The sequence below is a fragment of the Emys orbicularis genome, chromosome 11, assembly GCF_028017835.1.
Source record: "Emys orbicularis isolate rEmyOrb1 chromosome 11, rEmyOrb1.hap1, whole genome shotgun sequence".
Classification (NCBI taxonomy): domain Eukaryota; kingdom Metazoa; phylum Chordata; order Testudines; family Emydidae; genus Emys; species Emys orbicularis.
This window is the reverse complement of record NC_088693.1, coordinates 59,343,081-59,465,193: the sequence shown is the minus strand read 5'-3', so window position 1 is coordinate 59,465,193 and position 122,113 is coordinate 59,343,081. Positions and strand designations below refer to the sequence as shown.

The following is a 122,113-nucleotide window of genomic DNA, read 5'->3' as shown; positions in this document are numbered from 1 at the left end:
CTCACCCCCCCAAAAAAAGTTAACCTTTTCCCTCTAGATCAGGGGTGGGCAAACTTTTTGGGCAGAGGGCCACATCTGGGTGGGGAAATTGTATGCAGGGCAGGGGGTGGGGGGCTGGAGGTAGTGCGGAGTGTGGGAGGGGGTGCGGTGTGCTGGAAGGGACTCAGGGCAAGGGATTGGGGCAGAGGAGGGGTGCAGGCTGTATGAGGGGGCTTAGGGAAGAGGGTTGGGGTGCAGGAGGGGGCTCGGCAGGGGTGCAGGAGGGGTGTGGACTGCAGGAGGGGGCTCAGGGCAGGGTTGGGGTGCAGGAAGCGTGCACGGTGTACGAGGGGGCTCAGGGCAGGGAGTTGGGGTGCAAGGTGCAGGCAGGGGGCTTAGAGCAGGGAGTTGGGGGGCGGGGTGCAGGCAGGGTTCGGGCTCCGGCCCGACACTGCTTACCTAAAGCGGCTCTGGGGTGGTGCCAGGGCCAGGGCAGGCTCCCTGCACGCCTGCCCTGTCCCTGGCCCCGCGCCACTCCAGGAAGCACTGCGGCCCCTGTGGGGGAGGTGGGCTCTGTGTGCGCTGCCCTTGTCGCGCCTCCAGGTACCTCCCCCGAAGCTCCCATTGGCCGCAGTTCCCTGTTCCCGGCCAAAGGGAGCTGTGGGGGGTGGTGTCTGGAGGCAAGGGCAACGCACGGAGCCCTTCCCCCCTCTCCCCCCCCCCCCCCCCGGGGACTGCAGGGACGTGGTGCCGGCCGCTTCTGAGAGCGGTGCGGGGCCCATGGCACCATGGGGGGCAATCCCATGGGCTGGATCCAAAACCCTGAGGGGCCAGATCCGGCCCGCGGGCCAAAGTTTGCCCACCCCTGCTCTAGATCACTGCATCACATATGGTCCAGGTCAGTAGTGCCCCAAAGTAATTACCATCTGATGGTTGAATGGTGTCCTATCTAAAATGAGTTGTGGGCTCATTGCAATTCCTAACCAGGTATCCACATCTCAAGAGGTACCACCATTGTGGGTACCTGCCTTGGCCATCTCAACAGTGCATCACACAATTATGAATGGGTCATACTCAATGTCACACTCAAATGGGTCTTACAGCTCAGGTAGCAGATGGATTGGGAGGATGGTGTAGAAAAATGCATTGCTCTGCCTTTGCTTCACGTGATGTGCAAATAAACAGGACTTGAGTTTGCAGGTTTTTACATCAAGCACTTCTCATGAAAACTCAATTTACATTGCCATTTTGCTAAAATATGTTTTATGCTTTCACAGATAGGTTTTGAGGGTTTTTTATGGAGCTCACTGTACAGTTATAAATGCATTTCCTTTCATGCTTGTGGTTTGTGTCCCCTTTCCGATCTGGTAGTACACTTCTTTTGTACTCCTAGCTGCACTAAACAATTCTTTTAAAATTATTAAAATTTTGATTTAAAAGTGTCAGAGAATATGGAATTTTTTAAGTGTTATGTTTAACGAAATGATTCCTAGAAGAAAAATGCCCTTCAAAAGAACAAATCACCAATATAACACATGGTGGAGCAAAATACTGTTTCCTTGAGGTATTCCCTATATGCTTTCCAAAATACCAAAGATTGCTATATCTTAGGTACTCACACGCCTCTGTAACAGCAGTATCTGAGCACCTCTCCATCTTTCTAATAAATACATGCTCACAACATCTCAGTGTGGTAGGAAATTACCACTATTCCTGCTTTACAGAGGAGGAACTGAGGCAGAGAGAGACTGTAGCACAGCTGGGAATTGTACCCAGATCTCTTGACTTCCAGGCTAGCATACCAACTGCTGGACCTTTTTCCTCCCAATCTACGTTTTATATGCTGATTTACCTTAACTTCTCAGGTGAGGAGGGACAGCATAGAACCCTCTTTTGAGACTACTAGAGAGTTTTAGCTAGGTGGAGAGCTTGCTGCACATGGCCTTCTCTCACCCCAGTGAAGGTGAAATGGTGAGGTCTTTTCTATACTAGACTTTTTTTTGCTCTTCTTTCAGCTGCATACATATGATGCTGTTGGGCAGCCATGTTTTATCTGGACTTGCTGTGAGCAGTTAAATAACCTATAGTTAACACTCCTCTACCATTGTGACCATCAGTGGAGCTGCACTGTTGGGAAGATTTAGGGGAGTGTACGCTATAGTCTTTCTCACCCCCCTCCCCAAGACTAATCTTGGAAACTCAACCCAGGCTTCATGTAGGAAGATACTAAACACTGTTCTGGTGTTTCTTCAATCTATGATTCTTAGTATCTAGCAAAGTTACAAATCAAAGGTCCCAGGCTCATCTGTGCTAAACAATCTGTTACACCTTGGATTTAGCTGTGACACTGAGTACGTTTCACAGAGCTCTCTGTAAGCTCAAACGTTCGTCCCTCTCACCAACAGAAGTTGATCCAAAAAAGATAATCACCCATCTTGTCTCTCCCACGTAATCACATGCAGATACCTGTTTTGTGGTTTTGACATGTTTTTCCACGGTCCCTTGCTCCCTGGAAGGAGTTAAGGGGCGTGTGGAAGGTGCATTTCTGGCTGAAAATGGAGTTCTGTAGGAACAGAATTCATAAGTTCTTATGCAAGCTGCATCCAGGTCTCTTTTACCCAGAGAGGTGGACTGGGCTTTGCTTGCATGCTGCTGGTAAGGGGAGGAATCAAAGTGAAAAGAAATCACCTAAATTCTGCCCTTCCACTCAAAATATCTCTTGATATTGTATACCAGGGGTCGGCAACCTTTCAGAAGTGGTGTGCCGAGTCTTCATTTAGTCACTCTCATTTAAGGTTTCACGTGCCAGTTATACATTTTAATGTTTATAGAAGGTCTCTTTCTATAAGTCTATAATATATAACTAAACTGTTGTTGTATGTAAAGTAAATAAGGTTTTTAAAATGTCTAAGAAGCTTCATTAAAAATTAAATTAAAATGCAGAGCCCCCCGAACCGGTGGCTAGGACCCGGGCAGTGTGAGTGCCACTGAAAATCAACTCGCGTGCCGCCTTCGGCACCCGTGCCATAGGTTGCCTACCCCTGTTGTATACCATGCACAAAATGTAATACATTGTTTTTAAAAGCCTATAACATACACTGCATCTATGTAAAATAAGGATATTATTCATTAAGAGGTCTTCTAACATTCAGATATGATGAAAAAGCTTGCAGGTGGATACTGTTTCATTATAAGAATGCAGAAAGGGAAAGTTATTTTTGTATATGGAATATTTTTAAAAATCTGTGCTGTGTATGTCCAGCGAGTGCAAACTCTGAATTGCTGGTGCACAGCCAGACATGCTTATTAAGGATCAGCCACAGGCAATATATACAGAGGGCTAAAGGAGCTACATACATTAAGACACCACTCAGTACCTTTTTTTTTTTTTATTTATTTATTTTTATTACAGGAAAGCTCAAGTACTGTAAATCAATTTATTTTGCTTCTAGCACTAGTAGTTAATGCACATTTAATTCAAATAAAGTCCAGCTCCAATTCAGCAAGAGCATAAAAATATTTCTGATGACAGTTTCAAATCTATTGAAAATGTGCAGTATGGTTTGCACATATAAATTTAACTTTGTTACATGCTATAAAAGAAAACAATGCAGAAGAAAACACTATTAACCTGATTTTGGGAAACAAGAATTGTTCTCTTGGTGGTAGCAGTCTTTATTTGACATCTTTGTTGGCTTCTTGGGATTGCATGATGCTAATATGCATAAAATCTAGGTGTTTCTGGATCTGATGAGCATAGGTAAGTCAGTTGGCCGGAGGATCCTTCTGCAAGTCAGAGAGGCCCTCATACCCTCCACAAGATTGTGGAAAGCTACTGCCCTGCTTCTACAGAATGGTCCTGAGAATCTGGGAGGGGGGCACAGAGTAGGAGAAATCTGCTCTTATAAGGTCCACAAGAGACTTTATGGCTAACTCAGGCTGTTAATTAGGTTGTCTATTGGTTAACTATAGCATCTTGAATGCTTGATTTCCCACCTATTGGATGAGCATATAAAGTGTACTTATCTACTGGGGAAGTGGATTTAGAAGAGAAAATGTCTCCCCAAGAAGGAATAGGGAAGTCTTAGGCCATGTTTTGTACTTCCCATTGGGTCAGACGAGTTCAAGGGAACTCTTAATTGGATTCAATGAATTGGAAGAGTCCACTGCAATAATCCCGATCCGTTCGCTATCCTCGCATTTATTTGTTTTCATTTGCTGTCTCCAGGCCTAGCATTTGGAGCAGCTGAAAATAAGAATAAACCCATGGCCGTGAAATTTGCTGTGTATGTTCCAGTCCACTGGCTTCCACTAGCAACTCCTGCTGGAATCGCAGGTGCTGCTCCAGAGCTTCTCTTTGCCTGCAAACAAACAGTGCTAATTAAAATATTTAGAGATAAATGAAAGGAAGGCAGCTAGTATTCCTCGATTCATTAGGAGTGGGCTAGGTCAATATTTTTTTGGTAATATACACCAGCAATGAATTTAAATTGCTGAGTTTAACTTTTTACTTCAGCCATACTATAATTTCAGCTGTATTGGGAAACCTGGGCATTATGCAGCATTTTGTAGTATAGATGGGATATTAGCTGTGTCCCTGAACTATTCAAAAACCTGGGATCCATGTAAAGCTTTAGCACACAGTTTGGGGACGTAATGAAAACATGGTTGAGTTTTGTCTACACCACAAAGCATCATTTTGTAATTTGGAGTTCTAGAGTATACAGGACCAAACGTTAGAATTTGAGGCTCGTTACTGGAATTCCAGTAGTGTGAACCAGTGAAGATATTTTCACTGAAATAGTTCCAGCCCTAGTAGTGTTTTTGTTTAGGTTGGCTCCAAGTGACTGATGTTAACTACTGATGTGTTACTATTCAGCAGGAATAATTTCCTTTTGTGAATAAGACTGTTTACCTGGCTAGAAGTTGTGCTTGTGTCTTTGCTTCCTCCAAAGCTAATCTAGCTGCCTCTTCCGCTTTCTTCCTCCTTTCCTCGGCCTCACGCCTTGCCTGTTCCTCCGCCTCCAGTTTCCTTCTCTCATACTCCAGGCGTTCTTCTTCTGCCATCTCTGCTAGCCGTTGTCGTTCCACCTCTAGCCACATTTCCCTTTCTTTCTGTCTGCGTTTTTCTGCCTCTAGGGGGTGGATGACCAGATAATTAGTAGCTGCCAAGATTTCCTATTTAGGAAATGGTTGTTTAACTGTATTGAAAACCCAAAATGATATTGCTGTTGCAGTATTGTCAACCCCAAGTGTTTAAAAACCCCAGGCCCCTAAAATTGAGGGTTTTTTTTTTTTTTAAATTTAACTTCTCATTCAGCACATTTTCAAGTATTTGTTTTCAGCTATTAGTGCTACACTATTACTTACATTTTTAAGGCAAACTGAGATTCTCATGAAGTTATATGGCTCCAGGGAGCGTGGGCTGGCAGGAGGCATCGGTGGCGGTGGCAAGGCTGAAGTAGCCCCAGCCCGTAGCTTCCCAGGTGGCGAGGGGACTTGAGTCCCGAGCCCCACCCTGCGCCGGGCTGCAAGCCGGAGCCCTGCATTGCACCTTGAGGGGGGATGAAGCCCTGTGCCCTAAGAGCATCTGAAGCCCTGAGCAGGACTGAAACCCAGAACCCCCAGCCCTGACCCTATATATAGAACCCCCCCCCAAATATTTAAATAAATGGTATTCTAATATTGTTTAACAGTGTGATTAAAACAGCAATTAATCACAACTTTTTAAATCTCATGATTAATTTATTTTAATTGCTTGACAGCTCTATTTTTTTCATTCTCTGCTCTTGCCTGAGGACCAGGGCATCAAACCCAACTTTTGTATTTCTACAGGGCCTTTCTTCCAAGCATCTCACAGTGCTTTACAAACTTTAATTGACATATTAATTATCACAAGACACCTGTGAGTAATGAAGTATTAATTTCCCCCATCTGTAAAATAGGGGTAATGAGGCACATTGAGGTTAAGTGACTTGCATAAGGTTATGGGGGCAAATCACTGGCAAAGCTGTGAATAGAACCTAGAAACTAACCACTCCCCCTCACAGTAGCGCTAATATCAAGCAAATGGACTGGAGTGCATCATGGTTGATTTTGTTTAATTAAACAAGATACGATGTTTCCAGAAAATTTACTATAAGCTGAATTTCACTGTAACCGGAGAGGGCCAATATGGCAAAGCTCCCCTTTTCAGCTGTGGCTGGGGGGTCTGTCTTCCATCCACCCCCCTGCCAGAGGGGGCACTAGCAGCTACACAAGTGCCTCTCAAAAGCCATGTCTTCACTTCCAGCAGCTGCAGCCAAAGCAGAAGGTAAGGATTCCTTTGCCTCTCACCCACTCACACAGTAGTGGCAGCAGAGATGGGGGATGGTAAGTGTGTCCTTGGAATGAAATATTCCTAGAGGAATTAGAACAATGGACCCCACCACTGGTGGCATGAAATTCACTCCAATTGCGCTGATGCAATTTGGGATTTTCACTCCACTATAAGCAGGTTCTCCTGTATTATGATCAAAGGGGACTGCTTGAGAAACCTCTCTGCTGCCTCATTAGATACTAGGCCACCTGTGGTGAATTTCTCTGGATCTCTTATTACTAGAGCCACGGAGGAATTTAATAAAGAAGCTCCTATCTAGGTACTTACATAGATGGCCCCTATCATTGTAGTATCTGGGTGCCTTACAGACATTAATTAATTCACTCTTTCAACACTCCATGAAGAAGGGGAGTATTATCATCACCATTGTACAGATGATGAGTAACTAAGAGACTTGCCAAAGGTGTTTCAGGAATTCCAGGGCAGAGCCAGGAGCTCCTGAGTCTGAGTCCAGTGCCTTCACCAGAAAACCACCCTTCTGGGTGAATTATCTGCAGATACAGTAAGTTTTAGTCCTTCTTTAGAGCACCTGCACGTTCTTGTTCCTCCTGCTGTCTCTTCTTCTGCAGCTCCAGAAGTTTTCTACGATATTCCTCCTGCTGCTGTCGGATACGTTCCTGTGCTGCTTTCTCGTGTTGTAGCTTCCTCGCTGCCTCTTCTTCCTGGCGCTGGTGCTGTTCTTCTAGCTCCTGTTTTCGTAAACTGAAACATAAATTACTAATTGATAGTGCTCAGCAGGCCCTCTGTACTCTCTTTACAGATCGTAAGAAAAGCAGATTCCTGGCCCAAAGATCTACAGATTAATACAATGTAGAAGAAGGGATGGTTAAAACAGGACAAAGTGGCTGATTAGTGATGTGTCATTTTGGTTCCACAAATTTGTTTAGATTTTTTAAAAATACATAGTTTCTACTGTCTCATTTAATCTTCCTTTGAGGAGTGGACGAGGGTTTTTAAGCCTCCTAGAAGAAGTTTGTTTTAAAGAGGGATATGAGGGAGACAAGACCAAGGAGTGAGGGGTTCCAAGTGCCTGGGCCACATGGAATGAAAGAAGGCATGGAGACAAGAGTGGGAGGAGGACACCAAGGGAGGGCTAGCATGGAAAAAGTAAAGGGAGCAAGAGGTGGGGAGCAAATGGAAATGAACAAAGAGGAGACAACCAAGTTGTGCAGGGTCTTGGAGGTGGGGACAAGGGCTTTAAATGTGATGTGGAAGGCAGTGCAGGGATTTGAAGAAGGTTTCAACATGGTCAGAGTGGTGGGCAAGGTAGGCAGTTGTTGCAACAGGATTTGGGTGAACGTGAGAAGACTGAGAAGAAAGTCCAGGAGGCAGTAGAAGAAGAAGAAAAAAATGCAACAGTCAAGGTGACAGGTGATCAGGACTTGAGCAAGGGCTTTTGAAGTAGGAGTGGACATGGAGACAAATGGTTAGGGGCCAAAGAAAACTATGAGAAACCAATAGCAATTCCCCTTAGGGAAGAGAGCAGTGGTCTAGTTAGTCTGGTACTGTATCATGTTTCTGACACTGGTCAGTTCTACATTCTTGAGGAAGGGGTAGAACCCATACTAATACACCTAGCTGTGCAGAAATGTATTATTGGGACTGAGGGAAGGTAGCAGAAGGGGCTTTCTTCTTGAACTCAACTGATAATCAGCTTATGTTCTGATGTATAAAGATTGATAGCTCTGTAGTTTTCACATTGCTTCCTATAACAGTAGATGTTACTTTAATTCAAGCATCTAATCAATGTAAACTTATTTGCCTCCAAAATATCCTACTGCAGTGAGTTCCACAGGTTAATCATAGTGAATTTAAAAGGTTCCCTTTTTTCTGCTTTAATGTAATTGTGTTCTCTTGTTCTTGTATTACAATTTTTGGGAACAGGTGAACTGGGGGAACAAATTGCAAGGCCTTGCGTACAGTTATTTCTCACCGTGCCTCCTCCCCCATTGCTTATGGAGACCCTATTTTTTCCTCTAACATCCTTGTCGGGCCCCATGCTGCAGTTGAGGGTCAGAGAAAGTTGGCTTTGGAGCACAGTAGCAATGCAGAGTAGGACCCATTTACATGTCTGACAACCAACCATGTTTAAATATGGTTTAAAAGTGACTGTGACCAAACTAGATAGTAAAATTCAGTGTGGGACCAAGCACTGTTAGAATTAGAATAGCGCAGGCCCAAGTTGAGACCTTGGCTGGACCATGTCTTTTAAACCAGATTTTAACACAGCTGTACCTCTTCCACACTGGCCAGCTCGACCAGGTTAGAACACTGTACAACCACAAACAAGTTGAAACTGTGCAAAGCAATCTAAGGCATTCAGATTTGATAGCATTTTTACCCTATTAGCACTCATTTTGCACTGGTGAGAATGACTATGTGGCGGGGCAAGGCAGTGGCGAATCAGACATGCTGTTTCTTTGGCTAACAACTGAGATTTCCAGTTCAGGCTCACCTATGTTATCAGAACTTACTCCTGTCTGTCAGTAGGCCCTTTCAATGTGGGAGAGAGAGCCAGCTGCAGGCCATGCTGTAGCTGACTGCTGTAGGTTGCCTGTCTTTCCCTTCTAACTGGTATTGTGCCTCTTGAATTTCCCCTTCATTCCTAAGGTCTAGGACACACAATTTGTATGATATTTACTAAACATATGAAACAGCTGTAAAACACCCAGCTAAAGTATCTTCCCTCTCCGATAACTGCAATAACCCAGAGTCTTCCCAATCCTCCCCCACCTATAGCTTCTGAAGTGCAGTCAGGGGAAGGAATTATTTCCCTTCTATCAACTGTTTAAAAGAAGGGAGTAACTTCAGGCTTCCTCTGGCCCTTCCAAAATGCCACCATATCAGTCTCTCTACCACCAACTATATTATTTAAGTATGTGTCTACATAGGGATAAAAGACCTGGGGCCTGGCTGTGGCTGGCCTGGGTCAGCTGACTCAGGCTGGTGGGGCGTGGACTGTGGGGCTGAAAAATCGCTGTGTAGACCTTTCGGCTGGAGCCTGAGCTCTGGGACCCTCCTCCCTCTCAAGGTACCAGCCTGGGCCTGACTGTCTACTCAGCAATTTTTCAGCCCCAGACCCTGAGCCCTTCAACCTGAGCTAGTTGACCCGAGCCAGCTGCAGGTTTTTTATCCCTGTGTAGATGGTGGCCTTGTCCTCACGGGAAAACCTATGGAGAAGTGCTGGGAGGTGTTCCACTAGCAATAAGTGATACAGCAAGCAGGCAGAACTGAATGAAATGGGGCTGCGGGTGCGGGCTCTGGAGTGGAGATGAGGGGGTTGGGGTGCAGGAGGGGGCTCAGGCTGGGAGGTGGGGCTGAGGAATGTGGGAGGGGGCTGTGAGTTGAGGCAGGGAGTTGGGGTGTGGGAGGGTGTACAGGCTCTGGGCTGGGGATGAGGGATTTTAGGGTGCAGAAGGGGGCTGTGGGGAGTGGGGTCGAGGCATTCGGAGTGCGGGAGGGGGCTGCGGGTTGAGGTGAGGGTGGGGTTGCGGGAGGGGGTATGGGTTCTGGATGAGTGGTTTGGGGTGCAGGTGTGGGCTTCAGGCTGGGGGGTGGGGCCCAAGGGATTCTGAGTGCGGGACGGGGCTGTAGGTTGAGGCAGAGGGTTGGGGTGCAGGAGGGGGTACGGGCTCTGGGTATGGGCTCTGGGCTGGGGATGAGGGGTTTGGGGTGCAGGAGGGGGCTTGAGGGTTGGGGGGACTCAGGGCTGGGGCAGGGGGTTGGAGCGCGGGCTTACTTTGGGTGGCTCCCGGTCAGCAGTGCAACGGGGCTAAGGCAGGCTCCCTGCCTGTGCTGGCTCCACATTGTGCCCCAGAGTCAGCTAGCAGGTCCGGCTCCTAGGCAGGGAGGGCCAGGAGGCTCCGCGCACCGCTCTCAGTGCGATTAATTGCAATTAATTTCTTTAATCACATGATTAATCGTGAATAATTTTTTTAATTGCTTGACAGCCCTACTTTATATATAAAAGAAGGTTCCAGAATATCATATCTGTGCTGCCTTGTTCTACTGTTTGGAAATGCAGTCAGGGAGTATTGGTATAAGAGGACGCCCAACCCTGAGATGTCTTACTGAGTTCCTGGTGTGAGCAGTGGGATATTTGGAGAGGTGTATTTCCTGATGTATGGGTAGATGGAGTTTGGGGGTTTAAGTGCTTGATGTGTTCCTTAAATGGCAAAGAACAATCATGCTTTTAATGTTGCCATTCAACCCAAATATTTCCTTTCCCATCCGGAACCTTATCCCCACTAACCGCATCTCCTCTGCCCTTCTCTTCTGCTCCTGTTCCAGTTCTTCTTTCATTTTTTCCATACGCTCCTGCTGCTCTTGCTGTTTCCATTTCTGTTCCTCCTGTTCCCTTCTTTTCCTCTCTACCTCTAGACGTCTTCTCTCTGCCTTCTCTGCTCGCATTCTGTCCCGTGCTAATTTCTCCTCCTGCTGATTTCCAGGGAGATCCTGAATGGATATAAGGAAAAGACACCTACTAAATAAAGTTTGCACTCTGCTAATTGCTGATTGGTTCATTTGTTCTATTGTTAACGATGGGATTCACAGTCCCTGAAATGGATGCACTTTATAAGAGATTTACATATCCTAGGGTACATTTGCCTTACCTGGGACACTCATTGTTAATGTGATTGACTTTATCTGCGCCGTTTACTCGGTACAGTAAATATACCTCTCGTTCCATGGATGACTCCTAGCAGGTGCCTTGCATGATGACATCTGATAACTATCACAAGGCTCCCCCATAATTTACATTCCCCTGATTTTTCACTATTGTAAACCCAATTCTACGAAGCCCGGCTCAAGTTCAGATTTCTGATACCACCTCCTCTCTATTTCTTTCGAAACGCTTTGACTGTCCAAAAATCTGTTGGGGAGGAGGAGGGAAAAGGGCTGGGTTTACTCCAAAACACTGAAGCCAGTTGTCTTGCATTGTCGGGAAATTGATATGAATGATGTGTCTCATATTTGCAAGGCAAAATAATGGTTATAATGAAAACAAGTCTAAAAATACTACAACAAAAATGGAAGGATATGAAAGGTCTCAGCACTGAAGTCTGAGGATACAGAGTTTCTAAACTGGGACCCAGGCTCTGAATAAATTGAACACTCATCAATAATATAGGATTGTAAGATTTGCAATGCCAGATTGGACCACTGGCTTATCAAGTCCACTATCCAATTTCTGGCAGTAGCTTTAGCTGATACTTTAGGAATCATAAGGCACTGGTGCAGCACTGTACATGGGTTAGGGAAAGGGAATCTTTTCTGACCCTATGATGATCAAGATGATATCTTCAACATGGATGTAAACCGAGGTGGGCAAACTTTTTGGCCCGAGGGCCACATCGGGGAATAGAAATTGTATGGTGAGCCATGAATGCTCACAAAATTGGGGTTGGCTCTGGGGTGGGGCTAGGGATGAGGAGTTTGGGGATGGGATTGAGGGGTTTGGAGAGCAGGAGGGGGATCAGGGTTGGGGCATGGGGAGAGGCTCAGGGGGTGCAGGCTCTGAGCAGCACTTACCTCAAGCTGCTCCCGGAAGCAGTGGTATGTCCCTTCTCTGGCTCCTATGCGGAGGCGCGGCCAGGCGGCTCTGCACGCTGCCCCATCTGCGGGCACTGCCCCTGCAGCTCCCATTAGAGCACGTAGGAGCCAGAGCGGGGCCATGCCGTGGCTTCTGGGAGCTGTGTGGTGTGCCCCCCCGACCCTGTGCCCCGGCTGGAGCACTGGAGCAGCCCCCAACCCAGCACCCCCACCAGAGCGGGGCTGAGCCACGTGGTGTGGCCCCTGACCCAGCACCTTGGCCTGAGTGGGGCCGAGCTGTGTTGTGCGGCCCCATCCCAGAGTCCCGGCCGGAGTGCCAGACCGGGGCTGAGCAGCATGGTGTGGCTTGCAGGCCAGCTTAAAATGGCTTGCCGGCCGGATCTGGCCCACAGGCCATAGTTTGCCCACCCCTGGTGTACACAGCTGGGGGCTCAGTGAGGCTTTGCCTCCCCATAAATATTAGGGATTGCTTTAATAAATAAAGGAAACACTGAATTTGGAACAGAAGCTTCTTCATCTCTCTCTGTTAAAAGTGGACAGATTTAGTTATGGTACAAACTACTCATCGAAGTGATAGATAACAGCTATTATTTTTTAACTCTAGCCTCTCCAAATAAAAAGTGTTGTCTGCACCCCTGTTGAAGCACAAGATTCAGTTATTCTTCACAATCACATGATCTACTATCCCTTTAAGGACAGGCCTGGGCCTGCCCATCCCCTCTCTGAGTTCTGGCTCTTGAAAGAGTGGCATTCTGAAAACTCTAGTGTCTCCCTAGGATTATAGGACTGTAGGCTACTACAAAGCATGCTAGGAAGTGGGAAGGAGAGCCAAGGAACATAAGCAACACTCAGACGTGTGAGTTAGTGAGGTTGATCGATAGATATCGGACGTGAAACCTAGTGCAGGGTTTTCCACTAAGAGAGCCTGGGGGGCTGTGGGAAAGGCCCATCAAGAAACAGAAAATAGAAGAAGAAGCTGGGAGGGGTGAAACAAGAGAAGGAGAAAGCCTGGGACAATACAGTCTGGGCTAGGCTCAAGGCTCAGTGTTGACCTGTTTAGAGGTCCCATGCCAGGGCTTCCAGAGAGGGTAGAACTCTCATCAAGGGGGCAGATCACAGCTGACACTGGGGAAAGGCCAAATGAGCCTGCTTGACCCAGAAGGAGAGGATTAATTGATTTCATATCCTTCCATTTTCTCTCCTACCAAACTGGGGATGACTGTTTTTGAAGAGCAGCCGAGGCAGTGCTCTCCTCCCCATAGCAGGAAGGTAAAGTATCTGTTATATTTACTGCAGCAAACATAATTACACATTATTGGTCATAATATTAATCAGCCTTTTTAATTCCTTAGTTACAGTATTTAATACTCTGGTGGCAGTGAGGCCCACAAAGCTGACTATGCTGCTATATTTCCGTTTGTTTGTTCTAAGTTCACCAGCCATAAATCTCCTCAAGCGATTGCTTGTTCCTGTAATAGACAGGGATTGCCGTGAGTGAATAACCTGCTGGCCTGCAATAACCAAAAGGTAGCAATGAGCTGTCTCTTTAAGGGGTTTGGGCTCAGGAGCACGGTGCTAGAGAGCTGGCCTCTCCAAGTAGAGGAATGAGCAAAGTCACATGATGGGGCAGCCTGTGGCTAAGAGCAGGCCTGCAGGAAAATGAGCAGCTGGCCGTTCAGTCAAATGGGGAGCCAAACAGGGAAAACAGCCTTGGGAGTCAGCACTCTATCAGGAGCGGGTGGGCAGGGGGGTTGGCTGTCAGAAATAAGCCTTTGGAAGGAGAGTCAGAGTAGTTGAGGTGATGGACAGGCAGAAAGCCCAGTTGTTTTGGGTTCCCAGACCAGGGAGCCCGTAGAAGAGGATGGGTGTGATTGTGGGTTCCCTCAGCTACTACAGAGGACTAAGAAACAGTCTGCACTGCCGCCTAGTGAGGTGACACTGTGATCAAGGGGAAGCTGGAGGGACTCAGCAGAGCCCCAGAGGGCTGGAGCTGAGCCCAGAGTTGGAACAGAAGAGCAATTGTGGAAGAGAAGACAGGTGTTCTGTAAGGCAGGGCTGGGTCCACCTTGAGACTGGGGCAGAAGATTTTTGTTTGTGTCTGGACTGGACACACAGGAAGGGGTAGGCTTGTTGTGATCTGGCCAGAGGGCTAAGTCACCTCAGTAGCCGCACCGCGTTGAGGGCGAGAGAACCATGGAAGATGAAGCGGGCCCTGAGCCAGACCAGGTAGGTCCCTATTGCAATCCTAGAATGTAAGATGCAGTTCAGTGAATCATTCTTCCCTATCTCTGACCATAAAGGAAAACCCCAGTTCTTACCTCTGAGACCTCATTGCTTATGCCTGCGTCCAATTCCGTACCACTAACTGTGGTGATTAGTGGGCGAGCCTGAGTAAGTTTTTCGTGAACGGGAACTGGACTAGACCCAGAAGGACTGTCATAATGTTCAAAACAAAACTGAGGGCTCTCAGGAGGGAGCAAATGGTCCTTAATAGGAGAGCTGGAGGGAGAAGGGCTCCTGTGGTCATGTAACTCATCTCCAGCAGCCGCATTGCTCTGATCTGCTTCTTCTGCTTCCTGCCCTCCTTCCTTATGCTTTGGTTCTTGGATGGTCTCTGGTCTTTTGACTCCAGTAGTCTTTTTCCTGAGAGAGGATGTTCTTTTCTCATCAGCCTTTTTCTCTTTTGGTTTTCCTGTAAGAACACAATTAATTCCAAATCTTGATTTGTGTCAGCCAAGGGCATGCACAAGGGGGGGGCAAGCAGGTGCATGGGCCCCTCCAATAATCAGCAGGGGCCCAGAACTGCTCCAGCCCTGAGGCCATGGCAGGGGCCCAGAACATGCCCCTCCAAAAGCGGTCAAATTTTTATTCCCACGCACATCCCCTGGTATCAGCTGATATAGCCAACCCACTGTAACCTGATCTCTAATCAAGATGCGGAATGTTTTCCAGATGTCATCAGTATTGCAGTTAGTTGTCTATGTGCCCATCTACAATGCAAGTACTTAAATCCATAGGCAAATCTATTCCATATTTTTATTATAGGGAGCTGGTGTTAGTTTATTGGCAGGCAGTGTAAATATTCGGTATGATACATAACTTTTTTCTAAACACTCATTTTAGACATGAACATTTTCCTCTTGCACAGAATTTAGTGATTTTGAAAAGAAGAATTTGGTGCTCGTGTTTTTCTGGTTCTGTCATGTTTCCTGCTCAGCTTAGGTCAATTTAAACAGCCAAAACATTATACCTTTTCTGACTACTGTGATGAAATTAAAAATAAGGAAGTTAGCTCTGTCAATGTTTAGAGATGAATATCAGAACAATTATCCAGAAATTCTTCATTAGAGTTGAGACAGCCAACTGTAATTTACTATCTAATGATTATTCTTATATCAAACAGCAATCATAATTACTGCATTAGTTGTATTTTTCTCTTCTTATGGTGTTGCTTGAGGCCTTCTCTCTCTAGACAAAAATGATTATGAAATGCTGATGTTGACATTTTTAGGTGTGTTCTCTCTTGTTGTGAACAAATGGTAAAAGACAGTGTGATCTAATGGATGGGGTATCGGACTGGGATCCAGTAGACCTGGCTTCTATTCCTAGCTCTGCCACTGACCTGTTATATAACCTTGGACAAGTCACTTCCTCTTTCTGTCCCGCCCCCACTCCTTTGTCTATTTGCAGTGTAAGACCTTTAAGGCAGGAGGCTAATCTGTGTACAGTGAATAGCAAAATGGGAACCTCAGACCCTAGGTGCTACTGCAATACAAATAAGTAATAATGTGGAAATAACATGAAAAAGGAAGAGCAGTTACTATGTATGTGCACCTCTCAGTATGCATGTTTCTTTTCTGCTACACTGCAAACACCCTTGGAGGAAAAACCTAGCTACAAACACTGTCTATTTGCATAACTACATACAATTATTTGCTTCTGGCAAAACAGAAGATATTTCCTTCTAGGTATGCATGGTTACAACACAGCTATTTGCTGCTGCAGTGACTGCTAGCCTTAGCTGATTCAATGCTAAATAGCAAGAATTAATCTTAATAAAAACTGATCACACATCTAAAAATAAGAACTGAATGCCAGAATCTCCCATGGACCTTTTGAGCTACAGGGCAGAGAGCAAAACAAAAAGACCATAAAAAATATTATCTTTTCAGTTCTGCATGGCAGATCTTGGTTCTAATCTGCTCCTGGTGATATTTCTTCCAGATCTCGTGTGTGTGTGTGGGGGGGGGGGGGGGAAGTAGGATACTGGAGCTGAAACTTTTTCTTTTTGTGTGTGTTCTTACCTACAACAAATTCTTCTCTGCTGTGTCGTTTGTCTTTGTTACTGCTTTTTTTCTGTGCTTTGGATACTGGGTCCATCTTGGTCAATTCATTTCTCTGCCTTCTCATGGTTTTGTTCTCTGCAACTTCTGTGTCCTGGAACTAGAATTGACAGTAATAGTGTTTATCTGAAACATACTGATAAGTTATATTGATTTAGTTAAGAACAAGAATATACTTTTTTTGTACCAAGCAGCCCAGCCTCAAACACTGTTCAGAATGAAATGATAAAGAAGAGTATTTTTTTTCATAGGCACAATGGAACTTCACCACACCTGCAGCAATAACATGTATTGTTTTCAGAGCATCCCATGTTAAAGGCTTTCCTATGGTACCACTTCTGAAAATCACACTTTGGAATCAGTCTAGAAATTGCCTTGGCACTTTGGAATTACCCATATTCTCAGGACCACTGACAAGTGACTTTCTGGCATATAGAGGGAAATAGCTTTCCTCTATAAGAGGTTTTGTACCTGGGCTACAAGAAAAGCTTATGTTTATTACTCAGGGGTCAAAGCTGTAAAACAAAATGGAGGGCAGCTTTATTCTTGATAGGTCACTCACTGTGCCCACAATCACTCATAATGTACCATCCATCATTTCCCTTCCCTCTGTTCCCACTGCTCCACCTCACCCTGAATCAATCCACAGGTTTCTGGACCAAAAACAGACCACAAGGAAGGATGGGATTGTCCTTGGAAACATTGGTTCACAGCATTCCTCTTCTATTCTCTGTTGCTGGTGTGTCCACCAGGGCTGCTGGCCCCAAAGAGGCAGCGCAGCTGGGGGAATAGTGGTGGAGTACCATTCTATCATGCCCACTTGGTGTCAGTCCTGTACAGTATTTATTATTTGGCCTTTGGTAGCACTAGACTTATTCTGTGCTTTCCTAATTCTATCCTTTTGGTATAGAACTGAGTCTGACTTGGTAACATGAACCAAAGGCTACTTCCTTATTTCACTGTGTTCTGTGTCTGAGGTAGGCTGAAAGTGATGAAGTCAGTATCTGTTTCGTTCTAATGTAAATAATCAGTATGAATAATGTTAACTCTCTTCTCAAACCCCTTCCAGGAGGAGGACACAATAGGCATTTTGCTACTGGAGATGTGTCCTGTGATACTTACAGCATTGATGCTGGCAGTAGTTTGCTTGCAGAGCTCCTTTGGCAGGGTGGTCTTTTCTCCCTCTGTCACATGCTGCTTTTCAGAATCACTCATGGCTACTCCAACATTCTCTTGTAACATTGCCCTGTGACTGGAAGGTCCCAGGAGATAGTTACCAGATTCAGAGTCTTGACCCCTTTAAAATTAAAGCAATACAAATAACTAGACCAAGATTTTGGTGAAGTCTTAGAGCTCCAGAGATAGTCTCTCCTTATGAAGGAGTAGGGAAAGCTGATGTGTTTTCTTTTTTCCCTTGCAAGTCCTGAAACATTTTGGAGTAATCTGTCAGTATCATACAGTGAACAACTTATGTAATTGTAATGGCCCCAGCAGGTAGCTGCTTTTTCTGCTTGGAGGTCTCTTGTCTCCTCATTACTGAGGAAAGCAAGTACTGTAACATTCTCTCTTGTGCTGTAAAAAAGATCCAAAGACTGATTGGCGGGTGCCTTGGCCATTTAATAACAAAATCATATATATTAAAATACTTTTCACTCCTGTAAAACTTGTCATCTTAAGATCTAGAAAATGTTACAAAATTCAATGTCCTGGCTCTCAGAAGTGCTGAGTACTCACAGCTTCCACTGAAGTTAATGGGAACTACAAGTGCTCAGGTGTTGAAATCTCGCACCACCTCTGATAAGCAGGTATTGTACATATTTTTGAGTATGAAACCTTGTTGTATTCAGTGCATCTATCTGCCATGCAGGTAAGTAATGCTGTATACAAATTAATAAAAATAACTGATTATAATAAACTGAGACAGAGTAAGAATTTTGCTGAAAGTCTCACAGTGAGTCAGTATCAGAGCTGGGAATAGAATCCAAAAGGCGTGACCTCAATCCATGCTCTAAATTAAACACCTTCATTTAATGCAAGTTACTGCTCTTCTAGCAGTCAAAGCAATACCAGAGCTAAGGGACATAATACCACATTATACTCAAAGAAATAAATAATGATAATTCCTAGCAGAGGGTGTAGCAATTCTAGCTCAAGCTGGAACTTCCATATAACAAATCAGTTTAATAAAAGTGAGAGGCTGTGATTTATCTGATGATAAACTATAGTACTAACAGGAAAAAAAATTATTGATAAGGACAAATTCTGTCCTGATGTACACTCTCATTGAGGTCTGTTCCTTCAACTAGACACTGTGACTTCTCATACCTCTGTTAGTCTAAGATCTTATCTTTACCTTTTCCTTTTGGAGCAGATTCTCTAGTAGGTTCCAGGTACTTTGCACCACTTCACTGATGCAAAGCAACCACAGATTTGGCTTAAATGGCTGGCTGCTGTGTGTCACCAGCTGCTTTGCATCACTGGAGCAGTGCAAAGCGGACAGAACATACTGAAGAATTTAGCTCAGTGTTATCCAAACCTCTTAGTTAGTTTTCAGTAATGGATTTTCTGCATAATGCACCACTATTTGTTTTCCTTCTTACTTTGGGGTTTGTCTAGACAAGAGTCTGTGGTTCTGTTTTAACTCAAGTTAATTGATTGCCTCTGGGCAAAAGTGACTGGTCTGGAGAGGGGAAAGATGAGAGGTGCAGAGACCAGAGAGGAAGAGGAGGCTACAGTAGTCCATTTCCCTGCCTATAATTTAATTTACAGTAGGAAACCATATTTTTGTCCAGAAAGATCTGTTATTCTCTGACTGCGCTGCTTAAGAGAGTTAGAGTGCCTCAAAGGCATTTTTCCAAAGTGTGCTCATTATCAACGGATCAGTTTGCTCCTTGCTTTCTGGGACACACAGAGTGCTTGATTTGAAGCTCTAGCACTGTGTGTGTGGGGGGGGGGGGAAGAGGAGGGGCATTTATTTTAAATTCATGAAAGCAAGGGAGTTTGCATCACTGTGATGTAACCTTGGATGTCCATTAGTTTTACAGGTGTGTCACAGGGGCGAGGGGTAAGATAAGTAGGAGAGACAGGTGATTCCATCTGAAGTATTTCCAAATCTCCTATCACTTTTGTATCAAAGTGCCTAAACACTACTACTATTTGGTGGTCTTGGGTTTCCTCTTGTGCCCAATACTATACCATCTAAGCACTTCTGAGTTAAATAAGATCTTCACAGGGAGGTCCTCAGCAGACTTCGCAGAGTTGCCTCCTCTTTTCCCAACCCTGGTTATAGGAGAGTCTTGCATCATGCCCTAAAGATGATTAGACTCTGGAGCATGATGCATGACCCGTCCCCATAGTTCTACAATCATATCCCCTCATCCGAGGAGAACTGTATTTCTGACTCTGTATAACAAGAGTGTGTGGGTGCCCTCTATCCTTTTGGAATGTAGTTCTCACTACCTAATATGCTTAAGTAAGTCACAATCACTCAGAGAGAAATCCTACTCGGATGTTTCAATGCTCACTAGAAAGTAATTCAACCAAGATTCAAAGCCCCTGGCTCCAGATCAATTTCAGCTTCCTGCATTTCTACTTTCCAATAGAAATGAAATGTAATTGAAAACCAAGGTAGGATGCAAAAAAGGAAACTTTTTAATTAAAAGAAAAAAGCACCTATTACTCACATTTCTTCAGTAGGGCTCACTGTATGGCCCCCATAGGATCCCAGGTGTGAAATACTATGGGATCCAGGTGCTCCATCCATTTGCTTACCTGGATCTGTAAAAGTAAAAACATTATTGTTATTCTCCAAGTCAGGGTTATAACTGGTGAAACTACTCAGTATCATTGCTATACCTGTATCTGTGCTTTTGTTTTAAAGCCAGGCTTAACATAGTTTAAAGTGAGCAGCATTAGTGGCATGTGACCATTCCCTGTGGACAAGTGTCCGAAAACAAGATGTGAGAGAAATAATTTTTGCCAGATTTAGAACCCATTTAAATAACCTGGAATCTAGATTTAGACTAGAGCTTGAACAGAACTCAGTTTTGGAGGCTGAGGTCCCGTTTCATTCAAGGGTGCTGCCTGTTTTCTCAGATGTTATTCCCTGTCCATTCTAGAAACAGGCCAAGAATGTAGTTCAGATGAAAACCATTATTGTGTAAATTACACATTCCATTTAATTAGAAAGTGAGGGTTACATTCTGCTCTCGTTCACAGACAGTAGTATAACTCGAAAGTAACGCCACTGACTTTGGTTTGGAACTGAGGGTTTTTGTCTTGGCCAGAAGCAAAATTCATATCAAAATTTTGAATTCCCCCAACGTTGGGGTGTGTGTGCGTTTGGGTAGGAGGAGGGTGGTTTGGATACGAGGGTTTTGGATCAGACCCATCTCTAGATTTTATTAAATATTTTTGAGTTTTGAAATTCTAAAAGGTTTCATGAAATCTAGAGGCCAGTAATCTGGGATCAGCCCCAATCTTTAAGGTGGGTATTGTTTTCAAAAATAGATATGAATTTTGCAGGCGACCTTTGTTGCTCTCTAACAGGCTGAACCCAAAGCACTGGATCCACATTGTGAATTCTGAGGCCAGTTCTAATGAAATCCAGAATGTTTATAAAAAATAAACATGAAGGGACTTCACAGCACTGGGATCTTCTCCCGCTGCCAAAAACTACCACTTCTTTTGGCAGGTTTGATGGTATCTCAGCAGAAAGCCCAAGGACTGAATGGGACATAGAGATGAAAGTAACCTTTGTGCCTAGAGGTGGGCCCTCCACTTCGGGGTTGATGCCCATAAACAGGATAGTGTTGGGAAGCATTCACTGCAGGGGGGGCTCTGAATCTGCAGAGGAGGGTGTAAGATTTACTCTTAAAGGAATAAGTTGTCATGTCAGACCACTACTTTTCTCTGTAGAGTTGGCCTGTGATACAGGATGTTAAGGCACCAGTAGAGAGAGCCCTTGTTCCAAGCATGCATAAAAAGTCAGACAGTGTTGACTGCTTTCAGTGATTTATACCATTCCAAGAGGCTGTGTTGTTGCAAAAACTCACTTGTTTTTAAATTAAATAAAGTCTTTTATGGAAGGACCCTTCCCTGTTACTTTGTACAGAAATACCTGGACAAAGTCACATGAGGAGCCAAGAAAGCAGGTATGGTTTCTGTAGCTCTGTGCCTTTGCTTTTCTACACTTGTTTTTGCAACATGTGGCCTTTAAGTGACATATTTTTTTACATAAATAGACAGCTTCTGGGAGGGTGGACAGTACACGGCCAGTCTTAACATAGTCCAGTGGGCCAATCTCACATGTCACAAATGATGGCATAAATGATATACTGGGTATTAAAACCCATACCATCAGGGGCTCGTTCACCTGCACATCTACCAATGTGATATATGCCATCATGTGCCAGCAATGCCCCTCTGCCATGTACATTGGCCAAACCGGACAGTCTCTACGCAAAAGAATTAATGGACACAAATCTGACATCAGGAATCATAATACTCAAAAACCAGTGGGAGAACACTTTAACCTGTCTGGCCATTCTTTGACAGACCTGCGGGTGGCTATCTTAAAACAGAAAAACTTCAAAAACAGACTCCAACGAGAGACTGCTGAGCTGGAATTGATATGCAAACTAGACACAATCAACTCAGGGCTAAATAGGGATTGGGAATGGCTGAGCCATTACAAACATTGAATCTATCTCCCCTTGTAAGTATTCTCACACTTGCTTCTTATCAAACTGTCTGTACTGGGCTATCTTGATTATCACTTCAAAAGTTTTTTTTCTCTTACTTAATTGGCCTCCCAGACTTGGTAAGACAACTCCCACCTGTTCATGCTCTCTGTATGTGTGTATATATATCTCCTCAATATATGTTTCACTCTATATGCATCCGAAGAAGTGGGTTGTAGCCCACGAAAGCTTATGCTCTAATAAATTTGTTAGCCTCTAAGGTGCCACAAGTACTCCTGTTATTTTTTGGGTATTAAAAGGTTGTAAATGGCTAAGTTGCTTAAACTTTTACCAATCTGACATTCAGTAAGAGTGTGTCTTGTGTAACTTACATCAGAATCTGTGGGAAGCAAATTCAGCCTTAGTGTCAGTAGGTGCAGTGCCCACTGAACTTAACCCACTCGTGCCAAGCTCACTATGTCCCCAGGAGTGCCGGGGATGGTGCAGTTGAGTCTAAACTAAAGTAGAAAATCTGGCCTGGTTTAATTTATACCTTCCTGTTACTCCTCCCTCTTCAACTATTTCAGCATGTAAGTTACACTCATTTTGCACACCCAACCCACTAAATGCCAAATGGGAGCAAGTTATGCTTTGGCACTTACACGAGTCTTCTGATCGGTTTACACTCCAAGTGTAACTTACAGGAGTGACAGAAAGAATGGAGTATGTGGCACAGAAACTTGCATGGGAGTTGCACTGCTTACTCTAAGCTGCATTTGGCTAAATTTGCCCTTGAGTCTGCTGAAGATGAAAGTGTCAAGTTCCCAGCTTTCCTGTACCTTGTGCCCATCTCTAGGACTGAAAACTGTGATGGTTTCATTTTGCTGGGGTCTGGAGTGTCATTTCTCTGATTTGGTTTTGTGAGCTTGAGTGAACTAAAAATCCCAAACCAGAATTCAGCCAAACCTGAGTCTCCCCTCACTTTACATTGAAAACTTCCAAACCATGAATGTCACATGACCAGTACTGGGTTTACAATGGCGCCATGGAGCTGGGGCCCTGGCCTGCTCCACTTGCACTGCAACCCAAGACCCCGCCTGCCCGCTGGCTCCCCCCCACCCATCACTTGTTCCTCTCCGCCGGCCAGCCGAGGGTTCCCTGGCCCCACCTGCCGGCTCCTCCCTGCCCCCTGGCTGGACCACAGTGCACCTCTGGCTGTGGGCAGTCTCTGTTTCCCAGTACCTGTGGGGCCCTGCCTGTCTCCCCAGAGCTGAACTGTCTGGGACAGATGCAGAAGCTTGGCCAGTTGGGAGGTGGGGGACAGTGTGGGGGGCTTGGTTGGGCCCCTCCAGTCCTGAGGGAGCCAGGCCGGGGCAGGCCCTGGCCTGGCTGATCGCGCCACTCCTGAGGTGCCGGAGCAATTCTCCACCCCGGGACCAGCCCTGGCTGCGCTGCTGGCTCAGCCCGGCAGGCAGTCGCCTCCCAGCAGGGCTGGTGAGTACGGCGGGAGGCAGGGCAGGGGGAGTGGATCTCTGTGGGTCTCGGGGGGGGGGGTACCGGGCTGTGAGGGGGTGGAGAAGATCTGTGTGTGTTGGGGCACTAGGGAGTGGGGGTTCTGTGTGGGGTGCTGGGCAGCTGTGGTGGGGCTGTGGGTAGGGGGGCGCTGGGCAGGGGTGGTGGTGTGCAGGTCGCTGTGCATTTGTAGGGGTGGTCAGAGGGGGTGCTGGGTATAGCTGGTCCAGGGGGTCTCTGGCCATAGGGAGTTGAGGGAGTGTGGTAGAGGTGTCGACTTTCTGATTTCCCCAGGGGTGCTTGACCCCCGCTCCACCCCAGGCCCCACCCCCACTCCACCCTTTCCCCAAAGGCCCCACCCTGGCCCCGCCTCTTCCTTCCCCGTTCCGCACCCTCCCCCGATCAGGCCCCACCCTCACTCTGCCTCTTCCTGCCCCTGCTCTTCCCCACCCAGCGCCTCCTGCCCACCACTGACCAGCTGATCAGCAGCGGGCGGGAGGCGCTGGGGGAGAGTGGGAGGAACTGAATAGTGGGGCTGCTGGTGGGTGCTCAGCACACACTATTTTTAGCACCCACGGAGTCAGCGCCTATGGGGTGTTGGGTGGGGGGAGCTGTGTGGTGTGGCATGGGCCCGCCCCCGAGAGGAAGGGGCAGGCTGGTAGCACAGGGCTGGGCGGCCACTGTGCGTCTGGCAACTGCCGGTTTGTAAATAGTGCCTTTGCACTGGGCTGCCCCGCCCCTGCCATGCCATGCCCCATTGCCCCTGGCTGGCCCCTCGCTCTGGGGACTGACTTCCCCATGGCATGCTCCATTGCCTCCATGCGGGCCCACAAAAGGTTAATCTGGCCCTGCCCATGACTCTGATACAAAACCATCAACTGTTCTCTCTCACCTTAGCTAACCTTTCAGTTAGCTTGGTGATGAAATGTGAAACCAAATAAGATTTGCACATGTTAAGATTTCATCATACGCATTTCACACAGCCTTAGAGAGGTAAACTCCCATTGTCTTTCTGCCTGTAAGGAAAGGCAACACCTGCACAGCTCCCTCCTGTTGGCTGAGGTATTGATTTAGGTCTACACAGCAAAAACTGCATAGGTGAGGCTACCGAAGCTGGCTTGAATCGAGATAGCACAGGTAACAGTAGCAGCGAAGACAGCGCAGGTAATACAAGGCTGGCATGGACTCTGGCTGCATACTTGGCTCACCCAGCCCATGCTGTGCTGTCTGCACACTGCTACTGTGACCTGTGCTGCGCTAGCTGGATTCAAGCTAACGTAGGTAGGCTAGCCTGTGCACGGCTTTTACTGTTTAGACATGCCCTTAGTCACAGGTGAGGAGTGAGCCGCATAGCACCCCATCTGTATGTGATACTTGTGTAATACCCAGCAAAACCTAGGGACAGCCCTGAGGAGATGTGATGCCAGCAGGAAAAGCACACCTTTACTGACAACAGTCACAGCTTTCACTATCAGAGCTTGAAACAAAAAATCCAGGTACAGAGTGAGGGAAATCCACCCTGCCAAACACAGCCCTGCTTATCAAATAATAACGAAGTGCTGATTTTAGAAGATGCAAGTGAGGCATCTGGGAGTAGCAGGAAAGCCTGAATCACTTGACTTAAGGGGTGGGGGGAGCTTAGAAGGAAGGGATATCACATGTCTATTTGCACTAACTCTTCCAGAGCACTTCTGTTTTTTCCCAAAATTCTGAGAGAAGTCCCAGAACAGTAAAAAGACCAAGTCTCAAAGGCCTGGGCTATGCTAGCGGGGGTTCGAACTAAGATACGCAACTTCAGCTATGCTATTCACGTAGCTGAAGTCGAAGTATCTTAGTTCGACTTACCTGGCCGTCCTCACAGTGGCAAGTCAACTGCCGTGGCTGCCCCGTCAACTCCACTTACTCCTCCTGCCGAGGTGGAGTACGGGCGTCGATTTGCGGATCGATTTATCGCGTCCAAATGAGACGCGATAAATCGATCCCCAATACATCGAACACTACTCGCCGATGCGGCGGGTAGTATAGACGTACCCTCAGTAATGTTCAGTACTTTGCATTTCTATAAGACCATCCTTCAGAGGATCTCAAAACACTTTACAAACATTAAGAAATTCTCAAATCACCTCTGTGCAGTAGGCAGGCATCCCCATTTGATAGTTTGAGACACAGAGAGCTTAAGTGATTTAATATAAATTACTGCAAACTAGTTACAGAGCCACATGAATAAAACCAAGAAGTCCTGATACTCCACTCCCCTGCTCTAACTGCTAGAGTGCTACACGGCTCTTGCCTTAGAATCATAGAATATCAGGGTTGGAAGGGACCTCAGGAGGTCATCTAGTCCAACCCCCTGCTCAAAGCAGGACCAATTCCCAACTAAATCATCCCAGCCAGGGCTTTATCAAGCCTGACCTTAAAAACCTCTAAGGAAGGAGATTCCACCACCCTCCTAGTGAAAAAGTTTTTCCTAATATCCAACCTAAACCTCCCCCACTGCAACTTGAGACCATTACTCCTTGTTCTGTCATCAGGTATCACTGAGAACAGTCTAGATCCATCCTCTTTGGAACCCCCTTTCAGGTAGTTGAAAGCAGCTATCAAATCCCCCCTCATTCTTCTCTTCTGCAGACTAAACAATCCCAGTTCCCTCAGCCTCTCCTCATAAGTCATGTGCTCCAGCCCCCTAATCATTTTTGTTGCCCTCCGCTGGACTCTTTCCAATTTTTCCACATCCTTCTTGTAGTGTGGGGCCCAAAACTGGACACAGTACTCCAGATGAGGCCTCACCAATGTCGAATAGAGGGGAATGATCACGTCCCTCGATCTGCTGGCAATGCCCCTACTTATACAGCCCAAAATGCCGTTAGCCTTCTTGGCAATAAGGGCACACGGTTGACTCATATCCAGCTTCTCGTCCACTGTAACCCCTAGGTCCTTTTCTGCAGAACTGCTTCCTAACCATTCGGTCCCTAGTCTGTAACAGTGAATGGGATTCTTCCGTCCTAAGTGCAGGACTCTGCACTTGTCCTTGTTGAACCTCATCAGGTTTCTTTTGGCCCAATCCTCTAATTTGTGCAGGTCCCTCTGTATCCTATCCCTACCCTCCAGCGTATCTACCACTCCTCCCAGATTAGTGTCATCTGCAAACTTGCTGAGAGTGCAGTCCATGCCATCCTCCAGATCATTAATGAAGATATTGAACAAAACCGGCCCCAGGACCGACCCTTGGGGCACTCCGCTTGAAACCGGCTGCCAACTAGACCTGGAGCCATTGATCACTACCCGTTGAGCCCGACGATCTAGCCAGCTTTCTATCGACCTTATAGTCCATTCATCCAGCCCATACTTCTTTAACTTGCTGGCAAGAATACTGTGGGAGACAGTATCAAAAGCTTTGCTAAAGTCAAGAAATAACACATCCACTGCTTTCCCCTCATCACAGACCCAGTTATTTTCTCATAGAAGGCAATTAGGTTAGTCAGGCGTGACTTGCCCTTCGTGAATCCATGCTGACTGTTCCTGATCACTTTCCTCTCCTCTAAGTGCTTCAGAATTGATTCCTTGAGGACCTGCTCTATGATTTTTCCAGGGACTGAGGTGAGGCTGACTGGCCTGTAGTTCCCCGGATCCTCCTTCTTCCCTTTTTTAAAGATGGGCACTACATTAGCCTTTTTCCAATCATCCGGGACTTCCCCCGATCGCCATGAGTTTTCAAAGATAATGGCCAATGGCTCTGCAATCACATCCGTCAACTCCTTTAGCACCCTCGGATGCAGCGCATCCGGCCCCATGGACTTGTGCTTGTCCAGTTTTTCTAAATAGTCCCGAACCACTTCTTTCTCCACAGCGGGCTGGTCACCTCCTCCCCATGCTGTGCTGCCCAGTGCAGCAGTCTGGGAGCTGACCTTGTTTGTGAAGACACAGGCAAAAAAAGCATTGCTTACATTAGCTTTTTCCACATCCTCTGCCAATGCCTCCCTCATTCAGTAAGGGGCCCACACTTTCCTTGACTTTCTTCTTGTTGCTAACATCCCTGAAGAAACCCTTCTTGTTACTCTTAACATCTCTTGCTAGCTGCAACTCCAAGTGTGATTTGGCCTTCCTGATTTCACTCTTGCATGCCTGAGCAATATTTTTATACTCCTCCCTGATCATTTGTCCAATCTTGCACTTCTTGTAAGCTTCTTTTTTGCGTTTAAGATCAGCAAGGATTTCACTGTTTAGCCAAGCTGGTCGCCTGCCATATTTACTATTCTTTCTACACAGCGGGATGGTTTTTTCCTGCAACCTCAATAAAGATTCTTTAAAAAGCAGCCAACTTTCCTGGACTCCTTTCCCCCTCATGTTATTCTCCCAGGGGATCCTGCCCATCAGTTCCCTGAGGGAGTCAAAGTCTGCTTTTCTGAAGTCCAGGGTCCGTATTCTGCTGCTCTCCTTTCTTCCTTGTGTCAGGATCCTGAACTCGACCATCTTATGGTCACTGCCGCCCAGGTTCCCATCCACTTTTGCTTCCCCTACTAATTCTTCCTGGTTTGTGAGCAGCAGGTCTAGAAGAGCTCTGCCTCTAGTTGGTTCCTCCAGCACTTGCACCAGGAAATTGTCCCCTACACTTTCCAAAAATTTCCTGGATTGTCTGTGCACCGCTGTATTGCTCTCCCAGCAGATATCAGGGTGATTAAAGTCTCCCATGAAAACCAGGGCCTGCGATCTAGTAACTTCTGCTAGTTGTTAGCTGCTGCTTCTCCCCACTTTGCCCATTCTGTTTCTCTCCCTTACCAAACAATACAATTTTTTTAAAAGGCCTGTGATAGCTTTATTTAAAATGAGAAGCTAATTAACTTGTAATTGATGTTTAAGGCCAGTTGGCATTCTCCTCCCAAACTAACCTTGCTGATAATGTTGTGTTGGCAGCTTCCACCACTGGGCCTGTACCGCCTGATCTGCACACATCACTCCCTGCTGCACATGTGTGGCGTGCAGATCACACACAGCACTGTGGGGCAATCCTGGTACTTGAGGAGTGCCGGGGGTGCTTGCAATGCTAAGGCTATATTAAGCGTAGTGCGGAGTACACTATAGTTGTGTCTACACTGCACCTTTTTGGGGAAGTCTCCCATCATTGCAATTCAGCGACAGTAACAGCAAGAGCGCTAGTGCAGAGAGGAGACCAGCATCCTTAATACTTGGTCATCTAGCCCTGATTAAAGCAGTAGTTCAACCTTTTTTTACCCAGAGACCCCTAAAGTAAAATAGACAAACCTGTGGACTCCCAACGAGAGGTGATCCATGTGGGGAGAACAGAGAGGGTCATGTGACCCCCAGATTTCTGCCTTCCATTTGGTCCTGCTCCATGAAGTGCTGATTTAGCAGGGCAGAGCAGTGGAGTGTCTCCATGGCTAGCTGCTGCCTGCTTGTGGAGTCAATGGCTGTGAGGCAACCCCTTCTGATGATGGGGAGATCTCTCTTCTGCAGTGACACTACCATTTTTGGTTCCCCCCGAACCCAGACAGGCTGAGTAGCCAACTGAGGTGAGTCAGAGGGTGGAGGTGACACTCCCTCCCCCCACCCCACCACCTGGGACTGAAGACTGAGCCCGAGCCCTAGCCCTGCCACCCCAGGCTGAAATCCAGTCCTTGGCGAACCCCCTGAAACCTGCTTGTGGCTCCCTGAGAACCGGTGGCTTAGAGCATTGTAGTAAAAACTTGGCAGCCAGTCTACGCTAGTGCTTTTGCTGTTGCTAACAATGGTGGACCAGCACCAATGGTATTATAATGGGAACTTTCCCCAAGGTAAGACAATGGGTCACAACGAACCAGGCAAAAATATAGGGATATTTGAAAGAAAAGAAAAAACAAACAATGACACACCTTCATTTAATCACAGGAAGCTTGAGACATACTACAGTACCTAAGACCTGAGATATATCCACATCTTCTCCCCTCTTCCCCTCCCCTCTCAGTGGCCTTTGAAAATGATTTCACCTAGACCGTCCTGTATGACCATATTGATTTGAGATTTAAAACCGCCAGCAAATTCAGCTTCTTGTCTTTGCATCCGCGCTGCAGGAAGCACCACTATGCAGTGAAAGATCTAGGGATTTTTGGTGGCTTGTTGTCTGGAGGAGAAAAGAAACTAACCTTAAAAAATGAGTTCTTTGGATACAGCTCTAGAGGGAGTCTTCAGAAGTGGGATTGTATAGCCGTTATGGGCTTACTAACAAGAAATTCGATGTGTGTGGAGTTCAGAAGGAGAAATCAACTAAGAGATAAAACTCATGCTGTGTGAAAAGGTGTGCTTTAAGAACTTCCCTGGTGTGAGTAATGGATAGCTGGGGGAGTTAAGAGGTTTAGCTAACAAATGCTGGAGAATCACAGATAAGAGAATGAAACTCCCCTGCTTATGCACTGCCCTGTTTTCTTTAATGTTCTAGACAGCAGGAGAGAAGTGAGATTACTCAGTTGTAGTGGTTATAGTCTGATATATGTATGGAAGTCCTGTATCTGTAAAATACGGGAAAGAAAATCAGTGTCAATTCACTTCTCCTCCTAAACCTGTTCACTTTTCCCCAAGAGTATTCCATATCCCTGATAGAGTCCTAAGGATCTCCTTCATTTCCCTCTGCTTTATTCCACTCAGACTTCAGACCCAATATTGCAGTCACTATCTTTCTGGCTTTGAAGGACTGGGCAAGACACCCACAGGATACTATTAGGTTGGAGGAATTGCTATAAAGTAACACATCAAGCATCCGTTCCCTCCAGATGCTGAATTCGCTACCTTTTGTAGCACTCCCAGCCTTTTCTGGCTTAGGGCCTGAAGGAATGGACCAGTGCATGGAGCTTCCCAATGTCTTTGCTTGCAATGTGACATACCAAGTACAAGATTATGTCCTGTAACTTTCCAACATGGGTGGCCACAGTCAATGGGAGCTGCAGCTGCTGAGCACATGTGAAAAGCAGGACACTTCCGTGCCTAAATATAGATTTAGGGGCCCAATTTGAGGCTTTCAGGTATGAAAATTTGACTTAAGTTACTTGGGCCAGCTCCTGGGTTTTAGCTACTAGCCCCATTATAGGGGCTGAGAAAGAATCATACCACAATGCAGGTCACTGGAAGAAATTTGTCTGACTGCCAGAATTCCTCCAAAGGCTCAGGGAAAGCAGGTGCTCTACTGAAGTGTTACGGTGGCACTATAGTATGTCTACACTGGAATAAAAGACCCCCGGCATGGTTGTGGCTGGCCCAGGTCAGCAGAGCTAGGCTGCAGGGCTAAAAACTACCATGTAGACATTTGGGACCCTTGTGGAGTCTCAGAGCTCAGGCCCAAGCCTGAACATCTACACAGCAATTTTACAGCCCCGCAGCCTAAGCCTAGCGAGCCTGAGTCAGCTGACCCTGGCCAGCCACAGGTGTTTAATTGCAGTGTAGACATACCTTTAGTGCTGTCCACTGTACCAGCTTGGCTCTGCTTGACAATGCAAAGGAGAAATAGGGCCCTGGCTCTGGTTACATCCTACCACTTTTGGGGAGGCTACAGTCACCAGTGACACCAGTCTAATGCAATCCTTGCACTCTGCATCCTGAGTGCGGCTGGCCCTTGTATTTGTGGGACTGCTCCTTGTGGCCTCTCACTCCCTTGTAACCCATGCAGAGCCAGCTGGCACTTTAATAACCTGAAACAGTCTCATTCACTTAATCTTCTGCCCGATTATCATTAACCTGTCAAGCCCCTGATATCTTTTTCTTCCTGCCCTGAGTCTCTACTGGCTGGTGTAGTCACTGAAACCTGTGCCAAGTGTGTGTAAAGCACTCCCACATCAGAAGGGTAGCTCTTTACATTCCCTTTGCACATGATTAAAGGGCTCCACAAGCTGGAGGCCAGTGAAAAATCAGGCCCAGATTTCCTTGCCACACTTCCCATTGATGAACTGTGAACAAATGACAAGTCATAAGTGCCTCCCAGCAGGGCATATCTGTAATGCCTCTACTCTGTGCCTAGTGATAGGTTCCATACTACAATCCTGGATCTGTTCCAGAGAAAAATAATGGTGCCTGACAGTTCCTCAGTTTTCATGACTGGGAGACATTGAAAGGGTGATGAGGAAGGAAATTTCCAGATTTCAGTTCACTCCTGCTATGTGCTCAGTCTAAAAGCAGCTGGCAATCTAACAACCCCCCATAGTGAACTTGGACAACTAGTAGAAGTACAGCTCCAGTCAGATTTGCCCATGTAATGTTTGCCACATTCTCCAATTGCTTTCTCCAGCCAACCATCGTCACCTCATTCTTATCCAGACTGAGCTTTCACAAACTTGTCCCCATGCAAGACCTGATCTCTACCAGACACAGACACTTGAAGCACCCTTTGTGTTGGATGAAATGGCGATATAAAGCTGTCTATGATGAAGTGGGAATTTTCTGTAATATTTTTATGATGCCGGTGCATGCCTCAGTTTCCGTCTTTTACTCTGCATTGCTACCCAGAGAGTGAAAAAGAGTTAAAGCCACTCTTGGGGCAGAGAAAGAGTTACGAGGTGTTGTGTCATAACTGTCTGGGGCAGGGCCGGCTCCAGGCACCAGGCAACCAAGCTGGTGCTTGGGGCGGCACCTGGAGGGGGGCGGCGCGGCGCTCGGGCCACCGGGGAGAGCGGGGCCACAGCCGGGCTCGCCGCCCTCCCCCCGGCGCTCTGGCTGCCCTCCCCCCCGCGCCCTCCCCCCGGGTGCCGGGGGGAGAGCGGCGAGCCCGCCCTGCGCTCTGGCCGCCGGGGCTCGCCGCCCTGCCCCCGGCGCTCTGGCCGCCGGGGGGGGAGAGCCGAGCCCCCGCCGGGGCTCGCCGCCCTGCGCTCTGGCCGCCGGGGGGAGAGCCGAGCCCCAGCCGGGGCTCGCCGCCCTCTCGCCGCCCTGCCCCCGGCGCTCTGGCCGCCGGGGGGGGGGGGGGGGAGGAGAGCCGAGCCCCCGCCGGGGCTCACTGCCCTCCTCCCAGGGCTCCGGCCGCCCTCCCCTCCGGCGCCCTCCCCCCGGCCGCCGGGGGGAGAGCGGAGCCCCCGCCGGGGCTCGCCACCCTCGCCCCGGGGCTCCGGCCGCCCTCCCCCCGGCGGGAGAGCTCGCCGCCCCCCCTCCGGGCTCCGCCCTCCCCCCCCGCGAGGGGGGGGGGCGGTGGAGGCTTTTTTGCCTGGGGTGGCAAAAAAGCCAGAGCCGGCCCTGGTCTGGGGTGAATGAATGGGTCAGGTTATTAAGGACTGACTGAAATTGACCATATCAATGGAGGGTCCAGAAAAGAAAATGGGAACTCCAAGGACTGAACAATGAATACCTAACAATGGGAAACTCCAGCAGACGGAGCATGGGAGCTCAGCGTGCCTCTGCAGCAAGGCAGTGGAAGAGGAAGTGTCAGGATACTGGGATAAGAGTTGGCTTTTGGAGGGACTCAGCAGCTCTCACCTTGGACTGAAAAAGTGACAACAGGAGACTGCCAAAAGTGGATTCAATGGCAGCTTGGCAGGGTGGGGAGAGTTGGCTTGGCCAGACTGGACTATGTCTTCACCTTTATTTCTCTATGTTAACCTAACGGCTAGTCTACACTAGAAGCGCTACATCGGCGCAGCCACAGTGCGTCTGGTGAAGATGCTCTATGCCGATGGCAGAGAGCTCTCCCGTTGGCATAATTACTCCACCTCTGCAAGAGGCAGAAGGTATGTCAGTGGGAGAGCGTATCCCACCAACATAGCGCCGGTGCGGACAGAACTTAGGTCACTGTAACTTGCGTCGCTCAGAGGGGTGGCTTTTTCACACCCCTGAGTGACATAAATTAGCTCAACTTAAGCGGCAGTGTAAGCCCTAAGGATTTCCCGATGCTGTGTTCAGGGGTGGCTCTAGCTTTTTTGCTGCCCCAAGCACGGCAGGCAGGCCGCCTTTGGCGGCTTGCCTGTGGGAGGTCCCCGGTCCCGCGGATTTGGTGGCATGCCTGCGGGAGGTCCGCCATTGCTGCCGAATCCGCGGGACCGGCGGACCTCCCACAGACATGCCGCCGAAGGCTGCCTGACTGCCGCCCTCGCAGGGACCGGCAGGGCGCCCCCCGTGGCTTGCCGCCCCAGGCACGTGCTTGAAGTGCTGGTGCCTGGAGCCGCCGCTGGCTGTGTTCCAGTTGACTAATAAATCCAACTCTTTTGGAGAGGCTGCCTGGTGTCACTGTGAAAACTCGCTGAGGTGCATTGGTCCCTGAAGAATATAAAAGTCTCGGACCAGGTGTGTATCTCAGTTGGACCCATTGGACAGAGCCCACGGTGTGAAGCAAGAGTGCTAGAGCCTGGAGGCTCAGTCTTGGAGGCACTGAGGCTGCGTAGCCTACACTTAGGGAAGAGTGAGACCACTTGGGGGACTGCCACATCGAAGCAGTTCCTCCAAGGGACTGTTTAAAAGCTGGGGCCCTGTCACATAGCCGTAACAACTTAATAAGGGTCAGGACAGAACATTTCCTAATGTTTATTGAAACAGTTGGCAGGACCAGTTCAGACCGGCTGCAGAAACTGCAGTTGCAATAGTCATTCTGTTCCCTCCTCCTCCAAACTGTGTAAAGAAGAGAGCAGGCTGTGCTGCTGGCTGCCTTTTGGAGATGGAAAGTGTCCCAGTGCTTGGTCACTCCAGCCTCCATCAACCAGCAAGGATGTTCAAGAGCTGCTAGGTGGCAACATGTAAACCCTGCCTCCCAACCTTGCGAGATACCACTTCTGATGAAGACCCTCTAAGCCGATGAGAGAGAGCTCTCCGTCTGCTTAATAACTCCACCTCCGCAAGAGCTTCTCCCGCTGACATAGCACTGTCTACGCCAGCGCTTAGGTCAGTGTAACTATGTCGCTCAGGGGGTGTGGATTATTATACAGGGCCTCTCCTAACACTGCCATCACCTACTCTCTCTAACCTGCGGCTGTTCCAGGACTACATGCTCCTGGCTGATGCCCACTTGAATGGTGCTGTTTTTTCCTCTTGCTTCCTGTTCTGACTCAGCACTCCTTTCAATTGAATAATTACAGAGTGGGCTCAAATTAATGGGTCTGCAGGGGCTTGGACCAGTTCTTATTACTGATTCTTTACTGTTAACCAGAGGTGCTTCGAATCAGACTTCAGTCTAATCAGAGTCCATTTTTGACAATGGGGACATCAGGACCTGCTAGCAGAAAATGCTTTATAAGGAAAAACTCTGTGGTTGTGTACTGAAAATTGTGGCATGCTGGTAATGTTGGTCCTATCTGTGAGTGTATATCTAGCAAGAGGACAAGCAGGCGGGAGTGGTAGGGTTCTAGGCAGAAGCACTCCACTGAAATAGTGAGAGACAGAGTAGCTTAAAGTGTAATACCATTTTCCTTATTTCTAAAAAAATTCCTTCTTTGTTAGAGGACCGTTCACATTCCTTTGGGAGTCTTTACTGTTGTCACATGACAGATAGGCTTTATATTATAAGGCTGCACAGTTATGAGACTCAGGTTACTGGCACTGAACAATTAAGAGTAAAGCACTGTGCCGCATCTGAGGCCAGGGCTACACTACAAACTTACATTGGTATAACTACATGGCCCAGGGGTGTGAAAAATCCCCATCCCTGAGTGACGTAGTTATACTGACCTAACCCCTGGTGTAGACAGTGCTACGTTGATGGGAGGCCTTCTCCCATGGACATAGCTACCGCCTCTCACGGAGGTGGATTAACTACGCCAGCGGGAGACGCTCTCCCCTGAGCGTAGCAGCGTCTTCACTGAAGCACGACAGTGGTGCATAGCCGCGCCGGTGCAGCTGCACTGTTGCAGTATTTTAAGTGTAGACCTGCCCTTAGTTAAGTATCTCCCCTTAAAGTAAATGGGAATTAATTCCCGTGTAACACCAAAAAATCTTTCTAGGACTTTTTTGCTAGGCTCCTGCCTATGGTTTGTCTTTTCAATCCAGTCCACAACAGTGCAGAAATGGGGAGAATGAAGCAGCTTTCTCTGGCTTGTCTATAAAACCTGAGATAGTAAATGGAGACTGGGACCAAAATCAGACCTGGTGTAAGTGTGTGGTAATCCAGTGACTAAAGGGAAGCTGCGCCTACCTACTCCAGGTCTGAATTTTTGAGCTGGGCCTATGAAATTCAAGGAATCTAGGGGGGAAAGATGAGAGAGAATTGAAGGTACTGTTTTGAAAGGGTCATATGTAGAGGGGATAAACTACACTCCCTTATGATCCAAGATCTAAGAACCAGGGAAATGATTCAAGTATTAAAATAGACCTGTAATGTCAGTCTCTTCAGACATACATGAGTGTTACTAGGCTCGAGAAGAAAAAGCACAGGAGCAGAGTGACAGTTTCTCACTGACTCAACAGGACCTGTCAAGCTATTTCCACATTTCTTGCACTTGCTCATTAATGACCTCCTGCTCTATAAAAAGAACACCCCAAATATTCTAAGCCCTTAGGAAAACATTTCATATGGTCTATCAGATATTAAATGGTCATTAGCAGCAAGGAAAGAATTTCCTGAAACTCTGGTCAGCATTTCCACCTCACCTACACGCCTTAACAAGAAGTTATGCATGATTAAATTGGCCATTACAAGATAAAACAAATGCAGGTGACATATTTAGCCCCAATCATTGACATCTACACTTCATGTCAGACCAAACCCCAAATCAGTTTCAAAGCAATGAAGTCATAGGTATAAGTAACTCAGAAAGAAGATAAAGCTGTCAAACTCTCCATGAATGCCCCCAGAAGTGAGTGAACTGTCTGGAAGGAAAACATCTTTGTCATTGACTGACCCATGGTTTTGAAAAATAAAATAAAACTGTACTGGAAGTTAAACAAAGCAATGTGGACCAAACGATTCTTTCTTTCATGTGCAGGCTACAAACTAGTCAAGGGAAAAATGCATTCTTTTGAGTCGGAAACTGAACGACTTCTGGCATACAAAACCAATTGGCAAATGACATCAAAGTCCACTTTGTTAGCTTGGGGCTCAATTCTGCAACCTTTATGCTGAATTGTACCAGGTAGTAGCAATGGCACTATTCACGTAAATGCTGCTCAGTATAATAAGAGTTGCAAAACCAGGTCCTCTGCTTTTAACACAATGGTTTAAGTTTAATCCAAGTGTAACTTCACTGAGTTCAATGGAGTCACACCAGGGATGAACCGGCCCCATGGCTATCATACATGAGATCTGGGTTCAAGAGTAACTTTGGGATTAGAGCTGTGTGAAATGTTTGCAGTGAAATCCCAGAACCATATACAACTCTCTCTTGTTCTGGCATTTAATCTGAAATTCAAAACTTGGTAAATTTTACTGAACGGATCATCAAGACTCTCAAACTTCTGAGTTGGACCTTGGCTCTGTTTTAAGTTGGCTCAGATTCACATATGGTAGTGCCTCTGTTTTGAGTGTATTTTGCTTTAAGTTTTTGGCTTGTTTGAACCTGGAATGCAAGGGGCCAAATTCTGCTGTTATACCTTGGAAACTCCTTTGGGCCAAGTGGTGTAAACCCATCCAGATTGAAACCAAAGTAAATGTCCACACAACCCCTCCTCTGAAATGAAATCAATGACTCAGCTTGAGTCAGAATCCCCATCTCCTAACATGGAAAGTTTGTATATGTAAGGGAAATTGTGCTTAATAATATTAGGCCAAATCCTGATTTAACTGGGAGTGTCATCTGAATAAGGGCTGAGTTAGAACATTAGGCCTTGATTCCAGAGCAATAATAAACAAATATATAATTTTTAGTTATTGTGCACCCAAACCTGAAGACTCCCAGATGCCTATTAGTCTAAAGGATGGTTGCTGATTAATAAGGTACCAACTCACTGTTGGCTAAATAGATGACGAAGTTCCCACGCACGTTAAAATAAAAAAATAAAAAAATACAGAGGAGTAAAATTTTCAGAAGCTTCTATATCCCATTTTCAAAAGTCCCTATGGCACTTATGTAAGGGAACTGTTGCCCCCTTACTAACACTCAGTGGGGGGGTTTGGTTGGCTAGCTCCCAGCACTAAAAGGGGAAGGGTCGATGGCAAATCAGGAGCCTGAGACTGACAGTCCCCAGGAACAATGGGGAGAGGCCAATGCTCCAGATCAGCCTGATTGACAGGGCGGGCAGGCTAATCAGAGGGTCAGGAGGCGAGGGGGGTCCCGTCCTCCGTGTGAGCTGGAATTGCCTGGGTCAGACTGAGTGGGGCCGAGCTAAGGAGAAAGCAGGGGCCCAAGCTGAGCTGGAGAGCAGAACCGTGCCAGATCCAGAGGGGCCAGAGGCGCAGCCACAGAGCCAGAGACAAAGCCCAGGGAGAGCAGATCCTGAGCTGGGAGCAGAGCTGCAGCCCCAAAGCCAGAGCACAGCCAGGACAGAGAGGGGCCTGAGCTAAGTTGCTGGGAGCAGAGCTGCAGCCCCAAAGCCAGAGCACAGCCAGGAGAGAGCAGGGGCCTGAGCTAAGTTGCTGGAAGCAGAGCTGCAGCCCCAAAGCAGAGTTACAGAAGCAGCCTGCAGAGCAGACCTGCCCTGGGAGGAGAGCTGCAGCAACCAGAGCCAGAGGGGCCAGAGAAGCAGCCCAGGGAGCTGGAGGCAGAGCAGCAGCAGCAGCCGTGCTGAGGCAGAGTGGAGCTGGAGCTGGGGCTGGAGCAGTCCGGAGCTGGGTGCGGTGAGCAGCTGGGGAGAGTGAGGGGGACCCTGGCAGTGGGCCCAGCGCAGGGAGATACCTCAGCCAAGAGGCCTTGCAGGCCAGACTTGGAGGGGGATCGTAACCCTGACAAGGCGGGGGCGACGCTGGGAAGAAGGGTCCTGCCACCTAGAGCCTGAGAGCGTGTGGCCACCGCCAGAGCAAGTGTCCAACCCACAGCGTCCCTGCAGCACAGCCAGGGCCTGAGAAGGAGGCCCGGGACCTACAAGGAACAGACTGTGAACTGCCCTGACGTTCCAGAGACACTGCTTGTGATATTCCCTGCCTCAGAGCAGGGTGATGTGTTTCCTTTAACCTTTTCCATTTTTCCTTATTCTTTTTTTAAAAGTAATTGTTAATTAAATAACTTGTATTTGCTTTAAATTGTATAAAATGATCAGTGGGTCAGGGAGGTGCCCAGTGCAAAGAGAGTACCCCGGAGTGGGGACACCCTAGCCCCTGTCCTAGGTGACCACAGCAGGGTTGGGGGTCAAGCCCCCCAGGAATCCTGGGCCCAGCCTTGTCGGGGTTTACAAGGACTCTGCCAGACAGGAGAGTGGAAGGGGAGTCCTCAAGGGCAGGGAGGCCTCTGGGTAAAGGAAGTGGGAGCGAGGACTCGGATCCTTTCGTTAGCCCACTTCACCGGGGTAGTGCAGAAGCCAGGAAAGTTCCCCACAATAGCGGGACCATTCCCCCGCTTACACTTAGGATCCTAAATCTCATTGGGAGTCCAATGGGACTTAGGAATTCTGTGTAAAATTTTCAAGAGTTCCTGTTATGCAAACTTTGTGTTTTCCCAGAGACCTGAATAGTGGAGAAGCTTTGAATATGGACTATTACCTAGGAAGAAAATAGCACAGCAATGATTCTCAAACAATCACGTCCCAGAAATTATTGGTTTCCAATCCAATGCATTTTCAAACGATAGAAAAATCCTTCTCTCACATTGCTGTAAACAGGTATCAGCCTTGTATGAAAAAGAGATGATCATGGATTTCTCACCTTTCACAAAGTTACTGTCCTCCTGCTGCTTTGCTCCTGGTGTCTGTGTTACACCGTTGGAATGCATCGGTGAGTCAGAGCACAACTTAGTGTGTTGACCCTGAGTCTCTCTGGACACCTCAGGTTGACAATCTTGGCTCTTTTCTTTGAATTCAGGAACAGAGCCTCCATTTCCTACTGGCAAAATGGAGGAAGAATTAGCAATAGTGTTTGCTCGTAGATCAAATGATGCAGTAAAAATTAAAATGAATGAGCAAGCACCAACTAACTGTACCTTTATGTTCATTTTCTATGCAGTGTCTATATCCTTGCTGTGTTCTAATTTCCTGTTTTTAAAAAAAAAAAAAGAGAAGCACCTTTTTAATATGAACAGTCAATGTAGATGGGGGCAAGTAAAATGCAACATTGTGGCAGCTGGTCATAAAAATCCTGGCCCCAATAAGGTTTACGCAAGACCATCTGACACAAGGAACTTGACTTGTCCTTGTCTATGGTGACTGCAAAGTTCTGGTCAACAATCTGTTGGTTAACTCCTGCTTAGGGTCATGTTCTAACTCACTGTCCAGCGAAGAGCAGCCCCATTGCTCCTGCCACAGCTGCAGAATAGGTTGCTGCAATAGTATTCATAGAGCAGTCTGGGAGAAGGATTCCTTCTATCCCCTGGAACCTTCCCTGTGCTGAACCTGGCTACTTGGGATTAGTGCAGAAGGGAGGAAGATTTTGCTTTCAGAAAATCATGTAGGGAGTTTGTGTCAGACTGAGCTCCTGGCTCCCAATTCTGTCACTAAACCAGGTCTCTCCACTGAAGTTGAATTAATTTTCATATTGCATCACATGTCCTCCCTCAAGTAATAACGTCTATGAAAAGAAAATGAACAAACAAGGTAGTGACAGACAAGGCAGTGAGAGACACTGGAAAGTGAAGACAGAAATGTCTGGGAGCAACAGTAGCACTGCTCCCATATTAATGATGATTAATAAGTTACTTATTCAAGAGCAGATCCCCTTCTGACTGCTGGAGCTGCACATAGTGAAGGTGGTTGTAGACTACAAAAACTGAGACAGTGCAGGAAAGTATAAACTGAACAATAGCATGAGATGTATTGTTGTCTGTGGCACATGAGGCTCAATGCTATGAAGTGCAGTCCAGTGAGAAGCAGAGTGCCCTCAACTCCCACCTTGCAGGTTTGAGCCTATCTGAAACCTTCATATCTAGGGCAGCTGGGCAAAGAGAGCTTAACAAATTCCAAAGAGAGTGATTTTCCAGACCATAGACAGGCAAAATTCCCATTAATTTCAATAGGTTTGCCTATGACAGGACAGCAGAATCAGGCCCTTAGCTTCTAATTTAACTCAAAATCTGCTGTTCTTTACACCCAAGCAAATCTGGAGCAAACTCCACTGACTTCAGTGGCCCTATTAATCTTCTCATATTTGTTTTCTTCAAATTTTTGTCTCTGTTTGTTAGTTCCTCTTACCTCAGTTGCTCTTCCTCAGTTGTGAGGTTAATTGGTGTCCATAACCAACACCATGTTCTATCTGGCACAGGCAATTGACGGTGACTGATTGGTACATAGGGTTAATTAGCTTGCTTCCTTTTTCCGCATCACTAGTCATTGAACAGATCTAGCCTCAGGTAGAATTCCTGAGTTCTCATGCCACTGTTGTCACTATTGTGCAAGATAGAGCTCTAGTCTTGCCATGGTAAATTTGAGAGAAAATCAGAGATTTGTCATGGCAAAATTCATGGGTTTTGGTTAAAGCTAGTAAAAAGTCACACCCAAGTGCTTTTTTAAATGTGTGTAATGTACATTGCACAAAAGAGAAGTGTGGGTGGTACCACATGCCTCCTTTGAGCCTTGCTTAGTTTTATCTGGTTTAATTATTTTTAAACTTCTTTAGTGGGGAAGAAGGGGTCACCTCTTTTCACCTCCCCTCTGACTTGCTTATAAATTCACACACCCGCCTTCTTTATCCTAAATTGCCACTAGAATTCTTTATATTTTGGGGTTTTATACCCATTAACTTTACGCACATTTAAACAGTGATGTGACAGAACAAGCAGCATGGAGAAAAGGAAGGTGCCTCAGTAGGGAGACAGTCGATGCTATTTAAGAAGCTGGGATAAATCTCCCTGATTGTTGGGGCTCCCGTTTTCCCCACTGTTACCTGGCTTTTTTGTCAGGGGGAGGGAGGGAAAGTAGGGCCTGGGAAGTTTGTCCCTACCTCAGAAGTAAACTCAGGGCATGCTGTAGAGCAGTCTTGGTCCATGAAAGAGTAGGGGGAGAGGAGACCTGTCTGCGAATATCCTTTTAACAGGGCACACTGGGAAGGAGAGGAGTCTGTGTTGCTACCCCAGCGCAGACACTCCTACCTCTTGGTCAGTGCTAGAGAAGGAGTTGTTCCGAGAGCTTGAGATATAGTTTATTGGAGAACTACAGGCAAAGGTTCTGTGGAACTAATAATATTCTGACTATTGTGTATTCTTGGATTTTGTATGTGTACGGAACTTTGTGTTTCTATTGCTGCTATTCAGTGCTTTTATGTCTGCAGTGGCCTAAGCGTATAACCTGGTGTCTGCCTGTGAGCAGTTCAGCACGCTGTCTCCACAGTGTACGAGACACGCTAACCATGTTTGTCTAACTGGTTTGGCCAATCCTCCTTTCTCCCAGCTCTGTGAGAAATAGGACATCCCAGAGTGCATTGCCCCATGTGCTGCTTATGCCATGCTAATGCCATGTGCTTTAGGCACTCTGTTCCCTACTGCCCAGAATACTGATACAAATATGGCTGTGATGGTGGAAGAGCTTCTGTGTGGGATGGACACAAACTGAACCATATTACTTGTAACTGGTTAAAGTGGCCATGCTGCTAACTGCTTCCAAATCACAGTTTAAAAACTCTAGAGAGAGACTAAGAAAACAAAACTAACTTGACACAGGCTACTGAACAGCAGTTGGGTGGTAAAGGCTTCCTCCAATATCTAAACGTTTCATTTTCATGGCAAATTTCAAACCTTATGCATAGTGGGCCAAGTCTTTTGGCCCCATTTGTGGATGCTCCAAGGCTTAAATGCAGCATTTGGACTATGTTCAGGTAAGGGGCACAAAGTAGGGTTCTGTGCAGGAGGATTCTGCAACTCCGCTTCTTCCCCCCACATGATAGGGAGCTGAATTGTTCTGCAGCTGAGGAGGGTGGATTGTGTAGCTTTGGTGACTGGCAGTGTAGCCAGGGAGTTCATACACAGCTAAAATCCACAGGATGATTACCCCACTAGGGTACAGCAGGCTACATCACTGTTCCTCTCTACAGCTGCTAGTTCAGGCTATGGCACCACTTTCCTCAGCTCTACGTGCATTTTCCTGAATGTACAGCCCATTCACTTGGGTTGCGTGTTCTGTCCAAGGGTTTCCTTCCATCCATTTAAATACATTTGTTGAATTTCTATTTTGAACATACCAGCCCTTTAGCTGTACAAGCCCCAGAATCTCCTTTCTTCAGGGCAACTGCTTCCAAGGGCAGGGTGACTTCCTGTGAAGATAAATCCCATCAGAGGCATGACAATTATAGTTAGTACTACTTAAACAACTCACATATCTATTGATTTCATGCCTCATGATATCAACCGCTGAAATAAGAACAAACACTAAAGAAAGGAAAAGCTATCCTATAGTATATGAGATTAGGGACATCTGTTGTTTGCTTACACAGCATCACAAATATGCATTGTGTCTTACAGACAAGTAAATTCTGCCACAAAGAAGTTATAGGCAAAGGCCACAATGGTGAAACCGGATCAGCATGGGCAGGTCTCTGCACCATGTCGAGCCCCAAGTGAAGGACTGCAGCCAAAGTTTCATGGCAAGCAGCTGTTATAAATGCTAAGGGATTGTGAGGAAAGGAGGCTGAGGGCAACAGCAATAAAATCATTGGGTTGTTTTGGCTGGTAATGTGAGTGTCAGGGAGGTTCTGAGAGCTCTCTTTAATCTGTGTAGCACTGCGTATTTCAGGGAAGGGCACGGTTTGTACTGTTCACGGAAGTGGGTGTTATAGGAGGAAAGAGCAGAGCCATGATGGACCAGGTCAGGAAGATGGGTCCAGAGCATGTTTTTTTTTTTTTTTTTTTTTTTTTTAAATGGAGATATCCTATCTCCTAGAACTGGAAGGGACCTTGAAAGGTCATCGAGTCCAGCCCCCTGCCTTCACTAGCAGGACCAAGTACTGATTTTTGCCCCAGATCCCTAAGTGGCCCCCTCAAGGATTGAACTCACAACCCTGGGTTTAGCAGGCCAATGCTCAAACCACTGAGCTATCCCTCCCCCATGTTGTCTATGCTTAATAAACAATGAAAAGGAAACATTATTTATTATGGTCAAACTCAAAAGACAGCAGGTGTAACATCTTGTAGAGTAACCTGGCTGCAGAATTTACCCCTTTGCCACAGAATTATGCTCCAGAATCAGATGTAATGATTTAAAAATGTTTCTAGACTTCGTGGTTGTGAAGAAAATCTTAGCAATGTGAACCAGGTGTAAAGTGTAACAAGATGAAGTGATGTCTCTGTTAATCTGGCAGACAGCCTGAAACCAAAACTTGTAAACTGCCCCATTCCTCTCAATGGTGTGTTAATTTTGTAACCTATTTATTAACCAATTTAAATGTAAACACTGATCACGTCAGCCAAAACATCCCATGGACAGGACTGGACTGGGACTCTGAAGTGGTGCAGGGACTTGAGAGATCAGACTCGCCTCATTGTGACTCTGTTTCCCCACCTGTAAATCAGGAATACTGATTAGGTGCTTGGACTAGATAATCTAGTGGTTGGTCCCTGTTGGCCTTAAAAACTATGATACCTTTTGCAAAGCACTTTGAGATGCAAAGCACTGACTGTACAATTGAAAAACATTGTTTTGGGTCAAACAAAATGCTTAGTTTCTGGGCATTTAGAACTTTATTTTAAAAGAAGCAAAGGAAATGAAAGGTGACAGTTTTGTGACTAAAGGGCAGGTTGTGGTCCAAACCCTCAGCTGGTGTAAGGTGTTGTAGCTCTGTTAAAGCCAATGGAGAGACACTGTTTCATCCCAGCTAAGCATCTGATTGAATGTCTGTGGATTATAAACTTTAGAGGCGATTTAAAATTAGTATTTCTGGTTTTAGATTTTAACCAATAAAACTGCCCCAAGGCCATCTTTTACCATTCCGTTTTTAAATGCGCACTGAAAATACCTGGTTTAGCTATTTTGAAATGTCTTTTTTTTTTAAACTTTGTCTCCTTTGCTTGATTCTATTCCCAAATTTGTTACTGAGAAGTTAAATAATCTAGAAGATATTCTTTGCAATGTAACTAAAATCTTTTTTAAAATTTTAGTCCTACGTGTGGCATAAAGGGCTGTAATGACATATTATACATTACTTATGTAATTTTTTCCTGTTTTAACATACCAGCTTTTTATTTATAAAACTCTGAGGCTCTCCTTTCTTCAGGACAGCTGCTCCCAAGGACTCTGAGCCTTTCTGTGAAGATAAACAAGAACTGCAGAGGTTTGACTTACAATGAATGCTATTTAATATCACAAATATTTTCAGAAATAGCTTTCATAACAGAAAATATTAACTCCTGAGAGCAGCCTGAAACTAGCACAAACTGATTTATGGTTAACACATCTCCCTGCTCTAAATAGCTGTGCAGTGTTGCTGCACACTGTTAAACAGCTGCTGTGTTACAGAGCAGAGGTGGGCGTATTTCAGTGGTGGGCGAAGTGATTCCTGTACATTCTATTTTCTACCAGGGTGTTGTCCTAAGCAATGTTTATAAAGTGTTCCTGAGACCTTTGAATGAAATGTGTTACAAAAAGCAAATTATTGTTAAGATGTTAACCTCTGAGGACATACACAGCTTGTCTGTGCTGGAGAATTGAACGGGTCAGATTGCACCACTGTGTGCCCATAGTGTGGTGTGTCCACACTAGATTGTAGTTAACTAAAAGAGCCTGCTGCTGTTTTCTCTCTCATCACACTAGCTCTGCAGTACACCACTAGTGCAATGTCAACTGGATATTTATCCCATTGATCCTGGCACAGCCCCTAGAAGCAGTAGATTCTGGGAAATTTTGAAAGGCCTTGTGGGATACTTCAGGAAGCGTTTTACAGGAGTGCTGAAGGATGTGGTTAGTATGCTTGTCTAGTGTCAATGAGGCCACAGAAGAAGCTTCATGTCTTCTGTTATGCTTCACCCTGTGCTTGGACCAGCCTCCCACTTCTTAGTCACTATGTGCTCTTTTTCTTCAGCTCTAATCAACCTGCACTGTTTTCCTCATCATTGTTGTATCCGCATTCTCTCATTCCTGAGCTGTTGCCCTGAACTAGTGTAAGCTCTTCTAACTTGCAGAGAGATACTGTCTCTATTGTGTGTTATAAAATGCTGGGTACATTTATGGTGTTGTATAAATAATTAACTATAAATACAGTGGTGCTCACTAGGATTACATATTGTTAAGTGGATCATAGTGGATAGGCAGTAACTTGCAGAAAGGTAATTTTGCTGCCAGTTGATGCTTTCACATAACAATCCTCACTATTTATCAGTGTTTAAAAACGCTTAATCACAAAACCATCAATCAATTTCGAGGCATAGTTCATTCACATTGACTGGCAGCCTTGGCTCTAAACAGGCCCAGGACTGGAATAGCTAGGTTGTTGCAGGTCAGGATTGAGCCTGAATTGGCATAGATGTGTGGGAAGCTTGTTTAATACAAGTTGCAGCTGGTGGTATCGGTACCTCATTTTCATGAGCACACAGGTCAATTTATCTGCCAGTTGGCAACTTCCCATTGTGTTACTGGGATCATGCAATAGAGCTGCAAGATTGCATTGACTATGCATTTATTTCCCATACCTTTTATAGCCTATCTCTTGTCTTTTCTTTGTCCAGTCATAAAACACTTTTTAACACTTGTCCTGCTTTTAAGAGCTAGTAAGGGCATAGCAGTTGATAGCCAGTACCCTCCCAAAACAGCACTTCTCAGCTGTGAAATGTGTTGCCTACTTGAGAATTTCAGGAACTGATTCCTGGCTTTTATAACATGAAACAAGATGAATCCGATACCAGGAGACTGACCAAGTAACAATTGTTTAGTCTCTGGTGTTGATTACTTAAACTACAGCCAAGAACGTCAGAAGTGACTAGTGACTTAGGGTGCCCAACTTGAGACGCTGTTAAGGTTCCTGATTTACAAAAAGTGCTGAGCGCCTGCCATCTGAAAACAAGGCCCCATCAAGGTGTATGTAATTTGGTCTTCCGAGAGTTCTAAATGCCCAATAGAGCCTCTGAGCCTTGATTTGACCTGGTCAGCTGTTCCAATCATGTAATCCTAGTATCAGTTGTGGTACAATAAGATCTGTTTGTATGTTGTAAATAATACTTCTAATAAAAAGGGTTCAGTCTGTAAATGTCTTTTTCCCCAGCCCCTCATTACAGCACCTGAATAGCCGCAATCCTACCACAAGTACAAATAATTTAAAACTTGACCCCAGGCCTTTTCCTTCTATCACAGGGTAAAATCTAGAAGACTTTACTTGGTTTTTAATCAGTCCTCACTCAGGCAAAACTTTCACTGAAGGCGGTGAGATAATTGTCTGAGTAAGGATTGAGTGGAGAGAGGCCTAAGAATTGGCCATTGTCACAGAGCTTGCAGCAGAATTCACCCCCCCTCCCCCCAGATTTGTGCTCTAGAATCTCGTCTTAAATTTTAATTAAAAAAAATAATAATTCTTATGGTCGTGGAGAAAACCACAAATCTGAACAGAGTGTAAACTGAGGCAGCATCAAATGCCTGTGTCTGCAAAGAGGCTGAAACAATAGCTCCAAGTGACGTGAATTGCTCCGTTTATCTCCTATTGATGTGTTCCATGTTTTATTATGGTGGGTGGGCCGGGGTACAGACTTTGAGGACTCCATACTCCCCTCAATCCCCAGCAACCTCCCACTGATGTCACTGTCTTGCGGAGGTGGAGTGCCTATGCTGATGGGAGAAGCCCTCCCATCGCTGTAGGTAGAGTCTTTGCTGCAGCAGTTAGGGTGACCAGACGTCCCGATTTTTCAGTGTTTGTCCCACGTCCCGACCGATCTCTGGTCGGGATGCAATTTGTCTCGATATTTTGCTCCACTGACGGTTTTTTTTCCCTCCGCCGGCAGCACTCGGCTTTTTTTTTTTTTTTTTTGCTCCGCCGGCGACCCCCTCCCCGGTGTCCCGATATTTTCTTCCTCTCATCTGGTCACCCTAACGCCAGTGCACCGTTTAAGTGTAGACCTGTCCTGAGGCGTAGCTGTGCTGAGTAACAGAACTCAGTACTGCCAACACCAAGTGTTCAAAAACCATGTCAGGCCTTTCAAAAAGGCTTAAAAATAATGTTTTAAAAATGTGGGGTTCTTTCTATTTGCCTTCTGCTTTCTGAGCCTTTGGGTCACAGGCATGTCACGCTTTCAAGCTTTTCTCTGCAACCATGAGGCCTAGAAATCAACTTCTTTTTAAAAAAAAATCAAAGCTGAGATTCTCATGTTGTAACCAGATGATTCCAGAAGCTGGGCCTTTAATATAAGAGCTGGGATAAAATCATGAGATTAAAACACTGCTCCTGAATTTCTCCTGTTTGCCCCCATTTTTCTCCAGGGCAAAGCTCCCAGGGGCTGCCCTGTTATATCTGCTTATTTAAGCAGAGCTGAATCCCTGAAACAAACAGACCATTATATCAGGACTGACAGGGCTCGGTGACTAGTAAAATGCATTTCAAAATGACAGACCTCTCCTCTCTTGGTCTTCATGGCATTGGATGTGTTGTGCAGTCCGTGCGTTCATTCCCTGGGGTCAAGGGTGTAGCTTGTGTTACACTCTAGTCTAGTGACTATTTCGACTGATTGACAGAGTCTCAGAACAGAGTCCCATTCAGCCCTCTTCGATTCTAAGGAAGGTGGCCCTGATCTGGGCCCTTATGGAAAGGGGAGCAAGCTATGGGTGAAATGAAGGACACAGGGAGGGACCTTAAAAAGGAATCAAAACTCCCACACTTGATATGCTCCATATGATTATTAATAAACAAAAATGCATTCATAAATACTTAGAATCATAGGACTGGAAGGGCCCTCGAGAGGTCATCTAGTCCAGTCCCCTGCACTCATGGCAGGACCAAGTATTATCTAGATGGGGGTGGGCAAACTATGGCCCATGGGCCGGATCCGGCCTGTGAGTCATTTTAAGCCAGCCCGGGAGCTCCTGCTGGGGAGTGGGTTCTAGGGCTTGCCCCGCTCTGGTGCTCCAGCCAGGGCACTGGGTCAGGGGCCACACCACGTGGCTCGGCCCCGCTCCAGCCGGGGCACTGAGTCTGGGGCCGCACCACATGGCTCTGTCCTTCTCCGGCACTCCAGCTGGGGCGCAGGGTTGGAGGCTGCTCCACGCAGCTCCCGCAAGCCGTGGCATGGCCCCACTCTGGCTCCTACATGCTCCAATGACCCCCTCTGGCGCTCCAATGGGAGCTGCAGGGGTGGTGCCTGCAGATGGGGCAGCGTGCAGAGCCGCCTGGCCACGCCTCCGCGTAGGAGCCGGAGAAGGGACATGCCACTGCTTCAGGGAGCCGCTTGAGGTAAGCGCCACTCAGAGCCTGCACCCCAAGCCTCTCCCCACGCCTTGCCCCAGCCCTGATCCCCCTCCTGCTCTCCAAACCCCTCTATCCCAGCCCGGAGCATCCTCCTGCACCCCAAACCTCTCATCCCCAGCCCACCCCAGAACCTGCACCCCCAGCCAGAACCTGCACCCTTCCCCTTCTTGCACCCCTGCCCCAGCCCTGATCCCCCTTCCACCCTCCGAACCCCTTGGTCTCAGTCCAGAGCACCCTCCTACACCCCAAACTCCTCATCCCCAGCCCCACCCCAGAGCCCGCACCCCCAACCAGAGCCCTCATCCCCTCCTGCACCCCAACCCCAATTTTGTGAGCATTCATGGCCCGCCATACAATTTCTATTCCCCGATGTGGTCCTCAGGCCAAAAAGTTTGCCCACCCCTGCTCTACCACTTGATTGGCCTCACAGCTGCTAACTTAAGTAACTGCTTTTTCCCCCTCCTGCTGGTGATCCAGCTAAAATGCGATTTGCTGAATTGGATACAGTACTTGCCATCAGCCCTCATACACCTGAGTTCTCTACTTTGCCAAAAGACCAGTATTCCTAAAATCAATGTCTTGCTGTCTTTCTAGCCTTAAGGATTTATGGTTTGCTTCTCTTTATGCTAGAGATGGGTTGAACCAAAACCCTAGATTTTGGTGTTTAAAATCTGGATCCAAATTCTGCAACTCTCACCCAGTTCTGGGTTTCCCGGGACTTAAAATAAAAGGTAGCTAATCAAAATGCACTTTCCTCTGTTAACATCATCCTTTAGTTTACTAAGCAGTCAAGAAGAGGACAAGTGAGGTACAACAGGGAAAGGATGTGGTTTAAAAGCTGAGAGTGAAAAAGCTTCCTTTTTTTAAATGTCTACTAGTAGTGTCCCACCTTTACATTGTAGGTCAGAGGATCGATGGATTAGAAAGTCTACAGTAAAACAGAGGTAGCCCAGTTGATTTTCAAAGCTCGATATATTAAAAAAAAAATTTCTGTTGAAAGTATGTGAGGGAGAGGGAAGTAAATGCAAAATGAGGCTGGGAGATAAACTCTAACTGGAGCACACTGGAGCTATCTTTGGGGCCTCTGTTAGCCACACAGTAAATTAAAGGACCAGTCTCTTTTCAGACTTGCCTAAGGCAGAGAGACCCTCGGTCTTGACGTTTCCACTTAAACAACGTCATCAATTTTTATTCCTCTATTTTCAAATGACGTTGATAATTTTTCAAATCAACTTCTTTCTTTCTAATATTTACTCTTCCTAAATACTGTTCCACGGGTTACCTAAGAAAGGGTTGCTCTACCAGATTAGATCACTGCTCCATCTAGTCCTGCCTCCAGCGATGGCCAGTATGGGATTTTTCAGAAGAAGGTGAACCCCCAGACAAATTATAGGTATACTTAACCTGAATAGCTGCACAAATTGTGGAGAAAATCACCAAGGGATGCTAGAAAGAAACACATCTAATTCTTTCCTCACTTGATGCAAAGCAAGCTTATACTGGGCCTTTCCATAAATATTTTATGTGCACTACTTCCATCTTGCCTCTGTATTGAACTTACAAAACATTGTCATATATCGCACCTTGTCGTTCATCTCTTGACTCAAAGGGGAGGTTTCATGTGGATTTATATGAAGGCTGGTTCCTGTTTCAAGGGGTAATCCACAGTCTCCTGCAATGAAAATGAGAAAATCTGGATCAGGATATATATAACACTTTCTATATATTTTTATAGAGTGATTTTAATGCTCTTCTAAAACGTGCTAGATCGACAGTCCTGGAGACTGAAGTTGTCTCTCTGTTACAGAAATGTTACAACATAAGCAGTGCAAGTTTCCCCACAAGACCCTGCAAATATGTCCCTATCTGAACCCTTTAGTGGTGAGAGGATGCAATAGGCTCCATGCACATCCAATCCTGGGTTTCACTGATAAAAGTGCTGTAAAGGTGCCAACTGTGTCGGTAGATTCAATGATGCAAAATGCCTGAATACTGGAAAATTGGCTAATTTAGCACTGGAGGATTAAAAACTGCATAGCAGGAGTTTACTCTGTTTAGGGTCTCCCCCAGCATTGGTCCCGTGTGTTTCAGCAGCATGGTGAGGTAGGATTTTTGTCCTTTGCGTGTCAGTGTTGGGAGGCAGAACCAAGGAATCGAGTTATCAGGTGAATGAAAGCAGCTGTCTCTTGTCCTGACTTCTGTCAGTGCCTGTGTAAATGGGTTTAGACAGGGACACTCCAGAGTTAAAACACTGTGCTGCATCCAGAGCAGGGTCACAGTCATGGCCTCTTGTAGAAATGACCTAAAAATGTAAAGGACCAATCTGAATGTGACATTCCACAGTCGAGAGCCGACCCTCTCCCCTGAGAACTCCTCACTTCTCAACTTCTTGCTTAACCTCATCTGTGGGATCTTGTCCGATAAACTTGAAGGGCCACTGTGAAATCCCAGAAACAACTCAAAAAACACACTGTTTGCTTTCTTGCCAGTAAATAGCTCCACATAGGCATGGCAGCTTTTCAAGGAGTAGACAGAGGCAGTTTGGCTTTCTACTACTTGCTCTTCCAAACAGGATGCTGTAGGGTTTTTATACCAATTAAGTTCAAATAACATCAAATATAGTTGGGATCTTTTCATGTGATTACTTTTCCACAATCTCTTTTTGTGGGACCATTTTGTGTGTTTTTTCCTTTCTCATTTATATCGAAAGACCCCCTCCAATCCAATTATAAACATTTTTTTTACCTTGAAATCTCCATGAAGAGAATGACTGACTGCTAGAAATACTTTATGTGCTTTTGCTCAAACATCCAAGAGGGTCCTATAGGATCTTGTCCTCTATCAGTAAAGCGCAAGCCTTTACCCCCATGCTATAGGAGAGAAATCTTTTATGATGTTCTTGTAGACCAGTAGTGTTTAGATTTTTTGCAACAAAGGGACCAACTTGACCTTCGTGATCTCATGTGTTTTAAAACTTCTCTTGAATTCCTTGGCTAGAATGGAAAATAGCTATAGTGAGATGTAATGAAGTCTGTGTCTGAATGCTTAAAAAGTTTTGTGTAGAGGCCTTTCTAGTCCAACCTAATAAAGACTTAGACTGAGTAGCTTGCAGACCAGTTGGCACACAAGCCATCAACTCATCCCAGTCTGTCACTAATCCTTGGTGAACGTGTGGTGACTCAGTTGTTCCTGCTGAAATCCTGACACAAGTATTACTTTATCAAAAACAACAATTTTACATCTCTTTTAAACTGAATGTGAATTTAAAAAAAATTGATTCCCCTCCCTATCTCCTATCCCCCACATATTTAACAAAAGTGTCAAGGAACCATCTCATGCATGAAAGTCTTCTCAGAGCTGGGATATGCTCAGAGATATTTTCTGTGTGGAAAAACTCCTCTCTGTGGCTGGATCTTAGAATGAGAAAATGCCACGTGTCCAAGTGTACTAATTCTTAAATTAGTGTACTGATGTGCCTTCCCTTTAGGGAATGATGTTCCTCCTCCCTGTGGAACCTTTCCAGTAGAAAAGTCTTCTCCAATTGAAGGAGCTTTGCACCCTTGGAAAAATAATATCACTTTTTTGCAGATGAGTTGATGGATCCTATTATTCAAATAGCCTCTTACTGCAGAACACAGTATGGGAGAACTTCAACTTTACCCGCCAGAATGTGTCAAACACCTGATGACTGATATCTGAATACAAAGACAAGGTGGATGAGGTAATATCTTAAGAATGGCCATACTGGGTCAGACCAAATGGTCCATCTAGCCCAGTATCCTGTCTTCCAATGGTAGCCAGTGCCAGATATTTCAGAGGAAATTAACAGAACAGCGCAATTATCCATCGCTTGTTATCCAGGCTCAGCTTCTGGCAGTTAAAGATATATGGATACCCAGAGCACTGAGTTGCCAGTTGTGTCCCGGACCATGTCAGCTAATAGCTATTGATTGATCTATTCTCCATGAACATCTCCTGGCAATGAGTTCCACAGGTTGACTGTATGTTATGTGAAGTAGTATTTCCTTTCGTTTGTTTTAAATCTGCTCCTATTAATTGTGACCTCCTTGTTCTTGTATTATGTGAAGAGTTAAATAATACTTTCCTATTCGCTTTCTCCACACCAGTCATGATTTTCTAGACCTCTCTCATATCCCCCCTTAGTTGTCTCTTTTCTAAACTGAAGAGACTGTCTTTTTAATCTCTCCTTATATGGAAGCTGTTCCATACTCCTAATTTTGTTGCCCTTCTCTGTACCTTTTCCGTTTCTAATAGATCTTTCTTTTTCAGTTGGAGCAACCAGAACTTCATGCAGTATTCAAGGTTTTATATAGTGACATTATGATAGTTTGTGTCTTATTATCTACCCTCTTCCTAGTGGTTCCTAACTGTGTTAGTTTTTTTGACTGCTGCTGCGTTTTGAACAGACATTCTCAGAGAACTATTCACAATGATTTCAAGATCTCTTTCTTGAGTGGTAACAGCTAATTTAGACCCATCATTTTGTATGTATAGTTGCAATTATGTTTTCCAGTGTGCATCACTTTCCACTTAGCAACATTTAAATTTCATCTGCCATTTTGTTGCCCAGTCACCCAGTTTGTGAGATCCCTTGGTAAATCTTCGCAGTCAGCTTTGGACTTAACAATTTTGAGTAATTTTGTATCATCTGCAAACTTTGCCACCTCACAGTTTACTCCCTTTTCAAGATCACTTCTGAATAGGCTCAACAGCACTGGTCCAAGTACAGATCCTTGGAGAATCTCACTATTTACCACTTTCAGATGGAGCAAGAACATTAAAATGACAGGTGCTGGAGTCTAGGTGTGGGGTGGTGTACAGAGTATTAGTGATGACTAGAGGTTATGTCTTGTAGGCAGCTTGATAGCTGCCTATCAGTGTTATAATTTGAACAGAGTAAGTGTGTACAGATTGAAAATATACATTGGCTGATTAGTCTAGAGGTGGAAAGAGGCTGATTTGTGCATATTGTAGCACCTAAATTACATCTCGGTTACAGCTAGAGCTGGGCTGGAAATGTTTTTCCAGTCCTGTGAGAGTTTTGGAGATTTCAACATTTTTCCTGATCCCAAATCATGATGAAGAGTCAATCTTGAATTTTCACAAACCAATAAACTGAAAAAATTCCTGGGCAGATCAATGAAAACATTTAGTTTTGATGTCGACCTTTTATATTTTTAAACTTTTAAAATAATAATATGGAAATATGGTCACCCTGCAGCTCCCAGCTGCCGTGGGTAGAGGGGGAACCCCACAGCTCCTAGCCACCACGGCGGTGGGGGAAACCATAGAGCTGCAGACAGGTCACAGCTTCTCTGAATTTTTGTTTATTGCCTGTGGCCTGTCCATGACTTTTACTTAAAATAACCATGACAAAATCTTAGCCTTAATCATGAATACCAGCCCATGTGCCCATTGCACCCTGTGAGTACCAGGCTCCCCTCTCCACAGCCCACTGGCTTTCATTTTTTATTGATTTTTTTCCCCACCCATTTTGTAAATTTTGGAATAAACACCAATAAATTCCTGGGAAATTAAAATAATAATAATTAATAATAAATAAACCCTTGAAAACAAAGGGCCTTAGCAATACTGTAGTTATAGGCAGTATAGGTAACAATACCTTCAGTTAGGGTCTTTTAATGCACAGTGCCAGGCAACCTAGTTTTTACTTGCATATAACTTTGCCAAGCTTGAATTGTTTGGGATTAAATTTTCCACCCTGAGTCTCTGCCTCAGGCTGAGTGTATGGTTCTGTTTTTCCTTTAATTTCTTTGAAAGGTTCAGCCATCTCCAAGAATGAGGTTAGGGAAAAATATGTCCTTTGCCCATATTAAAAATAAAATACAAAAATTCTTAAAACCAGTTAGTCGGGAAGCTCTAGTGTCTATGTGCTTTGGAGCAGGGTCTCGGAATTTGGCAGGAGGATGGCTTTTGTGTCAGGGATGTGCTTGTGGCTATTCCTGTGAAATTTCCCCCCACGTTAAGCTAAGTTATAAGCCTTTAAAAAAAATCTGTTTGCATGGTCCAAATAGTCCAGTGAACCTTGTAAGGGTGGGGGGGAGGGAAGGGAGGGAATATCTAATAAACATAAATACCTTTTTTTCTGCGGTTCTGAATATGTCACTTTCCCTGTTCTGTCTGGTCTTCTTAGTAGGAATTATTTCTCATAGAAGGATACTTTAGTAACTCTGCCCTCTGACCCCGCACAAGATTTTTTAAAAATGAACAATAAGCCACTCCAGGGTGTGCATGAGCAGGCTACCTGTGAGGGTATTCTACTTCTTGTGCCTGAGTGGGCACCCCAGGCTTGACACAGTGCCCACTGAAGTCCACAGGAGTCCTTCCACTGGGGATCATGCTAGTAATGTAGATTTTCTTGTGGCTTATTTGGTAGCCTCTATCATTGTCCTGTAGTGTAAAGGGTCATTGGCTGTAAAGCATGGGATATTATCAAAGAAGTAACACATATTCAGACAACCACCATTCTGAAGCATGGTTTAAAAGCCAGTGCAGATGGGGCCTTAGGGGAGTTAACTATCCCTGAAACTATTTTTTAAACACGCTTTTAAAAAAAAAAAGAGTATCATGGTTAACACAGTTTGCATCCATAGTTAACACGATTATAAAATGTGTCACACATGATAAGGGCTTTTTCAGGGGGATACTTTAGCACTGCTTGGGCTAGAACAGTTCTTAAAATTAAAAAAGCCCTGTCTATAATGAACAGGAATAACTGGGAAAAAGGCTATTGCCTGCACAATTCTGGAGATGTGCTTGACAATCATTTCTGTACAGAGCTATTTCTAGCCAGGTTAAAATTAGAGTTTATAGAAGGCCCTATTCATTCTACAAAAATGATCAAATTCAAACATGGTTCTGAAACATGACCATGCTCCTAAGTCTCTTGACCTAGGCTAAAACCCTTTCCCCAACACCATTTTGAAACGATATTTTTTCGTCCCACGCTGCCAAGAGGAAGGCTGGCTGGGTTCTGTGATCAGGCAGAGGTACAAGCACGTTTCCCAACTGTGTGTGTCACTGCTGTTGTGTAGGCATGATAAGGTAGGTTAAGAACAAGGTCTTAGCCTTTATTCTGAACTCCCTTGCTCTAGTGGGTTTAAATGGGATCCTTGATATCGTCAGAAAATATCTCTCTGGGTTTATATGGATTAAGGTTAATTTTGTGTCTGACATCGAGCACCCAGACCGAATGTCAGGAAGGTTCAGTTCATCCCAGACCATAGAAAAAACCCACAGGAGGAGGTGCTGGGGGAGGAAATATTAGCAATGGTTCTCTCACAGAGATCCCTCCATGCCCTCCTGTTTGCAGCTGGAGGGTGTATTGCCTTCTCAGGGGATCTCTGTAGGACCAGAGGGGGAATGATGGGCATTGCACCTGCCTGCCAAGCCCCCATGCCCTGCCTCTGCAAAGATCCAGGACCCTGTGGAGAGGCCTACACAGGATCCAAAGGGGATGTAGGAAGGTACCATGGAGGTGACAATCTCCCTTGCATATGGGAGGACAGATCTGGGCATAGCTGGCACTTTTCATGTACAGTTCTAGGGGGCATAAATCCTGGGTGCTGATCAGTTAATGGCAATAGGTGACCTTATAAAACCTAGATTCTGCCACTGGCTGCAGAACTTTGTTTGAAGATAGTAAAGATAGTTAGAAAACTAACTTTTGAAAGATGAAATCTAGATGTTCTACATCTCTTCTTCATCAGTAAAACAGGTTAAAGCAATCTAATTGGAAGCTCACCCTGAGCTCTGAAAGTTAAGCTGTGCACTTTTCTTCTTTCATCATCAGCCACCACAAAGATTATGGAATCAAATCTCAAAGTGCAGCTGTGCTCTCAAGCGAGACTGTTAAAAAGGCATCTTTGTAATCAGCAGTCCTATCTCCTGTGTGTAGCCATAGCTTACTTCAGTGATCCAGTCTGTGCTGCTCATAGACTTTAAGGGGGGGAGGGATAGCTCAGTGGTTTGAGCATTGGCCTGCTAAACCCAGGGTTGTAAATTCAATTCAATCCAATCCTTGAGGGGGCCATTTAGGGATCTGGGGCAAAAATCTGTCTGGGGATTGGTCCTGCTTTGAGCAGGGGGTTGGACTAGATGACCTCCTGAGGTCCCTTCCAACCCCGATATTCTATGATTCTATGAAGGCCAGCAGGGACCACTGTGATCATCTACTCTGGCCTCCTGCACATCTCAGGTCACAGAACCTCGGCCACCCACTCCTGGAATAGACCCATAACCTAGGGCTGAGTTTTACTGAAGTCTCAAATCATGATTTAAAGACTTCAGGTTACACAGACTCTACCATTTGCTCTAGTTCAAACCAGCAAGTGACCCATGCCCCAGGCTGCAGAGGAAGGTGAAAAACCCTCAGGGTTTCTGCCAATCTGACTGTGGGATGGGGGAGTGGGATTCCTTCTTGACCCCAAATATGGCAGTCTTGCTCATGGAAGACTCAGCCTAGCTAAGAAGAATGAGCTGGATTCTATTCCTTCTTGTGTATCAACATAATGGTCTACCTGTTACATCTGTCCAAAGCCACTGAAGACAATGGGGTTTGCACAGGTGTCGCTGAGGGCAGACTCTGAACATACTGGAGCAGCACAGGTGTAACTGAACCCCTAACTTGGCCTTCAGGATCTCTGTTACCAGTGGTGATGCCAGAGAATGAAAACTCATCTCTCTGACACCAGAGTGAGTTGGGCACTTAGAAGAAGCATCCAATTACTTACAAGCTTGCAGCAGTATTGACTCTGGGGTGCTGTCAGTAACAAACACTTGCTTTAACCAGTAAATAATGCAAAGAAAACACTTAGATACAGTAACAAGATGGTGCAAATGGGGTGTGTGTGGGGGGGGAATATGGTGCAAAGAGGGTGGAGGATGGAGTAAGGTGGCTTTGTGTCACCTTTGCTCTTTCCCTGATCTGGTCTGAGCAGGAGCTGCTTTGGCTCCTGACACTGCTTACGGCAACGTGTGTCCAGCTGCCTATAGCCACGCGTGGGAAGAGCTGGAGTGCAGTAGTGCTCTGAGAATGCCCTGACTTCTGTGGACAGTGGTGCAGAACTAGTTGGGGAGGGATACTGTGTCTGGAGAATTCCCAATTAATGGCCGGCCCCTTCACTCCAGTGGAGCTGGCACAAAGGGACCATAGTTGCAGTGATGAATTAAATCATTACTGTAAAATACTGTGGTACTTTCAGTGAGAGATAATGTCTTCACTGGGGAGCAGAAGCATCTCTCCCCTTTGAAAAGATCTGGGTTTTGAGCCAGACATTAAAGCAGCAGACCAAAGGCTGCTGTGCTGTGGGCTTCTTTGGTCAAATGGCTTGGCCATTCTCTAATGATACAAGCCAGCTGCTTCTGTAGTAACCCATCATTTAAACCTCCTCATGCAAATTGTATTGACCTTCTTATCATGAATCACACCTTCCTTGCAGCAGCTCTCTAGCTCATCAGCACACATCTTGGTTATTCTTGGGGAAACAAACCCTACTGTCTATTGGCTGCTTGGCACTAGCCACTCTCGGGCTTCTTTTCTTGTGAGATGGCACTTTCTCAGAACAAACCATTTTCTATTCCCATCAGCTCGTATCCCTGGCGGTTTTTGGAGATTGCATGACGTGTCTGTCAGAAGATGACTCACACTGGCTGTCTGAGGCACATAGCACATATACCTGAGCAGATTATAAATTAACCATCTCCTCTTTTTGAGGTTCACCTTAAAGGAGAGAAGGACATTGTTTATACTGGGCAAATTCCACAGCAGTTTTGTAACCCCTTTTTAAACTCAGCTACACAATCCAGCATCCCTTTTAATAGCCATTTCATGATCTTGCCTATCCTAGAGCACAAGTAAACTTGCTGTGCAAACATTAGCTATGGTGGCTGAGTTGGCAGAAGTTACCCTGTCTCAGTGAAAAGAGCAACACTGATCTGGGTCTGATTTTTATTTATTCAGTTTGTCTGAAACTTTGGAGAGCCATGCATGCCATTTCTTCCTCTTGGAAAGGAAACTTCTTCAAATTATGTGTCCTTACCTTTATCTGGAACGAAGCTAAACTGAGCAGGAACTTCTGCATCTTGGACAGATCCCAAGAGGGACAGACAGACAATTTCTCCATCAGGGCCCATTATGAGGCTGCCTAGTGAAGTACCATTATAACACTCTTGAAAACATAAAGATGAACATTGTTACTAATATACACCATCAACAAGGAGACCTGGAGACCTACTGCACTGCTGTTCATTGCATGAAAATATCCTTCTCAGTAGCTCTGTGCATGCATCCACATTATCATGTCATAATTAAAAACAGGGTTACGCTAAGAAAGCTCTGTACATTACAGGAGATGGGTTGGAACACAACATTCAGTAGCAGATTTTGAAACCCACCCCCAAAGCTCATGAGTGTTTTATTTGAGATTTTGGTTCTGTCCAGTATGACCTTCAGATCAGGTCAGGTTTTGAGTTCTGAACCCCATTCCTCCTAAGCTTGAGGGGCCTGGAAATCCAGCGCTTTTGTTACCGTTTTCTTATTTCTAAACATGACTCTTCTGAGCCTATTATGACATGAAAAGCGCACTTCATGTCATGCAAGTATTTGGCATTTTCCTTTCCATCTCCCCCTCATGCCACTCCCCACCCACAATCTGCAAATGAAGTTCCAGTTTGGTAATTACCCATTATCTTTTTTTCTTTCTTATACAGTGGCAACTTCAGGTGCTGACACTAACTAATCACTGCTTTTGGCTGGCTGATGTTATCTGGCATAGAGGCGAAACTGTGGATTTGCAAGAGCACATGTTTAATAAACATGGGATGAAATAACTCCCTGGTGTAAATGGGCACAATTCCATTGACTTTAACTGAATTATACTTTCTTACTGTAGGCTTTTGGAGTTTAGTTCCATCACTGGCTTCTCCCTGTGAATTACTGACTTTGTATTTAACCGGCATGCCTGTGTGCATGCCAGTGGTGTGTGCTGGCTTTGTCATGTCTGTTTGCAGCATAGGGTAGCTATCTCCTTCCTGCTGGAAGTATTGCCCCTGCCCCTTCTCAGGTCCTAAGAATCCATGTAATGGCCATGTTTTTTCAGTAGCATCTTATATCAGGAACTAACTTTTCTAGAAACATGCACACACTGAATATTAAACAATTCCTGGAATTCCCAGGGCTGCTGTCAAAACCAGCATGTTAGTTTCTCCTGAAGTTCTGGAGCTTTAAAAACAAAAGTATTGTGTCCCTCCAGCATGTACAGTACAAACAGATAAACATAATTACAGACTCCATGCACAGTACAAACATGTTACCTCTCAGCTCTTCTGGTAGGGTGCCACGAGTGATTCCTACAGGGAGAGTCTTAGAAGTGCTGCTGCTCAACGTTTTGAAGTTTGTCTTGCTACTCTGGTTCCCTGGACCCTTCTTTCCATATATAGGGGGCAGCAGATCTAATCCTGGGACTGCATTCTGGGTGAATAAATCACCATCTTGGAAAAAGCATATAAGGAACAATACTAAAGAGCTGCATAAAACAATAAATTTCTGAGGGGGAAATAGAGACCTAGGCAGAAGGAGTGAATGCACAAAAGGGTCACAATTAATCAGTGACTTACTGGTGTGTGGTTTGTCTATCCTGCTAAACTACCCCATCTAATTAATCTTTATTCTCACTGCCAATGTTATAAAGTGCTGCGTGGTCTACAAAGTGCTGCACAAAACTGATGAGCAATTGTATCAACCTAAAGAAAACATGAAATGTTCCATCAACATATTGTTGTTACTGAACTATGAGCTGTGGTACAGAATTAGAGTGATGGGTCTGATACCAGAATTACAGTAGTTGCCTTTGGAAAAAAGACTCATTTTCCTATAGTAACTCTATGATATCTGAGATACAACAGTTTCTCCCTCTACTTGGAATAGAAAATAACTGCTGTATCTTAGATTCCACTGGGTAATTGTGGGTAATGTGTAAATGTTGAATTTTTATTGGCAATCACTATAGTTTATAGAAAATAACTGCTGCCTTGGTGACTTTAATACCCTTAAGATATTAAGTGCACAGCAGTGGTTTCTGTTCTGTACAATTATTTGCAGCCAGTGCTTGGGTTCCAAGAGCTCCAAGGAAAATCTAGCTGCTGCAGGAAGGTGGTGGTGATAATTCATGGGGAACATTCTTGAGACAGGCTCTGTATTGATGCTAGAGTGGTGCTGTGCTGCTGGAGGTGTCATCTTTCAAATGACATGTAAGGTGTAGGTTATGACGAAGTGTAGTTATTAAAGATCCCACTTTCATTACTTTGGTATTCAGGCTAAATTCCAGTTTAATCAATGAATTCCGTCTACCTAAAATTCCCCTGTAGTTTCGACTGACATAGACGTTCTTTAATTTCTCTACTGGACTATTGTGTAGTGGACTGTCTGATATCTTCCATAGCAAAAGTGGCTGCATTTCAATAACAAATGAAGTAAAACCTAATCTGTCTTGTAACTGGTTTATAAAATTTGTTAAACCTCTTTGGGTCTTTGGATGAAAAGTGTTATAGAATGTCAGTTGTTATGAATTAACAAAATTCCATTATAACAGGCCCCTTAGAGTGTTATCTTAATGCAAAGCTTAGATGCAACACGTACTCCTGACACAATTCAATGTGAAATAAATTCCTTTAGAGTGACCATCGGATTGGCTAATGTGGCCAATCACCATGTGATTGGCTAATATCGCCACAAAGATGAGCTGTAGTAGGTGAATAGCTAGAAGCTGAATTAGTTTTATAGCGGAGATGGTGTTAGTCTAGCTACAACTGAGGCAAAAGCTGAATCTCTGATTTGTATTGACTGACCTCTTTTATAGTGGCCCTCCTTTCCAGCATTCACCCCTCTTATTCCTGCCTTCCTCCCCTCCAGAGTGAACTTTCGATTGGTTATTGGAGGTAGGAAGAAGCTACCTTGATGTATCTCTGGGTTTTCGCCAATGACCATTTGGTGCTGTTCAGTTGGACCTTCTGGCCCAGAAATGAGATCATTTGGTGAAGGAGCCAACAACTTCTCACAGTCATCATCAGCCTCTGATCTGGATTTGTCACAAGGAGCTGCTGGAATGAAAGAGGAACATGAAATGGAGATACTAGCCACTGCTTCTTTTCCAATAAACTGGTGAAAGTTTATTGGAAAAGAAGTTTCTGAACCTCTATGTGTTTTCCTGTTGTTTGTCTTGTATTGTGAAATCAGACTTGGTGAAATCACAGCAGCCACAAGCAGCATCTTTAAACTCTTATTCATGTCAAGAAATTGACGAACTGACTAACATAACTTGCTGTCTCAGCCAGAAAGAGTGGTGCAATCCTGGAATGGGAGAAATCAAACTACGTGGTGGGCGAACCAGATTAGTGTTCCTAACCAGAGCACATTTGATAGTTGAGCTTAACAGCTTCTTCGTTCAACACCTGGCCTTGAAGAAACATGGAATCCACCTCCATGATGCAAATATTCTCCTATAATTCAATATCGGGGTTCTATACACGGGTTCTCTTAACTTTTTTGAACAACCTCTGTTTAGTGCACAGTTCTGAGTATCTCACTGAAGCCAGACTCTAGATTTGTGGGACTGATGTTACATTCTGTTCTACGCTCAGATACTGGTATAATTATGCAACTACCAGTGACTTCATTGGGAGTTACATGCATATATCTGAGGGCAGAACTTGGCCCTAAATGGTTACTGGCATGCTGCTTTTTTGAATAAAATAATGTACCTCTAATCATTCCGGCAGTTGTTCTGGGATACACTTTAGTTTTACCCATGTGGTTTCTCATGAAGATCTATTGACTGCAGTAGCAATATTTTTATATGTAGTACTATAACAATTTTGTTACCGTGATTATTGGGTTTCCCATTTTATTTAACATTTGCAAATATTGAGAAGAGCAGGAGCATCTGGACCATTTCCCCCCCCTAGTTCATGTTGAGCTGTAGCTGTAGCAAAGTTCCTTCTGTGTGGAGGGAATACAATCAGTAGCCAGACAGAAAGGAGTTGCTGCTTCTTAGAGTGCTGAGTCAGCTTGAGCAAATATGTGCTCCCTGGGTGACGGCTGGATGATGCTGAAAAGGGCAGGGGAAGAGGAGCTGTGGGGAGATACCAAAATCCTATGGCTTGTGTTATGCAGGAGTCAGACTAGATGATCATAGCATCCCTTCTGGCCCTAAAATCTATGGAAGTAGTGCTATGAAAAATGGGAGAGAAAGAGGTGGGTAGAGGATGAAGGGAGGGGAAATGTGGGGGAAAAGAAGAGAACACTAATGTAGAGGGAGAAGGGAACAGTGGGAAAAGGGGAGGGAAAGAAGAGAATGAGGTAGAATGGGAAAAGGTGTCCAGAGAAGGAGAAAATTGGGAAAGAGGCATAACTACTGTTATAAGTGGCAACATAGTTCTATGTGAAAGTCTTCAGATTGCTTGCTTACAGAAAGCTGGGGCCTCTGACGGAATATCCGCACCCCTCCCACCCCATCCATATCATCACCCAGTTTCTAGTTTCTGGACATGTTGAAATATATCCGTCCATGTAGCACATCAGTGTGGGTTGATAATACTGTACAGAAAGTGGTGTTGCCCTTGTCCCTTTGTTCTGGATTTGCAGAGTCTGTTGATTCTGCCCAGTCTGACAGCAGTGGTTCAAGAGTCACCTTGGTGAGAGAAGATCACTGCTCAAAGCTGCTTCCTTGTCAAATACATGACAAATGGAAAAGTTGCTGAACTTCCTTTCCATTTATAATGCACATAAACACAGAAACCGCTATAGTGCATTAGCAACTTCAGACAAACCTTTTTCATACATTTCTATAATTCTTTGATATTTTTAAAAAATACTCGTCATCTGAAGCAGGGTTTTCCAAAGGTTCTGACAATGTCGTCCTGTTTGCAGTCTTGCTGTAGCTGTGTCAGTCCCAGGACATTAGAGAGACAATGTGGGTGAGGTAGTATCTTTTATTGGACCAACTTCCTTTGGTGAGAGAGACGAGCTTTCGAGCTTACACGGAGCTCTTCTGCAGGTCTGGGAAACTAACTCAGTGTCACAGCTAAATACAAGGTGGAATGTAATCCTGAGCATTTAATATTTAGATTAATTCTTTAAGGGACCGGTCCTCAAATCTTACTCCTGCAACAGTCCCACTGAAGTCAGAGGGGCTATTTAGTATGTGAGTAACAGTTGCAGGAGTTCCTTTAACTAGGACATTGCCAGTTGAAGACTGTTATGGAACATGATGTCAGACTTAGGATCTTACATGACCCTTGTTTTATTTTCTGGAAGGGAGAAATCAAATCAAACCATGTGTCCTCTTTCCTCACTCTACCCCAAGGATTCTCAAACCGGGGGTCGGGACCCCTCAGGGGGTCGCGAGGTTATTACATGGGGGGTCGCGAGCTGTCAACCTCCACCCCAAACCCCACGTTGCGTCCAGCATTTATAATGGTGTTAAATATATAAAAAAGTGTTTTTAATTCATAAGGGGGGTCGCACTCAGAGACTTATGTCAAAGGGGTCACCAGTAAAAAAGTTTGAGAGCCACTGCTTTACCCATTCCTTCCCCCCTCTCTCTCTCTCTCTCTCTCTCTCTCTCTGCACTGTGGTGACTCTTTCCAGTGGAAAATGGTGGACTCAGTTATTTCTGGGACCCAGCAGCACTGCTCTTTGCATCTTTCAAGGGAGCTTCAGTATTTATCTGAGGCAATTTCTTTCTCTACTCACTAAGATTAGAGCGTTCTCTGTCTTTAGCATTCCCAGCCCTTGTTGCTTGGACAGTGCAGGTTCCAAATTTGATTTCCCCCACAGGCAGTATGTCATGCTGCAGACAAACCATGAAAGGGCCATATGTGATCTGTGAAGTTCTGCAATGCATCCTGTGGCCAGCTTCATCTATAATAAGGAGATGTAGCCTTCAGAGACTACAGGTCCCAGCATGCAGGGCTCTGTCTTGATCTGATAAGCAGGCCACTCAAATCTAGATGGTGCATTGCATGTTAGGACCTGCAGTCTATGTGAGGCACACCTCTGTGTTCAAGATAAAGGAGGCTGCAATCTGCTCCATCTAAGGCAAATCAGGTGCAGCTCTTCGGCCCCCAGCCAATTCCTCCCTGTGCCTCAATTTAATGAACTGTCTTTATTTCATAGCCAATGTTCCTTGTCCTCGACTGATATTGAAATACCAGTCAATCTCCAGCCCACCTTTTTCATGCCAAAAATGTTTGGCTTATTCAGATAAACTTTGGAAAAACAATTTGAGTTTGGGGGTGTTTTATCTGATCTGAATCTCCTGAAGTTTGCCCAATATTAGCAGAAACTCTGCTGCTTTTACACTGTATTGAGGCGCAGAGCTCTGACTCATCTTTGGGATATAAACCATGTGGAATCCAAAATAAACCTGCTCTGAATATCTTCAAGAACACAAGAGCTAACACTGAAATGACACAGTCCAGGATGGGAGAGTTCCCTTTTTCTGCAGTCCCAATCTAATCATTGTGTAACTTACAAATACCTTGAATTTAGATAGATCAGAGAATCTTTTGTCTACAGCTGATGGTACCTGTTTGATTCTTTGCTTTGGTCTCAGGCTGGGTTTGCAACTGAATAAGCAAAGGCAGAATCAGAAGCTCCTTTGGGGGATCACTGGATCTAAATTGTTTCTTGTGGGGCACTTGGGCTCTGGGTGATTCTTCTGAGATGGAAGGGAACTTCAAAGTCTCTGGCGCCTGCTGTAAGATATAAATCAAAGTGTCAGAAACCCCAAATACTCCCATTACTTTTGACTTATATTTTTATTCCTCACTCTATAGACTTGCTAAAGCACAACCTACTAGCGCAACAAAGCCAGGCTGGTTTCACTCTTTCATTCCCCATCTCCGCTGGGCATCTTCTGTGGAACATGGGATGTTTGACCCTCCCCAATTCTGTCCCAGTCCTGGCCACTGCATCAAAGCCTTGGACTTCTCCAGAACACAGTGGAAGAAGAAGCTGGATTAGACCCAGGATGCTTAACTTGATGGTTCTGAGTTGTTTAAAGTCTTTGTTTTTCTAAAACATACATACACGTACACAGTGCAGTTAACAGGAATCTTTCTCTTGACTCCAATGGGAGTTGGATCAGATTTTAACTTAGGGCTGGTCTACATTGAAAAGTTACACTGGCATAGCTATGTAAAAACTGATCTAACCCCCAGTGCAAATAGAGCTAGGTCAACAGAATAATTCTTCCATCGACCTAGCTATCACCTCTCGGGGAGGTGGATTGCCTACAACCCCTCCCATCCCTGTAGTAATCATCTGCACTAAAACACTACAGTGGCGCAGCTGCAACTGTGTCATGTGTTAAGTGTAGACATATACTCATAAAAATGAGGCTATGATGACAGGCATGTTGAAGGGGAGAAAGATTTGCCTCCATGTTTTGGTTTTTTAAGTGTCAAGCAACTGGGGCATTTGAAGAACCAGCATGCTTGGATACCCCAGACCCTCCCTGCAGAGGGGCACATGCATGTGTTCATGCACACGCACAGGAGCATTCAGTCTCTCCAGGCACAGTCCTATTTATTGAGGCTTTGTGGTGGCTACCAGCATTTGGCCTTCAGACTCGCAGCTCTTTACCTGTTGGACACTCTCTTGCTCCATTTTGAACCTGACTACCCTATAAATATAGTTGTATCATGAGGCCTGGTTGCCATGTTGGGGTCCCCTGATGCGGTTACAACATGATTAAAATGTGTATTGTGGATGGTACCTGATCATGTGGTAACAAGAACTATAACCCATGACATATAATCTGTTACAATGTTGTAACCATGCCAAGGAACAACCATGCTTGTCTTTGTAGTGCAGATGTGGCCATAAGTATTTCAATGTCTTTTGTTGCATCACCTGCTACTTTCACACTTCAAATGCCCTTATCCCTGAGGTATAGAGTAGCCTCAGGACTGACCTCAAGAACATTCATGTATCAGCATCTCCAGCATTCTCTTGCATTCTCCAGTTCAAAGAGGGCAGTAGCACTTTGTTTCCCTTTATAGCTTCACTTTCACTATTTTGTATCTACTGAAATGGATAAAACTCCATTTTCACAATTACAGAAAGGGGCAGACACTTAAATAGATAAATATTTAAAAATAAATGTGTTTTGGAGGGGATAGAAACCCATAAGCCAACTTCTAACTATTGGTGTTCAAGAAGGAACTTTCCATAGGGGCAGGCTGCCCAATAACTATCCACTACTGAGTTTCTTGTACCTTCCTCTAAAGCATCTGATCCTGGCACTGTAGGACGCAGGATACTGGATTAGATGGGTCACTGGTCTGATCCAATATGGCAATTTGTATGTGCACAAAATTGCCTATATTCATGTTATGAGCCTTGAGAGGAGACCACTTCATACGTTATTCCCAACAACTGCATATTTGTTTTTAAAAATCTGACCTTTCCGTGTTCCACCCTGACCACACCTTGCATGGCAGACTGAATAGGAGGAAAAAAACCTGTTTCAATAAGGTGCCCTTCTTCTTTGCCATCCTGGTTATTCAGATGTCCTTGTTTAACTGAGGGGGGGAAATGGAGACGAGATGAAAAGGGGATGAAATTTTAATATGTATTAATGGCATCAGATAAGGGTCAGTATTTACTCTATCATTGAACCTGTCAAGGACAGGAGGAGGAATAAATTTACCAGTCCCTGCACCCATGGTAATAAGGAGAAGGAAAGTTTCCTCATACAACTCTTTGCCCTCTTCCCAATGAGCACTGCAACACATGACCACAGTCATTAATTAAAATACAACCTTAGAGATTCTTGCTGTGCTCATAATCCAGAGGTGACTGTTATAACAGTACACATAAAATTTACTGGACTCTCCTCATTCTTCAGAAGTCCAGTAAATTCATTACAAACACAACTATGACAAGAAATAAAGCTAAGGAGGTGTATTTCTTACCGCTGTAGGGCTTTTTTCTTCCAGGGAAATAGCCTCCATAGAAAGTCATGTAGGATCTCTCACTCAAAAGCTGAGAAGTATCAATAGTGGCATTCCCAACAGAGCTCTTGACAGTTTGGTTCAGCTTTTCACGGTGCTCTTGACTCTCTGTCTGGTGTGGCTTTTCCCCAGGCCATTGGCCCTCCATTGCACGCTCCACATCTTGGTGATCTTCCACCTCTGTGCCCTAGGAGATGGCAGAATGACTGGCTTTACAATAGAGCTAGATAGAAAATAGTTTTCCCCTGCAGCTAACTTCAATGAAAATGGGGGTTGGGGAGGAATCATTTTTGTCAATTTTCCACAGAAAATCTTAAAGTTTTATCAAAAAACTGAAAAATGTCTTCAGTTTTAATGCAAAAACTCAACACTTTCTTTGGAAAGCAGATTTTTTTTCACAGAATTTTAGTCAAAAACCAATTTTCCATTAAACCATTTTTTCAACAGAAAATTTTCAACCATCTATTTTTTACAAGCCCACATTCATGAATACCATTTCAGCCTGACTTATAATGCAAGTATTTCTCTTCTCAGTTGTCACAGGTTTCATTCTATGTAGGGTATCAACTGTTTAAATATACAACCACTTCTTTTTTGTTACATATATTATGTTTTTGTATATATACCGTATAGTCCAAGGGACTATGCTTGCTTGCATTGAAATCAATGGCAAAACTCCCACTGATCTCAGTGGTGCAAGACTGGGGCCCCAAAAGATTGAGAACTTCTAACGGGTATATGCTGCTGGGTATTACTCTTCTGCTGTCTCTCTGAATATGTACTAATTTATGACCATTTGCATGGTAGCTCCTGTTTTGTACGTAAATTTTATCTTTTATTGTCTATTCAGCAATTCTTAAATCAGATGTTGAAAAAGATACAGTGTTGAGGAAGAGACGAATGCTAAGAGTATAACCGCTTCACTTCTGTTCTTTACGACCGTTCAGTATACTCAGTCAGTGCTGCCAAGGCATGCTTTGGGGCTAATTATACTGCCCTCCTTTGAGATCTACTGACGAAAAGCGTTATAGAAGAGTAAGGATATGTCTACACTGGCAGAGTTACATCGCCGGCAGTTACAGCACCACTCAGAGAGCGCTGAAGAGAAACCGCTGTTGTGTGTTCACGCTGTCAGCTGCCTGCACAATAGTGTGTTCACACTTGTGGCACTTGCAGTGGTATTCGGAGCGGTGCACTCTGGGCAGTTATCCCACAGAGCATCTCTTCCTCTTCTGCCGCTAAGAGTTGTGGGAAGACGGAGGGGGTAGTGGGGCATCCTGGGTCCTGTCCCAATGCCCCATGATGCATTGCTTTGCATCCCAGCAATCCCTGTGCTTCCATCCACATTTGGTGCCATCTTTCAACAGTTTGTGTACTGCGTGCTCTGCCTCTTCAGTCTACCGAAATGGATCCCGCACTGTTGACCAATGTGCTGCTCGCTCTGACCAACACATCACAAGTGGCAGTGGAGTTATTCCTTAAACTACAAAGGCAAGAGGAGTTCAACATTGATCTCACCACGCGTAGTAGCTATGACACGAGATTGCTTGTGGCATTCACTGAGGTGCTGACCACAGTGGAACGCCACTTTTGGGCTCGGGAAACAAGCACTGAGTCGTAGGATCACATCATCATGCAAGTCTGGGATGATGAGCAGTGGCTGCAGAACTTTCGGATGAGGAAAGCCATATTCCTGGAACTGTGTAATGAGCTCACCCCAGCCCTGCGGCGCAAGGACACGAGAATGAGAGCTGCCCTGTCATTGGAGAAGCATGTGGCAATTGCACTGTGGAAGCTGCTACTCCAGACTGCTACCGATCGGTCGCTAACCAGTTCGGAATGGGAAAGTCGACCGTTGGACTCATGTTGATGGAAGTGTGCAGGGCCATTAATTGCATCCTGCTCCGAAAGACCGTGACTCTGGGCAACGTGCGTGACATTGTGGATGGCTTTGCACAAATGGGCTTCCTTAACTGCAGCAATTTGAAGCTGAAAGCCACTAATATTTGTTGCTATGCTCAGGAGTGCTGTGCTTGTAATTCTAGGAGGTGATTGTGATTGGTGCAGATGATGCACTGTGAAGGTTTAAGAAAATTGCCTGTTGCTTTACAGGGCTCTCTTTGCTTTCGATTAATGGAATAAAGATTGCTTTTAAACCAAAACAATTCTTTTGTTAGAAAACAACAACTGGAGGAGAGAGACAAACAAAAAACCACATCAGCACTGTGGGAGGTGGGGGAAGGGAAGGTCTCAGGAGGAGGTGGGGTCTTGGGACGGTTAAAGATTTGTGTATCTGCTGCATGTTGAAGCCAGAGCTCATACTAGCAAAACTTTGCTGTAAGAATAACCACCCTGCTAGTCCAGCACCAAGGGGAACTGAGGGGATTATGATCTGTATGAAGACAGAGATCATCTTTGATAATGAAGAAGTGGTACCTGTGGGACCTTTGTGCATGCTGCATTCTGGCTCCAGGTGGCCTCCTTTGCAGGTGGAGGTCTGAGTTCTAGACTCAATCTTCTCACTGAAACCCGAATAGGTACTCGAGCTCTCCTCCGGCCACGGGTTTCTACTTCATCTCCTTCCACCCGGTTTTCTCTGTTCTCGGCCTCCTTCTGAACTGAGTAACTTTGGCCTGCAAGACAGGTGTGTCAGGACTGGATCACAAAGTGAACTGTTACACTTCAGAGAGGTTCTAAGTTATTTAGGGCCAAATTGTGGCATTTAGCCACTGATCCCTGTTGGGAGCTGTACCACCCCAGCAGGAGAGCCGGGCCAGGTTGTGCCACAGGGACATGCTCCTTTCCTGAATAGCCTGGGGACATTTGATTAATGCAGGTTGAACCATCCTTTAGGAATGGGCTGATATGGAGGAGGGTAGGGCCACGGCCACCTGAGCTCAGGGACCGCAATTGTGAGCGGCCCTTCTACAGGGCATGAAAAGGGGAGAAAGCTCCTTGCGTGCTCTCCCATGTACCTGGGAACAGGTGAATCACAATGTGTCTCAGAATTGATACTATATTCAAGAAAGTGGGGGTTCACTTCAATGATTGGATTTCTTTAGGGTGTTTCCCAGTGCTTTGGAAATTAAAACTATGCATCCCGAAGAAAGGATTGAAACGTAACTTGAATGCAACCTGCATTAATAATTCACATCCTGTATCCTAGCAGGGACTGTACTAAACAGGGGAGGTATTCATTGAACCAAGAGCAAAGCAACATCAAGTTGAAAAGGAAATTACTATGGAAATTAACTTTCAAGCCTCAGGCAGATGTGGGAGAGGTTCATTGTACAGGGGATTTTCCTTGTACTATATTTTATATGGGGTTTCCACTCTACTTTGACAGCTGCATGCTCCAAGTCTGCTCTGTGGTCAGCAAGGCCTTGGCTTGCAACACATTTTTCAGCAGCATTATGGTCTGTTCAGTACATTTATTCTGTTGGAATTTTCTTATTAGCAAAGGGTTTGCATCAACACATGTCTTCTGCAAAGTTAACAAATCTTTCAGTAATGTTTTAGAGCAGTCACAGCCAACCTGTGCCCTGAGGCCACTTGTGGTTTCAGAGGATGAATGAGTTAAGAAAAAAACTGTGCATTTTATTATGAATTGAAAATGTGTCCCCTGAGCTGCTCCCTGCAATTTTTAAACTGACGTGTTTGAGTCATGTCTGTTGCGGTGGAGGAGTTGGGGGTTCACTTCTTCTCACATCTTGCCCTGCAGCTGCGGTGTGGCCAGGAACACTGGGACCCTTTACTATTCCTATCCTCTCTGTGCTCAGCAGCCCTTCCCTCCTTCCCACACCCTCCAGTGGCCACCTGCTGCCTCACAGGGGAGAAAGAGCAGAGTAGTCTTGGTTGCTCCGTAACTGTTGGCCCATTGTAATAGCTTTCAGTGGGGCCAACAGACTAGGTACACACTGATTTGGATTTGCTCATGTAGCTCCTTGAAGCAGTCTGGCTGCACTGGAAGTATATTTAATTTGTTTTAGATTCATAATGCTTCCTTCACATAATCCTTGGGGGCAAATTCAAAATTACTGAAACAATGCACTGACCAGTCAACAGACAGAAAGCAACGGAACTGATGCAATATAAAAGGTGGGTGGTTTATTTATTATTACTCTGCACAGAACAAACTGTGTATACAGGGCCGGCTCCAGCTTTTTTGCCGCCCCAAGCGGCGAAGAAAAAAAAAAAAAGAAAAAAAGGAAAAACCCGATTGAGCTGCCACCGAAGTGCCGCCGAAGAGGAAGACAGGGAGTGAAGGACTTGCCACCGAAGACCTGGACGTGCCGCCCCAATAACAGACGGTCGTGTCGCCCCTTTCTATTGGCCGCCCCAGGCACCTACTTCCTTTGCTGGTGCCTGGAGCCGGCCCTGTGTGTCACCCCCCTGCAAGCAAAAGCTCGAGAGGAGATGAGAGTCTGACACCATGCCCTGAAATGATTATTCTGGCTTTGTTGGATCAGGGGTTCCTCTGCTGAGGAACAATCTTTCTTAGATGTCCAAATCTAATGACTGCTGGTTAGAGTACATCTCGTGGTCTCTGCTTTTCCTGCTGGTGTATAAGGAATATGGAGATCTCTCTGATAGCCAGGGCTCAAACTGTGGGCTAGGCTGGCCTAGAAGGATCCACATATGCTTTTATTGCATGGAAGGGAAGGGAGCTGGGTTACTAAACAGTACCATCCCACCCTTTCCATGTAGCAGGCTTCATGGGCTCCAGAATCCTTGTATCAGAAAGGGAAAGGTACACGCCATTTCCCTCCTTCCCCCAACCCCAAGGGGAATCCACTCAGAGTTCATGCAGCCTGAGGCTGTACAGTATAACTTTTCTGAGGGGAACTTCTTCCATGTAGCGGAAACCTCACCTCCTTAAAGGGAGGCTCCAGGAGCAGTAACTGTCTAAGCCTAGAGTTGTGTAGAGAAAGCAGCAGGGGACTGGGAAGCAAAGTGAAACCACAGGGCCTGCAGCAGATCCCCCAGTTTGGGGAGGCTAGACAAACTCCTGCCTACCCCCGGGAAACAATTAGAGGGTAACTCAGCACGGGGACCTGTGACAATTCCCACTCTCTCCCAGCCACCTCTTGTGTGGCTTTTTTGAGGGGGATTTTGACTGATCTATAGGGGCTTCTGACACTGATCTATTTTTGTAGTGGAAACACATAGGAAATCAGTGCAGTCATTGGAGAACTGGGCCTAGATCCTGGGATGTATCAAACCTGTGCCCAGCTGCCCACCGCCCCAAGGGTTCACTCTGGCAGTCAGGAATCACCAAGGTATATCGATGCCCCATTTATACCTCCTATGCTGGGGACTAGGTAGAGAGATGGTACAGGACCAGCAGCTATGTAGATGTTTTGTATTCCTGGAGCAGAGGCCAGGGCGTGGCTCTTGGTATGGCGTGGCTCGTTTCAGCTAACATCCCCAAGCAGGCAGGCAGCTAGCTGTATTTGGAACCAGCTGTGTGATTCTTGAGTGATCTTCATGGATAGCCCCATATAGAGGACAGTAGGTATGTCTGCACTGCAGCAGGGAGCAAGCCTCCCAGCGTGGGTAGACAGAGTTGCGCTAGCAGGGCTCGAGCTAGCACACTCCAAATAGCTGTGTGGGTGTTGCTGCACCAGCAGAGGCTTGGGCTAGCCATCCGAGCTCAGACCTGTTCAACCTCCTGAGTCTAGCTCGGGTGCCTAGCCCTGAGCCTCCACTGGTGCAGCCATGTCTCCATTTTTAGTGTGCTACCTCAAGCCCCGCTAGTGTGAATCTGTCTACCTGGGCTGGGAGGGTTACTCCCAGCTGCAGTGGAAACAGACCCATTGTGACCTCCAGATGGGATTACAGGTCTGTCGCATCTTACGCACATTTAACATGCGCGAATTCAGCTTTACGCGGCCGGCAAAAACAAAAAAAAGAGAGAAAAATAACAATTTAAATTCTGTACCTGCCTGGTTTTTTGTTTGTTTGTTTGTTTGTTTGTTTGTTTCGCCGACGACTTTCAGTGCGCCACTGTAGGGGGCGGCGGCGCGGAGGAGGGGAGCGGCTGCACCCTGCTGGGAGCGGGCTGCATGCTCCGTCTGCCCCAGCTGGTGCCAGGTCTGCAGCAAGCCCAGCAGCCCGCGTCCTTCCTTCCCCGCCGACCGACTTTCAATTCACCTGCAGGCGGGAGCGGCGCAGAGCCCTCCTGGCAGGTGGCGCAGCGGGAGGGCCCGAGTGGCAAGCGCCCCGGCTGAAGGAAGCCCTGGCCGCCCCCCTTCTCTCTCCCCCCCGCTAGCCGGGGCGCGCACTCCGCTGCCCGGGGCATGTCTGCAGCGCAGGGAGTCCCGCTAGCCAGAGTGCAGCCGCCGCCCGCCCAGAGGCTCGCCAGCGTGGCTGGGGGAGGCAGCCGTGAGCTGCCAAGTAAGTGGCACTGAAAGTTTGCACCCTGGTTTTTTTTGTTTTTTGTTTTTTTTGGTTCCCTGCTCCGGCCGCTCTGCACCCTGTTTTTTGTTTGTTTGTTTGTTTGTTTTGTTGTTGTTGCTTCGCCGCTCCGGCGGCCCCTTTTTTTTTTTTTTGCTTGGGGCGGCAAAAAAGCCAGAGCCGGCCCTGCCTGTCGTGCAGGCGATTCCGCCCGCCATTGCACTCAGTGTAATTTTGACTATATGCGATTTTCGCTTTACGCACTGACTGCGGAACGTAACCCCAGCGTAAGATGAGACAGACCTGTAATGCAAAGGCAGCAGGTAACTGAGGCAAGGTCCACATCAGAGAGCAATGGTCAGAGCTGCCTTCCCAGGTGTGCATGAGAAACGATGCTTTTGGCTATTGACACCACTTGGAAATACATGTATGAACGTGTGTCCTGGAGTAGCAGCAATGAATCCATTAAATAGGCTAAAGGAGAGCTGGGAAGGCTGGTAATGGGATACAGAGCTCTTCACCTAGGTCACTGGGTTTGAATCCAGACCGTTCAGTAATGAGTCCTTACTGTCTGAGGGCTGTTCAGTCACCTATGTAAAATGACTTGGTAGTCCAGTTTCCAGTGGACAAGTATTCACACAACCAAATGTACCTGACAGGTTTGTGGCGAAGCTTGCTCTGCTGCTGCTCACGCTGTTCCTGTGGATAAAGGCAGCACTCTGCTCTTGGTGCATGCACCCTTTTGAAGCACTACATTCACTTCAAAAATCCGCTTTTTACAAAAAGATGTTTACATTTATGGAATTGTCAGTCCTGGCTCCAGAGCTGAGGGTGACCATTGTGCACAAACCAGGGAATGGCTGGGCCAATGCATGAGCAGGCAGAGTACAGGGTTACCCTTGAAATGTTCTCAGCACCTCCTGTGACGTGCTGAGGTTCTCAGCCCCCACTGCCTGCGATGGGAGTTGAGGGCACTGTAGCGCCTCTTGGGATCAGACCTAAATGAGTTTTGGAGGCATTGGTCATGTCTCAGAGTGGTGCCAGCAGCATCACAGATAACCTTGGAGGCAGTCTTATGGAAGAAAGAGCAATATCATGGCGCTTCTCTACACCTACTGTAAAATGAAGGACATGCTAAGTAGAGAAATGCTGGGTTCTTGTGTTTGCAGTTTGTGGCTGTGGGGCAGGAATAATGGCATGAAGTAGAAACCTAAGGATGTAAACTATTAGTGCACAACTACTTTAACTTTAACAGAGGATTGTACATGTGTAGATCCTCGTTCCTTGCCCTTAGCTGTACTGCTTACTCACTTTTTTAATCTTATCTGGAGAACTCACTGAAGGTTTCAATAGGTTTTGTTCTAATCCCAAACATTCCCTTACTAATTTTTGAAGTACACCTTTTCTATGAAATGTTTCCTTTATTGAGAGCTATCTCATAAGATGATAACTTAAATACATTCCTTCAAAGAAGACTTTATTATGCACATGATCTGCCTACAGGCATAAACACTGAATCAAATATTAAATCTTACCCAGGGTGGATTTTTTTCTATTAAAAAATAACTACCTGCTACTATACCTGGATGGATGTGTTGGCTCAGCTCAGCCCAGAAAGATGGGAACACAGGCAGGAGGTGATATTTTTTGGGTACAGCTGACAGGTCCTGTTGTCCTATTCTGTGATTTGGTGTGTTTAGGGAATTCTCCTGAAGCAATAAAGGGTCCCTGATATATCCTGGAAAGCGCATATTGCAAAGCAAAGATATGTTACTTGAGATAGGACAGGAGAGAATGTTACATGTATTGGCTAGACCTAATTGAAAAATGGAGGGAAGGGAAAATACTGAAAAATCTTGAAGCCATTTTTCTTCCATGGGTTTTGAAAAGGATGAGTTTCTGTCTATTCAACAATTTTGGTTTTCTGTTTTCAATTTGGCTTTCCCTTCCCCCCCCGCCCGCCATTCTCATTTTCTTTTTGTTCTCTCACTGAAAAGGGGGAGGGAGAAAGGAAAGGGGGGAAAAACCCAATAAAATAAAAACTGGAAAAGATAATTTTTTAAATTTCCAGTAATGTTGAAAAATAAAGTTTGAAAAATGGAAATAAAAACATGGCCTTATTTAACAAAATTGAAATTTTTCATGAATATTCATTTTTCAAAAAAAAAAAAAAAATTTCAACCAGTTCTGATATTGACAGGAATGTGTCTAGTACAGTATATTGGCTCAGATTGTAAACTACACCATATATTGCCTGTAGTTTGCAGGTTATTCAATTGTGTACAGACTGAAGAATTAAAAATACATATGGACCATGAATAAACCTTCATCTATGGAAGATGCTGAAAGTTAGAGATTGGCCCAAACCAAAACCTCAGAGCTGAACTCCCCTGAAGTCCGGTAACATTTGGATCCAGATCCAAACTTTGTGATTGTCCTCTGTTGCTATAGTGGACTAAACCAACACCCCCAAATTTGGGGGAAGTTTAGGTCTGACTCAGGATACAAATTTTGCAGCTTGGGCCCACCTTTGTTTTGATAGATTTGGAGAGTTTGAGAAGGGAAACTTCCGCAACAGTAAGTACAGAACATGGAACTTTTCCATGTTACATCTCACTTGTATTTAAATTATGAGCATATCAGATTCTAGTATTCAGTACTGTAGCTTTTATAAACATTAAGTAAACATAACAAGGGGGTCCAATGCAAATCTTGTTGAAATCTGTGTCTTTCCATTGATTTCAAAGGAAATTGGATTAGGCATCTAGAATTGAAGTCTATTCCTTCTGTTTATTATCAAGAAAGGGCTTGGTTTTTTAATTCCTCTTGTAACACACAATCACCCAAATGTTAGCTTAGAAATAGTTGCACGAACCTTGCATAACTTTAGGTTCTACTGACCTGCACACTGGAGCCTGTATATAATGCTAGGATCCCAGGTCTGAGAGAGTCTGAAGAGGTACCTCTTGGCTGAAAAGCCTGGGCGAATCTGTCGGTCTATCTGGTTATCCGGCTTTTTCAGGAAATGGAGGTGTGGATGCCAAGCTGTCCCTTTCTGATCCTTCTGCAGCAATAATATGCATGGCAAGACTTCAGTTGCTTTAAATTTTGTTTCTCACTGCAGCTGGTGAGTTGACGTTAACAGATTCTAATCAATAACTCAGGGGGAAAAACCCTGAAGTTGCCTGCAGGCATAGTAGAACAGGCATCTCACGACAGTAGACTATGATGGGGAAATCACATGATGGTGAGTTTAAAGCAAACAGGTTGGGAGTGCGAGTCTGGAAATTGCCAAAAAAAACCCAGGGAACAATTCAGAGCTTCAGCTAAAATTAAATACCAGTGAAGGCTAAAGATAATCTGTCAAGAAAATAAGTGTTATACTCTGGACATCAGGGACTTAATCCTACTACTTTTGATGTTCATGGCTATGCTCCAACTGATTTTATCGAGAGTAGAACCAGGCCATGGATTTGGTTTTGTTTTTTTTAATCTCTCTACCCGTGTGGAAAATGAGAGTGGATTAAATAAAAACTGATCTGGACCTTAACTGAAATTCCCAACCAAACCCAAACCCGGACAGGATGCTGAAGCTTGAAAAAGTTTAGTTAGCTTTCTGATGCTTTATAATTTTATCAGAGCTCTCATTAATATCATTAATGCAACCAACTCACTGGGCTTCAAGAACTACCGTATTTTCCAATCAAATCTAGTTAAATCAAAGTGTAAGAATGGTTGAAACAAATACCTTTGTTAAAGTCCCGAAATGCAGACTTAGTTTAAATTTAAATGAGACCACACTGTTCAATAGAATTAGATACTGATTGTTTAAAAGCGTCTTGAGGGGTCTAGACCAGAGACCAAGCTACACTATATGCTGCCATGTGAGAAACCCAGGTTTAATTCTCTTTTGTTGGGTTGTGCACCAATCTAGACTAGTCAGATGGGATAAACTCCACTCTCGTAATGTTTGTAAAGTTTATGCTGTGATGCTGGGACTTGGTGTCCTTGTGCTGTGGCTCAGTGTAGCGAAGTTGTTTTCAAAGATCGTGATGTTGTATTATGGTGTTTTGACACCACACTGCAAAGTGATGCTTCACATGCCCTGGAAATGATTCTGAGAACTTTTTGTTCCTTGCAAGCATGATACTATGAATAGCAGGCCTAAAGAATCCCTAGGGGGCATCACACTTAGTCCCTGATTAGGCAGGGAAGGAGCTCTTCATACTGCCCTACAGTAACTTTTCTGGCTAGTTAGGAGTAGCATTGAGACATTCCACCAAAGGGAGACCTGTCACTCTTCTTCAGCTAGAAAGACTTGGATCCTGCACATCACAGCCAGCAGGAGTGAAAGTGCTCAAAACAGAGGAGCAACTCAGTGACACACTTGGGAGAGAAAAGCAGTTCTATAACAGATACACCAGAACCTCAGAGTTATGAACACCAGAGTTATGAACTGACCAGTCAACCACACACCGCATTTGGAAGCAGAAGTGCGCAATAAGGTAGCAGCAGAGACAGAGACAAAAACAAAAAGAAAGAAAGAAAGCAATTACAGTACAGTAGTGTGTTAAATGTAAACTACTAAAAAAAAGGGAAAGTAGCATTTTTCTTCTGCATAATAAAGTTTCAAAGCTGTATTAAGTCAGTGTTCAGTTGCAAACTTTTGAAAGAACAACCATTTCGTCTTGTTCAGAGTTACGAACATTTCAGAGTTATGAACAACTTCCATTCCTGAGGTGTTCGTAACTCTGAGGTTCTACTGTACATATTAATCTCAGTAACATTAAGGATGAAATCCTGGTCCTGTTGAAGTCAATGGCAAAACTCCCATTGACTTAACTAAAGCTGGATTCCACTCACGTTTATATATTTTAGAATATAATTATTTAATGGATTTATCATCTACATTAGAAAACGGTGATTTAGTTTACCTTAATCTTATTTTAAAGCTTTAACAAATCTACCATTCAGATGCCACTAGGGTGGGCAAATTAAAAATACCCAGAAACGTATCTTTCCCGTTAAGCCATCAGGAGGATACAGTACTTGGGTTTTATAAGAAAATCATTGTTTCTATTGGAAGAAAGAAATGGAAAGTAAACAGGGCCGGCTCCAGGCACCAGCCTGGCAAGCAGGTGCTTGGGGCGGCCGCTCCGGAGAGGGGCGGCACGTCCAGGTATTCGGCGGCAATTCGGCGGACGGTCCCTCACTCCCGCTGGGAGCGAAGGACCTCCCCCCGAATTGCTGCCGCAGATCGTGATCGCGGCTTTTTTTTTTTTTTTTTTTTTTTGGCTGCTTGGGGTGGCCAAAACCCTGGAGCAGGCCCTGAAAGTAAATATAGGAAATTATAATAACTCTACAAAGGGCAAGTGCAATGTTGGGAGCGGGGATGAGAGGGGAAGGGCAGCATGAGAGGGAAATGACTTAAGGGGCCCATAGCTGCAGTGTAAGAGCGCAGGATATAGGGTGATAATTGAACGGATTAAAATACAATATGCTGCTGCTATTCACGGGTGTGGCAGATGTAATGTAACTATCCCAAACTATGGGATACAGGAATCTTCAGCTTCCTCTAAAGCATCACCATAGATGTGGAATATTATTTTTGTGTTGGAGGGATGAGGTATGACAAGTTTGTATGTGAGCTCCCTAGAGCTTTGTGTCTCTTGACAATCCTAAATTGCAAGGAACCAGTCTGTCAGATCTGGAAGACTGTAAAACTGTGACAGGAGCCTAGAAAGGAGAGACACAACTAGAACCTTGATCCATTTAAAGGCTATGTTAAAATTCCCATTAGCTTCAGGGAGGCAGGGTTGGGTTCTAATTCAGAAGAATTGACATCTAATACTGCTATAGCAAAATTTGCCAGTTAGCCTCAGTTTCTAGTTGACTTGGATTCCGTTGAGCTGAATTATTAGCATGTACAGAGTGCCCTGTTAATGAAAATTGCCACAGTGCTTTATATAATAGCAGCAGGCATGTTGAGACTTGTCCATTTTCTTTGGTGCCACAGCCGGTTACTGTATGTAATCACTCTGCTCCTAGGTCCCCGTTTACACTTTTCTCATCGACTACTGGTGTAGGCATTTCTGGCTTCAGTAAATTTCTTCTACCAAGAGTTTTTTTTCCAAATAGGACCTGTTTTGTATTGAAGAATCACACCGCGCCCAGTTGCCTCGCTTAATAAAATATTTAAGCCTAAATTTTCAAGCGTCCACTAATTTTGAGTGTCTCAAATTGAAGGCCCTTCTTGATGCATTTAGAGTCTGACTTTCACCCACAACTCCAGTTGAAGTCAGGTCCTGTGTTGGGCATCTGGAAACTGAGGCACCTGCGTGTATGAATCGTTGAAAATGTGAACCTTAGCTTTTACTGAACACAGGGAAAGTTTCCGATTAAAGAGAGAGAAAAACCAGTCTAACTCTCCCTTTGGAAACTGCTCCCTTGCACAGATCTACCTCTAGGCTAAATAAACTAAATGCATTTGCAGGCTAGAACCTCACTTGTAGCATTTTGAAATTTCACAGTGTTGTAATTGTAGGGGTCCTGACCCAACAAGGAGTTGTGGGGGGGGGGCTGCAAGGTTTATGTAGGGGAAGTTGCGCTACTGCTACTCTTACTTCTGTGCTGCTGCTGAGAGCGGTGGCTGCTGGCCAGGAGCCTAGCTCTGAAGGCAGAGCTGCCGCCAGCAGCAGCGCAGAAGTAAGGATGGCATGGTATGGTATTGCCACCCTTACTTCTGCGCTGCTGCCTGCACAGTAGTCACCACTCTCTGGCTGCCCAGCTCTGCAGACAGCAATGCAGAAGTAAGGGTGGCATGGTATGGTATTGCCACTCTCCGGCCGCCCAGCTCTGCAGGCAGCAATGCAGAAGTAAGGGTGGCATGGTATGGTATTGCCACTCTCCGGCCACCCAGCTCTGAAGGCAGCGCAGAAGTGAGGGTGGCAATACTGTAACCCCCCTAAAATAACCTTGTGATTCCCCCTGCAACTCTGTTTTGGGTCAGGACCCCCAATTTGAGAAATGCTGGTCTCCCCCATGAAATCTGTATAGTATAGGGTAAAAGCCCACAAAAGACCAGATTTCACGGGGAGAGACCAGATTTCACGGTCCGTGACCCATTTTTCATGGCTGTGAATTTGGTAGGGCCCTAGTTATAGTAAGTGCTGGTTGGGAATGTCTTGATGAAATGTTTTTTGTTGGAAAATGCCAGTTCATCAAAACCAAAACTTTTGTGAAAACGTGTCAGTTGGGAGACCCCAGAATAGCCAGTAACGTGATGTTTGAGGGCACTCACCTGGGATGTGGGAGATCCAGGTTTAAGTCCCTGCTCTGCCTGATTCAGTTTGCACAGGAATTCTCCACGTGATCCTAGAGCTCTGAGGACCACTATTAACCACCCATCACCCACAAACACTGCTCCCAAACTCTACTTTTTTGGTGACCTACCTTCTGGATAAAGAGGGCAGGATGGACCTCCCTTTGGAGTCTAACAGTGCTGTCTCCTTCAACACCACTCCTACGTTGTCCAGAAGGGTTGTGGCAGACTGATATGAGGTGCCCCCTTCCTCAAAGGGACTAAACATGTGGCCTGCACACTGTTCTTATCTCTTGCTGGTTTGGTGAAGGAAAGATTTTACCCATGTCTCCCATATTATAGAGCAAAGCATTAACCAAAGATGCTGGCTGGCTCCTTAATTTACAACAGAAAAAAATTAAATCTGTCTCAAGGGTAGTTACAAAAATGAGCAATTTTTACTACTAGGATGGCTCATAACTCTGTTTCAATAGCAGAGCGTTGTTATGGCTGAAGATAGCATAATGGGTTAATCCCAGCCCCATTTCCTTGGACCTCCTGTGGCCACATGATTTGCAAATGCCTGAAAATATCTCTGCTCAATTCTAATTGTTTGCGGCAGTCAGCACATGATTTCACGTGTTTGGTCACAGCAGTATTCGTTTTCTCTTCTTTTAATCTTTGAATGTCGTGCCTGGTTTCACTGATGTAGATCATGATGACACAGTAGGCAGTGATTTCATTTAAGATGTTTTGCCTTGACTCCAGAAGTGTGGATTCCTTGTGGGATGGCCAATATTTATTAATGGTATCCTAGGGTTTTTAAAGGGAAAGCTATATCACAGACCACTACAACCAGTTTAATCTATTCCAAAATGCTGGATGCATTAGGCAAGAGCTACCTCGATTGGACTGAGGTCTTCCTCATTAGTTCAGATGCTGGTTCAGAAGATTTATTGAAGGCTGTCTCTTTTAAAGAGCTCACTTTTGATCCTTAAAGGATATCTTCACTCTGATGTGATGGAGCTGAGATAGGGCTGCTCTTCTGACATAAATGCTGCTACTGAAGTAATTTAAAAAAAAAAACCAGTCCCATAATTAGGAGTGTGCAAAATGTTCATTCCTGAATATGCATGGGTTGAATTTCTTGGGACTTTTCCAAATATTTAATTGGGATCATCAGTATGCACTCTTATATCTAAAGTTAAATTCTCATATCATAAGCAGAGAAGTTGGATTAATATTTTAACTGTAAATTTGGGGTTTGAGGGGTCATTACTTGGGATTATTTCCAGGGTTCTGAACGTATTTTGTATAGAATTCTTTGTATCTGAGATCATTTTAATATTTTAATCAGACAAATTGTTTAAATAATTGTTCTTACTATTTACACTTTGCTACTGCGGTAGAGCTGAAGTATTTGGGGTGTCTCCTAAAGTTTTACTTACTTAAGTTATTAAGCTTTGGCATTTGGCTTTTTAGAGACTATGTGTATGTGTTGCATATAGTGAAAATGACAATTTCATAAATACCTGTTATATAAAACTAGATTATACGAGCATACAGTCTTTGGGGGGCAGGGACTGTGTTTTTATCATGTGTTTGTACAATGCCTTTACAATGGGAATACAGACTCTAAATGCTACTGCAATTCAGATAATTAATAAAGCAGGATTTGTCAAAAACAAATTCTAGACGTCCATGAGGCAACTATTGAAGCAACTAAACATTTTTTGCAAAATGTGATTAATAATTTGGAGCCTACAATTTTTTCTCTTTGTACATTATAATTACGTTAACATTGGAATGGCTGTACACATTTGTTGTATATTTGTGGTAGCTATAGATTTAAAATGGAATGTAATAGTGGACTGGATGGCAGTCATGATACTGGTAAATGGGATCTGGATCTCCCCACATGTAGGTTGCTGGTTCGAATCTGGGTCAGAAAGATAGTGACTGAAAGTTGCTATTAACTGATGGCTATTCAGTTGTGTGTGTGAAATGAATTGGTGTTCTTGGTCCAGTTCCTAGTGTACAGTAGATCATTTGCATAATTGTTGACAGACACAGCAGAGAGTTCAAGCTTGGAATAAGAGTGAACACTAAACACTACTCTCTCCAGAGCTAGCCTGTAAGCCCCAGCATTGACTTTTTTGGGGGAAGAGGGATGGGGAGCAGGAGCTCCTTTAAATGGCAAGGCTAATGATCTCAGATTTAATTTTGCAACTGAGAAGTTTCTAGCTGTTCTAACCATGAAAATCTCATGGCTGAAAGGTTAGTGGCAGTGATCTTTCCTGTTCATGACTATCCTCACCATAACTGCCATGAGGTGCTTGTTGGGGTCTACAAAGCCAGTGGCCATGGGTCCCCTGGAATGTTGGGAGAATTCCTGGGCTGGTGTTTGTTTGGGGATAGGGGTGCCTGGGTTGCCACAAATGATACTAAAACTTCTGTGAGTTCCCTCCTGCTTCCTCCTGAGCTGCTGGCATGACTCTGGCTATAAACTGGAGGGAAAGATTGGATTTGTGCTTAAGACACTGGATTGGGACTCAGGAGGTCTGGGTTTAATGCCCAGCTCTGCCACTGACTCCCTGTGTGACCTTGGGCAAGCCACTTGGCCTTTCTGGGCCATCTATTCCTCATCTGTATAAAATGACAATAACACTTCCTTTCTCTCTGTCTTGACTGTTTAGACTGGAAGATTTTTGGGGCAGAGACAGTCTCAGTTTGGGTTCGTACAGTGCCTGGCAGAGCTGGGCCCTGATTTTGGTTGGGGCTTCTAGGTGCTACCTAATACAAACAATAATAAACAGTGGGGTAGGCCGCAGGCACAGAAAGGCTGAAGACAAGACTCTGGCCCCTTATGTATGGCCTATACACACTCATTTGTGTCTTGCTTTGTGAGTGCTCCAAGGACTTCTGTCATTCACCTCCTGAGGCCTGTCCTTACCCTCTTGCTCCTGGTTGCTTGCAGGGCCGGTGCTACCATTAAGGCAAACTAGGCGGTTGCCTAGGGCGCCAAGATTTGGGGGCGCCAAAAAGCGGTGCCCCCAATTTTTTTTTTACAGCGTTCCTACACCCCCTCCCAGAGCGCGCGGTCGCTGCTCCACTTCTCCCGCCTCCCAGGCTTGCGGCGCCAATCAGCTGTTTGGTGCCACAAGCCTGGGAGGGGAGGAGAATTAGAGCGGGGGCGGCATGCTCGGGGAGGAGGCGGAGCAGAGGTGAGCTGGGGTGGGGAGCTGCTGCACGGCTCCCCTGGGGGGAGGAACTGCTGTGGGGGGGGGGGGGGCGCCTCAGGGCAGAGGGAGGGTGGGGAGCTGCCACAGGGCTGGGCGGGGGGGCGCAAGGTGGAAGTTTCGCCTAGGACGCGAAACTTCCTTGCACCGGTCCTGGTTGCTTGACAACAATGTTGAGGGATATTAGTGGCAATGGAGTGGTGTGAGGAAGCTTTCTCCACTGACCAACATGTGCTTGATTTGCAGATACACAGAGAATTATGTTTTTCAGTGCTGTCCAGTTGCCACCTTTCCATTAGCACTAAGTTCATGTTATTAAAAGGTACAAGTTATTGTAAAACAAAAATCAATAAATCTGTGGATAGACTGAAAATCAGGGAGGAAAGGGCTCAGAAGAAGAACTTGAGGATACTGGGTCTGACACACCGGCTAAGGAAATGCAGTGACAGTCTTCATGGAGAAGTAGTTCTCTTAAGTATTTCATTTCCCAACTAAGGATTAAATGCTGCCTTCTGATGCTGTTTTGCAGGAAATATTTACTAATCAGAGCCTGATTTTTTTCAGAAGCGCGGAATACCTGCAGCTCCCATTGACTTTTTAGAGGGAGAAGCGAGAACTCAATACTTCTTAACATCAGGCCTAACTGCGTGGTAGCCATTGTGAAGGCTGGATTCTGTGCTGTTATTACTGATGGTAGATGGAATGTATGGAACTGGCTCTGCAAGGTGCTGTCTCTTCTTTTTCCTCCCCACCATTCTTGACACTCAGGGCACCCTTCCAAAATCTATTCAACAAGCCTCCACCCACACATCATTCCTGTCTCCCTAAAAATGCACTTCTGCAGCATTGTCTGCTGACACTTTATTAAACGAATTGTGAACTAGATCCCTCGCCCCACTCTGGCCTGTTTGCACCCAGCAGCAGAAAGGGGTGTAAAGCCAGTTTAATAGGCCTCCTGAGGATTCTCCCACTAGAGGGGAAGGCCCTGATGGTATAGAGCCAGACTAGGGTTTAATGGGAATAGGCAGGGGAAAGAGGCCATGGCTAGAGAGCTCCTTCACTCCAGCAGTTTTCAGCTGCTAGAATGACCCCTTGGGGCCACAGGCAGCCAAGTGCAACTTGCAGCAGCCCCAACCTGCATTAAGTTATTCTGGGGCTGAGCAGTCCTCTGGTGACCCCAGGATCAGGGAACCACAAAGATGGCACTAAGTCCTATTTTCACAGAACCCTCACAGCTGCACCAGCTGCTGCTCTGGCCCAGCTGAGGATCTGGCCCAGTATGTATTAAGTGGGCAACCATGTAATAGAGTCATAGTTCATGTCTCATGTCAGGAGTGCACAGACCAGGATGGAGCAACAGAGAGTCCTGTGGCACCTTTAAGACTAACAGATGTATTGGAGCATAACCACTTCGCCCATTCACCCACGAAAGCTTATGCTCCAATACATCTGTTAGTCTTAAAGGTGCCACAGGACTCTCTGTTGCTTTTTACAGATCCAGACTAACACGGCTACCCCTCTGATACTTCAGACCAGGATGGTGTCGGTCCCTGAGCGGGGGCACAGATGTAGAGGACAGGCTCTTTTTGCCTTCACTGCCCATGCCTTGGGTGCCCACGGACACAATCGAACCCCATATATGAAACTTTCAGTCTCTGACACTGATCTTTATAGCAGAATATATGACAGTGACATGCACAACCACTGCATGGGCTTGGCTCTTAAAACATTTAGTCAGCTCTGACTCTTCTTATAATGATATTTATGTATTTGACAGACAGTATGAGAATACATGATGTTGGGTGAAGATCCCTCATGTTTGATGTTCACCTTCACTTACTAGGAAGCTGTGTCATCAGCAAAGTAATACATCAGATGTGAGTTAAATTTGAGGACTTACTGTCATACACACACATCTCTCCATATACAGATCATTGTGTGTGTATATATATGGAATATGTGGTGATGAGGGATGTTGTAAAAAAAAATTGCTACAGATCTGGGATGAGCTCATTACTTCATGAGCAGTGGAGCCAAGATAGAGTTATGCAAGTCTTCCCAGACAAGTGGCAGCAACAACTATATGGTACCTCACACCATCATGTGTGTTGTTGTGGTTAGATACTATGTCTTTGTCTTCTTAAAAATCTCACTCCATGTTTTCCCTTTTGAAGTAGGGTTTTAGTTACTACAACATAGAAAGAATCATGTCATGGGTATGGGTGGAGCTTAGTGACAAGTAGAGTATAAAATAATATCATATAATAGTTTGAGATTTATACCATAGCTTGGGAAACATAAGAGTTTATGTGATTATGATCATGTGGCATGAGAATGGTTGGCTGACAGATGAGCAACACTTTCTTTTTGAGGTCAAGGATGAAAAATGTCATTTTAGCATGAAAATTCCCCCACTTTTATATAAACAGGGGAGACTTGACCAACCCCAGGAGTGAAATCCTGTCTCCATTGAAGTCCAATGGCAAAACTCCAGTTGACTTTAATGGAGCCAGGATTTCACCCCATGTTGGCTGCAGGGAAAGGGCTACCGCTGCCTTCTATATTGAGTTACAGAAGGGTGAGATTCACCCTGTATAGAGGGCCCACACAGGGCCTAGAGATCACTTAAGCCCCTTTTAAGCCCTCAAAACTGGAGCACGTAAAATTGCAACCCATATGTAAATATACCAGAAAGCGCTTAAAGGGAAGAGGAGAAGAACAAGATGTTGCTTGTGTGTTTGCTAGAATACAGAATCAGGTTTTATCTACTTAGGAGCTTGCTTTCTTCAGTAAAAAAATACATTATCAGGACTCCCGAATCCCATGGTGTTCAAGTCCAGAAGAGCAGGATTAGCATTTTAAGAGATCTCACACAGTCTCAATTCTGGTAGTGAAAGAACCATCCTGTGTGCTCTTACCTGTCTGCCTCCGTATGCCAAAATGGCTCTTGTCAAATCTTGGAGCGTGTGCAATTCAATCTGTAGCTTATTCCTTCTGTGTCTGAGGCCTTGCTGGCCACTCCTCCCTCCTCTTTGTTTCCATGATGGCTCTGCTAAATCTTCAGAGTAGAGAACCAGCGCACCAGTTTTTGTGCTGTAGGTTTTAGGAAGATACAGATCCCAGCAGCCCTTCATAAACTGCCTCTCATTCAGTAATCTGCTGACATGGCAATAACCTTCATGAGACTTCCAGTTCAGATAGTCCTAGCATGGAAAAAATCAAAACATAGGATAGACTTTGGGCGGGGGGGGGGGGGGGGGAATAATCTTTCTCAGCCTGGGGTTGAGAGTATGTGGCTTACCAGATACACAGGAAATTATTCTTTGCTTATATGCTTACACCACTCTGGCCTTACTTAGTGAATTTAGGATTTGACCCAATGTGAACACTGAATTGTTTGATAAGGTTTTACTCTATTCTTAAGGCACCTATACACTTACTGCAAAGTGTAGTGTACAGACACTGCACGCCCAGCTAGTTTGGGTATAAATAGCAGTGCAGACAGTGAGTCATAGCTTCGGCAAGTAGAGTAGAATAGAGTGCCCTATATGCCTGAACCCCCAGGACATATACCCTACACAGCTCTCTACATGCCCAAGCAGTGCCTCCCACGTCTACACTGTTATTTTTAGCAGCGTAGTGTCCTGCTGTCTCCTTGCTGCTGGAGCCTTTCACTGCCGTGTGTAGCTACACATGCTCTACACACCGCTGCAAGCATAGACAAGGCTTTACTGGGGCTGGACTATCACTGACGTTAGTGAGCACTTTCATTGACTTCTCATTGCCTGTATGAGGATTTGAGGACCAAAGCCCAGACTTTTGTAGATGAAAAGTTAATAGAAATTTCCCTTTAGAAATGTGTGGGAACATTTTATGACACTTATCTTAGGACAAATCTTTAGGTGACAAATCTGAGGAACTGTCCCAGATTGAGGTGTCATTAGAGGAGGTTTTGGAACAAATTGATAAATTAAACAATAATAAATCACCAGGAATAGATGGTATTCACCCAAGAGTTCTGAAATAATTCAAATGTGAAATTGCAGAACTACTAACTGTGATCTGTAACCTATCATTTAAATCAGCTTCTGTACCAAATGACTGGAGGATAGTTAACGTGATGCCAATTTTTAAAAATGGCTCCAGAGGTGATCCTGGCAATTACAGGCCAGTAAGCCTGACTTCAGTACCAGCAAACTGGTTGAAATCATAGTAAAGAACAGACTTGTCAGACACATAGATGAACATAATTTGTTGGGGAAGAGTCAACATGGTTTTTGTAAAGGGAAATCATGCCTCACCAATCTACTACAATTCTTTGAGGGGTCAACAAGCATGTGGACAAGGGGGATCCAGTGGATATAGTGTACTTAGATTTTCAGAAACTCTTTGACAAGGTCCCTCACCCAAAGGCTTTTAAGCAAAGTAAGATGTCATGGGATAAGAGGGAAGGTCCTCTCATGGATTGGTAACTGGTTAAAAGATAGGAAATAAAGGTTAGGAATAAATGGTCAGTTTTCAGAATGGAGAGAGGTAAATAGTGGTGTCCCCCAGGGGTCTGTACTGGGACCAGTGCTGTCCAACATATTCATAAATGATCTGGAAGAAGGGGTAAATAGTGAGGTGGCAAAATTTGCAGATGATACAAAACTACTAAGATAATTAAATCCAAAGCAGACTGCAAAGAGCTATAAAGGGATCTCTCAAAACCGGGTGACTGGACAACAAAATGGCAGATGAAATTCAGTGTTGATAAATGCAAAGTCCTTCACGTTGGAAAACATAATCCCAACTATACATATGAAATGATGGGGTCTAAATTAGCTGTTACCACTCAAGAGAGCGATCTTGAAGTCATTGTGAATAGTTCTCTGAAAACATCCACCCAATGTGCAGCAGGCGTCAAAAAAGTTAACAGAATGTTGGGAATCATTAAGAAAAGAATAGATAATAAGACAGAAAATATCATATTCCCTCTATATAAATCCATGGTACGCCCACATCTTGAATACTGTGTGCAGACGTGGTCATCCCATCTCAAAAAAGATATATTGGAATTGGAAAAGTTTCAGAAAAGGGCAACAAAAATGATTAGGGGTATGGAACAGCTTCCGTATGAAGAGAGATTAATAAGATTGGGACTTTTTACCTTAGAAAAGAGACAACTAAGAAGGGATATAATAGAGGTCTATAAAATCATGGAGAAAGTAAATAAAGAAGTATTATTTACTCCTCATAACACAAGAACTAGGGGTCACCAAATGAAATTAAGAGGCAGCAAGCTTAATACAAACAACGCACAGGTCACACAATGCACAGTCAACCTCTGGAACTCCTTGCCAGAGCGTGTTGTGAAGGCCAAGACTATAACAGGGTTCAAAAAAGAACTAGATAATTTAAGGGAAGATAGGTCCATCAATGGCTATTAGTGTCCCTAGCCTCTGTTTGCCAGAAGCTGGGAATGGGAGACAGGGAATGGATCACTTGATGATTACCTGTTCTGTTCATTCCCTCTGGGGCATCTGGCATTGGCCACTGTCGGAAGACAGAATACTGGGCTGGATGGACCTTTGATCTGACCCAGTATGGCCGTTCCTATGTTCTTATGACCAACAGATCTAGTGGGCTGTGGAATGGGCTCAAGCAATGGTAATCCATAGCTGCAGATATTTCATACCAGATTAGACACTAACCCTAGCAAATGTAGAGGACTATCCTGTATTGGCAAGGAGCTTGGGCTGGATGAACTATTATCACTTTTTCATCTCTAATTTCTATGGTTCAGCACAAAAAGTTTTTCTTAGAGTGTTTACATACTTTAAACAGTGATATTTATAGCAGAGTACTTATTGTGCTAAGAAAAGTGATGGGTGTCAGTTGATAATCCTAAATTCTAAGTCAGTGTTCACATTGATCCTTAATATAACATACCATCTCATTTTTTAAAGACGCTCCAAAATGAGAGTCTGGATTAAAACCATATTGTGAACTATGTTAATTTTACTAGATTAGAACTCCAAATCCATTAGGATGAGAGGGCAGTTTGTTATACCAAAACAGTTTTTTTCCAGTAGTAAATTAATGGTTTTGAAATGTAAAAACTAACTTACCAGTAATTAAAAACAATTGCAATTCATTATCTATTTATGTTCTTAATGCCTTCCCTTTCTGTATTATCATTAAAATAATAACATCATTTCTTTGGGGGCATGGGCTGTTTTAGCATTTTGTGTGTCTAGCATTCTTAATGTCTAGCACAATGGGGCTCTGATCCCAGATTGGGGCCTATTATTGCTATCATAATAGAAATAATAATAATAATAATAATAATTAATATTGCCTAACATCAGAGGCGCAAATCAGGATCAGGGCCCCATTGTGTTGGATGCTCTATGAACAGATCTGAAGACCTTGTTCCTGCCCCAAACAGCTTCCTCTTTTTTAAAATCTCTTTTAAACCTTCTGTTACTCTTAGACGGGGTGAAAGGAAGTCAGGACATTTACCGGTACAAGGCTGGAGCGGGGGCATCCCTCAACCAGCCCTTCCAGGCCGCCTGGGCCACGCTGCCTGGGGCTCCCGTGTTGATTTAAAGGGCCCAGGGCGCCGGACGCCACTGCTGCGCTAGTGGCAGCAGCGTCCAGAGCCCTGGGCCCTTTTAAATCGCCGGCCCCAGGGCAACTGCTCCTTTTGCTCCCCCCCTCCCCCCGCCCGTCGGCAAAAGGGGCAGGGACATTAAAGTGTTGCAGGATCCTTTGTTGCAGCAGCGCTTTAACGTTGCTGCCCCCCCCCCCCCCCGCCCTCCCCTGTCGGCAGTCCTGCCGATATGGACCCTACCAGCAGGGCTGCCAACAGGGGAGGCAAAAGGGGCAGGAACATTAAAGCGCTGCCGCCACAGCGCTTTAATGTGGGCTGGGTATGGCTGGGCAGTGCGGGTTCTTACCGATACGCCGTACCGGCTCACTTTCACCCCTGCTCTTAGAAGCCCTTATTGATCAGTTTGTAAAGTAGAGTAGTACTATGCATGGCAACTGTAAGGTGGTCTGATAAGGGTTTCTTCAATCATGGGATCTGTCTCAAGTACTTTTTGAGTCTTTTCAGTGTGCTGGATGGCAATGCAGAACATTTTATAACAAAGAGTATGATAATCTACTTTGGAGGAATCTTCAGACCCTACTCTTTTTATCCCGAGATACTATCCGCTGCACTCAAATACTACCATGATGGGTGTCTTAGAAATAGCATAGGTAAGTAAGGTAGACAGACTTGGTATGCCTTTGAATGAGGTACTTAGAGTGGGCTCTGATGTATCAGTGGTCATAGACCATGAAGAGAGACATGGAACATAGCCATGTAACAGTCTCCCTAGTAAAAACACTGACCTGGTGGGTGAGATTCATTAGAGAATCTCAAATTAGTCAGAAGTTTCCAGATTGTTCTATTAATAGATACATTCACATACTCTTCTTGACTTAAAGCTACAGTACCATTGTTTGCTTCTCAACTACATAAAATTTCATTGCATGATGATAATTACTCTCACTAATAACTACGCTTGGTTCCCATGGTTTGTACTGTAGAGAATTGAAACGGCAGGCCCCAGCTACTCCATGCTAGTAAGATGACTTAACATACAAACAAGGCCAATTCTCCCCTCCTACACTCTGGTCCAAATCTACTGATGTAAATGGAATTGTGCTGATGTAGATGAGATGAGAATTTGGGACAGATTTTGATTTCCATTACACTGGTGCAAACCTTGAGTAACTCAACTGCTTTCAGTGGAATTACCCCAGTGTAACTGAAATTAGATTATGACCCACACTCCTTAAAAAAATATTTTTCTGATTTGCAGTTGGTCACACTAAGGTAATTCTGAAGTCCAAGTGGCATAAGATCGGTGATAGGAATTCACTGTTTTAACTATAACTTCAATGTATATATTTTTAGCAAAGTGAATCTATGATTTTAGCTGCTGTAAAATTGCTTTGGACTGTGCAATTTCTGTAAGCTAAACAAAATATTATTTAAAAGCAGCACAGTAAACTTCAGCTATATGATTCTGATTCAGAACAACTCCATGCAGATCCCAGAATTGACGTGTATGCCTAGTAACCGATTAGTCTAATATTCAACAAAAAAACAAAAACAAACAATAAGGATATTCCCTAAAGAATCTATTTCTTTATATTTAGGTTTCTTCCTCTGGATTTCTCAGTGCAAGTTTCTGTTTCTTTAACTTGCTTGCCAAGCATTCTGGTTCAGGATTCTCCAGTTTTAATTACAGCAGGCATACATACTTCTTAGGTTACTAAGGCATTTTAATTTCAACAACAAATAAGACATCACTGAAAAAAATCTGTCTCATTAACAGTTATTTCAATTAGTTAAAATCACAGAACATAAAATTACCATACAATCCATAATGGTTTGTTTGCTGCACTTTTGTAACCAGGACTCACCTCTGGTTCAAAATGCACCTCCAATTTCTCCTGGGTTTTTTTGACCACCTGTCCAGTACCACGGCTTAATAGGGAGAGATTGGGCATTTTTCCTTAGTGACCTTTCATCTTGCCTCTAAAACTGTAAACTTGTTATCAGAGCAGTCTGCAAGAGAGCTTTGTAAACAAGATCTTTGTTATGAAATATGATAATTTATAGATCAGCTCTTCCTTAATGTGCAGCTCCGAATAGCAAAAAAGCCTCCCTGGGTTTCCGGAGTCCTTAGTCTCCTTCACAGTTCTAAGTGGAGTCAAGTTACTTTTCTCCTGCCTGTTCTGTGCACTTGTTGTTCCTTCTGTGCTGGTTGCTTTGGTACATCTAGGGATTTGTGAAACACAACCATCCTTTTTATTGTGATCAGAGGTTGTTTGTCTGTCGCTATGGCAGCAAAAGGAAATTAAGTTCCTTAAACCAGCAAGAGAGAGAGTGTGAAAGAGCAGAGATATTCAAAGGGCCAGCCTCGGATTTCAAGGATGTGCTGCCATGCAATAATCACCCCTAGCTGAAGGAATGACATTATCCTTCCAACAGCTTCTTTATTTTTTCTTCCCAGCAACCCCCAAACCTCCATTATTTGTAACCCTGGTGTTAATAGAGACAAAGAATTGTTAGAGCTGAAAGAGACCAATACCTGGGTCATTTACTGTAACACTCATTACCCCCATACTTGTGTCTGTGCAGGGCTCTGATGACTCTACACATCTCTGGTTCTCAACCTTTTCCATACAGTGATCCTGTATTACAACAGGAAAAGGTTTCAGGATCAACCTCCCAACTAGCCATAAAACAGAGAGGAGTTATGTGCCTCCCAGATCTGTTCATGACCCCAGGTTGAGAATCCAATCTCTCAATCAAAACTGAGATGACATTTTCCCTGCTTTGAGGTGTGTGTGTGTGTGTGTGTGTGTGTGTGTGTGTGTGTGTGCGCGCGCGAATCCTTAACCTCTTTATCTTTCATAGAGGTGCAAGTTTCTGTTTCTTTAACTTGCTTGCTAAATTACCTAATTTGCCGTGAGCATTCAGGAGGAACAAGAGGGAAGGGAGTAACCATTTGATAAAAACATTTTCTGTTTGTACTAATGGGACATGCACTCTGGATAATCCAGTTAGTCCTGAAACCAGTATATTCTGTCAACTGCACTTCAGCATCAGTCTTGTAGAAGTGCTCCCTGCTGCCATGTGCAAAGATTTACAGCTGGCTACAGCCCGTCTACTTTCACCTTCATTTTACATAGTGCCTTTCATGCAACATATGGTCAAAGTGCTTTACACTATACAAACAGCAATAGAAAGTGTACAAATCAAATAAGCCTTCAAACAGAAGATCAGCTTTCCTGAACAGGCAGAAGTGGACCATTCCATGGCAGAATGGTAATAGACACAAGTCTGCACTGGAACACCAGATCCAAATCCTCCCAAACTTGAGGTAATTTTGGTTCTAGATCCAGATGTGGTTCCATACTTCAGGACACAAAATATGTTGGGAAAATTCAGAGTTGGATCAGAATCTGTATCTGAATTCAAATCCAAACCTTGTGATTAATTTCCTACTTTGTCCTTCTATAGTAGTTTTCATCCATGGTTCTCCCAAGTGCTTTATAAACATCAATTAATGAAGTAAGATGGGTCTATATTTACCTAACCTCTGGTATCAAAAGTCTTTGTGTCTGTGATTGGAATTTTTCTAATAGACATTGATGGTCACCTTAAATCTAAAAGGAATATTTTTTTTTAAATTAAAGATGGGATTCTCCAATGTGTTATACCAGTTTTATGCCAGTGTAATTCCATTTATTTAAACTCTATTAAGTTACAGCAATAGAGATTCAGAGTAATGCAATGGTGTAGCAGATTCACAATCTATAGCTCTACAGAGCTCTGAGTATCTTTTCAATTTATATCTGATTGCCTCTATCTCACTGAGGGTATGTCTACACTACGGGATTACTCTGAATTTACAGAGTTCTATTTTGGGCAACTGATTGTGTAAAGTCGAGTGCATGTGGCCACACTAAGCACATTAATTCAGCGGTGTGCGTCCATGTACCGAGGCTAGCGTCGACTTCCGGAGCGTTGCACTGTGGGTAGCTATCCCATACCTATCCCATAGTTCCTGCAGTCTCCCCCGCCCATTGGAATTCTGGGTTGAGATCTCAATGCCTGATGGGGCAAAAAAACATTGTTGCTGGTGGTTCTGGGTACAGCCTCACCCCTCCCTCCGTGAAAGCAACGGCAGACAACCGTTTTGTGCCTTTTCTCCTGGGTGAACTGTGCGGACGCCATACCATGGCAAGCATGGAGCCCGCTCAGCTCAAGACAGCAGTCATGAACATTGTAAACACCTCGTGCATTATCGTGCAATTTATGCTGAACCAGAACCTGAAAAACCAGGCGAGGAGGAGGCTGCGACTGCAGCGCAGCGATGAGAGTGATATGGACATGGACACAGAATTCTCTCAGACCGCGGGCCCCGGTGCTTTGGAGATCATGCTGTTAATGGGACAGGTTATAACCGTGGAATGCCGATTCTGGGCCCGGGAAACAAGCACAGACTGGTGGGACCGCATAGTGTTGCAGGTGTGGGACGATTCCCAGTGGCTGTGAAACTTTAGCATGTGTTAGAGCACTTTCATGGAACTTTGTGACTTGCTTTCCCCTGCCCTGAAGCGCCAGAATACCAAGATGAGAGCAGCCCTCACAGTTGAGAAGCGAGTGGCGATAGCCCTGTGGAAGCTTGCAATGCCAGACAGCTACCGGTCAGTCGGGAATCAATTTGGAGTGGGCAAATCTACTGTGGGGGCTGCTGTGATGCAAGTAGCCAAAGCAATCACTGAGCTGCTGCTACCAAAGGTAGTGACTCTGGGAAATGTGCAGGTCATAGTGGATGGCTTTGCTGCAATGGGATTCGTTAACTGTGGTGGGGCGATAGATGGAACCCATATCCCTATCTTGGCACCGGAGCACCAGGGCAGCCAGTACATAAACCGCAAGGGGTACTTTTCAATGGTGCTGCAAGTACTGGTGGATCACAAGGGACGTTTCACCAACATCAACGTGGGATGACCGGGAAGGGTTCATGACGCTCGCATCTTCAGGAACACTAATCTGTTTAAACGGCTGCAGCAAGGGACTTACTTCCCGGACCAGAAAATAACCGTTGGGGATGTTGAAATACCTATAGTTATCCTTGGGGACCCAGCCTACCCCTTAATGCCATGGCTCATGAAGCCATACACAGGCAGCCTGGACAGGAGTCAGGAGCTGTTCAACTACAGGCTGAGCAAGTGCAAAATGGTGGTAGAATGTGCATTTGGACATTTAAAGGGTCGCTGGCGCACTTTACTGACTCGCTCAGACCTCAGCCAAACCAATATTCCCATTGTTATTGCTGCTTGCTGTGTGCTCCACAATCTCTGTGAGAGCAAGGGGGAGACCTTTATGGCGGGGTGGGAGGCTGAGGCAAATCACCTGGCTGCTGATTATGCGCAGCCAGACACCAGGGCGATTAGAAGAGCACACCAGGAAGCGCTGCGCATCAGAGAAGCTTTGAAAACCAGTTTCATGACTGGCCAGGCTACGGTGTGAAAGTTCTGTTTGTTTTTCCTTGATGAAAACCCGCACCCTTGATTGACTCATTCCCTGTAAGCAACCCCCCGCCACCTTCGATCACAGCTTGCTTTCAAAGGAAATAAAGTCACTATCGTTTAAAAATCATGTATTCTTTATTAATTGATTATAAAAAGAGGGAGAGAACTGACAAGGTAGCCCGGGTGGGGTTTGGGAGGAGAATAGGAGGGAAGGAAAAGGCCACTTCTAAAGTTCAAAATAATGACAGCCTTTTGGTTGGGCTGTCCACTGGGGTGGAGTGGACGGGTGCACGGAGCCTCCCCCCCCCCCTCCGCGTTCTTACACGTCTGGGTGTGGAGGCTATGGAACATGGGGAGGGGGGAGGGGGGTTATACAGGGTCTGCAGAGGCACTCTGTGATCCTGCTGCCGTTCCTGAAGCTCCACCAGATGCCGGAGCATGTCAGTTTGATCACGCAGCAGCCCCAGCATTGCATCCTGCCTCCTCTCATCTTGAGCATCTCTCCTCTCCTCACGTTCATCCCTCATGGCCTCACGTTCACTGGCAGCTTTCCTGTACTGGGATAGGGTGTCCTTCCACTCGTTCAGATGAGCTCTTTCATCGCGGGTCGATTGCATGATTTCCGAGAACATTTAGTCTCATGTGCGTTTTTTTCGCCGCCTTATCTGAGATAGCCTTCGGGAAGGAGGAGGGAGGCTTGAAAAATGTGCAGCTGCGCGAGGGGGAAAAAAAGGAGAGAAGTATTTAAAAAGATACATTTTACAGAACAATGCTTATACTCTTTCACGATGAAAAACACTATTCACATTACATAGCACATGTGATTTCGGTACAAGGTCGCATTTTGCATCTTAATATTGAGTGCCTGTGGCTTTGGTGTTAGAGATCACAGACGCAGGTCCGGGCAACAGAATTCGGCTTGCATGCGGCCATGGTAAGCCATTGTCTTTCGGCTTCTGCAACCTTCCTAAAAGCAGCGCCCTCCTTTCCCACATACCAAGCAAAGCCCGTTGAGTGCTGCGGTTTTCCTGTTAACGTGCAGCAGCAGCAGAAACCAAACTAATCCCCTCCTCCCTCCATCCAATTCTCTGGGATGATCGCTTTATCCCTCCCCCCACCACGTGGCTGGTATCAGGGAAGATCCCTGCAGAAACAAAACTAACCCCTCCTCCCTCCATCCAATTCTCTGGGATGATCACTTTACCCCTCCCCCCACCGCGTGGCTGGTATCAGGGAAGATCCCTGCTAGCCAAACGCGAAAAGCTCAGCACCAATGCCACCCCCCCTTGGCTAACTGCAGGGAAGGATTTCTTTTCAGCCACAGGCAAACAGCCCATTAGGAACGGCCACCTCTGTCCCCTTAATTAAATTCCCATATTTCAACCAGGTTACCATGAACGATATCACTCTCCTGAGGATAACACAGTGAGATAAAGAACGGATGTTGCTTGAATGCCAGCAAACACCAGGACCATACGCTGCCAGGCTTTGTCATGCAATGATACCAGATTACTTGCTACTAGCATGGCGTGGTCAAGTGTCCTACCATGGAGGACGGAATAAGGCTGCACTGCCCAGAAACCTTCTGCAAAGGCTTTTGGAGTACCTCCAGGAGAGCTTCATGGAGATGTCCCTGGAGGATTTCCGCTCCATCCCCAGACACATTAACAGACTTTTTCAGTAGCTGTACTGGCCGCGAATGCATCCCAAGTCCTCAGGGCAAATTAATCATTAAAAAACGCTTGCTTTTAAACCATGTTTTATATTTACAAAGGTACACTCACCAGAGGTCCCTTCCATGGCTTCATGGTCTGGGATAATGCCTTGGGAGGGTACTTCAGTCAGGCTGAGAAAAAGATCCTGGCTGTTGGGGAGAACGGAGTGCTGTGTGCTCTCCGCAAGCTCCTCCTCCTCCTCCTCCTCTTCCCCGTCCGCTAGGGTGACCAGATGTCCCGATTTTATAGGGACAGTCCCGATTTTTGGGTCTTTTTCTTATATAGCCTCCTATTACCCCCCACTCCCTGTCCCGATTTGTCACACTTGCTGTCTGGTCACCCTACCGTCCGCAGACTCCTCAGGTGTGGCTGATGAGATTACCCCTGCCTCGGAATCCACGGTCAGAGGTGGGGTAGTGGTGGCGGCCCCCCCTAGAATTGCATGCAGCTCAGCGTAGAAGCGGCATGTCTGCGGCTCTGCCCCAGACCTTCCGTTTGCTTCTTTGGTTTTCTGGTAGGCTTGTCTGAGCTCCTTAACTTTCACGCAGCACTGATATGAGTCCCTATTGTGGCCTCTCTCCATCATGCCCTTGGAGATTTTTTTCAAATGTTTTTGCATTTCGTCTTTTGGAACGTAGTTCTGCTAGCATGGAATCCTCACCCTATATAGTGATCAGATCCAGTACCTCCCGTACGGTCCATGCTGGTGCTCTTTTTTGATTCTCGGACTGCATGGTTACCTGTGCTGATGAGCTCTGCGTGGTCACCTGTGCTCTCCACGCTGGGCAAACAGGAAATGAAATTCAAAAGTTCGCGGGACTTTTCCTGTCTACCTGGCCAGTGCATCCGAGTTCAGATTGCTGTCCAGAGCTGTCACAATGGTGCACTGTGGGATAGCTCCTGGAGGCCAATACCGTTGAATTGCAGCCACACTAACCCTAATTCGAAATGGCAATGTCGATTTCGGCGCTACTCCCCTCGTCGGGGAGGAGTACAGAAATTGATTTTAAGAGCCCTTTATGTCTAAGTAAATGGCTTTGTTGTGTGGACGGGTGCAGGGTTAATTCGGTTTAACGCTACTAAATTCGACCTAAACTCGTAGTGTAGACCAGGCCTGGGATAATGACTTTCCCAAGAGATTTGCTTGGAAAAAACAACTATCTTGTCCTTCATTGAAGCTAATGTATCTGCGGTACTCAAAGCATATACTTAGAATGACACACTTGATTCTGACTGGATGAAGCTGTATCTTTCAAAAAGGAAGCATGGCCTGATAGCGCTGCCTATGAAGGTTGGTCACCACTTTCCATTATAAGAGACTGTTTTCTTTGCTTATACATTTCACAAACTAACCATTTGGGCTGAAATTTTGCTCACTGGATTTCTGCCTCAGGTTGGGTTATTATTTATTTATTTTTTCTAATTTCGGCCAAAACAGTTGAGCTGTTTCAGAGAATGAGGCTACTGAAAAATGTTCTTTGAGAGTCTCTGGAGCCTGTTACTTTGGAATGGGTACTTCAGATTTGACAGAAGGGTGCCATTTGTGTCAGGGATGTGCCTTTTGCAATTCTTGTGAAAATCTGCCCAATATAGCCTTTGAAAAATTGTAGTTGAGATCAAGTGAGGAGCCCAGGGACAGACTGGGACTAGAAGGGGAAAGAGACTGGGACCCTGGGGACAGGGGGAAGGAGCCAGCAAGTTAGGGGAGAAAGGTTAGATGGGGAGCCAGATGTGGGGAGAGGATTGAGAGAGTGGGACAAGGAGTCAGCAGATGACTCTGAGGCTGGACGAGGAGACCGAGGAGGAGATTGGGATTGGAAGCCTGTGGGGATAGTGAATGTGGCTGGGGGAGAGGCTACTGGTGGGCCATGGTGGGGGAGAGAGACAGATTGAATGAAAAGCGGGGTGGGGAGGAGGTGCTAACTAACTGAGCAAAGAGAGGTGACTGGGATGAGAAGCCTAAGGAGTGGAGACAGGAACTGGTTAGGTGAGGGGAACAGGACTGGAACTGAGAGCCAAGGGTGGGAAAGAGACAGGCCTGGAACAGGGACAGATTGGATGGGTTGAGGCTAGCATGACCAGACATCCCAATATTATTAGGATGGTCCTGATATTAGGGGCTTTGTCTAATATACACAGCTACACCCACACACAAAAAAGGGCCCCAATTTTTCACACTTGCTATCTGGTCACCGTAGTTGAGGTAGAAGCTTGCGGGGAATGGGAATATGAGTCTGTGTTCACTAATGAACAGCTCCCTCCAGAGCCTGGAATGGAACTCAAGCTTTCTGAGTCTCACAGTTCCTCTGCTGTCAGCAAATATCTGTGAAATCCACTTGCAAAGTGTCCCTTCCTCTCTAGGACCAGCCCACATAGAGGATGACAATCTACTACTGCTATCAGTTACCCTGTTAGCTCTAGTGGCAGAGGTCTGGGCAGTGGATTTAAGGATTCCAACCAGGGCCGGCTCCAGGCACCAGTTTGGCAAGCAGGTGCTTGGGGCGGCCACTCCGGAGAGGGGCGGCAGGTCCAGCTATTCAGCGGCAATTCGGCGGATGGTCCCTCACTCCTGCTCAGAGTGAAGGACCTTCCGCCGAATTGCCACCGCAGATCGCGATCGCGGCTTTTTTTTTTTTTTTTTTTGGCTGCTTGGGGCGACAAAACCCTGTAGCCGGCCCTGATTCCAACTCTGCTGATTACCCATGTGGATGTCAATATGATGCCACATGATGGAATTTTTGTTTTTTCAGTTTGCCTTTTTACAAGCCTAGGAAATTATACGCAAAAAGACTGTGAAAAGAACATTATTCAAGTTGCAAAGTCAAGCACTCGAAAGTTAAGAAATGACAAAATTAAGGTTGCCTGTACAATGTTAATTCCGACCCCTTGCATGTATATGTTATGATACAGTCTTTTAATTACACAATCACATGCTGTTTTTTCCACAGGACCGCTGCCTTATACCGTTCAGAGAATGGATGGTGCTCACTTAATGAGAAGCTATGCAATATTTTGTTTTCTTATTGTTCAGTGTGAGGTCTCAGGCCTTATTTACTGAACACTGTTGAACCCTGATCTGAAGGCAGAATTTTTAATGTTCTCATGGGCTTTTCTATGGGTCTCATCACTATAATGTGTGAGTGCTACGCAACACCTCTGTGAGGTGAGGGGGTAGTATTATCACCATTTTACAGATGAGGAACCGAGGCACACAGAGATTAAAGTCAAAAGCATTCACTGATTTTTGGGTGCCCAATTTGAGACTCGTAAGACCTGATTTTTCAGAGTAGTTAGCATTATATAGCACTTTCGATGTTCAAATCACAGCTCCTCTTGACTTCACTTGCAGCAGTGATTGCTCAGCACTTCTGCAAATCAGCCCCCCATGGCCTCAAGTCAGGCACCCAGAAACACAAACAATTATTGACCATCTGTAAAAAGTCTGCTGTAAGTGACTTGCCCAGCTTCACATAGGAAGCAGGGATAGAATCCAGTTCACCAAGGCAGCATTCAACTGCCTTACCCACGAGACCATTCCTTTGTCCTGCAATCCCTGCCTCTTTCTCTACACACCTTCCAACTTCTGCACCAAACAAAGCAGAGATCCTGCAGGTAAGTCTCCTTCACCGCACAACCCTGATTCATCCCCAGAGCAGTTCCATCCTGTGGCATTGCATACCCAGAAGGGGGCTGAATTAAGATTGCACAGGGAACCTTAATTCTGGCATTTGTTAACTTTTGAGAGCTTGACTTTGCCAACTTAATGTTCGTTTAACATCATTTTTGATGTGTGATTATGTATAATTTGGGGCGATATGTCTGTAGTCTTTGACCGGGGCAGATTAGAATATTGTGGAAGGTTGATAGCCATGCTCAAACTTTCATCTCACTCTCTGACCTGATACTATAATGCATCTGTAATGTCTTTGTGACACTAGGGCCAAGTTCCACACTACAAACGTACTTTGGTATAAATATGGCCTTGGCTACACTGGCGCTGTACAGCGCTGCAACTTGCTGCGCTCAGGGGTATGAAAAAACACCCCCCTGAGCGCAGCAAGTACAGCGCTGTAAAGCACCAGTGTAATCAGAGCTTGCAGCGCTGCAAGCTATTCCCCTCGGAGAGGTGGAGTACGTACAGCGCTGCGAGAGCTCTCTTGCAGCGCTGGGGTGGCGCGACTACACTCACACTTCACAGCGCTGTGAAGTCCCGAGTGTAGCCAAGGCCTATGTCACTAGGGGATGTGAAAAATCCCTCCCTCCCCCCAAGCAATACTGCCCTAACCCTCGGTCAACATAGTTACTGCCTCTCGTGTCAGTGGATTAACTATGCCCACCAGAGAATCTCTCCTGTCTCCTGCTGCAGCTTTTTAGGCGTAGACCCGCCCTGAGACTGGATTAGTGGCCTGCAACCATATCGTCTCATCCTGTGATTCTGTCAGAGCTCACAAACAAAGCAGCAGCTCAATACCCTTGATGAGAGATCTCCAAAGGAGGCTTATATGCTACCAGAAGTCGTGGTGTTGATGCAGTAATTGGCACTTTCCTTCCAAGTCCCTGCTAAACTAGTGTACCAGAATGGCTTCCTGGGTCGCTGTGCTCTCTTTGGGATGACATATAGACCACATGTAATCACTGAAGTTCGTATGGGATTTTTTATGAGACAGTTTTTAGCTGTGACATGCTGCCAAATTCTTACTTGGATAATTATATTCTGCCTATTGAAATTCAAGTAGATATGGTATTCTTCACTTCCTAACCTAAATGGTTGTGCACTGTTGCTGTTCACTGTTAGTTTTTAAATGCTTTATTTAAAAACAAGGATTACATAGCTATTTAAAACACTGTAAAACAGTTGTATTCCACCATACAGATGATGTGCAGTAGGGATGGGTGTAACGATCCTTGTACATGTATGTATGTGTGTTCATACATATAATATCTCAAATCTTGAGGTCTTTACTCAGAATTTAGTTAGACCTTACTCAGGTATCTCCCACAACAGGGACCTTTTCTAAATCAGGACAGAACAGCAACTGAATTAGGACCTCAGGGTTTGGCCCATAGCTGATAAAGCACTTGGGAATCCTTTGGGATGTAAAAGTGCTATATAAATGCAAAGTGTACTTTTTAGTACTGCAATATGCTTTATGTATACTGCTGCTTAAAAAGCTGTTCTATCCCTACAACAGATGTACAATGTGGCCATGCAATAGTTATTAATAGGAAGTGAAGGGGATTCTACTTCCCTGTGTGATGAATGACAGAGTTAATATTGTAGGCCTCACTAAACCCACAAGCAATGCTGACTGTTGTACAGGTCTGTCGCATCTTACGCGCATTTAACATGCGCAATTTCAACTTTACGCGGTCGGCAAAAACCAAAAAAAAAAGAGAAAAACAACAGTTTTAATACTATACCTATAGTGCGGGCGATTTCGCCCACCATTGAACTCAATGGGGTTTTGGCTATACGCAGTTTTCGCTTTACGCGCTAACCGCGGAACGGAACCCCTGTGTAAGATGAGACAGACCTGTATGTTTAGCTATCCCTAATGAAGTATTTACCACGCTTGAAACCACACATGCCTTTTTGTGGTCTTTGCTCTTGCATAACAAACTATTGCTTCATTCACTACACTGACTGCCTCTTGGTTTGTGGCTTGAGTTTAAGATGTTGGGGCCAAATTCATCCCAAGTCTAACTCTGTCATCTTCATGGGAGTTAAACCAGGGATGTGTCTGGACCTCTGTGTTTAATGTTCAGTACCCTCAAGAGAATAGGCCTGATGCTTCACTAATTTAGTCATTTACACTTGTACAAAGTCAATGCAAAACAGGGGTGAAATGTTACCATGCTGATCTAGTAGTGTTTTACCCCCATTTGTGCCAGTGTAAATTACCACACATTCACAAGGTGTAAGGCAGTAAAGAATCAGAACCAATGTGTGTAGTTTCTTGAATTCTGTGGGTTCTTCTGTTCTTAGTCCAGTGAGAGTAGGATTTCTAGTCTTGAGGGGCTTGTAGCAACCAAATGGATGGTGCCATATATTTCCTTCTATGCCCAAATTATGTGCAATTTCTCCCCTCCGGACTGTGGTTATTGCACAGTTAGCCACCTTTTCATTTCTTTAATCAAGTTTTATTTCTTTCAAGTGAATTGCAGTTTGCAGTGTTATTGTAGCCATGTTGGTGCCAGGATATTAGGGAGACAAGGTGGGTGAGGTAATAATCTTTTGGTGAAAGAGAGAAGTTTTGGAGCTTGCACAGAGCTCTTCCTCAGGTCTGGGAAAGGTGTCTCAGCTAAACACAAGATGGAACAGATAAGGAGTTAACACATGTTTCAAGAGACCATGCAAGGTGAAGTGGGCAGTTAACACCTCTGCCCCTTGTAGGAGAAAGGAGGGTTAGTGAGTTACAGCTTGTTGTGATGAGTCATAAATCCAGTGTCTTCATTAAGTCCATGATTTTTGGTGTCTAGCACAGTTATGAATTTAAGTTCCCAGGCTCTCTAATATCCTGGGACCAACACGGCTACAACAACACTGCATACATAGATAATAGCACAGGCAACCATAGGGAAAGTTTCCCCACCAATTTCTAGGGGTGAGACGGTAACAAAGTTATTGTACCCATGCACTCCTTGGTCTCTCTGATGAGACTGCCAACAAGAGGGATGCTTAGCGTCAGTTACAGTGGTGAGTTTTGTGTTGTGAATATATAGGGCTTGATTCTCTGTTCCTGCCAAACTGTGCTAGGTGCAGGAATGGGAGTGAACTTTAAACCACTTTTGTTTTGCTCTCTTTTTCTTGGGCCAACCAAGGTCATGCTGAAACCTTGGAGTAAGTTAGTGTGGTCCAAGGGCTACTTCAGATGGCTATGGTCATGAAGGGTGCTTTCCAGCAGGTGGAGCATAATGTGGATATAACTATGCCCCTCGTCCCCAAGCCACAGGCACCTACGCTGGGGACTGAGTAGAGCTGTTATGCTGCTGCTTTGCAGTTGAGGATCCTCCTGCACCAGTTCTCCAGTGGCTCCCGGTGTCCAAAATCTTTGCTGCCCTTTTGTGCTGCTGAAGCAATATGACGAGGCAATAATGCAGTCAGGCCCGTGCCCTTTGAAAATGTCTGTGTCCAATCATTGCCACACTCAGAACTATCCAGTCTTCGAAATGTAACTGCTTCAAAATGGGGCAGAAGGCTCCCATGTTTGAAAAAGCTTTGGTTTCCGAACCATGCTGTTAGTTTAGTATTAGTACATATGGTAGGCATGATTTTTAATTAAAGCCTTCAGCTGTGTTTTACTGTGCAAGCAGCAGAGCACCGTGGAATTTACATTAAGAAAAATATACTATCAATATCATACAGGATTGTCTAGTAATCAGAGTGGAAAGCCAGCTTAGAAACAAACTGGCAGCTGATCAGATAAAAATTCAAATTGGTAACATTTGTGTTGGAAACCAAGCCAGATCTGGGAAAAGCTGAATCCAAGTTATTCTATTCCTCTTGCAGAGGAACTGAGTTGTGAACACTGTAACATCAGAGCTAATGTGGAACACCTTTTACATAAAGAAGGTTAGTAATGGGATAGGGTTATCTCTAGATTTATTTGATTGTTCCCCCTACTGTTTATATCTGTTTAAAATTAAATGTTGTTTTGAAGAGAAGTTGCCTAATCATGTATGGTTTATTTTTGTTTTTTAAACTCTCTGTCAGTCAGATACTGGAGGTGTTAAGTTTTTCCCTTTTTGTTCTTTTGGCTCAATATGGTCGAATAGGGAGATACTGGCAAATGCTTGGGCCCTTCACACAGTTTTCTAACAGACTACCACCTTCCTGATCCATTGTGTGAGCTCTGCCAGGTACTGAAAGAGTTAACGGTATCTTTCAGGCCTCAACCACCAAATGCACTCAGTCCAGCACTCACATGGTTTGTATTCTTACACTGCTGGAGTGGTGTGTTCATAGCATCTGGTTCCTTGGCAACAGCTTTCATTGGCTCAATCAAAGCCTTTTCTTCTTAAGAAAGCTCCCACTGTGACACCCCACCACCACCACTAATCACCATCTTAACTGAGAGTTTAAGAGGCAGCTGGTATGAAAAATAGTGCTTGTGAATGTGAGAAGATTAAGAGGCTATCTTTATATAGTACACCTGCCCCAAACAGTGCATTTACTGGTTTGTACTGGGTACACTGGAAGGTATCTGGTTTTCTACTGGAAGAGGTATAGGGTCAGCACCTAAAGAGTCCCCTTAGGAATAATCTGTTAGGCACAAATCCATAAGCCTTTGTGTTTAGTGACTAGTCATTTCCTGTTTTTAGCTCGCGTGGTGTCAGGCCTCTCTGCTATTGACAAGGGGCAGTAGTGGGATGCAGGGGAGTGCACAATAAAATCCATATTGTCAAAGTCTTGTCCCCTGACAAGAAGGAAGCAGGAAGATGAAATCTCGCAACATGTGAACTGGAGAACAATGGGAATAAAAAGTTCACATTAAGCCACTTCAAGGGCTTCATGTAATGGGATTTCTGGCACTTCAGAGGTTGCATAGAAGTTGAAAAAGCCTCTATTGGAGGCACAGACATACCCCCTATACTTTCTAGTGTTTGGCGTTCATACTGGAGCCCTGATTAATAAACATGGCAATTAACACTCCCTTCACCAGGCTTCCCTGGGAAGAATTATTTCGGCCTAATTGACTAGAAGTTTAAAAGGGAAATTTCCCTTATTTTCCCAGGCCTTATTCCACAGCCTTGGAGACTGCCTCATCCTCCACGACCCTCAGAGACAGTTGCACTCCACAGATATGATGCAGCTGGAGACACCTGGTATCAGACTTAAAACCTGGGCTGTGGAAGAGCGGAGCATTTTCAGCATTGGGACCCCTGTTATGAAACTCCCTGCCAGAGAAGAGAAGACTGAAACTAAACCTGCTTTGATTGGATCTAAATATAAACCCCACCCTCTCGATACAGCCTTTCCCTAGGAACATCATCCACTTAAAAGATAAAATGAATCCACATGTTCCATTGAATATGGGGAAAGAAGGGAGGAAAACTCCTTTTGGGACAAGTTGTGCTTTGTATTTATTACTGCTCTTTGGCACTGAGATGCTAGGGCGATAGGTACCTTAGAAAGAAAAAAGGAAGAACAGTCTGGGGACTAAATTACTGAACTGGGGCTTGGGAATCTGGGTTCAAGTCCCTGCTCAGCCACAGACATTCTATGTGATTTGGGGGAAGCCACTTAATCTCTGTGGCCTCAATTCGCCCTTTAGTTAAATTGTAAAATCTTTAGGCAGGGACTATCATTTTGTTCTATGTGGGGACAGTGCTGAAGACAGTGGAGTCCAGTTCCCTGATTGGGGCTTCTAGATACATGGGAATACAAACCATTAAGTGTAGTAATAATAATAATAATCTGTAAAATGAGGATAATGCTCCCTGAACTCACAGGCACGTTGTGAGGATAAACTCATTAATATATGAGAGATATTCAGATACTACAGAGCCGACAGCCACAGAAAAGCCTGTACATATTTTAAAGTATATTTTAGAGGAAGAAATTCAAAAGCTATAAACAACTGGCAATAGCAGCAATGAATTAAGTTATGCACGTGACAGGTATGTTGGTTTTAGTCACTTCTAACTTTGTGAACCAAATTTCTTCACACATATTGAAGATGTGTGTCCTCCCTGAGAGATGAGCTCATGGCAAGTATTGGAAGTTTAAAAACTAACCTGTTTTGACCATAACATTTTTTTAATTTAGTGCACTTGCTTTTGAGGCAGTGAGCTATTCTTTTCTGAAGGTTTTATCAAAACGTTTGAACTGTTTTCAAGCATGGAAGGGGTGTGAGTATAGGGGGAGGAATACAGCTTTTCTTCTGAGAAAAAAATATTGACCTTTTTTGACCAGCTCTAGGGCCTCAGGAGAAAGTGATGACAACTTGGAATTCAGCAAGGGTCCTATTCCCTGGATTGTAGATGTGCCTTTCATTGGTCCAGTGAAAATCAGATTTGGTTTGCCTAAGTTTTATAAGAGTTCAGGAAACATACTTTATGTTTGCACACTGGATTATGGAATGTTGGGAGAGCCTATGCATATAGAAAATGAGTAGTGCCCTACCAAATTCACGGCCATGAAAAATGCATCACAGACCGTGAAATCTGTTTTTTTGTGTATTTTTACCCTATACTATACAGATTTCATGGGGGAGACCAGCATTTCTCAAATTGGGGGTCCTGACCCAAAAAGAGGTTGTGGGGGAGTTGCAAAGTTATTGTAGGGGGGTCATGGTATTGCCACCCTTACTTCTGCACTGCTTTCAGAGCTGGGTGGCCGGAGAGCAGCAGCTGCTGGCCAGGCGCCCAGCTCTGAAGGCAGCGCTCCGCCAGCAGCAGCGCAGAGGGGTGGCAATTCATACCATGCCACACTTACTTCTGTGTTGCTGCCTTCAGAGCTGGGTGGTCCAAGAGTGGCGCCTGCTGGCTGAGGGCCCAGCTCTGAAGAAAGTAGTGCAGAAGTAAGGGTGGCAATACCATACCATGCCATCCTTACTTCTGTGCTGTTGCTGGTGTTCAGAGCCAGGCTCCCGCTGCTCTCCAGCAGCGGCACAGAAGTCAGGGTGGCAATACCAAGACTCCCCTACAATAACCTTGTGACCACCCCCCAACTCCCTTTTGGGTCAGGACCCCTACAGTTACAACACCATGACATTTCAGATTTAAATATCTGAAATTGTGAAATTTATTATTTTTAAATCCTATGACCGTGAAATTGACCAAAATGGACCGTGAATTTGGTAGGGCCCTAAAAATGAGTGAAAATTTCCACTGGAGAGATTGTCTCAAGATTCTGTTGAATGTGCAGATGTGTGCTTAACAAAGTGCAATGTGCAAATGGTCTGTGAAGGTGTGTATAGACAAGATAGCTGAAGATACATATGGAGTCCTGCCTCCTTCCTACACAATAGCTGGGGATATATATGGAGGGAGGCAGGGCTCTGAAAAATCTGAGGCTTTCTTCCATGTGATATAGAAAGATATGTATGGATTGAAGCAAGGGCTTTTGCCTCACTGATTGCACATAATGTGCAATACAGAGCATTCTAGTGCTGTGTAATAAATGGTTAAATATGGTGGAATTTCTTTGTTTAAAAAGTAGGAAATACTAAACAAAAAAGCTATTTTAAAAGAACTTTATGGTTACAAAATGAAGCACTCAAAAGCACTCATAAAAGCCTGTGTAACCTTAACTCCTCTCCCTTTTAGTCACAGTGCATACACACAAATATTTAATTACTTGATCCAATGTGTACTGTTTATCTGCTGGACCCTCTGCTTCTTCTAGGGGTGAAATTCAGAAAACCAGCAAAAGCACTGCTTAAGTCCCACTTATGCCCTGTTTTGAAGGCTGAAGTAGGATCTAAGTGGTGCATACGCTTTGGGCTGGCCTTCTGCAAAAGGTTGAATTCCACATTCAGTGCACCCATGGCAGGGTTGTGTAGAGTCCAGAGCAATCCAGCCTTGTTCAGTGCACTAGTTTTATGGCATGTCATGAATGAGGCTTGTGTCTGTAGCACCCTTGCTCAACTCATTGAAGAAGCTGTGGTATGAATAAAGGCAGAAGTCTCCTGGAAGAACAGTCCTAGGACTGGATTCTTTTCCTGCCTCTTCCACAGGCTTTCTATTTGGCTTTAGGCAAGTCACTTAATCTCTCTCTCTGTGAAATGAGGATAATACTCCCTCACATCACAGCCATGTTGTGAGAATAAATGTATCAATTTTTGTGAGGCATTCAGATACTGATGATGAGCACTACAGAAAAGTCTATAAAGAACAGGAAAATTCCCTTATTCTGAGCATGGTTTGTGTGGTTTGCAATAATTGAGGCATGGGCTACATACTGAACAATTTGAACTAAAAGAAATATTGAGCAGCTGCCTTATTCCTTGAGTATGGTCTATCCCGTGCACTGAATAAGTGGCTCCTGTCCAAGAAATATTCTGCAACACGTGATCATATAATTAAAGACGGCATTATAATACTTACACACAAGGAGCAGAGTTAAGTTATATGCAGGGCCGGTGCAAGGAAGTTTCGCGCCCTAGGCGAAACTTCCACCTTGCGCCCCTCCCCCCCCCCCCCCGGGAGCCGTGCAGCAGCTCTCCAACCCAGGTCACCTCTGCTCCGCCTCCTCCCCGAGCACGCCGCCCCCGCTCTAATTCTCCTCCCCTCCCAAGCTTGTGGCTCCAAACAGCTGATTGGCGCCGCAAGCCTGGGAGGCGGGAGAAGTGGAGCAGCGACCGCACACTCGGGGAGGGGGTGTAGGAACGCTGTAAAAAAAAATTGGGGGCACCGCTTTTTGGCGCCCCCAAATCTTGGCGCCCTAGGCAACCGCCTAGTTTGCCTTAATGGTTGCACCAGCCCTGGTAATATGGGAATTTTTGTCACTTCCCAACTCTTGACATTTTTCAACCTTAACATTTTTTAATAATGTAGTTTGTTGTATAGAACACATTATATAGATCAAACATTGTGCCTGAAGGTTTAAATACAAGTATGAAGACAAGGTCCCTGCCTCACAGACTTTACAATCAAAGGGTCTGTTCCCATTCCCATGAATTTAATTAATGTCTGATCAGGTCTTAAATAATGTAATGACAGTTTTGACAGCAGTGACTCAAGCCAGTAATGATTTAGGATATAAATCAATAATCTGGCTTCTATGGGGCTTAAAACTGCAAAAATATTTTTTCTGCACTTTCTCAGCTTTGCATAATCTTCTACCCTGTGGGAAATACTTTGCCTTTCTGCTGAATTTGGTCCTTAGTACATCACGCACCTGACAAATTAGTAATCAATATAGGAAGGAGGCAGTCACCACTCCTACTTCTAAAAGCACTGGCATATCTTTATATTACTGGCAGTGGTGTTAGAACAATTTTTATAATGGGGGTGCTGAAAGCCAGTGAACAAAACTGTGAACCCTGTGTATGATGGAAACCATTTCTAGCAAGGGGGTGCTGCTGCACCCCCAGCATGCCTAATTCCAGCACCCCTGATTACTGATAAATATATGGACCGTGGCCCTGATGGAAAAGCAAAATCAATTTCCACCCCGTTCTTGGGCAAGAACTTCTGAATTAAATCTAGTTAAGTAAAAATCTGCATCTCTTTTTTCTAAGACTTTGGAATATCTCAGACCCCATCCCCAGAGACTGTTTGGTTTTCTGAATTTTTCTTTTTAAAACATTTCCTGTCCAAAATACCAAATCTGTTCTTCTTTCCACTGCTGTAGAAAAAATATATTTCAATCCCGCCAACGTTATTTAGAGAATATCATCAGTTCTGCATTAGAATTCTCAATAAGCCCATTGGCACTGCAAAATGGCTAAGTTCCAGCATATCACTGTGCTGCATACAGCCAAACCATGAGAATTGATAGGACTGAAATCAAGCCGAGATCACAGACATAGGCGGCAGTGGAAAATGGACTCCTTGAGTCGCCTCCGGAATTTGAGTTCTTGCCTGAACTTTTCCACCCTTCATTTTAGAAAACAGCAGGAATCAACGCTTTCACAGTAGGAGTCAATTAGAGAAACCCAAATTATTGCCATTCGAAAAAACAATTATTTCTTTTTCACTCTCACAGAAACTTATCATGAACTAAAAGCCAGAACTAATTAAATGATCTGATAGCATAAATCCTATTAGAAGTGTTTCATCTGCCTTAATTAATTCCTGTCTGAAATCATAGCTGCTTTTAGTAAATTCTGAATCTTTTTTTTTTTTTAAACAGCTTCAATTTATCTCTCTCTCCGAGACTGATAAGATTCTCACTCTCAGCAGATAATGTGAACGTGTTTACAGAACTATTTATTTCTAGGAGGAATGTCCACACTAGAATGGGCCTAAGGTTTAATGTATGAAAGATCCTTCACAGGTCAGAAAAGGGACATTGTAGCTGCTTCTGAAGAAGTTCAACAGTTAGACAAACCAAACCAGGCAAATGCATTGTAATCCCTTAAAACAGTGTTTCCCAAACTTGGGACGCCGCTTGTGTAGGGAAAGCCCCTGGCGGGCTGGGTCAGTTTGTTTACCTACCGCGTCCACAGGTCCGGCCGATCGCTGCTCCCACTGGCCGCTGTTCGCTGCTCCAGGCCAATGGGAGCTGCTGGAAGCGGTGCGGGCCGAGGGACATACTGGCCGCCGCTTCCAGCAGCTCCCATTGGCCCGGAGCGGCGAACCGCGGCCAGTGGGAGCCACGATCGGCCGAACCTGCGGATGCAGCAGGTAAACAAACCGCCAGGGGCTTTCCCTACACAAGCGGCGTCCCAAGTTTGGGAAACACTGCCTTAAAACATGGTAGAGCCACAGTGGGTTGACCCACTGATTCAAAACTCTTCAAGATAGTTCAATCTCAGGCAGACTGCGAAGAGCTATAAAAGGATCTCTCAAAACTGGGTGATTGGGCAACAAAATGGCCGATGAAATTCAGTGTTGATAAATGTAAAGTAATGCATGTTGGAAAACATAATCCCAACTATACATATAAAATGATGGGGTCTGAATTAGCTGTTACCACTCAAGAAAGAAATCTTGGAGTCATTGTGGATAGTTCTCTGAAAACATCCACTCCATGTGCAGCAGCAGTCAAAAAGGCGAACAGAACGTTGGGCATCATTAAGAAAGGGATTGATAATAAGACAGAAAATATCATATTGCCTCTATATAAATCCATGGTACGTCCACATTGTGAATACTGCATGCAGATGTGGTCACCCCATCTCAAAAAACATCTATTGGAATTGGAAAAGGTTCAGAAAAGGGCCAAAAAAATTATCAGGGATATGGAACAGCTTCTGTATGAGGAGAGATTAATAAGACTGGCACTTTTCAGTGTGGAAAAGAGACAACTAAGGGGGGATGTGATTGAGGTCTATAAAATCATGACTGGTGTGGAGAAAGTAAATAAGGAAATGTTATTCACTCCTTCTCATAATGCAAGAACTAGGGGTCACCAAATGAAATGAATGGGCAGCAGGGTTAAAATAAACAAAAGGAAGTATTTCTTCACACAATGCACGGTCAACCTGTGGAACTCTTTGCCAGAGGATGTTGTGAAGGCCAAGACTATAACCGGGTTCAAAAAAAGAACTAGATATATTCATGGAGGATAGGTCCATCAATGGCTATTAGCCAGGATGGGCAGGGATGGTGTTCCTAGCCTCTGTTTGCCAGAAGCTGGGAATGGGCGACAGGGGATGGATCACTTGGTGATTACCTGTTCTGTTCATTCCCTCTGGGGCACCTGGCATGGGCCACTGTCAGAAGACAGGATACTGGGCTAGATGGACCTTTGGTCTGACATAGTATGTCTGTTCTTTTGTTCTTATGACCCTCTTGGGTAACACTTGCATTGCTGGTCACAAATGCATTTATGTGAAATGCAATGGTTATTACTAGAGAGGTGCCAAGAAGGCAGTATTTGGATACTGATTACATTTGGGCTAGGATTTGAAGTCTGAGACTAAGGATATGTCTGTACTTACTGCGCCGCTGCAGCTCATCTGGTGAAGATGCTCTATGCCTACAGGAGAGAGCTCTCCCGTTGGCATAAAAACACCACCGCCGAGAGCAGCAGAAGCTGGGTCAGCAGGAGAAGCTCTCCTGCCGAAATAGCTCTGTGCACACGAGTGCTTATGTCAGTGTAACTAATGTCCCTCAGGGGGTAGAACATTCACACCCCTGAGTGACATAAGTTTTGTCGACATAGGCTGTAGTTATCACGTAGATTTGTAGTTGAGGCAATACTGTGCCTAGCTAAAGGTAAAGAATGTTATGTGATTCCTAGGTGGTCCTTCCCCTGGCTGTATGATTTGTTTCAATGGAATTTTGTCATTGGTCATGCTTTGAAATGTCTGGAGGATTGAGTTGCTAACAGGGCACGGAGAGAAACCAGACATGGTCTGTGTCCCAAAGTCTTGACAGCAGTGGTGGATTAGCCACTGGGCTCACGAGGCCTGTGCCCAAGGGCCCCAGCCAACAGCAGGGCCCCAGAAAAAATCTGCCACTGGGGGCAGAACCCCGGCCAGTGGGTGGGTGGGGCAGGGCAAGCCCCTAAGCCCTGACCCTGGTCACCTGCAGAAGGATGGGGGATGGCAGGGGAAGCCCAAGCACCGAGACCCCCACTGTGGCCCTGGGACTGGAGGAGCTCTCACTCCCCGCTGTGCCCCAGGGCTGTGGTGTGGGGACAGAGCTTCTCTGGTCTTGGGGCCACAGTGGTGGCGAGCAGAAAGGAGCAAAAGGGGATGTGGGGCTGCAGTGGGGGATAGAATAGGAGTGGGCCCTGGGGAGGGGGCAGAAAGGGGTGGGGCTGCAGTGGAAGGGGCGGAACAGGAGCAGGACCATAGGGGGAAGGGACAGGAAGGGGGCCCCCACTTGCTCTGGCCCAGGGTCCCAGTAAACCTTAATCCGCCTCTGCTTGACAGTATTATTCCATTTTGGTTACAGTAACTTCAGCTCATGTGAAAAGACTCGTGTGTCTTTTCCCTTGTCCACCCTCCCTCCATCACTTGCAACATGCAGCCTCCACCCCAATATTTCCAGCCAACCCTCCCCTTCCCGTCTCACTAAGCCATTAGCTATTTAGAACTCATTAGCACAGGCAAAAATTGCTCCTTTCTATCGGGTGCCCTCTGCTGCTGCATACACATCACAGGTAGCAGCTGGCCAGAGGGTTGCATGCTTCCTTGGTTACATAGGCTGAGCTGGTCACTGAGCCATGCCCTCACTACACGATCACCCGCAGCTGGGCCCCTTTCCCCCACTCTGGTCAGGACTCTTCAGCCATGCCCCTGGCCCACCCAGTCTGCCCCCATTCCAAGCCAGCCACTCCCTCTGCCCCACACAGGGATGGCATGTAACTTAATTTTGTATTTCTGACTTTCAGAAGTTTACGTTTAGCTGCGACTCCACATCCTGGAAAGCCACTAAGCTCCTCTCTCCCTGGCCTGAGCTCCTCCAACCCCGCTCCCTTTGCCCTACCACCTATCCTAATTTATCCCCTTGCACCAAATCTCTCGCCTTCGTTCCCCCCACACCCCGCTGCCCACAATCTCTCCTCCCTTCCTGCACTTTCTCAACCCCCACACTCCCAGTACTGCTCCCCCCCACACCCACAAGCCCTCTCACTGCTCTGATTCCCCACTCCTCCAGTATTCCCTAGCTCTGCACCAAAAGATTGTAAGGATCTAAAAATGTTATGAGCTCCTCACGTTTAGGGGGCTGCATATCAGGAACCCCTTGACCGTAAGCACACACAGTTCTATTTTTTCAGGAAATATGACTATAATATCCTAACTGTCCTTTGTCTGCCTTCTAGTTAATTAATGGTAATTGATTAATCAATGCTGGCACTTGGGTATAATAATCCCCCAGGTAGAAAAGTAGCGATATGCCAATCAATCATTCTCACCCATCTACGTGGAGTATATGTAATGTATTATCTTTCAAAAAATAGGTTGAGTTCCTTCTAATCCCATTGTACAAGTTAGAAGGGCATATTTCCCAAAAGGTGTGTGGGGGGAAACCTTGACAGATATTAGCAACAGATCATTTTTAGATTTCTGCCCAGGGTACGGTTCAAATTTACAGTGCATGGGTGTAGCTCCGTTTCAGTGACCACAGCATATAGTCTGAACAGGTCTGAAGAAGAGCTCTGTGTAAGCTTGAAAGCTTGTCTCTCTCTCACCAACAGAAGTTAGTCCAATAAAAGATATTACCTCACCCATCTTGTCTTTCTTATTTAAATGTCATGACTTAACCATTTCACTGCTGATTATTTAGCAGAAACACGCAGTGAATTGTTTTTTCATTGTGGATGAATGTACTATTGTGTCCTGTCCCTTTATGAATACGCTAGCTTTCTGACTGGCTGATTTTATTTTTAGTCAATGGTCAGCCAACCAGCAATCTGACTGGCTAGCTCAGATCTGGCTTAACTATAGATATTTTGCACTACTTGGTATCACACAGCATGACAAGTGCATGACAGCAATTTGTACAACAACCAAAAGGGACAGAGGCAGGAGAGACCATGTGATAGTAACAACCATCATCTGAAGCAGTCCACAGAAAGTGCACTGAAGTGAAGGGAACATTCCATACAAACATTATACAGGGTACCCGGGGTGGGAAGAGGAGGAACACCTCTGCCTTTCATTCGTTTAGGAAGACACAACTTAATCACCAGTCTCCACTTTGCCACTAGTATTTGACTATTCCCCCACAGAAAATAAGTGCACGTTCATTTCTCACTGAAGCCTACCTGCTCTCCATTATTAAGAATTATTTGTGGTATGGTAGCACTTAGAGGCCCCATTGTGCTAAGCACTGTTCATGTACATAGAAAGAGGGAGTCCCTGCCCCGAAGAGCTTACATCCTAAATAAACAAAGGCAGAAGGGAAACAGGCTTGAAGTGAATTGCAGGTCCCTGACAGAGCCAGGCATAGAACGCAGGTCTCCATACTCCCAGGCCAGCGCCCTAGTCGCTGGACCATACTGCCTCTGTTACTAATACAATGATTATTTATGCAATGGTATATTTAATGACAAATAAAATGGACTGGCTCCTACTAAAGAAGCTTACAGTCTAAATAAGCCTTAATACAGCCAGGGATGACATGACAAAAGGCGGGAGAAAGGGTATGGGAGTACAAGGGTTATAACAACAAAAGATCATCCTCTATCCTTATTTTTATTTATCCATCTTGTTAGTTTCTCTTCAAATTTTTAATTAATTAAATATATTTAAGTTTGAGGACAGTGGCCAAATTCTCAACTGAAAGTCGGTTTTGTTAAGGGAACTATGAATTTGATTTACATAAGTAGAAAAATACTAGACAGAAGCATTGAAATAAAACGTTTAAATCCCTGAGGTGGTTCTGTTTGTTCCCATTTTGTGTGTTCCTGAGTGTTTTTAATCAAGATTTTTTAACTCTGTCCCTCAGATCTTTTAAAACTGAGGATAACAAGCAGAGCAGAGTTAAGACAAACTGGCAAAAACCACAAGGAACAGTGAAGACAAAAAAACCCCAAAGTCTGTGTTCCTTAGCACTTATATAAAGCTTTACATCTTCAAAGCACAGCACAAATATTCACTGATCTATCCATCTATGCAGATAGGTGATTCCCTACTGAAGAAAGGGTTTCTTTCCAATAGTAAATGCAAAATGTGGATCCAGACGTGGACTTTAAATTCCCTAAAATTCAGATCCAGGATTTTGTTTTAGCCTCTCACAGAAGTAGAAACCAGCCATGGAATTTGAAACAGGATTCTGAACCCACCCTCCTTCTGTAGCGCAGGAGTATTCAGAATAAGGAGACTGCTTAGTAGCAATAGGTTACTTAGTATAGAGCAAATTTTGCCTTCAGCTACTTGTGCCTAAGTCCTGTTGACTTCATGCGAGTTGTTTGTGCGTATCCAAGGGCTGAATTACTGTCCATAGAGAAGAGAATGGGTAAGAAAAGCAATGAGTAAATCCTCTCCAGAATGGCTTTCTATCCACTCTCATAATGCCACTCAGTTTCAGACTGGTATGTGTAGATGTTTAAGGGTGTCAAATGACATCCATTTTACTGGCTGTTGGCCCCAATGGAATGCTGCTTAGCACAACTCATAAAGTAAGGACGGGAAATACTGCCTCAAACGTCTACATTTCTCTGTTAATTAAAAAAGAGAGAGAGAGAGAGAGAGAGAAGCATTGCAAGTAAGAAATGTTCTTTTCATCATGGATTAAATACAAAAGATTCCATCTCTAGGTTTACTTTTTTTTCCTTTCTAAAATCTGACTCTCCCTTTGAATAATCAAAGCTGGCTTTGAAGTAGTGCACACACACAAAAAAATCTTTTTTTCCTTAAAAATAGCCCTATAGATATATATACATATCACAGCCTTTCGTTCCTTTTATTCATGGTTTCATTTTTTGCAAGAATGTGAAAGTTCTGAGCAAACCAAAGCTCACACAGGCACCACAACAAACACAGGGAGTGGGATTCAGACACATACTGCAATTAACACCAGTGTTTAATTAGCAGGCATCTGCACTGGGCCTGGGCCTTTTGATTTTGCCTCTTTGCTGAGTTTTTGATCTTAGATTTACCTACAATTGTACCTCTCTCAGCCGCTATGCTTTAAAAAAAATACTCTATGGGAACGTTTTGGAAGGGGGCCATGGCAGACACTTGATCTGGTGCCTGGTTTACGCAAACATTTGGGAAGCAGTTCACTTCGACTGTCTTCAGTAGAAATTCTATTTTAAAAAAAGGCAGCTTTTTGTCCATGAACATGCTTTGATGTATTTGTAAAAAAAAAAGAAGTAAATTATTGACAAGAAAAGTAAACTCTCATGGAGCTGTGTGGGTGGTGTACGTGTCTCGCTGCAAAGAGATTTAGTAAGGCAATGTGGAAAACTTTTACCTCAGGCAGCCTAGATTTCTCTGTATTTTAGGTCACAAATGAAAGAAGTTTCACCGTCTCAACTTGGTTCCTACTGGACATTTTCCTGCCTCAACAAACTGCCACCTAATTTACCTACTTGCCAGCTCTACTGAGGAGAAAAACCAGAAGACAGAGAAAGGTGTGTTTGCAGGTTATGGTGACATTTGCACTGCACAATTAACTGTGGTGAGGCACCCTGTGACAGCATAGTTCTCCAACACAGTTACAACACAGCAATGTAGTCAGGCCCTATCTGGATTTAAGAACTGGGCTGAAGCCTTGGACATCTCTAATGCTTTTTACTGGATCTGAACACATAATATCGTTAGGTCTTGTTCAAATGCAAGCTGGAACTCAGGGCTTGTCTACATGAAGTAGCAATGCACACTAGAGGGGTGTGATTTCTAAAATGTATGCTGACTGGCCCATGTAGGCCCTGCTGGCACAAACTAAAAGTTCTCTAGTGCACATTAATATACAGTACAGCACTACATTAATGCAGACTGCGGAACTTTTCGTTCATGCCATCAGCATCTGTATTGACCAGTTAGCATGTGACACACTAGTGCGCTTTAGAAATCACCCCCCTTTAGTATGCATTGGGGTTTGGTTAGGTATAGACGAGCCCTAAGTTTTAAGAATACTGAGGAACAACAGTGTATACTCGAGTCCATTGATTGTGTAGTACAGAGATGACCTAAGATTGAGGTGCACTGGAAGAGCTGTGTATATCTCTAAATATATAGAACACCCGCACACATGTCCAAATACTTATCTCAGTTACTCAAATGCATGGGTGTAATTGAGGGCAGAAATTAGCCCATTATGTTTGACCTGTAGTGAACCTGTTGTGCCTCCCATTCACACGCATGGTACAGTTCAGGGTATGTCTCTGGTTACCTTGCAATAGCTTAGGTTTCTTTACCCTCTAGTACCTTATACTTGAATCCTGGCTTGGGTGACACTGCTGTGAAGTTATGTGGTTAGCCTGCCTAACGTACATAACTTATGAGAAAAATACAAATAATTAATTCCCATTGGAGGTCTTAATTTAGCTATCTCTGGAATTGGGCCTATTCACACAATGCGGCCACTGAGCAGACATCTATCAATGATACTTAAATGGCCCATTACATCGGGTTTGATTTCCTCACAATCTTTAATGTGTTTATCCTGACAACATACCGAGGAGGTAGAGAATTCGATTATCCCCATTTTGCAGATAGGAAACTGAAGTACAGATAGGCTAAGGCCAGATTTGCAAAGTTATTTAGGCACCTAAAGATGCAGAGTTAGATGTTTAACTCCCAGGTGTTTAGGTACTTATGAAAATCCCACTGGGCACCTCTCTGCATCTTTAGGTGACTAAATACCATTGCAAATCTGGCCCTAAGTAATTTGCCCAACACCACACAGGAAGTCTGGGGCAGAGCCGGGAATTAAACCCAAGTCTCCGGCTAGCGCCCTAACTGCTGGACCATCCTCCCTCTATTTGAGTTCAACATCAACCTTGTTCTACAAAAATATCCCTGTTGACCTTGGGCTTTTAATAAAGCACCTATCTCTGTTCATGTGAGAAAAATAGACATTTGGAAATAACCATAGCCCATTATATACACTGACAAGGGCACTACCCCTCTCCTGTTTCTTTGTGGGTCATGGCAGCTGGTTCTAAGCTCCTCTGCAGATCAGGGGTTGTAGGAGAACTGTATCCCTTTCCTAGGTGCCATTCTACCCAGAGGATCCACAATTGTTACTAGCAATGTTTTAGCATGGTTACCCTGACTACCACATAGTTATTTCTGAGAGCCATGCAGCCGAAGCCTTATTGTATAGACTATTTCCCCCCCCCCCCAAAAAAGGTTATTTTTCAAATATTATCTAATAAACTTTTACACTGTCTTTCCAGCTATATTTGTAACAATAACATGCTTAAGCAAAGTTGAAGCTTGTTATAACCAAGCCAAATTGTGACATGGGTTGGCCAGCCCCCATGAACATGGTGTTGCTAGCAAAGTTCCCCTGACTAACCTGGAGAGAGATTTTTACAATTCTAGTTAAAACTCTAGGCCCTCCCTACTCCAGCTTTTCATCCATATATTTCCTGACATGGTTTAGCTCGTCAGAGTGGAGAGGATCAAGCTACGTTAGAACAGTGTTCACGTCTGCCATAGACAGAACTCTGTTTGGCTGCAACCATGCGATGCTATGCTTAGGCATGTTTTTTAAACCGTTGGAAAACCACCGTAGAGTGGACCTATACAGCAGAGTGGTTCTAAGACATCTGTCCAAACTAATCAGGGAAACCCTGCTAGCAACAACCATGTTTAAACATGGTTGGAGTGCTCACAGTTCTGCTCCTGTTGCAAAATAGTAAACATGTGAGACTTGCTGAACCCTGATATGTTTGTTTTACGTTTATAGTTTGGATGGCATGTTAGTTGAAATTTGTTACTTTTAAGGGGGCATTTGGGAGCTTGCCCTGTATTTGGTTTTTTTTCCCTCCTGCATTATCTTATACAAAATCAGAGCTGCCAAAACCATGCACTTATGTGGGTATGAAACAATTATCCTGGTTTATACAGAGCAGAGTCTTTGGCACTACTCTACCTCAGTGAGCAGTCATAATGCTGAAAGGGTACTTTAAAGCCTTCCCTTTGGATTCTTCTTTCCTCTCCAAGCAACAGACTGAATTTTTGTCAGCCAGATTCAGGGTTTTAAATAATAGGAGTAGATGGCAAATGCGAAGAGTATACTGTATACAAAGTAGATACAAGGGTCTGAAAGGAAGTGAGGATGATCTACAGAAAGTGACAGCTACTCAGCATACAAGCTAACAATTTTGATTTGAAACTCATGAGAAAGTATAAAAAAATGTTTATTTTTGCCAGTTGCCGAGTACAAAGGTGTGTGGTTTTCACTGACATGCAAACCTGTTGGCTGTGGCTGAAGTACTGAAAGATAGTAATTTCCTTGTGTGGGTATTCCATTAACAAATATAAAACTGGGGTAGTATAAAAGCACTTATTTAC

General features: G+C 45.0%; 1 protein-coding gene across 1 annotated transcript; it reads right to left on the bottom strand.

The window, feature by feature from the left end:
• Positions 1 to 4,180: 4,180 nt before the first annotated feature.
• Positions 4,181 to 93,321, bottom strand: KIAA2012 (KIAA2012 ortholog). Its single transcript, XM_065413825.1, has 24 exons — positions 93,235 to 93,321; positions 87,693 to 87,977; positions 77,137 to 77,299; positions 75,818 to 75,973; positions 70,276 to 70,472; positions 67,801 to 68,026; positions 67,289 to 67,407; positions 65,409 to 65,577; positions 61,669 to 61,920; positions 60,136 to 60,312; positions 58,863 to 58,991; positions 50,364 to 50,452; positions 44,572 to 44,643; positions 42,586 to 42,657; positions 39,401 to 39,452; positions 39,127 to 39,300; positions 19,938 to 20,031; positions 17,377 to 17,551; positions 16,216 to 16,354; positions 14,230 to 14,603; positions 10,611 to 10,813; positions 6,888 to 7,060; positions 4,895 to 5,114; positions 4,181 to 4,340 (listed from the first exon to the last, which is right to left on the bottom strand). Exons 1-24 carry the CDS (start codon positions 93,319 to 93,321, stop codon positions 4,181 to 4,183), a joined length of 3,957 nt encoding a protein of 1,318 aa, XP_065269897.1.
• Positions 93,322 to 122,113: the final 28,792 nt, after the last annotated feature.

What these genes read in the sequence shown, in the direction of transcription:
- KIAA2012 (XM_065413825.1), bottom strand. Translation starts at nt 93,321, where the DNA reads ATGCCCAATCTCTCCCTATTAAGCCGTGGTACTGGACAGGTGGTCAAA. An exon ending in GGAGGGCCACTATAAAAGAG is followed by an intron (nt 60,313 to 61,668) that starts GTCAGTCAATAC and finishes GCTTTTTCCAAG; the next exon opens with ATGGTGATTTATTCACCCAG. An exon ending in GTTTTATAAATAAAAAGCTG is followed by an intron (nt 42,658 to 44,571) that starts GTATGTTAAAAC and finishes TTATCTTCACAG; the next exon opens with GAAGTCACCCTGCCCTTGGA.